General features: G+C 44.1%; 1 protein-coding gene and 1 long non-coding RNA gene across 4 annotated transcripts; both read right to left on the reverse strand.

Annotated features, from left to right (window-relative positions):
• Nucleotides 1-22,982: 22,982 nt before the first annotated feature.
• On the reverse strand, nucleotides 22,983-100,446 carry FBXW11 (F-box and WD repeat domain containing 11). 3 transcript variants are annotated; one of them, XM_059825136.1, is made up of 13 exons: nucleotides 100,391-100,446; nucleotides 60,711-60,773; nucleotides 59,375-59,600; nucleotides 49,373-49,559; nucleotides 48,461-48,551; nucleotides 35,867-36,004; nucleotides 35,150-35,268; nucleotides 33,873-34,122; nucleotides 32,585-32,703; nucleotides 31,858-31,968; nucleotides 30,744-30,822; nucleotides 29,005-29,193; nucleotides 22,983-25,470 (listed from the first exon to the last, which is right to left on the reverse strand). In XM_059825136.1, exons 1-12 carry the CDS (start codon nucleotides 100,433-100,435, stop codon nucleotides 29,032-29,034), a joined length of 1,590 nt encoding a protein of 529 aa, XP_059681119.1. In that variant the 5' UTR covers nucleotides 100,436-100,446; the 3' UTR covers nucleotides 22,983-25,470; nucleotides 29,005-29,031. The 3 variants fall into 3 exon arrangements, with proteins under 3 accessions (XP_059681119.1, XP_059681120.1, XP_059681118.1); XM_059825137.1 differs by lacking the exon at nucleotides 100,391-100,446 and adding an exon at nucleotides 91,569-91,579; XM_059825135.1 differs by lacking the exon at nucleotides 100,391-100,446 and adding an exon at nucleotides 83,178-83,223.
• A 7,361-nt stretch (nucleotides 100,447-107,807) lies between these two features.
• On the reverse strand, nucleotides 107,808-108,937 carry LOC132318372 (uncharacterized). The gene is made up of 2 exons (XR_009484322.1): nucleotides 108,691-108,937; nucleotides 107,808-108,587 (listed from the first exon to the last, which is right to left on the reverse strand). It is a non-coding gene; the product is annotated as an uncharacterized LOC132318372 (long non-coding RNA).
• Between the last annotated feature and the right edge of the window lie 4,732 nt (nucleotides 108,938-113,669).

Below are 113,669 nucleotides of genomic sequence, written 5' to 3' on the forward strand. Positions count from 1 at the left end.
CGCTCGCTGCTTAGCCCCACCTCTGTTGTGCTCCTTCGGCTGTGGTGAGGTCAGACCTGGGGGTCTCCTCCAGTGCTCCTCGGGCAAAGCCCCCCTGGGGCAAGGCAGCCCCGGCCCCAGGGCCACGGCCGATGTTGTCTCCAGGATCTGGACTGCTGCTGCCCACAAGGCAGCATTCCCCACATGCTGGAAAGAGGTGAGTCAGAGCAGCGGCTTGAGGGAGACTTCAAATACTCCAGCAGGTCTGGCAGAAATATTTATACACCTGCATTTTCAAATATGCTCTACTTTCTCACTTTATAAATACATGGGATCCAGTTGAACACTTGGCCTAGCAGAGCCAAGCATGCCCCTTTTTATTTGATGAACCAGCTGGTTTTCTGGCCTGTTCATATAAACATATTTGTGTGTGTTGATTTTGCAGTTCATTGGGAAAAAGAAACAGATGACAGGTCATATGTGCGTTTTTGTTATGTATATAACTACCACATAGAAAATTCCCTTCAGTCCATTTACTTGTTTCCTTCGCATGAAGAGAAGCAGCACATAAAACCCTCAGACAAGGCGTGGGAGGTGGACTGTTAATGCTTTTTTATCCAAACAGATGCAAAATCAGTTCATACAGGTGAGATGTTGCAGTGGGTCTGTTTACAGATGACCATGGGCTGTGATATCATGTGATACGAGTCCACACATGGGACAACTGGGGTAGCCTGGACAGCGAGCTCCTGCTCTCCTACTCATGCCTTTGGTTTTGGCTTCCACACCCGTGTTTCCATGTGTGAACTGGCAGTGGCATTCAAGATTCAGACTGGGATTTTCAAAGGATCTGAGATAGCCCCTGTGACCCTAAAATGTCACACCAGTTGGGCAGTTTGTAGGTTGCTTCAATGATCTCCTTCCACACAGGTAGATGAGTCAAAAACCTACCCCGCTTATCTCCAGCATTGCACGTAGGTGGACAACAGACGCAGGCTTGCGCTCCTCCCTGCACAGAGGCTTCTCAGGAGCTAATGCAATACGACAATCTCAACCAGCTCATAAAATTATAACGGGATGTCAAGGAATTTATTGCCAAGTCTGAAAAAGAAAAACATTTCAATATCCTATTATGGCCTCTCCCCAGCCCTATAACCTGCTGAGAACTAGGCTTTAAAATGCTGTACTAGCCAATCCCTCTGAACTTTGACTTCTATTTAGAGGCATTGTTTTTTATTCAGCTATAAATAAGCTGAATTATGGGCTTTTTTTAAGGGGGACGTGCATCTGGAACATTACATGGAAAACCTCAGGTTAATGCTCTGACAGTTTGTCTAGACAGTAAAAGGTAATTGCATGTAACGCCACAAAAGTTGTGCAATCCCCAGCATAAAGAACTTTGCTTCACACAAATCACTGGAATTAGACAAGGGATAGGATATACTCCCTGGAGGTGCCAGATTACATCTTGCCAGTTCTATTCTTTATACTTACCTTAAGAATACATTTATAATTCAATATTTTGCTCTATTTCTGGTTGTCTTTGGGGCCAAAAGGGAGAAACTAAAGCACTATAAAATGGTTCATCCTGGTAAACATTTACATTTTACCAACTGCTTGAAATCATTGCAGTGTATTTTCACAGCTATCTGCCCCTTCCATTTCATCAGCAATATCACCAAACTCCTTATTTTGTGCAGCAAATGAAATTTTAAAGGTCTTATTTTTGTGTGTGATATTTTTATATGATTTCACAACCAAGCCAAAAGGGAGAAGACAAGTTAACAAATAAAGCCCATTTCCCAAAGGAAAGGCTTGTGTTCTTTATAATATCAGATGTAATAACAGCAATGGATGAGCATAAGCCAGCATGATAAAGCAGTAGAGCAGGACTAGCCAAAAAGATACCAGTGAGCTGTGAGGTTTTATTTCATTTTGAAAAAAAAAAATTAATAGTCTCTGCTTCCTTTGGAATTTTACACAACTTTTGATTTCCTTGTAAAACTTTGAAAGCAGCTTTATTTGAAAGCTCCCAAGGGGGTGTGGTGCAGGGACAGGACACTTGTGTAACATACCTGTGCTCACATGCTCTTTAGGAGTGAACGGCTTCACCGGGGAGAGGGCAGATATGCCTGCTCTGCCTAAATGCCTATTCCTTTTCAAGTGCGGTAAGCAAATAGGGACCCCTTCAACTCTCTTTGTCAGCAAGACAACTCCAGTTGGACTGGCCCCAAAAATAAGTGAGGAGAACAACCTACTTAATCGACAGCTGAGCCAGGTGGCTGAATATATGGGAGAGAAATCATTTCCAAGTTGCGTGCCAAGCTCATGTTCTCTGCATTGGGGCCCCATTTTGTGTTGGGGAAGAGTTAGGACTCCGAATCGCAGTGTCATGGGATGCTTTGGGCAGAGAATCGGCTGCTGTTGGCTGGAGGTGCTGAGAGACAGTGCTGATCTTGCTGTAGCTCTGAAAATAGATCTGCACCTGCTATTAGCGTCAGCTTTGCCATCGAAATCCTGTCCAAGGGTGTAAATAACTTCGGAATAAGAGAGATTTTGAAAATAGACTCCACTCTTCCTCCCTATCAAGGAAACAACCCAGGCAAGTAGTCCAAATCTTTCTGACCACTCAAAAGTCAAGACAGACCATTACAAATGTTAGAAAGAAGGAAGCATAAACCAAACCCGCACACAATTAACAACTGTGCAATGAAAGTGTACAACAAACTAACCTAGATTAAAAATGTGGTCAAAGATCCAGGTATAAATCAACTCGAACGTACTTGAAGGACTACCCGGGCAATTAAATGAACTTGCCTGTGCCAGCTTCTCTGCTCCTTTTCTTACTCTCTCTTTGCCCTGCACGTGGGTTCCAGGCTTGCCAAAGCACTGACTGTCTCCTCCTGTCTTCTGGTTTGTACCTGCTGCCCAGGATCACGGTTGCAGTTCAACGTGGTTTTTATTCTGCGAATGAAAGTGTAAGAAGGTAATAGAAGATATCATAAGTAAAAATTTCAAAAACAACTGATCATTTTAAACGTTTTTATTCTGGGGTATGACTTGAAATGCTGCTTGAAATTCAATACCTGCGTTTCAAAGTAGTTCAACAATGCCTCTAAATTTATCTTCAACCACTGTGATTTCCAAAATCATATGACATTTTTCAAAATCTTTGCCTATGAGTTTAAAATGAGGAGGAAAAAAACCCCTGTCTACTCAAGGAGGCAGGGAATCTTTGTCCCCAGGGAAAGTTGGAGGGTATACATTTTGGAAGACAATCTTTCTGAAGGTGCTCACAAGCTATTTACAAGCAATAGGTTCTGGGATGCTGCTAAGAAGGAGCTAGGTAATGAACAGGTATACACATAAGTAATAAAAACTGATTATACAGAGGATATCACGGAATCACAGAATCACTACATTTGGAAAAGACCTGTAAGATCATCAAGCCCAACCATCACCCCAACCCCACCATGCCCACTAAACCATGTCCCACAATGCCTCATCCACACATTCTTTGAACACCTCCAGGGATGGTGACTCCACCACCTCCCTGGGCAGCCTCTGCCAGTGCTTCACCACTCTCTCCATAAACACATTTTTCCTCATATCCAGCCGAAACCTCCCCTGGCACAACTTGAGGCCGATTCCTCTCATCCTGTCACTTGTCACTTGGGAGGAGAAACCAACACCCACCTCACCACAACCCCCTTTCAGGCAGTTGTAGAGAGCGATGAGGTCTCCCCTCAGTCTCCTCTTCTCCAGACTGAACAACCCCAGCTCCCTCAGCCGCTCCTCATCAGACTTGTGCTCCAGACCCCTCACCAGCTCCATCGCCCTTCTCTGGACACGCTCCAGCACCTCAATGTCCTTCTTGTAGTAATCTAAAGAGAGCAATAGAAACTTCAGCTGTATATGTCTGCTAGTTTTACACAACTGTGAGCTTGAGGTCACTGCACCACACGCTTTAAATCAGTAGTTTTCATATTGTATGCACAACTAACATTTCCGTTCAAACTAGTTCCCACCCAGTGCCCAGATCTTCCCGTTTGACAAGCCACTTTGCTTCCTCCAAAGTCAGCCAAAGCAGAGCATGCGCCAGCCTGTATGTGACTGGGACAAGCAAAGGGTTTCAGCTGAGAGGAGTTCCCGTGCTGTCAGCCCATGCAACACCACATAGTCTTCCTAATTAACGTGATCATGCTCCCACTGGGCATTTTATTATTGGGAATTGGGCTGGATTTGTGCTGAACTCTCCTCGAAGACAGAGAATTAAAGCCACTGCTTTGGCACAGGTGACCTTGAACTATCTCAGAATAAGCTAAAATTTGCCTCAGGGTTGTGTCCCCATTTACCTTGAACTCTGATGGCCCTGTTGCTCACAGGAATGCTGATGCTCTTCTCACACCACACTGCAGCACTGGCTGAGGAAAAAGGACATGTATCCAGTCCGTGAAGTTCCTGCACAAAAAAATACTGATTTTCCTTGAAGAGGAGTATCATCTGGATGCCTGTTCTATCACTGCAGTAACTGAGAAGGAGCATGGCCCAGCATATTTGGATTGTGTCACATGGGACAAGTTAAAAGCTCAGCAACGGGCTCAGGAATTGCCAAAATGTCATAGAGGTAGTGGAAGAAGTGAAAGTCTCGCCAGCTCTCACATGAATGTGTGTTGGCTCTAGCATTCACGCTGGAAGTCTTTATGTGGCAACTTGAATTTCCTCATTTCACTCCTCTTGTTTCAGTTATCCGGTCATGGAGTGAAAAAGCAAAACAAAACAAAAGCACCCAATGTACATGATTAATCACTCACCCTGCATAACTCACAATAAATAGCCAAAGGCTAGTCACGGCAAATAATTCACCAGCACTCTGCAAGCTGAAATACAGTTGTATGGAATGTTCAGCCAGTTCTGACTAACAGACTCTTAGAAATGGGTATTTGCAGGAAACTCATCAACAGAAAAAAAATACAGTATTCATTACTGGCATCTTTGCCGGTTGTATTATTTGCCTAATATGGCAAAACATGGTAAGGATGAAGCAGAAGGTGCAAACAAACCACAATATGCTCACCAGAAAACCAGCTGGGTAAGAAGGTTCCATACCACCTGGAAGGACACTTGAGTTTATCGCTATGCAGGATTCGGACCTCTCAGCAACCACAAGTGGGGCACAATTTTCAAAAGCTTTGCTAAATTCAGCCCTTTGCATGGCTCAGATTTTCAAAAGCATGTGACACCAGACATACAGAGTCCTTTCGAAACCCCAGCCATCCAACTTGGTCCCTAAATGAGGGCTGAGCTCTGTTGAAACTAACCATTCAAAGCTAATAACCTGGCTTCAGGCTTGCTATTGTCTCACAGTGGTCATCAGACACAGGAGAAAAAAGAAACCTTGAGGGCGAAAGATCTTCTCCGAGATCATCAGAAGAAATGTGTTGCTCTGCAACCTTGTTTCTTAACTGGCCTCCCCTCCCAGTATACCCCAAGCGGCACATGGCCTGAAACACAGATGGATCAGCACCAGCACATATACAGCTGTAAATAGATCATATATAATGGTGTTTCATTTTGTATTCCCCGCTTGCCGACAGATATTAGGCCATGTGTCTGGTCGAGAGAGAGAGAGAGCTTAAGCCCTGGAATAATAGCTACAAAATTTTCCTTTGTGTATGGTTGTGGAACACGGGCCCCAAAGCAAGATCAAGGTCCTGTTGTGGCCGAGTGAAACGATTCATGTAAAGTCATGAATGAGCAGATGAGTATCTGAACGAAAGCAGAGCCCACATCTCTGGGCGAGGGGAGGCTGCCCACCAGCTCCTGCTCACACTGCCCAGAAACTCGACCCCAGCTCCAGCTCTTCCTCATGGCTGGGATATTTACCCCATTGCTTTGATTGCCATCTGAAATGGTGTCATGGCAGAGTTTGTACCAAGGAAATAATCTGACAAAGGCAGACTGAGTAAAAGGCTTTCACCGCACACAGAATCACAGAATCACTAAGGTTGGAAAAGACCTGCAGGATCATCAAGCCCAACCATCACCCCAACCCCACCATGCCCACTAAACCACGTCCCACAGGGCCATGTCCACACGTTCCTTGAACGCCTCCAGGGATGGTGACTCCACCACCTCCCTGGGCAGCCTCTTCCAATGCTTCACCACTCTCTCCGGAAAGACATTTTTCCTCATATCCAGCCTAAACATCCCCTGGCGCAACTTGAGGCCATTTCCTCTAGTCCTGTCACTCGTCACTTGGGAGAAGAGACCAACACCCACCTCACCACAACCCCCTTTCAGGCAGTTGTAGAGAGCGATGAGGTCTCCCCTCAGTCTCCTCTTCTCCAGACTGAACAACCCCAGCTCCCTCAGCCGCTCCTCATAAGACTTGTGTTCCAGACCCCTCACCAGCTCCGTCGCCCTTCTCTGGACACGCTCCAGCACCTCAATGTCCTTCTTGTAGGGAGGGGCCCAACACTGAACACAGGATTGGAGGTGCGGCCTCACCAGTGCCAAGTACAGGGGCACGATCCCCTCCCTGCTCCTGCTGGCCACACCATTTCTGATACAAGCCAGGATGCCGTTGGCCTTCTTGGCCACCTGGGCACACTGCCGGCTCCTATTCAGCCAGCTGTCAACCAGCACCCCCAGGTCCTTTTCCTCCAGGCAGCTTTCCAGCCACTCGTCCCCAAGCCTGTAGCGTTGCATGGGGTTGTTGTGACCCAAGTGCAGGACCCGGCACTTGGCCTTGTTGAACCTCATACAATTGGCCTCGGCCCATGGATCCAGCCTGTCCAGATCCCTCTGCAGAGCCTCCCTACCCTCCAGCAGACCAACACTCCCGCCCAACTTGGTGTCGTCTGCAAACTTACTGAGGGAGCACTCGATCCCCTCATCCAGATCATTGATAAAGATGTCAAACAAGACCGTCCCCAAAACTGAGCCCTGGGGGACTCCGCTTGTGACCGCCACCAACTGGATTTCACCCCATTCACCACAACTCTCTGGGCTCGGCCATCCAGCCAGTTTTTTACCCAGCGAAGAGTGCGGCTGTCTAAGCCACGAGCTGCCAGTTTCTCCAGGAGAATACTATGGGAGACAGTGTCGAAGGCTTTACTAAAGTCCAGGTAGACAGACCTGGAGAAAGCTACCAAAGCACACGGAGAACCCAAACCCACTGTTACTGACACAGGCACATTTCAGATTAAAAGCAACTGGAGAATAAACAAAAAAGAGACACAGAAAAGCAGAAGGAAGTTCTGCTCTAAGCCAGCTCTGCTGCTGCTCTGAGGCATTGTTCCCCAAGAAATTAGGCTGCTCTGAGGTTAATTAGCCAAATACAGTATCTATATTTGCTTTCCCTCTTGCATCTATGCAAAATAACTACACACGCCGAAAGAACCACAGGGGAAAAAAACAACCAACCAACCAACCTGGACAAGCAGGTCTTTGTTGTTCTTGTTTGATGGTATTGCTTGTCATTGCAACAAAATGTCACTAAGCAATTTAGGGCATTTTGTCCGCACCTTTGTATCTTGCGGTTATGTTAAACAGGGCCCCATCGTATCTAAAACGCAATGTTTCTAGTGCAAAATGCCTGAAGGCTTAACATCTTCCCCAAGGATTATGCAAAGTAAAAAGACCTCAGATATGTAAATATTTGGAAGGAGCAGTAGAGAAGAAACACAGTACAAGCAAGTAACCAATTTGTATATATGGACTCAAAACTGCAAATATCCGTGGTTTTGGACTGCATGCATCCTAGCAAATACACAGAGAGGAGCATTCAAGAGAGCATCTAGTCTATTTTCCTTGCCTAGTGCCAGGACCAAGAGTATTTCTTTTACAGGAATAAAACAGGACGCTCTCTCCATTCTAGAAGGTCCACGTTCTGCTCATCTTCCAAAGTCAACTTCAAAGCGCAAGGTGCTACGAGAAGGGCACGCGAGCGAGCACATGCTTGTGTGTGACAGCATTAGCATGCTAGTCACGGCGTGCAAATTAGCTCAAGCACCTGCTAAGCCCACGCCTGCTGCCGTCCCTCTCTGCAGCGAACCAGGCCCCGTCAGCGTGGCTTTGAAGGAAAAGTTAATTCATTCTTCAGCATCGCTATTTTGCCTTGCTGGTCATGCAGGGCTAATTTTGGTATTGCTTTCATTGCTGCTCTTGCCCTGAATATACGATTTTTCTCCCTCTGTTCCAATTTTCTTTCCAACCCCTGTCAAGACAACCAGTGCAGGCATTTATGGCCTTTCCGTTTGCTGAAATGTGATCTTTAGCAAAGCAGAGTTCAACCTCTCTTGCCTTTCAGGCCGATACAGCTTGCTCTTAAGACAGTGGGCACACAGTAGCTTTTTCACAGAGCAGCAAGGATAATGCTGAGTAAAAAGATAACATTTTTGCAAGGTGAACAACGCAAACTCATACCACACACCCCCCAAACCTCTGCCTTTGTCACATTTCCAGAGGGACTGCGAGGTGCGACCCGAAATCAGAGCTGGGAGGATGTGAGGACCAGTGCATCTCCAGCAAGCAAGAGATTCAAACTGCAGCCCAGTCTCTCTTACACATCCTTTTTTATATTTATTTTAACAAATACACAGATACTTCACTACTGGGATCCAGCCTGGCACTCCGCTTTACCGCATGCTTGCCTAAAAAAAAAAATCTCCCATGGGAACACAACCAATCTTTTCCCAAGTCCTGCTTATAATCAAACCCCCCGCCGTAGCATCACCATCTTCTAAGGTCCTTTCCCAGCAGCTGTCCCCATGAATTCGGAAAACTTACGCAATGGTGAAGCTAACCAACGCAGCTACTCGGCAGCTGCTTGCTGCTGTGCCCTGCTCTTTGAGCCGGTCCATATTTCCACCGAGCCTTTCCCATACTTAAGAAGATGCTCCACGGCTGTGGCTGTGGCAGACCGCTAAGGAGCACGCTGCCCGGTCCTCTCCATTGCTCTCTTCTCTCCCACAGCCAGGCAGTTTGTTCTTCCTCAGCATTACTAGAAAATTTAAAAGGTTGTGTTGTGTGTTGAGTATGGGATCAGGAAGAACATCTGTGTGGCAGCATCTTCTCCCTCGCTATGCCTGCCCATGCTCTCCCCTCCAATTTTCACTTGCTTTTGGGCCTTACGTTTGTGAATTTGTGAATTTTTGTTGGTTTTTGACACCAGCAGCACGAAGAGACAAATCCAGATGGAGACAACATGGGGGTACATGTAGAGCGCATCAGCTTTGCCGTAAATGTACGATTGAAACAGCCGGTAACTCCAGCCTAAGACGATCACGTCCAAAGGAAAGCCTCGCTGTAGACAGCGTTGGCACTGAGGTTAATGCAACGCACTGATCTGGCCACAGACTTTATCCAAGATGTAACCTGCTCTTTTGCTCCCTGCCGCAGCTCCTTAGCAATGAACAGGGACAGTACATCCTTTCTCCCATCCTTTTTTGGCGTTATCTGTTCAGAAAAATCTGGTCAATCAGGTACACACACTTTTTTTCTTTTTTTAAAACTACGTTTCTACAGCATATACAGACTCAGCATTTGTTCTATTTTCAAGATACCACATAACAATTTTTTCTAAGGTAAAAGATTTGGAATCCCCAGCTTTGCTGAGACAGATAGATGAGAAAAATCAAGCTAAACCCAGGCTGGAATGAACTCACCAGCTGAAGCTATGTAAGCCAACACATCAAGACAGCAGGAAGTCTTGGGAGGGTGGTAAAATTAAATTTTTCCCAAGCAAAACATTTTTATTAATTTGATAACCACCAGCATTTTATTTTGACATTAACTAAGATTCCAATATAGATAATGGGAAACGGCAGCTTTCTGTTAAAGGCTGAGGGATTTATTTTTCTTCTTTTTTTTTTTGCGACAAGATTCAAATAGCTTAGAAGCATTTGCTCCGTTTCTGATGGAGAGTTTCACCTATAAGCACCATACACTGGTATGTGTTTTTAAAAATATTTCCATATGCTAAAGGAATGCAAATGGTTGCCAAAGAAAGTGGCTGTTACAGCAGCAGGCTAGGGCTGTTTTTAAAGGAAAAACTGCTGCAGAAACGAGGTATCCACAGAGGTGCACTAAAGCAACACTAACTGCAGTGACCTTGAGATGACCTAGACCTCCTCATATTACAAAAATGAAAAGGGAGTTAGAAAATCTGAGGCCAATTAGGCGCTTTTTTTTTTTCCTGGAGACATGATGAAATTTCCTGAAACAAAAACTTTAGCAAATTCTATAAAATACTTCTAGCTTTGGTGGAAAAATAAATTATTGCCTTTTTATCTCCTCATTCCTGAGGCACAGAACTGGCCCACTTCTGTTTGTGCAGATGGATTGGAGGGAAAACACCCAAAGAAGGGCCAAGTGGTGAGATTCTTGGCACGAGCAATTAAGTGTGAAGTTATTCTCAGGGCTGCCTATTTGTTATTGCAGCAGGAATCATTAAGATTATATGGAAAGATATTGTCTGGGAAAAAGTGTGAAGTAAGGATTATATGTCCCGAAATGCGATTAGCGAGCAAAGCATCGTCTGTCCTCAACAGGGTCTCTCTGGACCGGCAGTACAGAGGTGGCTGCGCTCAGGTGGCTCCCGGGACGCTTGGCTTTTGGTCTGAACTTCACTTCTGAAGCACATCCATCGCCCAGGCACAGAGGCAGGAGCCATCACTGAAGCGAAGGTTGTCTCTTCGCTGCCCTCCAGTGCTTCATATTCGTTTGTATCCATCCCAACGGATGTTCGTGGCAGCATGCAGTTTCTAGTGGGTTCAAGGGGCTGTGGAGCATCACTCAGAATCACAACTGTTAGAAAAGACCTGTAAGATCATGAAGTCCAACCTTCAACCCAACCCCACCATGCCCACTAAACCATGTCCCACAATGCCTCGTCCACACGTTCCTTGAACACCTCCAGTGATGGTGACTCCACCACCTCCCTGGGCAGCCCGTTCCAGTGTTTGACCACTCCTGTCACGTACGGGCAGAGGCTGATCCCAGATCCAGTGTTTGACCACTCCTGTCACGTACGGGCAGAGGCTGATCCCAGAGGAGGGCTTGGTGTTCAGCAGCTTCCCATCATCACGGCCAAGCAGAGGTGGGTGCGATGGCTCAGCCTCCTGTTGAACACGTCCCACGTTGGCTCTCTCGGGGAGAGGCGTGACTTTGCCCGTCCTGCACAGGCTGCTGCCCACGGCGTCTGGACACCCCAGGCAGCAGCCACGTGCCCAGGGACAGCGTTTTCAACTCTTCACTGTCACATATGTCACCAGTGCCATCGTTCCAGGAGGCAGTCGCTTTCTCCACCCCTCCCTTGCTAAGCACAACAGCTCACTTCTTTCCGAGGAGAAAACAGACCCCAACAGCATGGCGTAAGCAGATCTCATACCTTGCTGTCAACGTAGCTACAGCTGAGGCCCAGCTTTGGAAATGTGGTCCCCAGTGATGGACAGGCTCCGTGAAGGCTGTGAGCCCCATGCTCATGAAGCCGGTCTCCACAGTCTGGATGGGCAAGGTCACCGCAGCACAGGGGCAGTCAGCGATGAACCTTAGGGCCCCGCTGTTGTACCTCCATCCCTGCCTCGGACACCCTGGGTCCACCGGATGGGTGTCACAGAATCACAGAATCATTAAGGTTGGAAAAGACCTGTAAGATCAAGTCCAACCATCAACCCAACACCACCATGCCCACTAATCTGTGTCCCACAGATTCAATTTAGTTCACAGGGCAAAGAGCTGCCGCCCCACCAGTCACCATGGCTGTCCATTGCCGCCTTCATCCAGGAGGTGCTGAGAAAGATCCACGTTGGTTTCTCTGAGAAATAGGTGAAACCAGGACAGACGAGGCATCCCTGCAAAGCAAACTTTCCCTGCCATCATCTCTTGCGGCAGACCACAGGGTTGCTCCTCACCCGCCGCTGTGCTGCTCTTCCCATCCCCATGCCCCCCTCTGCACCCCTCTTTTGTCTGCGGGCCAGGATCAAATGGAGAGGGGCTGCAAAGAGGGATGGGGTACCGCGCCAAGGAGCAGCAGGATGGGGATTAGGGAGTACGAAAGGTCCTCGGCAGATCGCAGCCAGACAGTGCACCAAAGCCTACCTGCCCATCTACACCTGCATCTCTCTCAAACCAAAGGACCGCATGCAAAACCAGTAAGTCATTTTCTCTCCCGCCCAAGGGGAAGCCAAGGTCTCGGGCAACACCACCCTGGCCACTTCCCCGCGCCTCCCTTCCTCACTCGGCACGATCCCGTTCAAGAGGGAAATGTTTGCTTTTCAATCCAAATGCTGGTGGTTTGGACTTTTCCTTTCACAGCCTGAGTCTCGTGGCATCTGCTGTAAACTGTGACAAGGGTTTGCGAGCTAGCCAGGAGCATGTGCCGAGATAAACGGATGCCTACAAGTGCTGGGGAGGAGCCGGCAGGATGTCTTTGCCTATCGCTTGCCAAACCAGCCCGGGGGATTTGGAGTCAACGATGCGTGTGTCGAGCACTCCAAGGGCCTTTTCTCAATCAATTCCCCCCACGCCACCTCCGAGGAGCCGCCGCAATGCAGACAAGCACGCTGCGGGGTGAAGAACGCAGACACATGCAAAACTCATCAGAGACGTCGTGTTTAGACAGGAAAGACCTGCAAGACCATCGGGTTCATCTGCTGGCGAGAGGCTTCGTTGTGCTGATACCAGAAATCCCACAGACAAGAAGAACCTGCATTCCTCTGACACGGCTGGATTACCCGACCACGAGGGCTGCTCCGGGTTTACAGCCGCGATCAGACAGTAGGAAAGACGATACGGGGAAAGAGGGTGGTCGGACTCCAAACCTTTCCAGATGCAGCCGTAACTAAACACTGTTCCCACAGCGCTGATGGTGCTCAGGCAAGGCAGTGGAGCAGCGTTAGGTCATTATCAAAGAGAAGACAAAAAGTGGTCGTTTCTAATGCCTAATTGGATACATCCAATTATGTTCTGCAGAGATGCATAAACCACGTCGAAAACTCTGTGGAATCTCTCTTTGGTTCAGTTGTAATTTTGACTTGTTAAATTACTGTTTAGAATAGTGAAAAAAAAAAAAAAAATTTGAATGCTAAAAAGAAAGGAAAATCTTCTAAGGATAAAAATTAACTCTTTCAGCCAGTGCTAACAGCTTTTAGTGAGCACATACCAAGTATTTACCGGTAGTGGAAACACCCAGGGAAACTGAGTGAGCTCAAACAGCTAGATCAAGAGATATCTAGACTCAAATAAAGTCCTTCATCCTGCCACAGTACCCGGACTCAGCCCTGACTAAGTCTTCAAAGAGGATGTTAGCTATAGATTTGGGTAATTACTGCTGATTTTTGTCCTCTTATGCCCTGAATTCTGGTTATATTGGAAAATAAAAAACATTTCTGTAGAAGGCATATAGCACTACCACGAAGACACTGCCTCCCGTAGCAGTATTTTTTCCTGGTATGCAAGTGATTAGCAACTGTCTTCCATCCTAATTCGGTACCACAGAGCATAGCACAAATGCTTTTAAAGCATCCAAGGAAAAGCTGGAGCTTGGAAAAGCCAATGAATGCTCCAGCCCACCACCCCGCTCCAGAGCAGTGGCACGGCGAGGCTGCAGGACCGCGGGGCCCGACGCTGCGCAGGGCGGCCGTAAAACCTGCCATTGACACAGAGCACGGCAGTCTGCTCGGCAGGCTGGGCCTGGATCACAAGAAAAACCCATCAAGCCACGACAGAGCAACGAAAATGCAATTTTAGCATCCCCAAGGGTGGGTTTTAAACCGCAGCGATGATCGCAGCCTGTTTCAACGGTGCTCTGAGCAACGCAGCTTGTGTCTGGCACACCTCTGCCGGTGGAGCAACAAGTTCACGGGAGGGCTGCGGTCCTGTAGATTGGGTCTGGCCTGGGATTTCTAGAAAAAGCACTGTTGGAGTAGGGTGGAGAAGAGGATCTTCCCTGAGTTTATTTTTTACATTATTCCTATGGTCTTCCTTTCGGAGAAGTTGGTCCTGAGGCTCCCCATGGCACTCAGGAAGGGTGGAGCAGTGTCCACGATGTCCCTCTGCTCCCGGGCATCCCCCGGCTCTCGGTGCAGCGCAGAGGAAGGCCCATGTCCTGCACAGACGTGCTCTACGCATCCACGCTGCCAGCGATGCCGTGTTGTTTAATTCAGGCTGGAAGCTTTTGGCTGTCAGAAATCCATAGCTCAGACCATTTCACGCCTTGAAAATAAGGACTAAGGCCTTGATCTTGATCCAATGGGATATTGTGGTTGGTGCTGTAAAAATACAGATGCCGAGGGCATGAATCTGGACTCGTTCTCTTGGAAAAGCACTGAGAACTCAGTCCTGTAACTTGCTTTCCACATTAAGCGGGTGGCTCCCGGGGGAAACTCAGCCTCTCTCAGGGCTGAAACGTGCAGCATAAGGAGTCACAGGAAGGCACTGGCTCCACCAGTCCCAGGATGTCCTTCCAGCTGAAAGATTCAAATTCTGAAATCTCTCTACAGCTTTTGCTTGGTTTTTGTTTGCTTGGGTTTTGGGGTTTTTTTTTGTTTTGTTTTTTTTTTTACAAAACACACAAGGATTTCACCAGCTGTATTAGAGAAACGTATTTCCCGTAAGTTAACTTCCTTAGCAACAGATTAATTTCAGTAAAGGTATTAAAAACCAATGAGAAAAAACCCCAGAAGATACCATTTTGAATCCTTTTGTGACCTTTTATCCCTATCACTCTTCACCTGCGGGGAACAAGCGAGTACTGCCCAGGAAGGGTCAGGTGGCAACTGGAGGAGCATCTTCCCATGGACGCAGGTAAGATGGAGCCCAGGCCAACGGATCAGCTTCTCCGACTGCGAGCCGGGTGACCAGCACGGCATGCATCAGCCCTTACCCGGAGGCAAATCCCTTTAAAGCTCCCAGTCCAAGCCCCAGGGGCTGCTTGCCTGGGGAGTAACCGCTCAGGGATTCACTCTGCTGAGAGCCGGAGAGGAGAACAAGCCTCGCGGCTGCTCACCGCAGCCCGCCCCGAAGAAATTGCATCACAAAACTAACAGCCGCGTGGGACTTCTTAAACAGACTGTTCTGTCATTAAAAAACAAAGCATGAGTGTTCACAGCAGCTTCTTTCCCACCTCTTGTGAATACCGGCTCACTCATTCGGAAGATAAACAAGTACACGTGCTCGTGAAACCCTAAGGGACTGAATTGCTCCTGAAGACTTAAGACTGAATTACTCTAGCCCTTTTCCTTTTCTTTTTTTCATCATCAACACACCCATCCTTCAAAACCATTCCCATTTGCAAGGTTTAATGAACTGGCAGAACAGACTGCTCACCCATTCCCAGATTAGAGCAGGCACGCCTTGCCACCGAGAGCTGGGGGAAGCCGGCAGCCAGCCCCGTTTGAGACCTGCAAACCTCCTGCTACCGTTTAAAAGAGCTGCTGCTCAGAGCATCCCAAAACCTGGAGTCTGAGGAGGCTCCGTCAGACCTAGGACTGACCACCACCTGGGAAAACCCAGGGCGCTTGGCTAAGCGCGGTGCATCCCGCAGCTCAATACCTGCTTTCCAGACATGCTCTAGAGAAGCTCACGTTTCTAATGAGAAGGTGAAAGAGGACACTTAACTGAACGTAAAGAAGGTAAATCTGATGGCAGTAAGAGAGATAACCCGGAAAACCACGCCATGGTCGAGCCCAATCCTCCTCTTTTGTGTTCGCAACTCTTTGTTCTAGCAAGACTTCAGGGTTATGCCCCGACGTTGTGAGGACACGTCTCGGTAATTCCTTGAGGGTCATCAGAGGCTGTGTTGTACGTGACACTGAGCAAACCGTGGCTGCGCAGCCAGAGCCGTGAGCTGCCAGCGGTGGGGAGAAAGGGAGCCCTCCCCTGCTCCGCACGCCCCAAAGCACTGCCGGTTTTGGATGCAGAAGCCTGGTGCCTCAGTTTACCTTCGGTCTCTTCTCTTCAAGGCAGAGATTTGGCTGTGGAAGAGGCACCTCTCCTTTCAGCGGAGGCTCTGCTGGAGGGATGCGCCAGCTCAGGGGCAGCCTTTGCTACAGAGGTGGCTCTGTGGGCACCCCATGATCTCCTCCGGCTGAAGGAGCAGGCACCACCTCTTTGCCCATTGCCCTCGTGGACAAGAGGCTCATCCGGCAAAGCCACAGCCCCCATCCCCGGCTCACCCGCTCCTCTGACATGGAAGCGCCAGCCCATCTCAGTGGAAGACTTACAGAAGAAAAAAAAAAAAAGCAAGCTTTTCTTCTGAGCATGATGTGTTCGGAAATTAAAAATAAAACCTTCAAAGGGCTCCTTCAAAGGAGAAAAAGAAAACAAAATTTTCAACTGTGGAAAAAAAAGAGTCAAGAGATACAAATGCATCTCACTTTATTTGTGCTGACCTGTGCCAAGGAAAAGATGAAATTGCGATTCTTGAAATCGTTCGGACAAGGAAAGCTGTTTCTACTTCAGCTCGAGACTGTCTCCAGATAAAAAAGGGGCCACCCAGCCAGGGGCTGCCTCACCGCCCTGCCTAGCAGAGGCTGGGGCAGCTCCTGGCACATGGCAGCCCAGCTGCCCCGTTTGCGCTGCCGGATGCGAGGGAAGCCGTTCCCGCACTGACACATCTCGCACGAGCGTGCCGGAGCCGAGCAACGGCCTCCTGCACGGCGGATCCATAAACACGTAGCAGGAACGTTTCGCAGCTTGGTCTCCACGTCCAGAGGGGAAACGTCTCCCCGGAGCAGGCGCTCGCCCCCATCCATCTTCTCCTCCTGTTGGCACATGCAGCCGCTGCTGTTCATGGAGCCTTTCCAGCAAGTACCAAGAATAAACCTCCAAAAATATACACCGCTCGTGCTTCTCCAGAAGGGAAAGTTGCTGTTTCCGATCCTCCCGGAGGCTTCTGGCTTGTGCAAGTGGCGGCTCCGCGTTGCAGCTGAGCAGCTCTTGGAAGGGGAGAGCAGCCGCTGTCTCCTGCGGGCAGGGCTGGCAGCACCCACCCCTCGGGCCCCGGCGAGGAAGTGGGTGCCCAGCGCAGGGACCCACAACCTCTGCGCTGTGGCCACTGGAGATGCACAGCCCTGCCGCCATCCCCGGCAAGCCGTGGCAGAGCTTGGCCCATAATTGTGCTGCTTCAAGGTGCAAGAGGGAGCTGGGGAGGAGGCAGGGCTTTGCTGGGACGAGGGCACAGCAGGAGCCCAGGCAGGGTGGATTTCGGGAGTAAAGGAGATCAGAAAGACAGAGGGAAACCCCAATCCACGGGGACAAAAGGGACATGCCTTGGAAAAAGGGCATAAAAGCTCCCACTGGCTGGGAGATGGGGCAAGGGGCCAAGGCAAGATGGTCCCTGACACGATTAGCAGCCCCACGCAGCCGGCAGGAAGCACCCACGCTTGGGAAGCAGCTCAAAGCATGGGGACACCAAAGCCTTCGCTGGACCAGAGCGCTGCGGAGCAGCCAGTCACAGGTCCCGCTCCCCTATAGCCTCCTGGACCCTCAGAGCACCTCACGAGTGCGCAAGCACTCAGCACCAGCCTTCCTGTTGCCATCCCCTGGCCTACTTAGGTCCTAGTTACTGGCCAACAGCCACACTCTGCCTTAGTCACGAAGGGGTTGCGGGTAAAACAACGTTTTGCCCCCAGCAGCTCTGGTTTGTGGGCCTGGGTGGGAAGGGACGCATGCTGCCACCTCCTTCCCCTTCAGCGCACTGCTGGCCCTGAGCTACCTTTGCTCTGAGCACCTCCACGATTGTTCCCACCTGATCCCCAGCACAGTTTCTAAAGCTTTCTTCATATAGCTTGTACAAGTAACAGATCTGAGGTTCCCTTCTAGGAGCTGGGCTGTGTCAAGCCATGGCTTTTGGAGGACACCCACCACATCCCCTCGCTGCTCCCCAAAACCCCTCTGTGCCTCTTGCCGGGGGTTCAGCACCACATCCCGTCCTCTGCAGAGGGGACAACAGCTCTGCTCGGCACATGCCCTCTTTGGTAGGTACCTGCTTTGCTGTTATTTTTAATCTATCATTTGGTCATTTTCTTATCTCTGTAATTAAGACCAGAGCATCCAATGACACATGGCCTCTGCAATGCGTGGTTGGGGTGGGTTTGGAGATTCATGGAATCACTAAGGTTGAAAAAGACCTACAAGATCATCAGGCCCAACCATCACCCCAACCCCACCATGCCCACTAAACCACGTCCCACAGGGCCATGTCCACACGTTCCTTGAATACCTCCACGGATGGTGACTCCACCACCTCCCTGGGCAGCCTCTTCCAGTGCTTCACCACCCTCTCTGTAAAGACATTTTTCCTCATATCCAGCCTGAACCTCCCCTGGTGCAACTTGAGGCCATTTCCTCTTGTCCTGTCGCTAGTCACTTGGGAGAAGAGACCAACACCCCCCTCCCCACAACCCCCTTTCAGGTAATTGTAGAGAGCGATGAGGTCTCCCCTCAGCCTCCTCTTCTCCAGACTGAACAACCCCAGCTCCCTCAGCCGCTCCTCATCAGACTTGTGCTCCAGACCCCTCACCAGCTCCGTCGCCCTTCTCTGGACACGCTCCAGCACCTCAATGTCCTTCTTGGAGTGAGGGGCCCAAAACTGAACACAGTATTCGAGGTGCGGCCTCACCAGCGCCGAGTACAACGCTTCGCCGTAAAGCTGCGGGAAGAAAGGCCAAGTCATTCCAGGTGCTTCCTTAATTCAGCCCATGAGATGACAGACCCTTCAAAATGGTTACTCGTAAGTGGGCGTTTCCAGCGTCACCTCGCTGTGACAATCAGTTCCTGCTCTGTTAAAGTGGCATTTGTACAGCTGGCACTCAGTGCTGCGTGTGCTACCCCGCACAGCGACGGCACTGAGGCAACATGGAGTAAACCATCACTGGAGGTGCTCAAGGAACGCGTGGACGAGGCATTGTGGGATACGGTTTAGTGGGCATGGTGGGGTTGGGATGATGGTTGGGCTTGATGATCTTACAGGTCTTTTCCAACCGTAGTGATTCTGGGATCTCCAGAAGGGAGAAAGGAGGCACCACGTGGGTGCTGGCTGAGCTCGCAGCGGGTCCAGTCACCCAGCCTGGCTGGGAGAGCACCAGAGCTCCGGGCGGTAAACGGGACAGGGGGTGCAGAGCTTGGCAAACAGCTCACCTGGGAGGAAATCATTAGCTAGGACAGTATTTTTAAGAAAGTATTTAGTTAGCAAAACTTTGTTATGAATTATGACAGTCCTTACACCATTCAGGACAAGGTTGTACCTCGTAGCTTACCTGTTGCAAGCGGGCAGCTTGAGGAGCCGTTCATACGTAGGCAGCCAGAAAGATCCATCCCAGAAACACGTGTTACTCACCCTCCAGCTTACATGAGGAACCTGAAAGGCGTCGGAACAGGCCTGTTCACACCAGATTAAAAGCTCCCGGTTCCAACCTAGCGAAGAGGTCTGGTGTCTGCCCAGCGTGAGCTGCCGGACGGGGCTGGGCCGCCTCCACAGCTGAGCCAGGCAAGAGCAAACCCCCGAAACCCCCGTTCGCTGTAACTGCTGCCCTCCTTGGCAGGGGCTGCCCCACGGCAGGGGATCCGGCACAATCAGCCTCCACAGAAACATCGCCGGACAGGAGGGCGAGGTGTTCCTCCGCATCCAAGTGCTCCCTGCACACGCTGGTCCCTGCCAGTTCTCCTGTCTTTACAAGGTTTCCCACTGGGGCCCCCGCCACCCTCCTTCCCACGGCCCCGGCCGTCCGGCTCTCAGTGCCCACTTGGGTCTTCATCTCACAGAATCACATGGGTTGGAAGGGACCTCTGGAGATCACCTCGTCCAACCCCCCCGCCAGAGCAGGGTCACCTAGAGCGGGTTGCACAGGAATGCGTCCAGGCGAGTTTTGAGTATCTCCAGAGAAGGAGACTCCACAACCTCTCTGGGCAGCCTGTTCCAGTGCTCTGCCACCCTCAAAGTCAAGACGTTCCTCCTCGTGTTTGGGTGGAACTTCCTATGGCCAAGTTTGTGCCCGTTACCTCTCGTCCTGTCACTGGGCACCACTGAAACAAGACTGGCCCCATCCTCCTGGCACCCACCGCTTCAGTATTTGGAAGCATCGATAGGATCCCCCTCAGTCTTCTCTTCTCCAGGCTAAGAAGACCCCAGTCCCTCAGCCTTTCCTCCTAAGAAAAATGTTCCAGCCCCCAATCATCTTCGTAGCCCTTTGCTGTGCCCTCTCCGGCAGTTCCCTGTCCTTCTTGAACCGGGGATTCTCAGAAAAGAGGGGAAAAAAAAGCTCTGGAAATGGTGAGCCGCAGAGGTAACTGAAGAGCAGACATCTGGGAAGAAAAAACATGCTGCAGCAGAGGAGGGGTTCAGCAAAGTCAAGCAAGAACTGGGCCCGGGAGCGCTCAGCTCTGCACCGCCGAGGAGAGAGCTCTGGGCCGGATGGTTTGTAGTATTCGCCCTAAACATCAGCCCAGCCCATGAGCACCCATCCCCCTGCTCTCCCTCCCACCGCCTCCTTCAATCGCACCCATTGATTCATTTGGCTAACGTGCATTTGTGCCTAATTAGGCTCATCAGCTCCGACCTCGACAGCCAGCCCAGGCTGAGCCGAGCCCGACGGAAGAGGAGCCCTTCCGCAGGCAGCGGGTCAGCCGTGAAGCTGTTACCTCGCGGTGCTGACACGGCAGAAAAAGCCCCGAGTGACTTCCCTGTGTGCCGGCGATGGATCCGAGCAGTGACAGAGGGGCAGCCGCCTCCTTAGGGGGACAGACGAGGCTGGAGAACCGCACTCCGGTGGGAAAACCGGAGCCAGGGGAGCCACCGACACCAAACCTTCTCACCAGAGTCACAGCTCGAGTAGAACAGCCCAGCCCACTGCAGCGTATCTTCAGATACGAATTTTAAAAGAATCTCCTACAAATAATGTGTAGTTCTCTGCTGAGCGCTTGTTCCCACTAATCCTCTTGACAAACGATGCCCACAGCTCTGCCGAAGCGAACAAACCCACTGCTGCCCTGGAGATAAACTAAACGCGCAGCACGATCAGGACAGTGACGTAGCTCCCGATAAAAACATCGCACCCCAACACAGGGCACCGGGGGACCCCTCACACCCCCTTCACCTCATTTCTAAGCGCATCTTTCCCATCACCTGGTTACCAAAAGCGATCAGCAGCACCCGGAGTCCCCCAGTCCCCCCCGTCCCGAGAGCATCAGGTACCAACACCCCAGGAACCCACGTGCCGCTGTACCGTGGGGCAGTCAACCCAACCCACCCTACGGTCAACGGCCGGGGCTACCTCGTACCTTGCAACCTGAGAACGCTCCCCGGCCTCTCCCTAACCAGGGCCAGATGGTCCCCAGATCCGCCCCTCCTTCTCGGGGCGTTCCGCAGCAGCACGGTTACGTCGCGCCCGGGGTAGCGTATCGCTCCCGACCTTCGGGGAGAGGGGAAGAGTCAAAAGGGGCCCCAAACCACACCAGGATGGGTGGGAGCAGGCGGCAGAGAGGTGCCTCCACAACTTCACTATGAAGTTCTCCGGTGGGAATTAACAGATGACTGTTAAATAGGCTACAACTGCAAGGGGAAAAAAAAAAAAAACCCAACAAAACAACCAAAACCAAAGGCCACCCAGGTAAGATGGAATTTTAAAGTTTGACCTCAAAGTTTATACTCCAGACTTTAGCAGATATATCAGAGCTTTTATGGCTTATTTGGATAACGATATTCAGCAGGACATTCACAATCCCTTTAAATAGTTCAGCAGGGCTTCGCTTTTTACAGCGCACTTCTAGCGGAAAACACATGAGATTTTACTTGCTTTTCTCTCACTGAAGCACAGCTACAGTCTAAGCAGCGGCAAAGCCGCTTTGAAAATTATTATCCAGCATCAGAGTGGGCCAAGAAGAATAAAAACTCATCTACATTAGAAATTTTGAAGACTGAATGTGCCAATACTTAGCCAGAACTTTGTTCACATTCTTTGCACAGAGTTTATAGCGCCTTTAAAAACATTTTCAGGTCAGTGCTTCCAACATACACCTTACCAAAAATAACACTTCCAAGAGAAGATCGCCATGAGCCCCACGGACGGCATACAAAGTTGTCTCAAGCACGATGATTTAACAAGACATTTTCACCCCCCGCCATCCTCTTACCCGGACCTTGACAAGCCGGCGAGATCCCGGCTGGTCCCCTTCTGCTAACGGCACAGGGCAGCAGCAGAGGATCCGCACGATCCATCGCTTCTGGTCTGATTGTTCAGAAATGACCTGGAGCAACTCATGAACCACGCAGCAGTGACTTCTCAAATTGTTTAAAAGCGAACTTGACTCGCAAAGTAAAACTACTGACAGAAGACTAGGGGATAAAGGGCAAAGATGAGAACTTGGAATCACTTGTTCTCACTGCACGTTAGCTAAAGAAAACCCAAGAAAAAGACAGAGCTAGCACTGGAAGACCCTTTATCTGCACAGGGCTCAGGACTTGAACACAGACTGCTTTAGCAGCCAAGGAAGTGGTAATATTTTAAAAATTCTGTCTGCATTCTTGATAAAGTAAGAAAAAAATTCCTCTTGGGATGTTTCCGCTGACATGTGACACGGAAGAGCTGCAGCAAAGCGGAGGAGCTGAGTGCCTCCGAGATGGGTGAGCTGGCTCGGCTCCGGTTTTCACCGCGTCCTCCCGAAGCACGCACTGCAACGAACGGAGGGGTAAAAAAACCATCTCAGAACCGCATGTGCCCGTGCCAAAGCACGCAGCCGAGCCACCGCAGCCGCCTTTTGGACTCGAAACGCTTTGGCCCGGTAGCCACGTGCCTGACGCTGGGCGCTGCTGAATGACGGGGGAAAGGCACCCGCTGGGTTAGCACCGCCGGCACCAGCACCCAACACAGCCCGAAGGAGAACGCTTACCAACTCGAGCTCCGTAGCCGCACGCTGAGCTGGCATTAACTAACGCATAATACCGACGTTGGGTTAGATGACGTTACTTATCCATTTATTTGACAAATTAAGTTCAAACTTTTTTTTTTTATTAAGCACATTCCACAGTACAAAGCTTTAGATCATGAACGATATCTGTACAATTTAACAGTTTCAAGAAGCTGTTCATACACCAACTTTCCAAACAGATAATTGGCAAACATAATTACAAGTTAGAATTAGACTATCCCAGTGCTTTGAAACATTAATATAGCAGTAATGTACAGTCGCTCAATTATGGTTAGCAAAACAAAAGTCCAGAGTGCAGCCAGGATCACTACCATTAATCCCAGGAGTCAAGTTCCTCGGGTGCCAATCACAAAAGTCCACTGCTATGTTACACAAAGCACAAAGAAGTTTAGACTGCATGTTCAAATACCATTATCTCCCAAGGAAAAACATGAATTTAAATCTTACACATGCATTTAAAAAAAGGACTCCGTTCTCCGGAAACAAATACCTTTTTCTTTAGGGCTGCGACAGATTTTTCTTTTTCAACAGTTTAATATTAAAGCTATTAGATGAGAAGGGTAAAGTAAGACGCTTTCACGAACTACCGTCAAGCTTACCAAAAAGTGATCTTAGGGACGCTTAGGAGCGTGTTTTAATCTTCTGCATTTCATCACATTCGGTCATCTCGATGAAATAAATATTAATGTAGTAACACGTAAATGGGAGTTTAACTTAAACACTGATCCCAACGCCTCTCTCAATGGGAAGGGTGAAGAGGAGAAAACCTTTAAGTCGCGCTTCTGTAACGGTTCGGTAATGCCTTGACGTACGCTTTCTCCGAATTCACTTGACACAGACACGATGCGTCTAACCACGGCCGTCCCGCCGGTAAGGCGGGAGCGATCCCTCGGCCATCCCCTAACCTTTCTGATTGTAAAAGGGAAAAATGCAAACCCAAGAAAGCGCTGCCAGAGGACAAAAACACAGGACGTACAAACGATCAAAGGAATGACAATACATTTCTGTGCCAGCACGCATCTTCCCCAGGAAAACAGGCGGATTTCACGCTGAGCTCCACTGAAGTGTGAAAGAAAAGCCACCGGCAGGCGTAGTCACACGCGGCTAATGCAGATAAAATATTCACATCTGCATTTATCCATGTCTTATTCTGACGTAAGAAAAAAATGCGGTAGCGTTTATATGACCACATAAATTAGAGGGGAGACTACGACAACGTAAGAAGAAATGACTGAGACTTCCTAATAAAAGCACGCTAACGAAGAGGAACCATGACCAGGACATCGCAGTAGGGTCAGAGCTGATAGCTACGGCAAAGAAAACGAGCGCGGTAACCAGAGCATTGACTTGAAGGGACCTCCGCTCCACCGTCAAGAAGTGTCACGAATCAAACATAAATAAATTTCACTTTGGCCCATGGCAGCTTCTCCGTTGCGCAGCCAAACTAATGCTAAAGAAGGACATCAGCAGGCGTTTGTGAGGACCTACTGGTGTTAAAAGAAAGACACCTGTAAATACTGCGGCACAAAAATATAAGATACAGAACATAAATTAAACATTTTTTTAATTTTTAAAAAGTTTAGAAATTACATTTTAAAATATGTAGTTCCCATTAAAAAAATCCTAATGAATACTGAAAACCTCCTTTTGCAGAGAAAATGTCTAGGTAACTCATATTAACCCCTACAGTGCCAGTAGTTAGAACATCCTGCTGCCAAGTGCTACCACGGTTTGTGTTAGTGTGTAGTGTCAGGAAATCCTGACTCCTAGCACCCGGAGGTTACGCTGTTATGTACATTATATCTACATGCTTATACAGTATTGGAAATGAGGCAAGCACACATGGAAAGGTTTTACTATACCAAACATTAGGAAGCGTAGGACGGCTGTAGTACAGAGCACAGTTAAAAGGAAAAGACAGCGCTATACAACTAGTTTAGATAACCTAGCCTGAATTACAGGTAATCTTTAATTTAAAAGAAATTATTGGTGCAGAAACAAGTAAACTGTAATCCAAAAAAAATATTACTGAGCAATTCAGAAATATTTCTAAGAGTCCAACGTACACTCCTATCAAACAAAACGGGCTCTGAATCTGTCATGAGAGGAAAGTCTAAAGGACAACGGTGACTTTGAAAGCAAAGCTCTGTACATTCTGGGTATGTGTTTGGCACCCAAATTTCATTGGAGAATGTTTCTTCTTTAAAGTCAGACAAAAGTGCAAAGCAATATAAATTAGGCCAAGTCCTTTCTTGACTTCTGATTTATTTCTGAAAAACAAGCCATCAGAGTTCAGTTTCTACGGACAATTTACACGTGAAGCTTTGGATTTCTTGTTGCAGGGAAGGATAGGCTTCTGAAATTCATCTACTCAAAGTCAGTGAATTTGTAGTAAATTCAAAGACGACCACTGAGAGCAGGAAAGATTAAGAAATTTAGATATAGAATTGTGCTGCTTTGCATCTACACAGCATCTAGAACCAATTCTGACTTCAGCTGTCAATCACCATCTTCAGGCATGTAGTAGCCAAAAATCCAGTAGTTCAAGACTGTGAAACCCTGAAAAAGACAAAAGACAAGCTGAACTGACGGAAGACACAAATCATAAAAGCAACGTCCGGAGGAGGTCGGGCCCACACCACCTTTTGCGCTCCAGGCTGAAACTAAAAGGGCAAAACACCCGCGAGGAGCGCAACACTTATGCGACACATTAAGGGGGTGCTCGCCGTTAAATACTTCCCTGTGTGCTAGAAATCCTCCCTTCGAGGAGAGACGCACCTCCACAGGACATTGCCTTCACTGTAGAACACGCTCTGAATTCAGCTGAAGAGCAAGATACTCGATGGCACTAGTCCTTGGGGGGGTCGCCTATAGCTTGGCAGTTTTCTGACACGTAGTAAGAACCAAAAACCCTCTTGGGGACTAAGGGGCGAACCACCAACTAGTCCCGCTAAACGCTATTAACTGAAACCGTGACCTACATACAACTGTGAGAAAATTTTCCTCTCTTGTCCACACTGCAGAGGAGCAAGCTTTGCACGGGATGCGAGTTCAGTTGCTTTACTACGGGAGATTTGAAGAAAACAGCCAAAAAACTCAAGTAGTCTTATATTTCGGTTACCTTTTCCAGCCACATGACTCCATTCTTAGCTTGGAGCCAGCGCAAGTTCTTAGCGTAATTAAATCTGAACTTTGATTTTACCTGCTACTTCCCAAAATCATTTTTATGGACTACGGAGAACCACCCTCTTCTGATATGAAACCCGCATGAAAGGTTAAAACATCTTTAGGCACTTCCCCTTGACTTCTCTTCTCCCAGCCCAAGTCCTAGTGCTTAATATAAGAATATTAGACTATCATATGGTACCAATTTTTATCACGTTACAATAAACAACAGGAATTCAACAGAAAGCAATAAAACTCTCACAGCCAACTGCCAGGACTGTCAAAAATGATCCGCTTTGAAGAGACATAACATTGCGAGCCTCGTAAAAAAGTGTACAGGGCTGCTTCAAAATTCAGAAAACTATAAGGTTTGAAAGCATATAAAACTGTTTCATTAAATGTCACAATGAAATATTAGCTGTTTGACCATAATTTTATGTAGATTTATGGGGTTTGGATTCTGATGTCAGACAAACCTGTCAAAAAGTGACATCACGGCATCTCTCCTAGATCGGAAATAATTACTACGGGATTGTCATTACCAACACCAGCAGCTCCCAGGATATGGAGGTCTGCGTGGTTGCAGTTGTGCGTCATGGGACAAGTCAGACATAAGCTGTGCAAAACTGTCAAGCGGGCAGAATTTGAAGGGAAGAACACGCTGCCAAAGGCATTTCACGTTTCACTGACAAATCTCAGTGACAGTGGGTGTCGTGGGCCACGTGTGGCAAGAGAGGCAAGTACACCACCAGCATATTCCTGGTCAAGCAAATTGATATAAGTTTTATTCAACTCCTCATTTCTTTTGTGCTTAAGACACACTATGCCATGAATCAAAACTAATAAAAGAAGCAGGCCAAATATACTCCTGTAATTAAAAAAAACCCACAAAAAAAAATCTGTCAATCTCAAATTATCTTACAAGTTAACAGAAGAAAGCACTGGTGTATGAACTGGAAGATAGATGGAGATTATTCCTAAAACTATTGTCGTCTTCTCATGCAGCCTATTCTATCTGCCTGAAAAGGTAAGGGGAAAAAAAAAAAGAATTCTTCAGAAAAGAGAAAAAAAGTTTTCCACAGACAGGGAAAACCATTCAACTTCAACAAGCCTTGGCGTTTCCACAGCAGAAGTTCACCTAAGTACGGACCCGGGTGGCACCGAAGCCAATGACAGCATCTCTGTCTTAAAAGGAGCAGGACAAAGTCCCGAGGGACATTACCATCAGTGACAGCACCAAGCTTTCCACAACCAGGATCCAAGTGTGCCATCCTGGATCAAACAAAATCATTTTGAAGTGGAAGTGAGAGGTAAGCAGTGCTGGAGGACCTGGCTCTTTGGGTAGTTTCACAGCTAAAGCTGTGTCTTTAGCCACTTCCCCACCCCGTAACAAACATTAAGTTTAGCGGTTCGGTCTTTTCCGATTTCTGGTGTCCTGCTGCAGGCAGGATAAGGAAATCCAGGAGTTTTACTAAACTACCCTTGCAGCAGTGCTCTCAAAATGGGGTTTTAAGGGAACGTTCCATTAACTGCTGATCCTGCACGCTAGATCGTCATCATAGCGGAAGACTTCTTCCTTAATCACGGGCCTAATGCTATTAAGTAATTACAGGTTCAGAAAGACAGGCAACTCAGTCTAGCAATGGCCAACTTTTTGCTTTGACCCTCTGTGAAATGTAACGAGCCACCAGATCTGAGCGTCACATCCAGAGAGGACGTTATCTTGGCTTTTTTTTTAAAATGAGTAGGAGTTCAGTTAGTAGGAAAGGCAGCCAACACTTCCCTGAGGAATGCTTACAGGTGAGAGAAAACCGATTTTTAAGAGCCAGCATCTCAAAGAAACAAAGTGTGTTTTCACAAGGGAAGGTACTTCCTAGCCAGAAGCAGAGATCCTACAGGAGGAGTGGAAAAACCTGAGGAACTCATTGCCACTGCAGGGATAAACATATACAGATAGATAATGAAAATCCATGCTTACACGAAGACAGGGAAAGCTTCTCCCACAACATTTAAGCAAACTACTAATTATCTACTTCCAATAAAATAAATCTTTCCTGCTGGGGCAAAGTTACTCCTAACTCTTCTTGCAGCGGTGACTCCACTTCCTTGGAAGCATCCCATCTCGGCACTGGCAGAGTCGGGGCACTGGAGAAGGGGGCGACTGCTCTGCTTCGGTACGGCAATTTCTGGGTTTCCAAATCCCAGCACTCACAGCTATTTAGAGCTTGAAGTGCAATTGTTGGCAACAACATAGATGACATAAGGAAAAGAATCCACTGCTTTAACAAACAGATCTACAGCGGAGCTTTTACCCACCGTGCTTTGAGAACTAAATGAAGCTGACTAGCAGAAAAATGGAAAGAAAATAGGCAAAGTTCACGCGCACCGTTTCTGGCAGCTCCGAGTTGTCATGCTGCCTAACACGATGTAATTTTTAGTTCTGAAAGCTTTCCCTACTATTTGGGGTTATCACATAACTGTTCATTTCTGATGAGGATTTGTCCAAAGATCATATGTAGGTCCAGTTTACTAGAGATGCGTTACAACGCTCGTCATAAAGATTCATGTCGTGAGCAGACGCATCAAGAACTCTAACAGACTCTGATTTCACAGGGTATCTGGAATACCTCTGCAATACACCAAGTCTCCTCCATTTCCAAGAATGCTGTGAATATGTAATAACTTTCCACAAAATACTTGAAGTGCCCGATTATAAACAGGAGGGATTATAGAAGGGGGTAGAATAACATGACCAGTTTTATAAGCTGAAGCATGACCATACAAACACTAAATAGGGAAAGAAGTGGTATAAATAGGTTTTATTTTCTTAAGGAAAACATCAGCTCGTTGTTTTGACTAAACCAACCTGCAGGCAGAGTGATAGTTTCAGATATTTATAATCCACCCAATAAAAAGAGGGACACTTACCTTCTGAGGGTAGTAAAGTGCAGACTGTTATCTGGAGATGTAAGTGTATGTTCTAGATGGAGAGCGGGTCTCATTCTGGGCACTGGGTGGCACATTTAAGAAATCCCAAATCAGAATTGTATCGTCATGGGAACTACTAATGATCTGAAATTCATCAAACTGGAGTCTAAAGACACGTCCTGAATGTTCCTGCGAGCAATACGAAATCGGTTAATAAGGCAAGAGGAGGATGATAACATTTGACTACATTTGTACTCGGCACGTGTATCTGGACACGGAACGGTGTATTCAAACTCTGGTGTGCTGGTTAAGAAACCCTTAGTTATAATTACACCCGAGTTTAAGAAAAGCTGATTTCGTATGTAAGGTTTTTTCACCAACATGTAGCTTCCAAATCCAGTGCTTGTAAACCCCGAGCCTCCCCCGGAGGGGCCAGCTGTAGAGACTGAGATTATTAAAGACAAAAGCAGATTATCAGTCAAGCAGCAGCAATTTAGAAGATTGGCTGGCACTGACAACCTGCCGGGGCTCCTTCTCTTACCCAAGATTTGCATTCAACGCTGCTGCTAACTCCATTTTTGCATAGCCCTAATACACCACATCACGGCTTCATCTAGGAGACGCTGCCGAAAGGATCGTTACGGCTCGCTTAGTAGTCAAGACGACTGCGTTCAAACGCTGCCGTAAGAAAGGGAGATGGAGGAGCACACGCTCCGTCAGCTCTTTCAAGAAATCTCAAAATGGCACTAAGAGGCCCAGAAAAGGTTCTCCTCTTTGTCCTGCTTATCCATTTTTAATCAATTTAAAAGGAGTACACTCCCTTTAGTAGAGAACTAACCGAAGGTGTCAGACTGATCTCCAAACTACAACCTGAGCTATGGTGTACCCAGAGAAGGGAAAGAATCTACTTTTTCAGTAAAACTAAATACACCGCATTCATACGGAATAAAAGAATAGTTAAATCTCATCTCTATGCAAAGACTACTGAATAGAAAGAAAAATCAGAAGCATTTCTGGCCACGTAAGCACTCCTTTAGGTGTTGGAAAGGCCAAGCACATGCTGAATAAGCCAGGTACCATCACATACAGACAACAACTTGGGGTTGCTACTAGCTCATCAAACTGACTCCTGAAGTAGAATTTTATGCACATTTCTGTGAAAAGAACAATGAACTCATTTCCCCAACTTATTTTTAATTAAGTTTACTGTCATAACCCAAAAGCCTCATTACAAACTAAAATATCATTTAAGCAACAGCCTTAAATCTGATAGTCCCCTGACGTGATTCGAGTTCCTGTGGTAATCTTTTCAGCCCAACCTCCCTCCCCTCGTCACATCTCTTCTTTCCAAACTGAAGGTTTAGGAGGAAGGCTTGGGCAAGGCTCACAAGATTCCTCCCCCCCTTTTTAATAAGAGGAAAATTAAAGCCAGCACTACAATGATATTAGGGAAAAACACACCAATAACTAGAATTATTTGATACGGTGTCATGGTGGTATTTTTTTTAAGAGTATCTGAGAATCTCAAACTAGAAAAACTTGATCTTTTTTTTAAGCTCAGATCCAAATCATTCAGGATATAACAATACATAAATTTTTCTTTATTCTTAGACTAAGCAGCAGCCTAGGCTTTATAAAACATGCTGAGTTTTTCACCTATCCCACTATAATGTAATAAAATGCCTCTCACTTACAAATCAAAGATTTCAGATAACCCCAAATGAATTAATTTTACATACCACTAACGTACGCAAGCATAATGTACTTGCTGGGGCACGAGGGTCAAGAGCAGCTTGCAAGTCCCAAACTTTAATCTTGCTATAAAGTAAAATAAGAAGGTCATTATGAAAGCATTGTTTGAAGTAGAAGCATAGAAGAAACATCTAAAGCAACGGAAAGTATGCCCGATTTTCCCTACGGCCAGTTTATTGGGATCACGCAAAATGTTAGAATCTATCTTCACTAAAATACTAACGCTAAATCTCGTAAAACACAGAGTTTTGTATTTCTTTTTAGCAGCAAATACAGTGATGTCTTTGCGATGGACCAAGTGGGTTGGTTATATGAAAGACAAATTAACTATGTATGCACAAGCCATTTTGGAACTGCAGAAGATCTCAAAAGCTCACAGCACTACTGACAAGATGTAAAGTTCCGATACGAATTAAGCTGGGACTGCCAAGCCCAGTGAGACACAAAACCCAAATAAAAGGCTAGAGACAACCACAGTTCAAGAATTGTTTTCAGTAACTCTGCTGTTCACTTCAAGTATAAATCAGGCAGAGAAAGAAATGGAGAATTTGGGTGTGGACGTAAACTGTCCTGAATCCACTACACGCTGAAAATACTGAGCAAGTCAGAAGTGCTAACAGCGGGGCTCCTGCCGTCAGCCTACCACAGACGGTCACCGAAGGTTCCGAGAGCCCCACAAGATATATTTACGCTCGCAATAAACATTTTCCATGCTGCTGTCTTATAAAAATAGGAAGCCTAAACTACTCTAAGCACACAGGACGTGGCAAGGAACAATTCCTGAGGGAAGAAACAAAGGAATGCACTTAAGAGTGGCTGTCACTTCAGCCAAACAAAAGCTTACTTTCTACGGGAAGTCAAACTTGAGTGATAACACAATTCAGGAGCGTGCTAAAGAGCACCAAAAAAGCAGTTTCTTGGCTACTTACAACTGCAACCTGCTGCCTTGAAATGCTCAAGCAGAAGCCACTCAGTTAAATATCGATCCATTAGTCAAATGGGAAGAGAACCCTTACACAAGGGAGCAAAGACTCAATGGCTTTCAGAAGATGCTTTGCTAGGCAAAGCAACATTTTTATTAAATTGCTTTCAAAAACATACCCATCATAGGCTCCACTAACAATCCTCTTATTGTCGAACCTGATGCATCGAACCAATTCTTCGTGGCCTTCTAATACTCTTAAACAGGCACCGCATTCAATGTCCCATAGCCTTAAGAGAACGGAGGAGAAAGCCTTTGAGTACTACAGGTTCAGCACTGTCCCTTAGCCTCACGTGCAGTGATTTAAGCATGCTACTGAATGGTTTTCTGTGGGAAACATCACATAATTTGCTTAAAAAGGCAGCTGGTAGAACCACGAGATGGTCCTGGCATGCAATTCAGAGATAAGTTTGTGTTGCAGCTGCAGTATGTCAAAATTAATCTAGTCATTCAAAATTACATACAAGTAAAGGTTGGATACTTCTTAAATTATCTTGGGAAACTTTAATATACTTTTTTCTACTCTGCATAAACCAGTGATTAGAGGTTAAGAAAGTAATTAAGAAAACCAGCGACCAACATCTTCCTCATGTCTCCAAGCAGAAGACAAGGTAACAAACTATAGAAAGAGATAAGAAGGTTTTTTTGCCTTTGACACAAACCTCAGTGTCCCACTTTTTCACAGGGATGGGCTATGTCTACTCTCACACTGAATTAAGTTTCAGTCACGCATCATCTGCTCCAATAGCAAGACATACCAAAGATGTTTTGCACGTTCAGCAGCGCAGGACAGCATCAAAAGTCAGTCCCATTGTTACATACCGACAGCAGCTCGTGGGCACCCACCTAATGGTATTGTCTGAAGATCCACTGACAACTAGTCGATCCCTGTACTGGAGGCATGCAATTCCACGCTTGTGCCCATTTAGAGTACGAACAAACTCGCACGTACTTGTACTCCAGACCTGTGAAACATGGGATAAACGCTCCTCTGAGAATTACGCCCAAGCAAGGTTTTTGAATTTCAATAGAAGCCATCGCGAATTCATAAACAGAAGAGGTCTGAGGCTGGCCTTCAGCTGGACCGTGGACTGAAAACTCGGATAGTATTTTTATGGGCGAAGAGTGGGTACCCGGCAGTAATGGAAGACTGGTGCCATGGGGACCTAGCAGTGACAAGAGCCACGAGCACAGGCGCTGCTGTTGCACATCGAGACAATGAGAAAAGTTGGGGGGGCTGTTTATAAAATATTTTCAGGTGGTAGAGACTGCCCCAAACTTGACTACACTTGAATCTTGGTAAGTTAGTAATAATTTTTAAAAGTGGAAGTTATCACATACGCAAAACCCCCACTTTTTTTTTTTTTTACCAAAGAAATTGCTAGCAGTCTACTAGTAAGAGAAGGCCAAAACCGTGGCTTGTAAAAGTTTGGTGGCTGCTTCTTTCCTAACATTAAATGATTCAATCAACTTTGCCCATTTTTAATGAACTGTAATTGAAGTTGTAACATAGAGTATCCAGTGGCTCATTTTCCAACACAGAGTGCAGCAGGATCTCTGGCAGATATTTGGACATTAAACTGCCAAGAGCTTTTTGGCACAGTCTAAGGTAGCTCTGGTTCTAGAGAGGGAAGGGTGGAAACGCCTTTGTTATATTAATACACTCTGGGTAACTCAAATCTTCTGGTATGTAATAGTCTTCAAATACGGCCTCTTAATTCTTCAAACATGGCAAAGTCTGGTTGAGCTGCTGGGAAGGCGTGGCAAGGAAAGGCAACTGCTGATAAATTTCACATCTGGAACAGGACTGCCAATTGAAATAAAAAATACCGCTTGGAAAAAGGCACAAGATGTGCCACATTTAACAAACAAACCAATCTCAAGACTTGAGCTCAAACGGCTAACGGGCTTTACTTTTTTGCAATTGTACGACAGAAGCCACAAAAATGTTACGAGTCTAGTTATGCGCATAAAGACATTAACAGTTAGCAAGAGGAAGCAGCTCACCGAGCGGTAAAGAAAAAGGCACAGAACTGCTTATGAACACCTTGGCTATTCAGAGTTCAGTAACGCCCTCAGCAGCTTTTCTGTCTCGGTAGGCATGCACACCTAGATCAGCGCTCCGCCAACTTACTTTAATGGTCCTGTCACCTGACGCTGACACAATATACTTGTCATCGAAGTCTACCACGTTAACGGCAGCACGATGGCCAACTAGGACACGGCGCAGGGTGATGTCAGTAGGTGATGCCATATCCCAAACAGCAATTGATCTGTCCTTCGAGCATGTCACCATTAAGCCGTTACTGAACCTCAGATGAAGCACTGCCTCGTTGTGATGAATCAACGTGTTCAGAACTTCACCTGTATTTACATCCCAAACTCTGCAAAAGAAAAGAAATTTATTCCAAACGAAGGATGATGGCTAGGCACGGTACACACTGTAAATATGCGCACGTCTGCTACTGCCTCTAATGGAGAGCTCTCCGGTTGCTTAACATCTCTTAGGGCTTGGGGAAGGCAGGAAGTTGGCAACTGGGGAAGTACCCTAGTTCACGTCTCAGACTCACAAGCAACAATTAACAGCAGCAAACAGCTAGGCCAGGAAATGCCTAAGCTGGGACCATTGCTAAGAGAAAAGGCTGCTTAACAGCGACCACAATTCTGTAACTCTTCCAGGAGGACTAAAATCTGCATCATGTATAAATTGATGGAACAGACCAAAACAAGTACTACGCAATATGATTTTTTCCATTTTACATTAGCACACGCCAGTGGCAACTGGGATGTAGCACACTCTAGGGCTACCTACTAGCTTACATGAAGTGAAAAATCACTACTTAATTTATACTACCTGAAGGGTGTTACAATCAGGTCTTCATTTTTTTTAAGTTTTACAGAGATTGACACTGGTATACCAATGCAAGACACCAGAAGGAGACAAGGCCCTTCCACTGAACTGTATCTGAGCATCTTTGTTGGACATCTACTGACCACTGAATTCGTACAAGAATTTAAACTCAGTAACATTAAAACTGCTGTCAGGTAAGTGCTCCATATGTATCAAGTACCCTTTCATTAGTAGTCATAATTAAGAGATGTCAGAAGGCAGTACAGGAAACCCTAAATGGGGAAATTACCGTATAGTTGGCCCATCAGCCATTCTACAACTTCAGGATATGTCTTGAATCATACACGTCACATTCCTTCCAAATTCTTAACACCAAAAAACTGAAACTGAGACTTGGAAAAACATTTATTGCATGTGTTGCTTTGCCAAGTGTGAATACCCTGAGTGTGATAACAGTATCACAGTCATATTAGGAAAGCTTTCTGATATTTCAAGATTATTGTCAATATTCCCAGCCCTGATACTCAAATAATTTTTGGGCAAAAACTTAACACTCTCACCTCACTGTAGAATCTGAAGATCCAGTTACAATGACTCTTTCATCATATTGCAGACAAAGAACTGAGCCTGTATGTCCTGTTAATACTTTCAAACATTCCAAGCTTGTTTTGTCCCAAATCTGTGAAAAATAAGAAGTACAAATGGCTTATCAAGAACATGGATCCAAGACTTGAAGATTGCCAGGACAGCGAAGGCAGGAAGAAAACCGGAGATAGCAGGAAGAATTCATGGGCAGTTAGCCTGTCCAAACAGCAGGCCAGTCCTCCCTCTTAGCTTTAGGAATTCTCCTTGACGCCAGTTTTTGACGGAACAGCGAAATAACCAATGATCACGAAAAGAGAGCAGCCTGTTTTGCAAAAGGAAACGCCATGGATGATTAGCGTGAAAGCAACCTACCAGCATGAAAGCAAACTACTAGCAATGACTAAGGACAGTGGCACACAGAGTCTTCATTCACGTTACGTGAACTCTGATTTCACAAGCCTTTCTTTGCGGTCAATAGTATTGATCTCTGGCTGGCAGCCCCCAAAGTTTCCAGAGCAAAGTGCACGTGAGAAAGTTGCCAGGCTACAGAAGACATCCCATCCTCATAAACCCTGCACAGGTAAATACTGTCCCATGAAGAGACAAGAGAAATCAAGGAGACACAAGCAGCTACCTTTCCAAGGCAGAATTCCCCACTTATCTCTAGGGAAAAGACTGAAAAAAGCGTTTACCTTAATGGAGTTATCTCGTAGGCCACTGATAATCTTTTCATCATCATACTGTAAACAGTAGACACCTTTGCTGTTTTCAGAGCGGCACTGAATCCTTTGCAAATTATGTCGCCCACATCGCCAGTTAGATTCTATAGTCTAACAAGAGGGGAAACAACCAAGAGTTAGGCACGAGGCTGCATGCTTGAGCATGACTACTCCAACACGTACCCAGCCATCTTTCCTCTTTTACGTACGTCACCCTTAAATTTGAAGTCTATAAAACTTAAATGTATCTTTTCTGCCCCCTCCCCAATAAAAACACATGAAACACAATGAATTAGGACTGTAATAATTTGTCATGACAAAAGCTGTGTTTAGCGGTGAAAATTATGGTCAACTAACCTTAAGAACTTCCAAAGGAGCCATTAGAGAGATAAATTTCATAGCAATTCAGTTCCTCCCCCCGGCCCCATATTTACACAACCATCTGATATAAACAGCAAAGATTAAAGCAGGAGCTCGTACGGTGCCATGTTCAGCCTCACCTGAGTAACTAACATTACAGAACTGCTGAGTCCAACAGGGACGTCATGGGAGTTCTCGGACCCTTCCTTCCCCCACCCAGTCGCTTCACCTATTAACTGTTGTTATGCATCTTAGAAAGGGATTTTGAGATATGAAAGCCTCCTCTAAGCACCTTAAAGCCTGATAAAAATAAAACTGAACAGGGACTGTAAGATTTCAAATAATCCAAACTTACTCCCCCCCCAACCTTTGAAATCCGTGGAAGTGTAATTCTCAATATTTTCATTCTGAGAGATATTTTTAAGGAAAGAGACCTGACACACCTTAAAAAGCCATAAACTATTCCATAGCAGAACCAGGATGATTTCCATGTTTTCATCAGCTTTATTACTTGTAAGACAACTAACGCTGGTTTCAAAGAAATGTGGGGTTTTGGATAGGAAGTTCGTAACAACAATCATAAGACAATCTGTGCACAGAACTCCAGGCAAACACCTGCAGTACCTAGACAGGCTAGGATCCTTTCTGTCTTCCAGTACAGGCACCAGAACAGTCCACTTATTTAGTTATTTCCCTGGGATCCCCCCCCACCCCCCAAATACTGCATGGAAACCTGGGGAGAAGCTGATCGACTGTCAGTTTGTTTAGAAAAGCGTATTTATAACCAAATCCTAGCTTTAAAAGCAATAGCAGGCACCTCTGCAGCTCCTCCAAGACTGGAAAACAACCGAAACGCTTATTAAAAACAAAAGTGCAGCATGACCGTGACGTCCCAATTCTAGGAAAACACGTCTGCCCAAGGGAAAACTAACCTACCACTTTGTTTTCCACGCATTTGCTCCTTCAATTGTCTCCCATTATGCAATTTGGAGAGAATTATACACAGTCATAATACAAACCTGATGTGCCACAAGAATTTGTCTAAATCATAAGTACTAAGAGATGCTTCTAGAGGAGCGTGCTGACAAGTTATTCATCCCCTCTCATTCTCTTCCAATTTGGTGGGGAAGCTAATGAAATTAAGATAGCAAGTCTTCTGTCAGTTTGGGATCAGTCAGCTAGCGCGCTGCTGATTGTCAGACCGGGAACTGAGCTTAAAATGTTCAAATCTGACACTGCACTGGTTCAGCCTTGGACTCCTGCCTTGAAGGTAGAAGACTGCTCCTTATACTACTTGCTTAGCATGGGATGGAGGTTTTGAGGAGGAAGGACAGGCAAGTCTCAAGCTTTCTCTGAAGATTTATCATCTTGGAGAGCGGAACTGCAACTCATTAACTCCTTTGCTGCTATAGAGGTGACCCTCGGAAACAGGAGAGGATTTTAGACATTGATAGCACAAACCAATATAATTACAGATCCGAAGGAAAGATATTTAAAAATACAATACTAGCACTGAAGACACAAGAGATAAAGCATCACAGATTAGAGTTACCCAATTTAAGTAGTTTTAGAAACCATATACGTTCAGACACTCAACTCTTAAGACGTCAAAGGGAGAGTTTCCCTAAAGCAATCGTTCTCGGAAAAGTCTGAAATAAGCAGCTGCGCATAACACGCACCCGAGTGCTCCAACACCCTTCGAGCACTTTCACACTTCAGCTTCCTGCGACAGTGACTACCGATAGCTACAGAATACATTAACGCCACCACAAATCAGAAATTTTGCTTGTAACAGTTTCCTACAAAAACCAGCAGTCAGTAAATGTATGCTCACCAGACGGTCGGGACGCTAGCTGGCTTAATGCTTCGAAGTTCACTGTAGGAAGCTACTTAATAAGCTGCCCATAAGAAAATGCTGGCTTGAAATAAAAGAATCTGAAGTATTATTTATATCTATGTGAAGGCACGATAAAGCAATAAGTCATACGCAGGTGGACATTTTAAATCTGTGAATAGATGTCATTTCATTTAGACATTATACGGTGTGGCTACTGTGGGAAAATACTTCATGTTTTTCGAGAACTTGTAAAATCCCCTTACACTGCGTAAATTTTCAATACGCTGGGAAAGTAGCCACAATACACAGAGAATATACAGCAGCATTTCAATTGGCAATAGAGTGAAAACAGATGTGTACGTATAGAGAAATAACATTATTTTAGATGACTAAATACAGCTGAGTGGGTGGGCAACCTGGAGGACCCTCTGAAAAGGAACATGTTTAATACAATACTGGCAACCACATTAAAGCGTCTTGCCATAGGAAATTTCTGGTTGTTACTGAGTAGTGCAGTTAGTAAAAGTCTTCATCTGCAACCTCCTTCCAGGAGATATCTTAATAAACTGTGTATACGCTGAGTAGGTAGGCATGCGTGTACAAGGGGCGAGGAAGAAATTGCTGTGTTTTATGGACTGTTACAAGCATCAGGGAGTCGATGCTGAAAAGACCCATGGTTTACTTGCATATTTATGGTACCAAACCTAATGCTAACACATGCAACACCCACTACTGTATTTTCTACAGATCCCCCTCAAAGTCTCCAAGATAACTGCCTCTAAACTTGGTTTTCACAATTAAAAGCAAGATGTTGCAGAACACTATCTCCTTAGTTCACGCACATAGGAAAAAAGTTTCTCACACTTTTCTAAAAGCTCACTAGAGCAACAGCAGCAAGTAGCTGACAAACGCTGTACAACCAACAAAATCTGAACATACAAGGGATAAAGACCAAGCACGAAGCCAAAGCATCTGCCACAGCAGGAGAGCCATTTGGCAGCTGAAGAAATGCGTAAATGGATAAAAAAGGCATTTAGAGAGAAAAGTACGCATAGAAAATAGCCTGAGATGCAGAGGTATAGCCAAGCCTGGACCATGCCAGAATGTATTCACTGGTAGAAAGATGCACTGTGAAAAAAGATGCAATTCAACTGGATTAACAGTTGGAACACTAATTATATATTGGAAGTGTTAAGGATAATCTACTAGGAACAGGTTTTTTTCCCCGTTTGATAATGTACACTGTGTTCAGCTCCTTGGCTAAAAACTGCGTTTTTATCCTTGTGAATGTTATTGCAGAGTAAGTGGGTTTATCTTAATCCCATAAACCAAGGAGTTTTCTGTTCCCTCTAACTACACAATTCTCCTGCAGGACAAATGAGGCGGAAAAAAGAAAAAGGAACACACACATTTGTTACCTACGTAGGGATTTCTCCTGAAGCATTAGGCATTTACACCAGGGGCAGTTAAAATCCAAACCCTTGTTCTTCATATGCTTTCTTCGAAGAGAAGAAAGAAAATCCTTCCTGACTCTAGCAGAGGAAAGGCAAAAGCAAATGAACTTATGTCATCAGAGTGGACAGGGCTTAATATTGCATTCATTATGAAGTTAAGAGGGTTCGATAAGCAAAGACAAAATGACAGCTTGGTCATGGCACCAGGCTCCCTGCATCTTTGAGGTCTTTCCTCTCTGATTCTCTGAAGATGCTACAACCATTAGGGGGAACAAAAAAGCATCAAGCTCTTGAAGAAGGATACTGATTCCCTAGATCCTGGCTTGAGTCTGGAATTCACCGTCGGGTCTCCAAGCTGCTGTTAGACAGAGAGGGCCAAAGAGCTTTTGTAGTCTCTATATCAACCTTAAGAAGAAAGGCTACGTGATGCTTATTACCTAGAAGGCTTGAACTGGTCCTCAGGAGGAATCTGCAGAGAACTAGCTGTCCTGTCATTACCGCAACAACATAAACCACAAGATTTCTGACCACACAGGGATGACTGCCTCACAGCAACAGATGACAAAACTTGCCAGCAGCAAAGCCTCCTTCCAAAGCAGCCCGCAGAGGGATAAAAACCCTGCAATTAAAGAGCACCACCATCTTTCTTGTGAGTGTCGTCACTTCTGTAAACCACTCTTCAGGAGCTAAGTGCCAGTGGTAGGCATGTAGCAGCAAAGACAACTAAAAACTCAAAGACCGCAGGAACTGGATCAGCACTGGGGCGGGTATTGTACATGGACAGCAATGAAATCCCTGTGCCAAAGCAGTATGGCAGAAAAAGTACTTGCACTGTATCCAACATCCCCTTCATAAAACACCTCTTATTCAGACCAGCTGCATAATGGAAGTGATGAACAAGAAAATTATGTGGTCAGTAAGAGCTTACATCTCAACGGAGCAGCTGAAGAGTTTTGGCTGAAGACACAGTATATCTAATTATACGGTCACTAAGACTCAAGCATATTGTCACCTGAGCCAGTAAACACGTCTTTGAAAGCAAGCAGCAGGGTATACAGATGTCCATACAAAGATCTTGAACATAAATTAGCACTGCTGTTAGAAGAGAGAACACCAAGTGCCGCAAACCATCCACCACCGCATCTTGCCATTTATTATCCTACTTTTACTGTTAAGCATATTGCCTTTCCCTATTAATTCTCTTACCCTATTCCACAAAAAAGCTAAACTAACATGATTCATGCTACATTACAGAAGTACAGCAGCAGAAGTGACCAGATTTGGATTTTACTCTCACACTGCTTTGAAATGTAGAAGGCAGCAGCTATACGACTGCGAGCAGCATGACCCCCTATAAGAACTGTTTAGTGTTTAAGTTAAAATTCATATACTACGGATCTGAAAATGCAGGCACTACTGCTCAAAAGAATTTGTGCTTTCCACTGCAAAGAATTCTTCGTATTTTAGATTATCCACAGTTAAAGTGACATGAAAGTCCAGAAGAATACAAAAAGTTACATGGAAGAAATTGTTGCTGTGTTACATGGGAAGAGGTAGTAAACAGTAACACAGAAAACAAATGCAAGGAAGTAAACCTAAGCAAAGATTAATTCAAAAAAGCGATCCACAGATGTTGGTATTTACCTCATTTCATGCAAAAAGAAGTCAAGTAAGAATAAAAACCACCTTCATGAAGAATAACGGAAGCAAGTCTAACAAATAGAGAAATAGGGATTTGCTATAGCCCACTAACATATAACATATGTTAATTTTTATACATACGTATGTATATATTTAAAGTTCAGCGTGCATTTGTTTAATACAAGCAGAAAGGCCCGCTTTTAAAAAAAAAAAAGGGGTGGGGGGAACTTCCAGTAACTGAAGAGTAGGCTTCTGACTTGATTTATAAAAATCACAGGATACTCAGGCTATGTTTTGAAGAACAGTCTGAAATCAAAGCGAGGCCAAAAAGCCAAGAGTGTACTACTGAGAGCCACTCCATGTCTGAACACTGCATGGGCTTTCCGATCAGTTTGGGGTAAAATATCACTTTTAGCATGAAGTCCAAGACCAGAAGAAGCGCCATAAACAGTGAAGCCCAAAAAATCTAAACAATTCTAAAGAAAAAGGAACGGGAAGCTTTTCCTAGCAAGTGTCACAATTAAGTGATGATTTCTTGGCAGAATTCGAGACCTAAAAATTAAGTTCCTCATGTTCACAGCTGCTTAGATAAGATCCAAATGCGGACAATATAAATTGATGAAGCGTTGTCTCTTTCTGCATGCGATTGATCCAATATGTATGAAGCTGCTCAGAGGTCCACACCAAGTAAAACTATTCCCGAGTCTCGCTGCAGCTTTGCTGAACCCTTTTTAAAGCCACATTTAAAAAGAACAGATCGACCTTACAATGCTGAGCGAGATAAATCTGGACAGTGGAATATGCTCATGTCTGACAGAGGAAGAGGAGACTTGCAGAAATTGTATTAAAGGCCGCTGACGTACAAGGAGTATAGGAAATCACTTTGGGAGAAAGCTGACAGTGACCATTCCCTCAAGCATGAAGACAAGACAGCACGCTCTCCAAGTGTCAAAATGGTGTTACACTCCGGAGAGAGCTTAGGCAAATCAGATGAAAAAGGCAACACAAACTGAAGTTTCAGACCTAAAGAAGAGTAATTCAGCACTAGGACTATCTCGCTGCCCGGGACGGTGGTAGTGCCTGACTTGCTAAGGGGCACAGAACACGCCGCAGAGGCAGGGGATGAGAGACTTTGATGACTCCCACATAAATGAAATGGCCTCAAGTTGTGCCAGGGGAGGTTTAGACTCGATATGAGGAAAAATGTCTTTACGGAGAGAGTGGTGAAGCACTGGAAGAGGCTGCCCAGGGAGGTGGTGGAGTCACCATCCCTGGAGGTGTTCAAGGAATGTGTGGACGTGGCATTGTGGGACATGGTTTAGTGGGCATGGTGGGGTTTTTTTGGTTGATGGTTGGACTTGATGATCTTACAGGTCTTTTCCAACCTTAGGGATTCTGTGACTCTGTAAATGAAGTGCAGCTGCATCACGTCCCCGCGCTCTGCCCCATGTGTCTGTTACTGGATGCTGCCAAGAGACAAATGCTGTGCTAGCCAATCTTTGATCTGACCGGTAGAGTCATTCTGTTTCCCCAGGGAGGGAGTAAAGAATCCTCTCAACTCCTGCTCAGGAGAACACGGCTGAACAAAGCAGTCTCTCTTCCCTGAAAGGTCGGTCTTCTCTATCAAGCACCTCTCCAAACACAGCCACAAAGCACGAGATCCCAAAAGAGATTCAAGGGCAGCATCTGATGAAGAAAACCTTTTTCATCTCTGCAGCTGCAATGATCACGGTAACACCCACGGATGGGTCTTGCTGGTTTTCTCTCCCATTTCCACCAACTTTCATCAACTAGGTCTAACACACTTAAGAGACAGTAAAATTTCAAGCTTTCAGGTTACAGACGCAACGTCAAAATATACTAACTTTAAACGGACTCCTGCTTACGCCAAAGCAACAGAGGAGAAGTACTTCTGTAACTTCTAGATCTGGAGAGGAAATCTTAAAAATACAAGCCAACGGCAATGAAAACAGAGAGAGGTCCTCTGAGGCACTTCAGTGGCACATGCATCTGGACTATACACAACACCTGACAAAGAACAATGCTGCTGAAAAACAAAATTATTGCACCTTTTAGGTTCCATTGGAGACAATGACTAAGTTTATGCACACCACCATAAACACACAAAGTTCTATTTAAACAGGTAGTTGTCAGCCCCTACCAGAGGACAGGGGCATTCAAAGTACTTAAACAGGAACAATAAATCCCTCTTTCAAATGTACAGAAGAAAACCAGCAGTCTTAGTTTGCCCATTTGTGGGGAAAAAAAAGTAGGTGTGTCGTGGGCAAAGTGAAGAAAAAAAGCCAAGTCAGGGATCCGTCCCATGGTAGGGGCATCTGAAAGGAGTCGTCTGTCCTGCTCAGACGTGAGAGCCGAGACCTGTGCCGCGCACCACAAAAGCTTTGTCCCTGCCGCTCAAAAGCTTCCCCTTTCCTTGGCCAGATTCATTTTGAAGAAATGCCTTTTGGAAAGTGCCCGTGGAGTAGAGATTTCAAAGGCTGGCTGAAAAAAATTTCTAGGCATATAACGCTGACCAGATTCTCCACAGACACAGATAAAATTTCTCCAGCATCATAATTAGAACAGTACTAAACAAACCCATTTCCCTCAGAAATTATACACGGCAACTTTCATAAACAAAGATGTCCCAAGGCTGGCAGTGACTTAGGGTGAGAACTGACTTCTTCCCCTTTACAAATTTTCCCAAAGCTTTAGAATTTCAGTTCCAGTCCCAAAATCTGCACTTTTTCAAAATTCAGAAGAACACGTGGTGTTTAGCTGATGGCCTGGCGCCACATTTTCCTGAAGTCTTCAGCAAAATCACATTTTAGGTCCACCTAATTAAGATGAGAATTAAGTCTCCATGGAAACAAGATGAGGGCACTTGCCATTTGCCTAAAGATAAGGGGAACATTCATGAAACGAGTCTTCTCAACTCCTCACAAGAAATAGATACTTTTCCTAATCCTGAGGGGAAAACAGAATAGTTGGCCAAGCTTCACAAATAATATGGAAAAAGTCCAGGGACTTGGGGTTCTGGAATCAGCAGTATTGAACTTCCCGTCCTGGCAACGTGCCGATTAACACAGTCCCATTAAAACAGCTGACCATCCCCACAACGCTTCGGGGCTGCACCTGGGCACAGGGTACCCGGCACCAACCAGATCATCTCCATTAACAAGGTCTTGCAAACCCAGGTTCAGTTTTCTAGGATAAGCCCCAAATCAGGGTTTTTCCCTTTAAAAAAAAGCTCCTAAAGAAGCTTGGCAATTCAACATCTGACTTGGAGACACTTAAAATTGCTGGACCACCTCTTGTGAAATGAAACCTAATTAAATATTTGGCTTCACAGTGGAGGTGGAGAGTAACTACCTCTTTCCAAGAATTTGGTTTCAGATCTCTGAATGTCCTCTTCTTTTCAAATCCAATGATTTCAGAAGTGACATTACCTTCCTAAAATGTGTTTGGCATGAAATAAATAGATATTGGCACTAATAAATTTTCAGAGAGGTAAGCGAACCTCACTTTGCCAAATCATTGCCTGTACTACCTTGCAGCTAATAACACTTTGTGGTTGCATGGACTTTTGACCCAAAATGCAAATAGAGCCCAAGGGAAAGAATTCAAATTTGCTATTTATCATTCCTCATTTCTCCTTCCAATTGTTAATTCAGGTTTTGGATTACTTTTCAAATTCTGTCAGTCAATCCAAAGGAGAGAGCGTATTCTCCTTTGAGCTTATCTCTACCCACAACCCAATTTAGTACCAGCTGCAGTAAATTAATGACTCTCATCATTAGGAACAGTCCAGGAGAATTTGGTTAATCTTGGTGCTCCACAGGTAAAATACTGAATGACAAGATTTTTGTGTCACATCAAATATCTTTTACTGTATTAAAAAAAAAAAATCAAGTCCTTTGGACACAAGATAAATGTCTTATAAAAATACTTATATAATTATATAACTGCTAATACGGTAGCCTTTGGCTCATCGCTAGCTCCCTAAACTCTGACCCTCGGACAGAAACAGGAAGATCTTATTCAAGGTCCAGGCAAATATTTGAAGAAAAAACATTTTGGTATTCAGAAATACAAGTGTCTTCATCACAGCTACGATGAAAGTCTTATTGAAGAGCTTCTGCACGTTGCTTTGAAAAATGAAGGAATGGGAAAAGTATGAAACTGAGGGAGAGCACGACTTTCGGCTTAAAAACAGAATAAGGGGAGGAAAAAGTTAAGAAGTGCTCCTAATCGTACAGCTAACTTTCGTTGTTATTGTTACTCACCATCTACATTTTAAACACTGTTAAAAGCTTCTTTTGACAGTCCTTTAGGGAAGCAATTTGTGAAAAGTGCTTTAAAGGGTGATTTATTAGAAAAATTATAATAGACTTCTGGAAACAGAAGAATTATTGGGCCCTTGACTATTAGCAGAAACACTAACCCCACTCCAGGTTGGAAATCTGGAAAACAGCAATATTTCAGAAGGCTTGAAGGAAGTATTTAAACAGGGAAAAATTTTACGTGGCACAATATCCCCATCCTTCTGCCTTCCCCCTCCAGTTCAGCAATTTCGAAGAACCAGGAGTGGGAAACGCGCTGCTTGGATAAACTGAGCAGTGATGATTCTGGAAGTAGCCACTAGTTTTCAAAGAGAGACTTCACCGCTCTAGAAGATCGGACAAAGATGCATTTGCTTCCTGAATTTGGGCAAACAGAGGCTTATGCTTACTTTTGTTTAAGTGAAGTTCAGAGGCAAGAGCCCACAGCTGACAGGTCCCGGCTCCTTTCAGCCCTACTGCTCTTACCAAAGTATCCATGGACCGCGGACAGCGTTGAGGTTAGTTGCCAATACTTAAAATTCTACCCCAAGTGGTTGACAATCAATAAAGACCAAAGGTTTTTCATAGGTTTATAGACACGAGCATGGAACGGAAAGTACAGAACTACCGGAGATTTTCCCTGAACAGCCCTAAGTCCGTTTCTCTATTCTTGCCTCCCTCCGTCTGAGTCCGAGGCACACAGGAGTTTCCTGCATGCCCCGCTAATATTTAACGTAGCTAAGGATATAAGCATTAGATAGAAACCACGGAAATCATATGTAAAAGTAGCTGGATTGCCAGGCAGTTTGGCATGGGCAGAAACTATGGCAACAGCTTACAGTTTACTCTTTGTACACCGCAGAAAAGACAACTCTTTTCCCACGCTCATTACTCACGTTACTATTTTTAAGTACTAGTGGCATGGCCTGGTTTTACATACAGCGCGCTCTACCCTTCCAGCTCCATCTCAAAGCTTGACACGAGATAACCCCTTACTCTGCATATTCTACATTTATCGCATCATCCACCTGAGCATTATATAATGAAAAATAAAAAAATTTATGAGTTGAAACTCTGAAAGTTAGGGTTCAAAAGAGTATCGTAAATCTGTGTTTCTTGACTTCCAATAACTGAGGCATTTTCTACCCATATGGAATACGTGAGCCCTTAATTTTCAGGCCGTGCAGTGCAAATTTTTCTCCTAATTTCAGGGTTTAATTTATTTACTGTTATCTGAATGAAATGTAGTTTTTCAAGAAACACACTCATTACCATGATACATTTTTAGTGGCATATTCGTTCCCCACTCCCAGCTATTTAGAGACTAAAAATTTTTACATTTACTATATTAGCAACAAGCGAAGCCTGAGGATTTTGGGGTTTTCCTGCCTGTTTCATACTAGCAAAACCTGTCCAGTTCGGGAGCTGCGTTTCTGTGCATTGTACTAGCACGTCTACAACAACTAAAGAATGAAAGCGTTAAGTGGCAAATTGTGCCAGTTCAGAGGCTGAATGGCCTCAGAACATCTCTAAGGAACACTCCCATCTCTAATTAGAAGAATTCCTATACAAATGTTCCACTTACACCTGAACAAATGACTTTCAGAAAAATAACTTTAACAACCTGAGTTATAATAATGCTGAACTCCCTCAGTGTTCTACATCAACCTCAAAGGTCATCTTTTCACAGCGCTTTTCGCCCATTTTTGTTACTGAATGTAACCAAATTCTGTGCCAGAATTTTGCAGAGAGCAAGAAAATATCACATTCAGAGTTCTCCTTAATCCCATGGGTTTCTTATGATTGCAATATCACTCTGTCATTCCTTACAGAGAGTAGACATCTCCCTTCAAAGAATAAAATGCGTATCATTCAGCTCACAACTAAATATCAAGTTTGAGCTTATTTTGCCTAGGCTACATTTCATGCTTAGTTCTTTATCTTTAAACGTTTATAAACTGTGTAGCAAGGGTTATAAAAAAATATTTGAAGATTGGATTATGTTTTCCAGCAGATACACTTTACAGATAGGTTAAGAGTTCTGAATAGTTTTGTTTACTGAGTGCCAAGCAACACAAACTCACATTTGCCATAGCAGAACGATTCCATTAGTTCACATCTGTCTTAGACATCAAAACACGTGTTTCCCCACTAATGAATTTCAGACCAATAACTTCACATCCATCACGTGGTTAAAATAAATCCATTACAGGCTGTGGTATAACTTAGAGTCTTGTGGTGGGTACACAACAAACTGAGCAAGACAGATTTTCTGCTGGTAGGCAGAATACCAAGATGACCCTGATTTAACAGGAACGTTTTAAAACAACTGAGCAAGCCCAATTTTGTAACTCTTAAACAAGATCAGCAAAATTTTATATGAAAGAATAGTCATTTCTACAGTCTTTTTACCACCAATACCCCTACAGTGTTTATCACTGTAGGACTGATTGTTCTCATCAAACCACCGGAGGGGAAAACGAATCCCACAGCCTGAAGAAAGCTGTATTTGCAACAGCGACTGCTTTAAAAGTAGTAAGTTACTAAATGAGCAACGTTTTAAGTGATTGGTGCTTAAGGCTTTAACCCTCAGATCACTTTCTAAGAGAGCGTAACCAATACATTAGAACATTCAGCAATACATGGAATTGTCTTGGAGTAGTAAGTTTCCTAAAAGAGCTATTTGCTTAAAATCCACAGTCCCAGAAGAGTTCCAGAAATCTTTAAACGCAAAAAAGATGGCGTTAACACTTAAAGTAACACGTTAACGCACATACTGCGGCAGTAAGTCACTGAGAGTATTTTTTACATCGTCTGAAGAGCCAGAGCTCACAAAGTAGTAGCGACACAGATACATATGATATGCTTCATTGCTCCAACATGCACCATCTTTGAAACACTAACAACATGCAACATTATTTCTCCTGCAGGTATTATAAATCAGAAAACGTACCTCTATATCCTGTATTATCTTTGGGTATAAGGACCTGTAAAATGAATTTGGGGGGCCATCTGTTGGTCTGTTTTTAAACAGGTACTGATCCCTAGAAAGAACCAGAAACATATTTTTCAATTTACCACAAAGAATCCAAACTTTAAAGGAATTCAAAATCTGCACAGAACAAAACCTTATGACATATTCTCACAGAATACTTGTAAGAATTTTTAGTATTGCCGTTATAACCCTTGTGACTTTACAATTTGACAGCTGTATTTAAAATGGCCAAGACTGAAAAAGATAACAGGCGTTTTCTGTATGGTTTTCCAAATTAAGGTTCACTGCTTCATAAGGCTTTTAGCCAGCAGGGTCTCATCCTCTTGCTCTTTACAATATGCCTTGCATTTTCTGAGGCACACCACTAGAGAGCACAGAAAAACAGATTTCTAAAGCAGAACACCTCATCTTTTCAGATACTCCTAAAGGATAGAAAAACTCCATTGCCACAAACATAACTGGTTTGTCTTTGAGAGAGGCTTCTGCAGCCCAATCAGCTATTTGACATTTTAATTGGAAATGCTTCACTCGAGAAGAAGCCCTGCAAAATACGTTCTTGCTAGTTTTTGCGAGCTGATTCTAATTGTTAGTTCTCCCTGCAAAACAGAAATTACAAATTTGCAGACAGACTTACTGCAAGAAAGCAAGTGTTGGCAGATGCTGGTGCACAAAAGGACAGGGGACAAAGCCAAAGCAGAAACGGGAGCTGACAGCTTTCGCCGTAGCTGCTCCCACTAGTCCATAGCAGAGATAAGGATTTCAGGGATACCAAGTCACTATAAACTTACTTTTCGTCAGAGCTCGTGATTAGGGAAGTTTGTGAAGGAGAACACTGTAAAAGGTGAATTTCATTATTGTCAAGGTACTTACCAACCCCTTCTTTCTGACAGTCCCTTCCATAGCGGATCTGTGCGTACCATTCTTTCAATCAATTTTTTCCATAGCATTCCCTCAGAGATGACTCTCTGCCATTCCTTACATACCAGCTCTGCTGCACAGAGTGATCTGGCATCAAGATAGGAAAGGATGTTTTCTGCTATGTGATCTAAGCCTTGCTCTACAAAGAAATAAAGGCAATCAAAATGTCAATCACTTCACAGTAAACTACTAAACAAGTTTAGCAACACATTCAGAGAAAGCCAAACACAGCTTTAAGGCACTGGAGCAACATGGTAATTAAATTATCATACGTCGAAGCAGCAGTTACAAATTAATCCAAACAGGTACACCAAAACATCTCTATCGCTTCACTCCTTTCCTAGTACAGTCTGCCTACTGGATGGTCCCACTTCCACGGAGCGAGAACAAGCGCAACCCAAAATTTGGCATAGTATGCAAGCAGCAGAAAGCATTTTGCTTCTTCTGGGCACAGAATCCCGGACTCTTTAAGCACGTAATGTGCTGCGCTACATGATCCAAAAAGATGATCATCTTCAAGCAGATGCTTTAACTAAGCAGCAGTAATAAAAAATTAAAATACTGATTCTTTTACTATTCCCTTACATACAACAACAGATAATTCAACTCAGCAGAAGACAGGACTCCACAGGAACAAATATGGGCATATCCAGTAGAAGCATGAGCAAAGATTCTGCAAAAACTTTCTTGCACCAAATGCAAGGACATCTTTTCTATTTAAACTCCTTCTATAATCTGGAGGTGCCAAGTCCATTCCCGGATTTTGTTCGGGACTCTGGCGATAGAGCATACGCCAGAGACTCCATGCCCTGCAGCCTGGTGTAGGAAGGGGAAATCAATGAGAATTGACTTTGACAGTAATTCATTAATTGCAAACGGCGCTTTAACATCCAAGGCAATTATCCCGATTCATGGTTTACCGACACTCGACGCCATACTTAGAAATTATTACGGAATTCCTTTTACCAGAAGCTGGGGGTTTTGAGGCTTCTCTTCAGCTAGAGAAAAATTCAAGAGGGACAAGTTTTTTTGAAACAACTTCAAGTTGAGTATCTCAGACTGTAACATTTGACACAGCGTTTATTTTGGGCCCAATGGATGCAATTTTTTCTAGTATGAGAACCAGCTAAGAAACCTCAGGATCAGGAGGAATCAAGTAACTCTCAAATAATGAGAGGTGACAGCTCAGCTTCTGCACTGTAAATTCCAGTGCAAAGTAAATTTAGTTTAGTTTCACAAAGATTTCCCAACCTATTTACAACAGCCATATGAACAGATATTACCTTAGCATCTTTCCTGCGTCTGCCGCTCTCCCACCCCCAGGGCACACCACCTTCTACTTTTACGGCAACGGAGCGATGTGTGAGTTTGCATACTGCTCATTTGAGGTCGCTAGCTTTACTGGGTCAAAGAATGAGTTCAAGCAACGTCCCGCAAGAAAACTCCAAAGTAAAACAACATTACCCCAAATGAAAGCCCTTTGGCAGTACTTACAACATCCCAGAAACAACATCTACCTGGGCAACTCTCATGCTCTAATTGCACCTGCAGCATAAGGCATGTCGGTCAACAAGCAATAGTTATTAGTGGTCTGGGGAAACACTGACTTTCATCATGAAGATCCTAGCTACCAGGAGCAGCTTATTAACCCCTGTGATCCTTTTATACCATGGCAGAGTTAGATTTACGTATTCGATGCACTCAACTCGCCAGCACAAGTTCAAATATACCAGAACTGGGGTCTTGCCCATTGATCCAGGTCTGTGTAAGGCAATGTGCTGCGACGTATCATTTCATAAATAGCAGTTAATACTTATCCAAAAGCACTAGGGACTTAAGCTGAAGCTGATAGAAAGAATAAGCACATCAATAAAGATGATTAATACAGTCAGCTGCCACCACAGATCTATCAAGACATAAAACAAGTGGAACGCTGCCTGCATTTGCTTATGGTCTTTGCCCAGATCTTCTCTCCTGCTGAGGGTGTTAGATTTAAAAACATCATTGTAGTTGAGTAAAGGTACATACATAGAAAGCACTTAGATAATATATTTGCACTAAATTTAAAAGAGCAATCAAACTTTTCTTGTTCATATTCCAACTACAGTGTCATTGGTCCCACCAAAAAAAAAAAAAAAAATCATCGCTGGTAAGTCTGTTACTTATTTCAAAGGACCTGCAATTTTGCTTTCCCAAAAACTCCACTAAATCAGAGATCTAGAATAACTTCACTTTCGTGAGTAACATATGCCAGTTGGCCTAGCATGAAAAAAACCTTTCAAACTAGATGACTACCTTTTTTAATTTTCCACTTTATCTCATGACAGCCTACTTTAGGCTTCAAATAGTCCTGAAAAAAAAAAAATCAAAGAAACTACTGTTAATTTTTTAAAGAATTAAGAAATTGTGTTCATATAGTCCTCCACTGCACGCTAAATTTGACATGGCCTTCATAAAAATGAACAGCAACAGAAAGGAGAAACCAATACATGTAGTTGAAGAGCATTTGGTCATTTCTTCTACGTGATTTAGAGATCTATAAAAAAAGCTTTGAAGAATGGTGAAAGCTCCTACAACGTAAATTGCGCTTATACAAATTTTTCAATACCAGTCATAATAACAGATTCAAATAACTGAAACGTAACGAGGTCCAAAATAACTGGTGGATCTCAAATCTAACCACTTCCAAACCAGCAAATTCTCTCCTAACGCCACCATGTCTCAGAGCAGCTTTGAGCTGCACCATCTCCTCCTTCAGTAGGTTGAAGAAATACCAGCGCGTTTAAAGACGTTGTAAAAGTGGTCTTGCAGTCTGCCGCTTCCCAGTCTTCCTAGTAAATAACAACTTTGAGATTCTAGATACTGTTTACTTAGGATATATCTATCTCACTGCGACGTTACGTGATGTGAAACAGTTCTCAAGGTTTTTTGGGAAAATATAATCATTGCAAGGTCATTTTCAAGAGTTAGTTTAAAATCATGAATCCTTGGATATCAAGCCGACAAGCTAATTCATTGTGCAAAGTGGAGGACACAGCTAGTTAAAAATAGAGAAAACAAATGGGTCTGCTGAGTAAGCATTTCTCTGATTGCAAAGGTTACAGGTGTGATCAACAGGGCACACGTCGTGTTTTAGCAGAAAACGTTATTTTAGACTTCAGTACAAAATAAGTCACGTTCAGCAACATAAGATCAACTTATACAGAGCAAGTGACTGTCTAATAGTACATTTGTAATGCTGCAATCATACGACACAAGTCCTCTACGTATTTTCCCATCACACAGCACATTACATTTTGAAGAGGAAGAATTTTCTACAGAAAGCATTGCGGCTCCCAAAGCAAACAGTGCAGAGGATATGCCAATTAACCACCGTAATCGCAGATGCTGTATTAGTAGAGCGGTACCCTGAGGTTGCTGTCTAAAAGGTGTTTCAGGCTCCCATTTCACTGCACCATTTTTCTTTCAATAGCCATTATACAACATTTGTGCTTAGATCACCCTCCTCTCCCTCTCCAGAGTACTAAGTTAGTGCGGTCACTATCCTCCCAGCACGTGGACTGTAGTTCAGGGCTAAAGGTGTGTTAATATTCACCTCACACAGATATGTAGTCAAATCAATGGGTAATAAAAGAGCTGGGAATGCAAAGAAATGACAGAAATGATAATTCAGTTCAACCAGTATCAGGCTACTATGTTTCAAGCTTACTAATTAAATATAAAAATGAATGATTGCCAAGTTTGGAAGAAGTTAGAAGAAACTAGGAGTAAACACAGAAGTAGGTTACAGGTAAACCAGCAGACCCAGAAATTATTAAAAAGAGATGCAGACACTCTGACGGCAACAGTATTTCCACAAAATGTGGCAGAAGGACAAGAACACCGACTTTTGGCTTCCAGCGCTCCCAGAGATACAAGGATGCTGCCCTGTCCTTTCCGCGTGAAAGGCAGTTTTAATCAGCGGTGGCATGGCAGAAGAGCAGAGGCACACACCAAACTAACTTTTTCAGATGACCTTAATTCCTCTTTGTTAAAAGAAAAACATGCTCCAGCTATGCTTGGGTTCCAAAAAAGCCAGTAGCACAAGATACGCTGCTACCAGGCAAATCTTTCAATGCCTGCACTTTTTAAAGCGTAAAATTCTTTACTCGTGTACCTGAAAGATCGCAGGTGAATGAGCAAATGAACGATGCAGAGTTTCTCAAATAAACTGGCTGTACGGCCAAAGGAACATCTGTCCTTAGCAGGCGCGTTTTGGTCGAAACACCGCTGTTTATCTCTAGCAGTTGTGAAGACGGGATGGCAGGATCCGTGCTGAACAGATAGCTATCTACTGGAAGCTCTTCTCATTCCGAAGTCAAGAAGTGTAATTTTGCCTAAATGGCATAACTTCGTAAAACAACCATCACACATGTATACTAATGTTCTTAGAAGGGGGAAACTTAGTCCAACTTGACTAAAAGCATTTAAGCAAACCGTAACTCTGCACTTATTTCAACCATAAACTTAAAGAAAGGTTATGGGACAAAGTAGCCATGCTGGCACTTAAAAATCTTGCTCACAACTTGCTCGCAGCTTTGAGCAATTTTTGAAATGTAAAGACCATGAACACATCAGATGTAATTCCCGAGGGAGAAAGTGACAGACAAATAGAAGACATTCATACACAAAACAATTCTTTAAAAGTTTATCTGTTACTGCCATCTCCTGGCAACAAACTAAATACTTATCCTCCCCCAGAAAAAAGAGATGAGAACTCCGAGAAGCTGTAAAGTTACACATAGCCAACCTAATAAAAAGGCTACACTGCAAAGCATCCTTTGAACTCAACAAATGCATGGTTGTGTGGGTTTTTTGTTGGTGGTGGTTTGGTATTTTACCCCTACTCTAACATACCTGTATCATCTTTCAGAAGACACTGAACAGGTCAGCTTGAGAGTGGAACTTAAAACACCTTTCAGAGTTACGACTACTGCATCACTTGATTTTTCAGAGCAGGCAAGTGTTTTTGAATCAAGTGCAAACACTTTATGAGTCCGATATGCAGCACACAGCATATTGCATTATTAGAGATCCATATGCTGTATTTTAAATCCTTTGTGCGAGTAAGAACCTACATGTCATTTAAGTAGTTTCAGAAGAATTTGATTTAGATTACTATTTTGAGACTATTAAAAAGTATTTGGATCACAGTCAGGATGGTAGACAGCACACACCAGGGCTTGCTTTCTATCCTAACACCCTTTAGCACGAGGCAAACATAGGATTGTTGGAGTCCGTGGTTTTATGATTTCCTATTTAGAAATGAATGGGATGTCTGAGTGATACAACATGTGCGTTCGTCAACTTAACGTGTTCGATTGCTCGATTGCTTTTCGTTTTCTTTTCCTTGTGAAATAGTATTTTTCAAAAAGATAGTTCTCCAGATTAAATGCAGTTGCCCAGAACTGATTAACAAAAACGATACATGACAAAGCAGGAACATTTTGCAATTGTTCAGTCATTTGGCACAACTGCATTTGAAAGAGCAATAACAATCCTCTGAAAAAGTTGCGAAAATCTGGATCCAAAGCCACCTCTCACGCTTCAAGTCTGGAAATGCAACCTGAATGACCGGGGTACCACCACCAATTCATCCAAAAGCTAAACCTTTCTTGGAAAGATCCGAACACAGCCGTTTCTGGCTGTCAACAAGATGATTTGAAGCCGAGGTGAAGAGCTGGCAAACGGCTGCTGAAGCACCAGGAGTCATTAATGCCATTTCCTCAGACAAAGGGAGGTATAAAACTCACCGTGCCACCGGAGAGCTGGCCCCAGCATCCCGAAGGAAATCCTCCCCTCCGCTTCGGGGAACGGCGCGACAGAGACTATGCTCCAGAGTGCAAATGGGACTAGGTATTACAATGTGTTTGGTGCATTTCTGTGGCATGTGCAGAACTCAGAAGTATCAGTCAGACCCAGGTCCTTCTCAAAATCCAATTAAAAAAAAAAATCATTTCACTGTAATGTACATAGCAAGCATTTAGAGACAGGGCTGGAACACGGTTCCTAAGGAGATTAAATCTCCAAATACACTCAAAGCACAAAGAAAAAAATCTTCCTTCCTAAGGTGACTTTTGTTTTCTGCAGGTTAGGAATGTCCTCGAGAAGACATAGACTTGACTGCCTATCTGCAGAAGGATGTTTTATACAACTATCAGATCAAGTGTTTGGAGAGACAAAACCCAAGTGACAAGTGCTCCGCTTGTTTTTATTCATTTCACTAACCCAAGGCTTTTTCGGACTCTTGCTTGTGGTGTAATCCTAGTACCAAATGCTCATTAATGTTTAATTGAACTTAGCACATACAACCTGTTCATTACGAAGCCGATATTTCACTGAGTTTTAAGGATCAGCTGCATGTTACTAGGCAGAAGCCCTTTATTAAGTTGCATAATTTCCACAATTCTGTGAAACACTGGTCACAGTTAAAAATAGATTTTGAAAAGTCAGAAACTCAAGTGTTTTCTGCTGTTAAAATACGGCAATCTCGTCTTCTATGAATACACAGAGCCTTGAAAGTTGCATACGAGCACAAATACACAAACGCTTCGCCACCAAGTCTGTTCTTAAAATTTTTTACTGCTTGCAAAAGCGCACAGATTTAAATTGCTCACATTAAAAAAAGACTTCAAGTAACATATTTACTCCAATTAAGATAGCAGGAACAGGTCCAAAGCACAGCTAGATAGGCCCACCACAATTATTTCAGACAACACGTAGGACTAAATTTAAGACATTAAAGCCTGAAATAGCTGCATATAGCTGTTTTTACACTAAAAGACAGGAGCATTTAGTTTTATAAACAGTTTCTGATACAGAAACTGGTATTAAAGGTATTAAAACCTACCAATTTTATTTAGTAAAAAGCATCTAGCATTTATTGGTACACTTTTCAAAGAAAAACATGACTCCCAACTCTTACGCCTCTACAAGAGCTTTTGCAGTTTTCTAGAAAATGGTGAAAGATTACAGCTGTTGTTGATGATAGGTACCAGGTGAAGGCTCGGCTGAATTTCAATAATAAATTAAAACACTTAAAATCCACAGGGATTTCAAAGCTCAATGTGTAACTATCAACCTTTATATGAAAATGAAACCCAAATGTGGGATGTCAACTGTATAAAACTGACTAATATCAGGTACGAAGCAGTCACTTAGATCATGCAACTGCACAGGCTTTTATCATTTTAGAAACAAATTTCAGAAGAAGCCTGGCAGGGTTTTACTTGCTTGACACAGCGTATGGTTCTCTTACAGTTTTAACGCACAAAACAGATACGGAGAGACTTTCTTTCCTAATCAAGGGTGAGAGGCCAGTGCTCAAGGGTCAAAGTTGTAATTCATTTAAGGAAAGGGCACAATTTGGATAAGACCATGCAAGGAATATTAAGATTAACACCTTAAAGGTAATTAAGAGAATCAAAAGCACAGAGGTGACATAAGTTATTCTTGCAATCATGCTGTGCATTATAGACCGCTGTCTTTTGAGAGTTGTTTTTGACATGTTAGAGTAAATACCGTTGGCAGATGTGGAAAAACAGCGAGTACAGGCTTCCGAGCCTCTCGATCAATGGGGCTTGCAATAGCTGATACAACCATAAGCCACACAGCTATAGCTGACACAGCCGTCACACGCCACGATGCTGATCTGTAGTAAAGGAAAGAGCCCAACCACAGCCCAACTTGTAAGAACAGGCACTGCAGACTAAACATTCTGCCACCGCTTACAGAAAAGCGCACCAGAATTATCACTTTTTTCCACTGAAGCGAAGGGAAGCCAGATACCACAAACTTTTTCCATTTTTCCTGCTTTCTCACAGGTGTAAAAATCAATAGGAACAGTAGCTAGCAAAAACTATTTCCATTTAAAACACAGTAATTTTACTTCTTTAAGACAACTGAAACTACCTTTTAAAAGGCAGTACTTTACTGTTATCTTTTAATGTGATGTTAGTCCAATGAGGGATTGATTTCAATCAACTCAGATTAAGTTCTCGGGTAAATTTATACAGATGTTCTTCAAACACCACATTACCTTTAAGAAAGGCTGAGTATGGGGACAGTTCCCAGTATTTACATCTTCAAAAGCAACAAAAGTTGTAAACATAAACATATATATTTATATATACAAATGTGGTGTAAATAAGCGTCAGCTTATGCAGCTCCCAAAAATTTCTTAGGAGTAAGTATATAACATGAAAGAACTGTGTATCTCCGTGGTTACAGCCCTGAGGTGTAAAACAAAAGCAAACAAAATAAAAGTATAATTGAAGCTCATACTTGCACATGATGACCGTGACTGTCTATTTCACTTTATTTTTTAGTTAATCCCAGATACTCCCTAGACAAATCAAAATTCAGCATTTTGAAAACAAGCTGGAAGAAACACCCACACTACCTAAAGGAGACAGCTCTCCAGTCAAAACGAGGAGCACATTTTTATATGTGTGGCCAGACAAGCTAAGTCTTCTATAAAATAACTTCCGAGAAACAGAGGTGTGGGGGAAACGGCCACTCCCTCCCTTTCACAGCCCTCTTGCACATTTTTAAGCCTGTACTTTAAGAAAATAGAGCACATAGGAGATTCCCTATCACTTCCTGTGTCCTACCCCACGTTCTTCATTCCCCTCCAACTACTAAGAACTTCATTTCACCCGTGCTTGACAGATGAGCCAAAATCTCCCCATCACCTCCACCAAAAGCTGAATTCCTCCAGGTTCTGTGAAAATACAGCAGCACTACGGAGAACAGAAACCTGTAACTTCCCAGCAGCATTCTGTCCCAGATACCGGGCAAGTCCGTACGCGCCAGACCACCTAGGCACACCGATGGCTCCAAAAGCTTCAGAGCTTGTAATACGACCAACCTTTAAAAGAACTTCACTTCAGTGGTCCCTGTGCTCAGAAAATTACCAGTTTCCAATTCGCTTTACGATTTGTATCACCTCCACATCTGCCCTCAGCGCTCACTATCGTGTCTTGGAATTCCTGGGATAGCATCCACAGGCTACTCACTCACCGCAGGTGTGAACCTGTGCTATTACACTGCCAGGGGCAAACAGAACATTCTGACCACTTAATTCATGCTTATTTCCAACTCTGGAAACGATGTCCACATGTTTACCTTTCAAAGAATCAAATGAATCATTCTCCCCAGCAGCAAAAATCCAGAGATCCAATTCCTTCCAGAAATGGATGGAAAAATATATACAACTTAACAGGAGATTGAAAGCTAAAGATTCTATATACCTAGTTATTCCTGCTCCATATTTTTTTGAAGAAATGCATATAGCAAGTGTAAGAACAGATTTCATATTCGAACTATTGATACAGGTTTACACTGATCGGTGGCAGAAGAGGTTCTGAGCAACCGAAGGAAGGAATCATGGCTGGACTATACAATAAAAATCCACAAGTGCTTTTGCTCTTGAGTCAGCAACAAGACCAGACAAACTAGATTCACTCATCTAAGCAGGCAGCTTTTTATTTAAGATTCGGGAAACTTAGGACAGAACTCAAATGTAATAAAGAATTCACAAATGAAAACACCTCTGTAGAATTTTCTACACCTGTAGGGTTTATATGAAAAAGGAATCTAGAGCAGAGCTTGCAGAGATACAACTTTTACGACCACTCAGTTCCAATTTAAACACAAACTATTCTTCAGGATATGCTACTCACAACTACTTTTACATGGAACAACACTGGCATCCAGTGGCCAATTCAATTAATCACAGAAGTGAATGACTTCAGCTACCCTCCTGCACTACACTTTGGACTAGGAAGCATCACTTTATTTATATGAGACAATCTAAGTCTGGAGGATGTTCCAAAACATTTGCATACATCCGAAGTATTAACAAAAAAAAGTATTTATAAAAATGCACCTCTTGTAAAATAAATATTAATTTACCTGGTAACGCAGTGATGAAGTCCCGTTGTAACATGGGCTTCAAGTAAGAGTTAATATGTCCATGCTGATAGTGACACATTCGTGAAATAAGGTGTTCCACAAATTCAACTTGATCTGATTCAGACCACTGGTCAAAATATTTAATACACAAGTCTTTTTCCTTTTCGTAGTTTCCTTCTGATGGTCTTTTTCTTGAGACAATCACAGATGAAGTTCCATTACTTATCTGTTTTTAGAAAAGGAATATCAGTATTTAAATAGAAACAATAGGAACAGCTTTATAAGAACGCTCTCGAGGAAGAAAATGTGAGAAGATGCAAAGAAATAATCCACAGAATTAAATTTTAAAACACATTCCTAAAGTTATGAGTTAACATCATACGAATTTTATCTTTGATAGATAAAGATGAATGAAAGGACCTTGCTCATAATTCTAAGTTACTTCTTACACTGAAAGACTTCAATTCCCTCACACCTCTTATCATTTAAACAGCAAGGAGCTTAATTCTTCTTAGAGCAAACTTCTCCAGAATAAACCAGTGGTTTCTGCTGCATATTGCAGTTTGCCTGTACTGCATATTGCAGTTTGCCTCCACAAATGATTTAGACAGGTTCCAGCAGTTAAAATAATACACACTTAGAGACATACCAAAGTTGGGTATTAGTACTCTAATTAACACAAAAATTCAAGACCCTCACGTCAGTGTTGAACTGCTGGTCCATAAAAGAAAACTGAGAACGACATGATGTCAAGGGTTTGTTTTGTTTTTGAAAAACAGCTCATGTCAACATTGGGGACATCCACATAAAAACATCATTAAAATCCTGGGAGCTTTAGCTACAAATAAGGATGCTACAAGAAGAACACCCCAGGACTTACTGCTAATTAGTAAATCGAACCAAAGATTGATGCCAGGCTCTTCTGAGCCCTTCAGGAGACCGAGAGGGCTGCTGGGGAACAAGTGACAGCTCTCTGAAATATTCCCAAACTTCTTCAAAGCAAATTGGTTGCACCTCCTTGCCATGTGAAGGTGCTGAATTTTTCCTTTTAAATAACAGTCACGTGCTCAGAAAGGTTGAACTGTATTCCTAAGTATCCTTTGACGCAGAATCGTCCTTTCAAGGTCAGCACAAACTACAAAATCTGAGATGATCTAGTAATTTCTCAAGTGTTATTCACTGGCGTCATCCTTCACTTGAAGCCTGAGCTAATTTTAGGGTGATACAGTCAACTACATACAAGGATGATTATGCAGACACAGGATTTAGAAGTTTCTCAAAAGCAGGAACATATAAAAACATGCCAACTCTCCTTCTACGCAAACATTAGTCCTACCTGCCATAGGGTATTTTTCTTTGGAGACTCATCTTCATTCTGATCCTCCATTACTGACGTGTTCTAGGAAAAAAAAAAAAAGAATTATGACTTCAATTTTTTATTCGATGGCAATTCCTTGCTCTACAAGCACTATGAAAAAGCAAATCAATTGAACAGATGAAATTCATTTTCCCAGTGAACAGAATTATCAAAGATTTCTGGCCACAAAACCTGGGTATTATAAATAAATTCCCCTTTTAACTGACATGTTTATCAATTCCATTTACAGTAAAGATAACTCCCCAACCCCTCTTCAATTTCCTTTGACAGGTTTTCATGCAGCCTTTCAACGCTTTTCTCACTGGGAAATAAATTCACTTTCATCCTACTCAAGCCAAAGTAATTAAACCTGTCAAAGTAATCAACTAGCACTTTCTGCCAAAGTTAAATTGCACACGTCTAGTTGAAAAAAAAAAATAGAAAAAAAAAAATCACTGTACGCTACTTACATGCAACAGAATATGGATTTTTTTTTTTCCAGCTCTAGCTTACCACAAGGAGGAGGGACCGTTCTCTGCAGAACGTCTCTAATTCACTGCTACAGTCTGTGTCCTATAACCCCTGGCAGTCACCATCTTTCTTCACCCTGACTTAATTACAGTGCTCTCCCCACATCATAACTGCTCCTCCCTACTGTTTTCTTCCCTTTTGTTCCAGAACGAGATGTAACAATTCCTATAAACACTCAGCTGCACATGTTTCTTTTAGAGCTTACCTCGGGTTTTCAAGATCTTTCACTCATTTCTTCCCTTTTTGTTTTTTAATTATCTGCCCCCTTTTGCTGTCCATACCACAATTACCATCTCTTTCTACCTACTCACTGGTACCCCACACCAAAGCAATTACTGCTCATTTACTTCCCACCAGCCCCGTCCTCTCCATTATTCATGCCCAGGAGACACTGGCTAACTGGCAGAGGTCTATCATGAAAAACTGAACATTTTAAAACATTGTCTGTATTTATTTCAGCCTTCTTCCCCTCTCTCAGCTGTCTCAGCAGCAAGAGGAACAACGTGTTCAAGTAAAACACATGATGGAATAAATCACACAATTCCTTTACTCTTGCCATCACGGATTACGACTTAACCCCTTAACAACTACATCCAAGCACCATTCAAAACACAATTCCACCTCAAAAGCATTCACCGCTTCATCTCCTTCACCTTCTTGCATAAGGGATGTACCGTACCAAAACCAGAAGACTTGAAAAATTCACAGTATTGCCCCTACAGGCAAGCCTTCCTCCACCGCCTGACTACAGTGCTTTGTCTCAAGTTTACCCTTTTCTGCGTTGCAGTTAGCTATGAAAAAAAACCACGCAACACCCAGACAAAAGATTATATTATGGAAACCATGTCCACTGGGTGATGGGAAAACTCAAGTCTCTCTGATTACGACGCATGGAACAATGACAAATACAAGTCCAGGAGATGGCTAGTGAGGAATCCAAAATGGACAAAGGCAGTAAAGGTTTTGTGTACTCCGCAGGTACACGTATTTTAGTGTTTCTGGACATACATAGAACAGTAACACTGGAAAAGTAAACCACCCTTTCCTCATTGTCAAAATGACAGTCTCTTGAAGGCCATTCCAATTCTTCATAACTACACACTGTTCACAACCAGCGCGATCACCGATGTGCAAACGATGAGCGAACGACGCTTTCCCACCGCACGGTGCCACAAGAGGGAGCACAAATCAGCCGTACGCCTACTGGTACCCAACTGGCCCACACCAGCAAACATTACTCCAGGGAATTATTCAGGGGTTTTTTAAGTGTTATTTTAAATTTGAATGTGTAGAAATACTCATTACAGTGATTATACATTGTTAACAGTGTTCTCAATTACTATGTGCTTAAAAGAGTAAGGAACATCTCATCCCCTTCTGTAGCTGAAGGAAAAATATGTGCATTGATCCTGTGAGCTAAGAGCAAGAACAGGAACTCTCATTGAGAGCATCAAACATGGATGGCTTGGGTCAGCATATTGAGCAGAAATGCCACATTATATCGATTTAGTCCCAACCTAACCTCCCTTTGGTAGGTCATGGCGAGACTCCGCCATTGCCTTCTTCTGCTCCTTTATTGGGAAACGTCTCAGAGACCATTGCTAACTCCCTGGGACATAGGCTAAGAACCGTCTCCTAAATGTTACGTCTTTTCATTCTAGGAACACGTAATAAAACTACAGCAAAAGCAGCACTGTAACACAAAGTGTGCAAGAACACATACTTCACCAAAATGATCAGATTTCCACACTAGGCTACTGATTGCAGAGCAAGTTTTTTTGTCTTTGGTGTGCACCTACTGAATTCTACTGCGCCTCTGCTGCTGCCTAGGTAAAGAAAACTGGGCAGCAGACTTTAAGGAGATTCTACATCCTTGGCATGTCCACTGATACAAGGCAGAAGTAGGATGACTGCACTTCTCCTGCCCCTCTCCACTGTTCCCTCTTCCTTCAGAGCATCAGAGCACAGTCTTGGCTAAGAGAACAGTGTCTTAGATCCACAAATAGGCGACCTGGCACATGCAGTACTACTGCTGAGAGATATCTCCATGACCTCTCAACATCTGGGCCATAAATATGAGAGCAGACTACACGGATTGATTTTTAGGCTGGAAATTTAACATTGTATTTATGTAGTGAAGTGGGAAGCAGGTAGCTGCGTTAATGGTATCTGCTATGGCGTTTATTGCTTTTTCTCTCTTTTCCCTTCCCGAACTCACTCCACACTTTCCTATTATAGTTTAGGCCTTGAGGGTTCTTTCTACTCCCAAGTATATAGCTTGTTTTCTCTGTTAAATCTTCTCTTCCTAATAAATTGTCTCTACTTCTGTCTTAAATGCTTAATTTTTGGGGTTATTCCGCAGATCACACACATCCTAACTCAATGGATTTTACACATTGTACACAGACTCTAATGTGTCTCTAAAGCACTTAAGCCTACTAACTGAAGACTAAAAGATGACCGGTGGATCCTGTCCTGTTGTCTGGAAGAAGCAATTAGACAACTCTAATCTGTCCTGTACATCCACAGCACTTGGCAAAAGAAGAATTTCAAAATTCCTAACAGCTGGTGTCACTAGTCCTTGCTCGGGAAGGCCTCCAGCTCTTGTGCAAGAAGGAAGATAGGCATCTACAAGTTCAACTCCTCCCTTCATCATGCTGCTCCCTTCCCTCAACCTCTACCTTGGCGTTTACCCCACCCACCTTCCACATAAAGCTACCGTGCTGGCCGCCTCCGCAGTTTTCCCAAGCAACTTTAGAGTGGATTTAACACTGACTCCACTCCATTTTTCCCTGCAGCTCTGCTGCTAAACAGCATCAAGACCCGGTGCCAACGATGACCTCTCATTCAGTTACTCTGCCGAGGCCACGAGCCCCTGCAATACGACTGACCTGCACTTGCAGACTCTGAAAGAACAGGCTTGATTTTTTTATCCCCACAACCACAAAAGCCTAGCAGCTTCTTGCAGTGGAAGCGTAGCTTCTAAATACTGTCAATTAATCCTGTTTATAAGTTCACTTTTTCCAAGAAATTCTTGTTAAGTTGCTCACAGCTCTTGCAAAAGTAGAATGATATTTCCAACCAGCTGTCATTCCTTAATTAGTCAGCCTGGAATAAATGCTCTCCATCCCCTACTGGGAATGGCAGCAACGGCAAAGTGATAACAATGGGTCTAACATAGATGTTTTCCGTCGCCTTATGGTTGCTATAACCCAACCGAATAAAGTTACACTGAGAAAAGCCTCCGTCTTTATTTCCACTAACGGTAAAACCAGCAACGGCAGTAAAATTTACAAATTGCTCTACAAGCCGTAGAATTTTAAAAGCTTGTTTCCTGAAGATTTGCATCGCGTATTCCTCGCCTAGTTCTGCAGTAACTTCAAGCTTTCTTTAGTCTTTCTGCTCCATAACACCTTGAGCCTTTGGGCTTTCTGTGAGCTGCAGATGAACATGGCAAACAGGTTCAAAAGTTACTTGGGGAGAAAGAGGTACTGACAAGCATAATTACATAAAGCTCATTTACTTTGGAGATCATGAAAAGCTTCCAAAATAAAAACAACCATGAATGATCCCCAAAGGCAAAAAGTCTTGTAGGTATTACAAAACTTCATAAATTACAGTTTCAATGAAGATCCTCAGATACCCAGTAGCAACTAAAACTGGCGTCTCAAGCATAATTATTCCACATACGTATGGCTTTATGACATGAGGTGCAAAAGCACCGAAGTTTTTCGTAGATGAACGGCACTCAGCCTGCAAGGCTCATCTCGCTCATGAGATACACAAAAAAAAACCCAGCACCTTTTCCAGCAGAAATCTATCAAACCTAACCAGATTTCTACCATATTTCTGTTAGCTATAGGCAGGTAACGCTTGGGTTTGCACCATGCTTCAGGACTTGGGAGTGCCTTTAGTCACTTAATTGACTCTGAAGAAAAACAGCATGGTGCGGCTTTGTTCTTTAACCCAGTTTTAGTTCCAGTATCAAGAGAGCAATTACAGAAGTGATAGCAGTAATCCTGGGAACTGGGACAAGACACACAAGCAGCAGCAGTAGTACCTCGCAAGGCAGACAACATTGCTACGTTTCTTCGATGAGAAACTTTTCCCTACCAAAGAATGGATTCACAGGATACAAAGGATGGATGGACGAAGTTAGACAACAGCCGTGTTACCTTGAACAAAGAATAGCAGTCTTCGATTATTATATTTTCAGCCTTAATGAAAGGGAAAGTGATAGTAAACAAGAACTTCTATTTCCCACTACCTTTGAGACTACACTAGTAATTCTAATCTGAGTTAAAGATCAAGCCAAGTCTTTAAAAATCTGATTTTTGAGAAAACCTCCGCTCACTGGAAAAAAAGATACCAGGAAATGTCCATTAAAATTACAAAATAAGCAAAACTAATCAAAACAGTTCAGCTAAACAGGCTCTGATCTCCTTTAGTCAATCACATCTACATCTGCCTTTCGAGAAGCTGAAGAAACGATTAAAAAATAACTAATACATACTTGGATACCTTGAAGTGAAACACAGCAGATTAAGCTCGAGCTCTGTATACTCAACTTGCCTTCTGAAACCAGCTCTGCCAGCACAAGGATTGAAGGTATTAATTACACGTTCACCCAGAGGAGGAGAGGAATCCACCATCCTAGGTGACAACTGGACCACATCGGTAAGGAAGAAAGCTGGGGAACCATCTCTACCATCTAAAAGCGATGAGCATGTGTCCCTCATGGCTTCCTGCTTCTAATATAGCCAGAAAACCCCGAATGGTTTAAAGCATTTCAAAATGAATGCAAGCCTCTCCTTAGGATGTAATAGTCACCACTTTCTAATCCAGGAACCTCTTAAACAGTGTTTATTAACAACATCTTGATACTTGATCAGGGGTAGGAGGGTATTTTCTTCTTTTAACTACTGAGAAACTCTTAATAAAAATATACTGTAGCACAAACACTAAACGAAGTTGGAGAAGCGCTAACTTAAAACTGCGTAAGACGTGAATCAACTCTTCTCACAGCAAGGACCAAATCCCTTACTTACACAATCTGTATATAGCAGTCTGCAAAGAAATGCAGAAAATACTACAGTGCTTCCAAATGTCAGGTCAGAAATAGGTGGCCGCTGACAAAGTGCACTTATCCCAACCACTGCAAAGATTTATCACTTCAAAAAATTTCTTCAGAAGCATAAGCCATAGGCTATATACAGAGCAACAACATGAAAGATTCCCGTATCGAAGGAGTAAGCATAAAAAGGTATAGACAGTTATTCAAATCTGGGCAATAAAGACGTTTGGCTTCACAAAGACAACAGCACCAGCAACAACATAGCTCCAGCTACGGGTTTAACCTCACTCACGTTGCCTATAGAAAAAGGTTCCTTGCAATATTTCTCCATTAATTATGTAAGAAAATGAAATACACCTTTTTTTTTTAATTTAGTGAGATAATCATACCTTTACGCGGGGGGGGGGGGGGGGGGGGGGGGGGGGGAATCCCTTGAGAAAAGTAGAAAATAGAGCCCACGGCCAAATGATTTTTCCAAATACAGAGTTTCTGAAAACATTTGATGGTAGATAAACTCAATCTACTGTCCACAGTCAATATAAAGCACTTTGAAAACAAAACTCTAAGCTTAATCAAGTTAAACTTGATTTAGTTTTAGGTCGTCCTCCAAGGAGCAGGGAGTTAGACTCGATGATCCTTATGGACCCCTTCCAACTTGAGATATTCTGTGATTCTAACTTGAAAGTTAACTCTGCTGACCATGGACATGTTTATATTTGACATCTGTACTAGTAACTGCTTGCTTCAGCTTAAACTATTTATGTAAGCACTAGGGATCTGCACAAATTAAGCTCAATACGCTTCATTTCTTACCTAACTAGCTATTCTCCCAGTTGCCAGGTTTTATTTTAGTGTAGTTATTGCTGGAAGTTCAAACAAAAATATATTGAAATACTAAAAGAGTCTACCAAGATCCAACAGCTGAAGGCAAAATTAGAAAAAAAAAAAAAACCCTCATACTGAAAACAAGGCGTCATTTTTATTTGGCCTCCGACTAACCACCAAGAAGTTTACAGAAAGATTGGGTAAATTCAGTACCGGCAGACAGTTATCCAGTTTGTGTGTAAAGTTTCCAAAAAAAAAAAAAAACAGTGTAGTTTGACAACAAGTTGTAGGTGTCATGTTTTTAAAAGACACCTAATGCTTTTACACACCCAGTTTGACACCTCTCAAGGGCCTACTTTTAAGGAAGTTTTGTCCAGATCAGTAAATCCCCAAAAACCAACATTGCCTGCTCCTGTCTCTCTGTTCAGAGAGACATCTCAAGTCATTCTTCACCTAAATGTTCCAGAACAGTTATTTTTGCAGGTTCAAAAGAATACGAGCAGGTACTAAACAGATTATCTTGTTTACTAACTAATGCTTTGATGACTGGCAATTAGTACCACTATTGTAACTTTGTTTCCGAAGTATCAGTCTTCACCTTAACCTCTTTATACAATCAATTTGCTGATCTTCCGTAAATACGCAGCTGCGTATCTTTTAATATTCCGTATGTCTGACTTAGCGGGAAGTTAATTTTGGAAGTCAGATCGGCGTGGGCTGCGTCCACAGAGACCTAAACTACGTAACTTGTTTTTAAAATGAAATTATACAGGAAAATGATCAGCAGTTCAGAATGACTATTCTGATCCAATTCCACAAAACACTAAGGAAGGGCTCCGGCTCCACCACAGCGCTTTTGGTGATGGCACATCCCTTTAACAGGCAGTTGTATGCACAAACTGCAGTCTGAAACTACTCCGCAGAGCAGTTCGTTTGGTAATTCATACCCCAACCTGCAAAGCACAACTGCCGATGAAGTAAGAACCGTAAGAGCAAAATCACCCTGCTGGCTTTTAGAACTTCAGAAGTAGTATAATACAGATTCTCATAAAGATTAATATAAAAAATAATATTCACTGATTAAACTAGCAGTCAATTTAGGTTGTAATGAGAAACAAAAAAAAAAGTGCTACTTTTGTCCAAGGTACCAGCCATTTTCCAGCATGCCTGTATTTCCACTCAGCCAACTGACTAGGAAAAAAAAATACAGCATCACAGAATCATTCAGGTTGGAAAAGACCTGTAAGATCATCAAGCCCAACCATCACCCCAACCCCACCATGCCCACTAAAACATGTCCCGCAGGGCCACGTCCACACGTTCCTTGAACACCTCCAGGGATGGTGACTCCACCACCTCCCTGGGCAGCCTCTTCCAGTGCTTCACCGCTCTCTCCGTAAAGACATTTTTCCTCATATCGAGTCTAAACCTCCCCTGGCGCAACTTGAGGCCATTTCCTCTCGTCCTGTCGCTTGTCACTTGGGAGAAGAGACCAACACAATTACTGCAACCCCAAGAGCCATCCGGTGTTTTCAGCAGCAGGTAAAGTTTCTAAAATTAGATGGGGAGGATGCTTTGATCCATCAGCCAATTCAAGTTCTCCGTGGTTGGGGCTTTTTTTTTCTTTTTTAAATATCTAATAGCTTATTACTTCTTAGGGGCGGACTTCCCTCAACAGGTACTGCGGGATCGGGTCTCCTTGCGTAACTGTTTCAAACACACCCTAACTCTCATTTCATTTTCGGAGTGTCTGGAGTAAAAAGTCAGTAATCAAAACCCACCTGTATCCATCCTATATTAATACGTTGTATTTACAAGGACAACGAGTACTGAATTGTGTAATTGTAGCAATTTGATGACTCATCCCTGCACCATTCCGAGCACCCAAGCACGAAGGCTTGCAAACCTTGCACATCATGCAAACAGTATCGCTGAATACAAGTACGTTGAGCCCCACATATATATATTTTAATCACTTTCTGCCTGCCTGCCCCTCAAAACAGAAAGTACTAGTTTTAAGCAGAATCAGCTTACAAAAAAAATGGGAAATGCCGTTTTAGATTCAGCTAGGCAAGGTTTGGGGGCTACGTTGAGCCTTGCTGTAACGTTTTTCACAATGCCTACTTGCTCAGCTCAAGCTGGTAGTTGAATAAATTTGGAAGAAATAATAATAATAATAATAATATCATCATCATCATCATCATCATCATCTTAGGTTGTGAAAGAGCATCCAGTGGGAAGGGGCAGCCACCAAGTCTTACCGTCTGCACCTGAGGCTTACTGATCATATTTTATTTCAGATGAAAACTGGCTTTATTTTCTAAGCAGCTGGACTCCGCAGCTCTTTCCCAGCCTAATAAGAGGTTTAATTATACCTTCAGCTTACAAGTGTTGCTTGTTTTTCAGCTGTCTCGGTTCATGCCTTTAACTATACGGTCACTCAGCCTTTCTTGGCAGATACTGGATGCGTGCAGTACATAAGCAACCCACATTCTTGCCCACAGCAGAAAAATCTCAATATTTAAATAGTATATTACAGCAGTCATTAGGCTTATCATTGATATCGCTGCAAATGGTTGCGATCACTTTCCTAAAAACATTTCTGAACTAACTTTCGCAGCTCTAGACTAGGAATATCCCAAAAGAGAAATCTTCCCCGCCTGGAAATAATAATTTGAACAGTAAAATGTTTACATCGGTAACATCAGAAATATGGCTACGACAAACTGGCTGTAGAAAGGCACACAGACACTAGGAGCAAGGTAATGGTTTTCTTTTCATTTTTTTTTTTTAATTAAGAGAAGTTACCTCAAGTTCTCAGCTACAATTACTATTATTGGTTTTACACTAACAATATTGCTAATGGTTCATCTAATTATTTTTCCAAATAAACCTATTTAGGTAGAACCTATTTGCACTTCTAATCTTAACGCATCACAAAGTAAAACCAGTTCTTCCTCTGTACATTTAAGACTCAAGGGAAACTTCAAATCGTGTTACCTCTACAGTGAACTCATCGAAAGTACTGAAGTAAATGCAAAAAGTTTTCAGAGCTTCCCCTGCACCACGGACACTCGTCCGGCACTACATACTTGGTCAGACCATTTGCATCTACAACTATACCAAGAGCTACCCTAAATAACTGGATTTTGTTAGGCAGTTCAGAGGATTAGATATGTCAAGCTTTTTTTCTTTAAATAATGGAAACATGAAGCAGTATTTACTATTCGAGAAACTGCCTCAATACTAGTAAAGAGCCCCTTTAGCTTTTATTTCCCATATAAAGAAAACATCACAAATGAAAACTCGAGGGAAAAATACTGGGTGTCACGATGATAACTTTTCTTCCTTCCAGAGCAGATGCAAAGAAACCTCTTCACGTTCGGTCATCTATCCATTTATAGGACTTGTAAAAGGAAAACAAACTATTTAGAAAGTTGCGTTTCACTGCTGACTGCTCAAATTAGTACACCCATCAGAACCACTTTCACCGAGGAATTCAAGCACACAAACCACAGCTGACTTCAAGGACTCCATAAGCAGCCAAGACATTTTAGACCTAACTGATGCATCCCTACAACACCCTATTTCTACATTAATACTCACGTTTCAAAGCCCTGAACCAGCTTGCGCACATCTCCTACAAGCCAAGTACTTCAAACGGAGTATCGTTTCCAAAAGGGTTGGCACTGTGTGGACCCCCCGAGTCAGGTGCAAGGCAAAATTCAAATTACGCTTCACGCTGTACAACGCTGTGTACAAAAGCTCTAAGTTGTCCATTTTTCTCCGCATTGTGTTCCTGGGTAAACAAGGCAGAAAACACACTGCTCTCCCCTATACAATTAAAAAGCCCGTTAACAGTATTTCAGATTAAAGGTAGGATAAGTAACATCTCAGAAGCAAATTTCAGGCTAAGCTAGTAATTAGATGGCTTCAGGTTCATTAAAAATAAATTAGCCTATGTTAAGATTAACTACATTTGCAACTTGGCTGCCTGGTGCAAAGTTAAAATACTTCAAGGGTTATTCCTAGATTCCCAGGGGGAATTTAGGTTCAGATCTCTGCTGCTGGTTCCATGTGAAACCAGCTCTGCCCAAATTTAGTTACCTCAACGTGCCGGCCAGAAGACCCTCAACGCAAAGGTGTCTGAAAAACTGGATGAAGGACGGGACATTAACGGGCATCAGAAATACGGACACTGCAGGCAGTTAAAGATCCGGAGCATTAAGCCATTTTTTCAAAACCTGATCCTTTTTTTTTTTTTCTCATATCCACTCCCACTTAACACATGCACTGATGCTTATTACCTTTTTCTTCCTCTAAGACCTAGAAAAGATCCACAGCCCTTTAACCCTCAACCAAAGCAATAAAATGGAATAGAAGGAAGAGAAGCAGCGGACGTGCACTTCCAGCTTGAGAAAAGTGGCTGAGCAACAAGCACGAATACCACGTATCGAAGCACACAACTGAAGAGTAATTTAAAAATAAGCAGCTACAAGCCCACAGCCACAAATTCACTGGCATTAAATGCTAATACACTAGGACTGGAGAAGCAAAAGAAGCTGTAAGCGTCGATTAAACATTGAATACTTTTCTCCACGTATGCCTATGTATTTTCTCTAATTTTTCTAAGAGCAGATTGTGGCACTTCCTTCCTCTACATCCCTCCTTGCTTTCCCTGGCCACCAGAACTACATCAGAATTTATTCTCATTCTTTGGTTTTTGCTCTTCCCCAAGGATCAGCAAAAACTTTAACCAGATTTTGAAGAGGTTTCTATACATTTTTTTTTTCTGTAAAAGTTATTAAAAGGTTACTCAGAAACACTGAGGAGTCTGAAATAATAAAATCGCAGTAACCCTCCATTATTTGTCTTTTGCAAAATAGAAGGTATTCGCACCCAAAAGAAATACAGAAAAAGTAGCCACCACAATAAAACTGAAGCCTACAACCAGTCAGCTACTCCAAGAAAGAATTGCATGCTGGTTTAAATCCAGTTTTCTCCTCCAAAGATGTATGGCAAAGTATTCCAGATTTGGCAACTCATTAAACTGTATCAAACCTTCATAACTATTCAGGAAATCCTGATCACTCATTAATTGCCTGAAACACAATCTTTTGCTTATACACAATTTCAGTGTGTTTTTGTAATCTGCTGATATCCAAGCAACCGAAAGCCTGGAGAGAACCTTATCTCAAAAAAGGCTGTGGACTAACTCCAGCTAAAGAAAGACGCCTTCGGTAATAGGAGATGTAAAAAAATACCCAACTCATTTTTTCAAATATCCGCTCAGCCTCGCCTGGGGTTAGCCAGACACTCTGCACTCGAGTGCTGATTTCATCTAGATATTAAAAGGAATGTGTAAGTGCATAATTTAGATTTCACACGATTTATATAACGGATGTCTAAATGCTCCTGACCTGTAAGGCCAGCGCCACTTCTCCCTACAACTTCAAGTTACAGTTGATTAATACAAAAAACCCGCATTATTGTAAGACTACAGAAAAGGATTTGAGAACGGGAGGAACAGTTGCCCAATGTCTCAGGTTCCTCTTTTTGGAAGATTATTTTTAATCCGTATCACATCAGTGACTGACTTTACGTTACGGCACACCATCTTTGCGCTGGCGTAAATGAAAGGCGGCAAGCTGTTGCACGGGGCAGCAGATCGAAAAGGCAGGGGACAACCGAAACCAACGTATTGTGCAACGAAGCCTTGAAACCAAAGCTGTGACCACTGCAGCGTGCCAGCGATCACCTCCGCACTTTCTGAAGACAGCTGGGTTTGATGTCACTTCAATAGGAAAACTGCTATATGGTTCTTTTACTTCTGAACAAAAGGACAGCATTAAACAAAGTGCCAGCTATGGTTTCCGTGGCCTGATCTGGAATCTGAAATGGCTTTTGCCTCCAACAAACGGCTTTGAAGGCTAACTTTGAAGCTAGCAGGGCTCAAAAAGAATTCAGTAGATACTGAAGGGTACTACAGAAGTCTCTAGAGTAGAGTGATGACAATCGCTTAGCACCAGGCATCCCGCTTTTTTACTATTCAGCTACTGAATTCAAAGGCATTTGGCCTAATTCTTATCATTTTTCCCAAAACACACACTTACACATAAGCTTGAGACTTTCAGATTACATTTGCTTCAGCAACCTGAGCTTACATCTACAGAACTGTATGTGAATTCCTGTAACGCTACGGTAAATATTTTTCCGCTATTCTACGCCTTGAATAAATTCTCTAGTTCAAGTATCTTCAAAAGCAGACAAAAGTACTCCGATTTTCAAAGTAAGTTCAAGTATGCATTCAAGCCCTGCAATCATATATCTACAACTTTAAAGGTATCTTCACTTGATCCTTAAGTCATTTTTCAAGAAGGGCGTTTAAACATTAGCTACTGAGTATCTCATACAGAGAGAACTTTAAAAGTCCCCTGTCATACATTAATAAATTGTTTTTAAAATTCTTTTTCTTTTTTTTTTTACTATTATCTGTCAAATTTAAACTTCTCCTTGAATGCAGGGCCCTAATCCATTTGGTACAATGACATTTAACAGTTACAACAAGCAAATTCCTTGACTGGAATTTTTCAATTCCGAGTCTCTATGCAGGAAAAACAGCTGAAGTGTCCACAGACCTGTCAAAAGATGTTTGCATTGATACACTTTAGAGTAAATATTTAGCAGTTTCTTTATTCAAAAATAACATAAAAAGTGGAATAGATGCATAAGAACAGGTTTAGAAGCGTAGTTCAGATCATCCCTAAAGTCTGGCCTAATAATTGTATCAAAAATTGTGTGTGAACTTGAGGAATGAGAAAAACATGTAAAATTAAGAAGCAAAGAGTTCAGCTGAGAGCCTCTAAAAACACCCGTGCAATGCCACTGAACAGAATTCAATACTTACAAAGTAAGTGAAAAGGTTGGGATGAAGATGACCTGTTATTTCTCTAGGGCAACAACGTCAACTCAAAACTCCTGACGTATCTTGCCCGAAGCACTGGGAGACCATCCTGTGCCACAAAGTAATGCCCTTCCATAGCGGGGCTTTACAAATGTGACTATTTTGCCATAGAAATATTACGCAAAGTAGTAAAAGCTCTTGGTTATAGTTCCTTCTTTCTCTGCTGTACCACTTCTTCCATGCTTGACAGATGGGTATTGGTGGAATATGCTCAGTCCTGCTGTTGGGTTTGCAGACAGCTGTCCTATCCTTGACTCCGATGCCTCCTTTGATTTATCTGGATTCTATCACCATTTCAAAGGATCACAAAAACCGAACCACCTATGTGAGGACTCTCATATGCCACAGCCTCCAAGACCTACAGAGCAACTCAGCGGATGAAAACGAAGGAAGCCCAGGGAAACCGAGGAATGGCCTGTCTGCTAAGCACCCCGGGAACTTTTCGCGCCGAGAGAATAAATGTCCTTAGGATGATGACTCCTAGCGTGGAATTATTAATATCGGCAAAATCATTGCTAACACGGGTATCAAGACTGCTGCTTAATTCGTCACAAGCAAGGGATCTGATCCTCCTGCCCGTGACGTTTCTGGTAAGAAGCCTGCCAGTGCTGTGTGAATACACTGCACAGACGTAATTTCAACCTTAGCGGGAAGTATTTCATTATATTTTTCGGTTTCCTTGAAAATCCTTCCATGAAAGATAGACCAAACACCTGCAAGGAAGAAGACTATATGACATATACCTGGAACAGACTGTCTTGCATTTCCTTTTCCTCCTAAGAAAGATTTCACTCCCTCCCAGCATAAGCATGGCACTACTAGAAGGCAGGCAGAGAGCAAGGCACATTACCTAGCAAATTTCTTTGCACCGTAACAGGATGAGGCGGAAAAAAAAATCCTCTTTTCCAAAAGAGGTTGAGAAAGCATCAGCACAAAAGCGTGGCTAATAAAATCTCTCCACTCAAAGATGTAGTCTTCTGCAGATGCATTGTAAGAGGTATCAGGAATAACAGCTCCCGCCCGCTTCTTGGGAAGTATCTTAAAGGTAGTGTGATTGTGTTAGCTTTTGTGAGGAACATAAATTTATATTTGAAATGATGCTCATCTGTTGCAGCTATAAGCAATGGCTCTGGATTTACTGAAGCAAGGTCTAGTATCTTGTGTGGATGCATGAATCCATCGCAAAAAACTGTACTCGCCTCCTTAGGGACATATCCTTCCCAGTCTGAGAGACGACAGGCTGTGATCTCTAAATGGCACAAGAGAGAAACCCTAGCAAAAGGCAGGCTAGCAAGTGATCCAAAGGCGTAAGGCCCGGATCTCTACTCACACGCTACTTTTTCTACGTTCGGAAGTCCCTTCTGCAGCAGACAGCAGCTTAGTGAAATATCTCAAGAGGGAGTCGTATCACCACGTCCTCCTAATCTCTATCATAAAGATTAAGTCAATTACTAACTTTTGAATACTGGCAACTTCTGAAGAAAAGACAAAGGTGAGAGAACTGCCCATCAACCAGCAGCGACAAGTGGAATAACTTGAAAAGCTGTTTAGAAAGAGAACCAGGCTCCTGAAAGGAGTCTCTCTTCTGTTCAAGCAAGCTTGCAGCTTGGGGATGACAGTTGCCATCCTTAGCGCTCTCTAAAAACTGCTGAAAACAACAAAGCCTCAAAAAAAAAAAAGCACTGTTACGTATTAAGTTCTTTATACCAGCAAAACCAGCTATCCCACAGCAGAAAGGTTGTGGTTGGCAGCACTCAAGCAGCCCCACCCTGGGGAAGCCACTGCAGATGACCCCAACCTGCAAAGCGGTTTCGCAGGCTGCCTTTCGCCTCCCAGCCCGCAGTCGCCATTTGCTGCACGCTTACCGCTGCCCAGAAGGAACAGAACCGGACCCGTTCGGCAGAAGCCCCAGTCAGCGACAAGTGACTGACGTACGTCGTGTCTGGGAAAAATCAGGAACCAAAACTTACGGATATTTAGTCCATTTGCCAGTCTTCTGACATCACGGAACACACTTCTGCTCCTCAGCTAAGGAAACTAAAGAGGAAGAGCTCTGGTTTGTAGCTCAATACCAGCTCGCTGGCTGAAGTTTAAAGTAATCTAGTAAGTAACTACTCTCTTCTACTTAAAAATAAACAATATGAATTGACCCAATACAGAGGAGGTCTCTCTTCTTGCCCTTAAGAAAGAACAGGCTTAGTTAATAATTAAAGTCATAGAACTGAAAGCACTCAGATACACAAAGGATGATAGAAAAAAAAGTGCTTATCATAACACTTTCTTTCAGATAATAAATCACGCTTAGAAAAAAAAAAACAATCCCTGCATTTTACATTTACTTATCCCATTGGTGTCTAAGCCTAGCAACAAAAGCCATGGCCACACCATCAGGAAGCACCACAACAAGCCGCTGCCACCGTAAGAGACTGCAGCCAGAGCTGTACTTGGCTCTCGTGAGACCGCATCAGAGTACTGGCCCCAGTTTTGGGCACTCCACTACAAGAAATACACTGGGATACTGGAGTGTGGTCTGGCAGAGACCACCAGGATGGCTGAGAACTGGAGCACAAGAGAAAAAAAAAATAAAAGGGTAAAACGCGACATTACCCTTTGCAAAATACTCGCAATATATGCAACTAACACCAAATTGCGCTGTCACGTCAGTCCTCAGAGCCTGCAACACACACACATACCAAGAACTAAAAAAAGGATTTTATGAGAAACTGCTGAAAACAAAATCCAAACTGCTATTAATTTTGAGAGGAGACTTCAGCTTCAGCCAGAAGAAACAACAATACTGGGAAGCGCTGCTGCTGATTAACAGAGGGAAAACTGGACGTTTTTACATCAGATCTACAAACTGGGTAATTCAGCCCATCTCACTGCACAAAATGGTAATTCAGCCCATCTCGCCGCACAAAATGGCAACAGGCCTGCTGCATGGATATCTTTTATTGCTTCTACAATACCACACTTAGTTCTAAAGCTTTCCGTCTCAGAAAGAAGTCTGTTTAAAATAGAGGGACAAGCACAAATATCTCAGATATTGGAGAGAACATTCTGTTCCTTTAAAAGGAATCAAATACACATTTCTTTTTAATGGACCTGTTGGACTGTTTCCAAAAAAGAAATGGTAACAGTCCCACTGTTTTGAGGCAAAATACCAGAAAACATGTCAAAGAAGTATTTGTAAATTACTTCAAACCTAACAGAAGAAGCAAAGCAGTTGTCTGGCTATGACAACTCATTTTAACAGCTGCATAGAAGAGTAACATTTTCAAAAGGATGCAGACTACACAGCGACAGGCTATTCATCATTTTCCGATTTGTGATTTCATGCACCGTAGGAAAAGGTTTTAGCAGAATGCATCTACTGCACTCGCTGTCATTTTAAGAACGCTGCTTCACGTCTGCGTCTGAATTTGTACTGCGAAAATGACGGTACCGCTATAAAAAAAGATGCTGAAGTTTTCATGTCAATAAATCAGAATTTAGTTTTCAAATACAATTTTTTCCAACTATAGTTTCCGTCGTTGTACTTCCTTCTGGTATCCGAATAGAAACGTCAACCAACAGAAGCTCAAAATTAGTAAAGAATAACAAACAGAAGCTTAAGCAAGTTAATGCTAAATGGTCCCTTATCAATAAATAGAAAGATAAACTTCCTTCTTTGTGCCCCAGCTCAGCTGTGATAGCACTGAGATTCCTTGTCGCCAAGAAATAATTTCCTTTGCAGGGAATGCTATTGTAAGGAATAAATATTAAAACCCTAATGCTCCAGAACTCCACTTGCCACTGGCAGATAGTAAGTTCTTCTGAACAGTAATAAATTATGAATTGGCCAATCCAAAAGGCTTTTAAAGACCATGTTTTTGTGAAGACAGCTTCCAGTTACAGAAAGGAAATCAATACACTCCTGTCTTAATCTATAAGCAGGAACAACACTGGCAAGAACTAAGTCAATGTCACCTTCCTACTGCTTGCCCATCACCAGGACACGTGGTGTACGAATGAAAACGCTGACGACGGAAAACCTGTAGAGCTGGACATCCCATTGCGCAGAAGTCAAGGATAAAGGAGAGGTAAAGCGAAGAGCGCTATCGCAAGCCTACTGACCGCCGGGCGAACAGGCTGGGAGGAGTCAGGGTAGCTTCAAGTCTGAGAAAGCCACTACGTGAGTTATAAGATCTGGTCTCTGGAGGAACAAGTCAACTTCTCGCTCTGGAAGCGAGGAGCTCGTGGTTCCTGTCGTGAATCAGTGATCTGTTAAAGCTTCCAAGCTACATAAACCATGTGAACGGAAAAGGAAGAGCAGGACACTACATACAATTAAGCTGAAAATTTTAAGGACAATAAATGGAAAGGTGTAGGAAAACCCAACATGTTGGGGGTGTAAATAAGCAAGGCAAAACCTGAGCACAGTTTTAGAAGAGATACGCTGTGATCTCTTTAAAAAAGTCAAGGAAAAGTGTAAAAAAATACAAGGAAGAAACAGTTGGTTGAGCAGTATTTGGTTACTAGGTTAATTTCATTACATCTATCTAGCAATTTATTCCCCAAGCATTATTTCATCACATTGTACATTATGCAATAATTCAAAGCGCCATTTGAGTACTTATCTTCTGTTGCTTAATGATTAGGCTTCAATTCATGCTGGAGATGTTTAATTACAGAACTAGGAACACTGGACGTTTCTCTTTGCGTGACAGCGCTGTTGGAGCTATTTTCCAAATCAGCGTGACAAAATATTTTCAAGATCACTGCAACGCTTCATGAGGATGAAGCTATGGAAGGTGACGTATCCATACGGTTGCATTACACAACTGGTAATAGAACCAGTTTCTCTAAACACCTAAATAAGAGACCGGTATGCTTTTAATCTTGCAGTCAAATCCATATCAAAGAGAGGATGAAAACAGTAGCTATTTGAATCCAAGTGTGCTCCTTGATACAAAAACATTATTAAAGATAATTAAGTAGTTAAAAATAAGGCCTCGGAATCTATAGTAGTTTCAAGTATTATGAACTGGCATTTAATATATGCTTTTCAATGCAACAATAACAAGTGATAGTAAGTGCCAAGGACTTTATTCCCAAACAATATTAATTATGCTGAATATCAGACTAGATGAGAGCAAACTTCAAGTACCACAAACAGGAATAAATATTTTTTAATAAGTTCTCTCTCTCCTCTCTCCATTCACTAACAGCTCACAGAATGCAAGAAGTATTTCTCCAGTAAGCTACAGGAACTATGAAGGTATTCTACCGCGTGAGAAAAAGCACAGAATACAAAACCAGATTAATTGTGGAGAATTGGAACACTACCTGCAATCCACTGGCATCAGAGGATATTTGCTTAAATGTTACAGCTTGATTTTAGAAGCGCCTAGCTAAGTTTTATGATTCCTAACATCATTATGGAAAGGCAAGAGTAAATCTAATCTCTGCTTTCTTCTTTTAGACTGGTGGTAGATTACTCTTGAAGCCTAAATGTTTGAAAAAGTACTAAGACTGAATAAGAGCTTCCTGAAGTAATTCTACAAGGCTCCAGATTTAAGACTAGGTTTTTGCCCCCCCCCTTCTGGTCCATTCGTTGGTTACTCTACACATACAACACACACAGATAACAGATAAAACTCCCAGATAACTTCTGTGAATCGCTGAAGGGCTTCTATATTTCCCTTCTTAGACTTCCTATTAATCATCATTACGCTAATTGAACGTGTGCTACAGAATGAAGACCTCCTCGTATATATGCCCTACCTGTTTTTACGTGTGGGCTTATAGCTCAGGAAACAATGACGGGCAAGTCATGGTACCAAAAATAAAAGATGGGGAAAAGCAGCTGGTGCCACTTTCACTTCCAAGTTCCCTTTTGGGCATCATTGAGTCACACGCCTGAAAGGAGAACCTTTTCTTTTTTTTTTTTTTTTAATTAAATGTCTCCCACAGATGCTTCTAAAAGATTCAAAACCTCTTACTCCTGTTGCAGTTCTACAAAAAGCAGACTTGAAAAAAATAAAAAAGCCTTTATTTTGGAACAAAATTTAAATCAACAAAGCGCTCTCTACACCTTACCACAGGTATCTGCTTAGGACAGTCGTCCCTCTTACTCTCTGAAGAACTCGCCCGAGGGGTGCAGCCAGCAGAAAAGCACAAGCCCTGCCACACGCGGAGGGGCCAAACGCCCTGGTGAAATCCCTCCTCAGTAACTCCTGAAATGCAACAGGCTGGATACACAAAATCGTTTCTTTCCACACGCTGAGCTCCCAACAGCTTCAAAGCAATCCCACCAGCTTGGAACAATGTGGTTGTCCTTGCAGTGATGTACTTTATTACTAAAATCTGTTAACCCTGTTAGCTATTACTATGATATAGTTCAAAATGTTCTGGGATTGTTAAATTCCTAGAGACACATGGAACAAAAAGCCTACAAATTAAGTGGTACTTCAAATGTGGTTTTCATGAAAGCTGACAGATCTGTAACAATTCCTGAAAACAATACAGGCTTGAGAAATTTTTCAAACTGACACATCCTGACATAACAGCTGCATTAGCTATGGGTTTTAATTATATACGACACCACATCTGTGTGATAACAGGTTTCCAAATATCTCGTGTATAAAGCAGTACGCTTGTGAACACACGGTATTCTATTTTATCTTGTAATCAATACTACCAACAGAAGTTTTTCATACAATGTATTCTGCATCAATTAATCTACCCCCAGCCTGGTCTGAGCTTTCACCTGTTCAATTTACAATTAACTACTACGTACCTACTGATAGATACTGTGGCAGAAAGCAAAAAGTGTTCCTAATAAATAGGTTTACTATTATTTCAATTGAATATAGAGATTTTATTGGGTTGTAATATTGTTTTAATAAAAAGTTTGGTTGGGGGGGGACGGGGGAGGGAACCAATTCATTTGCCATGATGTGCTAAGCTGATGAGAAATTTCCAAAGAGCTGATTTCTAAGAAATTGGGGGGCAGCCATAAAGTTCTCGGATTCATCGTTAAGGGACTCCCTACAATTCCCAAACCAGGTATTTGCAGCGATGCACGCCTTGCCTGCAGCAGGGCTCCTGAGCTTAAGGACCCCCCTGGCCTGACGTGTCTTTTTGAAATTCATTGCATGTGGGTCCCGCAGCTGCTAGCCCCCCCTTAAGGCTTGTAGCCCACGAAACCAAGATCTACACCCACCATTTAAACAACAGTTATTAAAAGCAAAACTACTCCTACCCTGAAACAGTTCTCAAGCTGTTAGATACAGTTAGGCATAAGTCACAAATTCAAAGGTCAGGTATAAAAAAAAATGAAGCATGAAAGTGAAGGATTGCAACCCTGGGACTGCACCGCAGAACAGCCTCACGACAGCAAAGCAGCGGTTGTTTCAAGCTCACCGCTCCCATCTCTCACCGGGGTTCATCAAGAAGCCTTGAAACCATTACTGGTCCATCCCACCAGACCCCATCCAAGCTACTCCCAACATCACTGTCCTCCTTAGCAACAACTATGATCACTTGCTGAAAAATTCTGAGATACTCTTTGGCCACTGACAAGTTAGGTCCCAGGAGGAAAAAAAAAATTCAGAATTCTCACTGGAAAAGGTTTTATTTTACTTTTACAATGAGGGGGTGAATACTAGGGATCAGGGAAACAGAGCAGGATATTAGAACTAGCTTGTAAATATTCCCAAGACGGACACCAAACCTCTGTGACTTGCACTGTCGTGACCATAAGCATCTGCTATAACCATTATTTGGCCACGATACAGCGCCAATTTCTATAAAATTGTATTATCCATCTATACATTTATCTTGGTCATGGGATTTTTTTCCCCCCCCTTTGAATAGTATTTCAAAATTGGAAACATAAATAATTCAAACAGAAAAACATGCTTGTGTTTTAACAGAAATTTTGAAGAAATTTTTCATTCTGAAACTCAAATTTGCTGGAACTCAAGCGGCCACATTTTGCAGGCAAGAGGAGAGGTTTTGAAATAAATGGTTACTCTCTAAGGCAAGGCACTCATGATATCCAGCGTCTGAACTCAAATGGACTGACTGCAAACAAAACTCAATTTGTTTAAGTTTTCATTCACAAAAGCAATTTCTTTTAAGTATTCCTTTTGTACACATGAAAGGCTGAACCACTGAATAATGCTATTATGTTATAAGAGATACTAATATTAAATAGCAGCTATGTTCCGCTGAAAATGTTACATTCAGAAACACTTTAGGAAGTGCCACACAGTTACTACACATGTTCTGCATTCTCTTTCCAAGGTAAATATCCTGGGAGTTCAAAATTGTTAACTGGTATCAAAATCTCCCTTTTTATCGTTTTCAATCCCTCCCAAACCAGTGAAGAAACAGCAGCAATTCCCCCATCTATAAATTACGCAGGCTCAGCTTCAACAGCTTACTAGAAGAAAAACAACAGAGAACTTGAGGTTTAGTGGTCTTCTATGCAAAGTAAACCCCCCGTCCCTCGTTCTTCACTTTTTACAAGTTAAGAAGGTAAGGTAACGAGTAACCCAAAGAGCTCCAGGACTCCGTACTAACTGGTCTGCATTCAAACATGCGCAACGACTGTAATGTAAGGCTATAACCAGGATCACGCTTAGTCAGAAAATAAAAAGCTTATCCTTTCTAAATTAAAATCACACAGATATTACAGACTAGTCAGTTCATTGCAATGTAAGAGAAATGGCAAAGCTCATTATTTTTTTTTTTTTAAATTAAACGAGAAAGCAAAACGTAGCAGGCAACATGCACAACTATGCTACTTATATCACAACTTCAGTAAACAGGCAATAAAACACAAAAGCTCACCACCCCCCGCAAGAGCCTACTGTACAGAAAGCCCTCTTAAGATTCACTCCTACAATGCAGTTAAGTAGAAGATTTCAGAAAAGGATGCACAAAAAAAAAAAAAAAAAAAACATTTAGCAGACTTAACAATTTGATTAAACAGAGTCCTCAGAGTTTAACAAATGTTCAACAGCATACGCATAACATTTACAACAAGAAAGAAGAAAGGCACCTGGAGACATCTGACACTGGGCATGCTCTGCAGGCATCTCAGTGCGCACATGCTCTCTACCAGGTTGGAGCAGCCTAGCCACAAAGACCTTGGCACAGAACACTGCAGGGTGACAAAAAGGAAGGAAGAGAAGAAGCGGTTAGATGCCACAACGAATCACTCAAGGCAGGCAACTCATTAGTATGTTAACGTGGGTATTTATCTATGTTATTTCTATATTAATCACAAGGTTAGCGGCCAAGGGTAAAATAACAACTGAAGATCCTTTTCAGAAAATAAGCCATCCCTCTGTCCTGTCAAGGATAACGAGCTGATTTTCCTCATTTGCAACCACTGGGCTTTAGTGCCCAGCTGAACATTTTAACTTACTACCAGTAGTATCAGAGTTGTCACAGTTTGGGTCCATCAGTTCAGCGATGCGTCCACATACTGCTACCGACAAAAGAAGGTCTGCTGCAACGGGGGAAGATGCCTTACTCAGCAAAGTGGCCTGGCCGTAATTGCTGGCGAGGTTTTTACCTTTGCAGTCACCCTCGGGGAACAGAAGCGCAGGAGCTTTTCATTAGGGTGGCAAGTCTTTAGAATACAACCTGGAGGAGCTTCGGTAATTAAGGTTTGGCACCCCGCGCTGTCTCAACTTTCTCAAACAATTTGTGCTTATTTATTCTGACAGCAAAGCCGACATTAACTTCTGAGGTCACAGTCTACGTACTGGGACACCGACACAACAACAACAAAAAATAAGTGGTTTTTTTAGAGAGGAACACCACCTAGCTAAGGTCAAATTGCAAGACCAAGTTCTGCTTAGTCGAGATGCACGGTATCCTCATTAAATGGATTATTAGGGAAAAAAGTGTGTATTATCAGTTGAGGGTATCCTAAAGCCAAATTACACCCTAACTACATTTATTACTCATACCACCACCCAAGCCAGAAGGAACCAAGCTCAACTGCCAGATTCCACGCTGCTGACACTAGAAGTTAGGAAAAGTTTGGAAATCCTTTTTATTTCTTTTCTGAAGCTGAAAAAATTTGATGCAGACAGACTCCCCAAACCTTTTATAGCTCCATGATATTATTTCACAGTTCCTTTTAAGGCCAGAATAGTACATACACTACATAACCATCAGATAAAGTCAGGGAAAAGGATTCAATCCCTCACTATCAAGCAGGGCACAAACCCAGCTCTAAAATTGGGCACAGACTTAGCTTTCAGTATTTTTCACCCAGGCTTCCCATTTAGTTATACCAAACATGAGATCTTTAAAAGAAAAATCCCACAGAGATCAAAGTTGAAAGTGGAGTAACTGGAGGTGAAGACTCAGGGCAAGCGGTTATTGTGCCAGTAACGAGGAGAAGGAGGGAGCCCAGAGCAACTAAGGAGGTCAAAAACTTTTTTTTATTATTGCCTATCTTATGAATAAAACAAAAGAAAGCCTAATATTTTCAGCCCCAAACCACACTGGAATTCTCTCGCCTCTTATCCAGCGGGAAGGTTGCGAATCCATATGGATGTTGTGGACTACGCACTCGTCGTGTGATGAGTGCAGGTATATACCTTACGTACAGAGGTAAAAATAAATATATTTGTGCTATATGGTATTATTCATCCTTCAGTATCAAAACAAATCACAGTTTTCTATTATTACAAGTTTCCTATTTAAAGTCTAGAGAAATGTGATTTTTCATTTAGCTATCAAGTCATTAATCCATTTTATCTATGATTACTTTGCAATAATTTACTTTGACATGTCCTCACACAAACACTTGAAATTTAGTTCCCAGAATTATTCCAAGACAGTCAACCAGTGACATTAGGGAAACTACCTTAATTTCAATGTGACACCAAGAAAAAAAAAAATTTCTGTATTTTTAAAGAAAGATAGGATGTACTGTTCAAACCCACTGATTGTGATATTGAAGATGCAGGAGCTTATAGAGACAGTTTACAGCTCTGCTTCAAAACAAGCGTATATAACTCAAGAAACTTCCTTTCTAATCTGTTTCATTATTTAATCCTATTTGGCACAATACCTGAATGGTGTTTCCGCAACACTGAACCATGGAAATTCAGGGCATCGCTGCAGGTATTTCTTGAAGCCCAAATAAATTTTTGCGTTTTTAAACATACAGGCCCGGTAAAAATTTTAATTCTGCTCACATCACTTAGTAAGTCATTGATCGAGAAACACAACAAGCTTCTCTCCTAAGATTTTCAGCGAAGATGTACAAAACTGTGCGTATAATGAATCTACACCTACCGGAGTCCACAAATTATAAGCTAAAAATCACTGGTTTAGGTTATTAGACTGTGTTTTCTTTTAGGAACTCCTCTAGCTCAATAAGCTGAATTTTAAGAACTTAAGAGAAATATGGGCAACTTGAGAACAATTTTTTAATTTAGTTCAAAGCACATTAAACACAGAGGCCATTTCCATGCCAAGTTTAAGCCACACAAAAACCTTTCCACTGTATTACGAAACCCTGAGTAAAAGGATTTCTAAAAATCACTGGACACATAGCTGTAGCAATGTTATTGCACAATACTACAAATTAAATATTGCATTCTACTTCACACTAAAACAGGAATGTGCAAATATTTGTGTGCTTCACTGACACATTATTTCTTGACCCTGCTTGCATAGGAACTGTCATAAATAAAAGCAGAATAGCATACTAAGGGTTTAATTTTTGCATAACAAGAGCCTGAACTTACGCCTTCACTTTCCACTTGCCTTTTGTCAGGATGCCAGGGAGATACAGCGCTATTTAATAAAGTTTGGGAAAGGGAAAATGGCACTGGCCAACGGGCTTAATATTAAATGCACCTATAAACCAGTGTCAATCCCACCGGCAGACAACAGAACCATACAGGTTAGGATAAAGCCGATCAAAACCTCAAATTTTAAGGACCAAAGTAATATGCAATGCGGAGTTTTAATCGACTCACGTTCATCTGAAAGCACTACTTGCAGGGGAGGAGCAAGCAGATGAAAGAGGGGCTTTACAGCTTTGTGGCAAAGAGGGAAGGATGCTGAAAGAATAAAGACAAATAGAAACCCTCATTCTGATCTTTTAGATGCCTTATGCTTGGGAAGAGAATACATTAATTTTATCATTATTATATGATTGATTGTAATTCTATATACAAAGAACTGCTTTGGTGGTCCAGCCTCAGGAATTACATTTCAAGATTTAGGTTTCAATCTTAAATCTCAAATTTAAGGAATCTACGCAAATGCTTGCCTTTGCATTCGAAACTATAAAGTATCAGTAAAAAAAGAATATGCTTCACTGTCTTTAAAGGTCAGATGCTAAGAACTTCTTATATTAATAGTAAAGCTAAATACTAAAATAGTAAACTTTTAGGATAGAGGCACCAAAAAAAAAACCCCACCTATCAGCCCCTGAACAATCCAAAGTTTTTATTCACCTTGTACTTCTCATAGGTGTACAGCGCTGCTATTTTGTTAAAGCACTGCAAAATGGCCAGAAACCTTACATTTCATCTGAAATTCAGAGTTACGTCCAAACAGAAATCCTCACACTTTCTTACCCCTTAAAAAAATAAAATCACGCATTTATCCTATAAAGCCCACTAAATTGCTCAAGAAATTAATACAGACTACAGCCTGTGTTCCTGATGGAACTAATACACCTTTGATACCCAGTGATGGAAATACTGCAATGTCGTAATTAAGAATGACAGCATTTACATAACCAAGCCTTATTGCTGGAAGTTTTATGAAGTATTTATAAAACTCGGAATTTTTCACCGCATTTATTTTACTTCTACAAGGCAATTTAAGGAATCGAAATTTATTGGTGTGTTTACAATTTGGGAAATTCTGTTCTTAAAGCAAAAATATCCTTGCTTTTGAAAATCAGTTTCTAGATAGGGTCCAAAAAAGATTGGCGAGGGGAGGTATTTTGGAATTTCAAAGAAAACCATAGTAAAACAAATAAAGGAGCTGATTTACCCCGTTTTATTAGGGAGCATTACCCATTATATGAATTCACTCCTCCTGCAACAACTTTTTTCTTATGCAGTTTATTACAAAACCAAATTGAACCTAAGAACCTAACAAATCATTCCAGTTTCCGAATCCTGAAGTCTGAAATGCTTTTTCCAACTTTCTTGTGACAACAAACCAGCTCCTCAGTAAGCTTAGTTCATGTTCTGGAGGTCCACAAGGCTACGAATAGAGATTCAGACTGGCAAAGTCAGGTACAACCGAAAAACTTCAACCTTCGTTCTGAATACTCTTCAGGTTTTTAGCTGGAAGAAACTTGAATGTTATTCAACGTTGGAAATTTACTGCTTAGTTTGATTTACTTTGATTTAAGCCTAGACCAACAGAACTGATAGTTCTTTATTTCCATTAGCACTTAATATTGCTAAAATCATGGGCTAACCGCTGTTACGTAAAACACGCTCTATGGCTGGGAATGACAGGCACATCCCACAGTAGCTCAGATTTAATGCTAAAAAAGGGGTATTCTGAAAAGCAAACTTAGACTTAAGGACAGTATGACCGTTTATGAAAGCTATATCATCCTAAGTCAAATTTAATATCAAGCTCAGATCTTAGTTTCTCAAAAATCAGCATTAACCACAATAAGACAGAAAAAATATAAGGCAGTAACGCTGTTCAAAGGCCTTCAGTATTATTTTACACTCAGCAGGGAACAGTTGCCAACTACTCAGCAAACACCAGCCCCTTTTGCTAGCTGGGATATCATCCAGATCTTACCTGGTGTTTTTACCTTAAGTGATTCATTCAAAATAGTGACAAGCAGAACAGTGTTGAACCAACCAGCTATCGGAACAAGTAGTCTGAATATTTGCAAGAGGTGGAAAAGTAAAAAAATGTCAAAATATACTCTTAAGTGTGAATACTTAATCAGAAATAAAGTGCGGGGGGCATGCACGTAACACAAATACGCGTGTTCCACAAGTGACAGCCTGGCTTGGCACGATAACACATTCACTACGCTGCACATTTTGGCACAACATTGAATATCTTTGCCGAGGTACTCGAAAACAAAGAAACAATTTACGTCAGACCAATAGGAGTACTTTGTACTCTTTCTATTCTCATTTCGAAACCAAGTTGTCCCTTGAGAGATGCAGTGTATTCACATGCTCCATACGAGTTTGTTGGAATCGGTGCCATCACACCACTACCTTTTCCATGTCCAAAATGCAACCTCACGTCCAGTCTTGAGCATCTGACTTGGAAGGCCGTTTGAGTACCGTTCGTACAATATATTTCCAAATTCCATGGAGTTTTACATATGCATTCGAGTGTTCTGCTTCAGTTTAAGAACGGCTACATTCTCAGGTCAAGAAATTTGTCTTAGATGTAATTTACTCTTGCGTTTCTGTCCTTCGACGAACTACAAATGCAGAAGTGAATTTCTCAAAAATAAGTATCCACTGAGTTGCAAACTCATTTTAACTTGTGAAATGTTTTTGATTATTCCTTCATTGTTATCAGATCATTCTAAAAAAAACAATAGGTAACCAATAGCTGAGTCACACTTCCATGAGAAAAATCTATTTAGGTAAATGATTGCCATTCAAAATAAAAATCTCTCCATGTTACAACCTTCCAATAGCCATTCAAGATCCGCACGTAAGCTTCTTGCATTTGGGGAAAAATACTAAGTGAGGAATCAGGAAATTTAAAGCAAGGCAAAGGGAAAATAATTTATCAGATAAATTCTCCTCATTACCACACCGCTCTTCAAGATAGGACAATGAATTCACAGAAGGGCGATCGATAACGCAGTCCCACTCTGCTCCTGAAGATCAAAGTATGCGTTTGCTACAACAAAACGAATGCTACAAAAGGAATATGGGTTCAGTGGAGAAAAGATTAAATGCTTTCTTTGAATATAACAACAATCTTATTACTCCATTATAATTTATTCATCAGGATAAGACACATGAGATGCAGTATCTTGTTTTCAGGAAGATACAAAAGGCTAGGAAGAAAATCCTAATACATTTACATAAGTCACCCTGAACGTTAACTGAAATCATCTACATTTTTCCAAAATACGCGCTATTTAGGTGAACCCTTGCTTCCTTCATGTACATACATGAATTCCCCCAGTTTCAAAACTCCCCCAATTCCCCCAGTTTCAAAACTCCAGAAGCGTGATATTCCTTTCTGAATTAACGTATCCTATGTTACATAAAAAAAGGCCATTTCAAAAGAAAAATGGCTTTCCTATGCTCTTACGCAGCAGGAACAGAGGTGTTACAGACATCTACAGACAGCAGCACACCTGCTCATAGTAAATCATAACGGGGAGGGGGGAAAAAAGAGAAACACTGAAACCGGAGCTAGCACTGCCAATTGAAATAGTAGAAAAATGTGGCTGAAACTTGTCTAAGATGTTAAAAGTTGTCTTAGACTCTTTTTTGTATTAAGTTTTTAAGGATGAGGCCTAACACAATCTAAAAATAATATTAACCCCACCTAAAAATCTAGTACAGACAAGGCAGCGTGCACTTTAACTTGACAAGTTTAGGCGCATATGAAGTCTGGGCTCAGGTACATAATAAAATGCTAGCTTCACATTCAGGGTTTGTACATCAAATGCTCCAGAGGAATATTTACACAGCCTTTGATAGGTGAATTACATTTTACTTTTTGAAATGTAAGACTCAAAACCTGGGCAAGAACTAAGCCTCCAACCTGCATATACTTGCACTCAAGTTCAACTTGGCTTTACTACTGCCTTTGGTAGGACTGTTTCATGTTTCTAAAAGTTAAGTGATATTAAATATCATAACATCAGAGATCTTAATCAGCAGGAGTACACATTTATGCTTCCTCTTTCCCCCCCCCAATGTATTTTAAATTATTTCCTCTTTTCAGTTTTCATCATTAAAGATGCCAAGTTCACTTCTGCCTCCCCATTCTCGCATTTTAGAAAAAGGCACACCCTGAACAGCAAATATTCCACGGGAAGATGTTATTTTGCAGTGTTAACTCCAAGGTGAGTCCGGCTGGTGTGTGGGACAAATTCAAGTTGATATTAGACGAGACTGCAAGAAATGTGTCAGGCTAAGGTTGATGTGTATTTCCCTTAGATTTTTCCCTCACATTTTTTTTTTTAAAGAATTTTACTAAAAAAGCATGCCCAAGACTTCTCCACCCTAACCAAATAAAATTCAAGTACTCAAAAAAAAAAAATCAAACCAGGAAACAACAGTACCCTGTGCACAAATAATTCATTATATATGTATTCATCGAGTAAATTCAAGATAATTTTTACACAAAATACCACGCCAGCAAAACAAACGCAGAGCTAAAACAATACATGAGATCAACAGCACCTACAAGAGTTTCTTCTGCAGTAGATTAAATATTGAGGCCTTAACATTCGCTTTAATAGCTGTCTACAAAAGAGAACACTCAAGCGGCTTAGTGTTATTGCTATTAATATCAAAAGGAATTGAGGCATACTGCTTCGTTCTAACTTTAGAAATAAGTTGCCAAGTTCAGTAAAGCACTAACTTACAATAAAGCTGGGCATTAGGAGAGGTGCAGGTCACCTGTTCACACCAGATATTTAACTCACGTAACTTTATTTTCCTATCAGCCAGGGACCCGGCTTTCCTTCCTGACGCACACAAATACCTTCCAAACCTGTCTTTAAGATAACACGTTGTAGCCTTTTAGAGTCATCTCAAAATCTCAGAGGAACGTGACTCAAAATACGACCGTACTCCCCTGCTCTGAAATAAACCCGCTGTAACTTTAAAGCTCCTCTTGAAAACCGTGCCTTACAACTGGCTCAGGTCTGCTTTGGAAATGAGGAACAGAACTTTACGTTGAAATCTCACGAAGGAGTAAAAAGGCTGATTGCAAGTGCTGCCCACAACAGAATTTCGAATGGCATTTCAGCAGGATAAAGCTACTGGAATTTGTACTACAAACAACTAGACAAGTTCTCCAAATTTCTGACGGACTCATCAGAGAACAGGGCTAGAAATCAGAGCAGATAGCAATTACTTTCCTGAACTGGACTGAGAAGTTCAACAAAGTTACTGGTAAGGCTGCTTTCTCCTTTCAGAAGCAGGATTTGTAAACCTTTTGCTTAGGGCCCCTGTACCTGTAGATACTGCTTTCCAGCTCTGCAGAAGGCAAGTCTACCTTACGTTCCCAGGTCTGTTTTTCACAGTAGAGCTGCAATTTCCTAATAAACTGCATGTGTATTTACTGAATATGCCCTTTCTCACACTAAGCTCAGCAGCTAACTTGGTGTGTTCTAACACTTTAGGGACATTAAGCAGTTAAAGCAAGATACTGAATTTGCGGACAAACTCATCTAAGCAGAAGCAGCAAGATAGAGTACAGGGTGACTTCTTACCTGAAACTTTGTTTCTGGGCTTCAGATCCACCAATCCAGAATGAAAGGGGATTCGAATGGGTTTTCCTTCTCAGACTTGTCTGTTAAAAGAGAGCAGCCAATCATCTTCAGCTTGGTGTACCTACTTCTTTCTTGAACGAAATCCCAATTACGTACTCCTAATGCTGTTAGAGAGACAAGGCAGCCTAGGCACCTTACCAGTCCGGTAACGACTACGTTAGTGGGGACATCGGATTGGTGGATCTAAGACAAAGAAACGAATTTAGGGACAAGAAATTGCTCTTTCACCTGCCCTGAATCACCCAATGCACAACAAGTGTTTTGGAGCTACGGCTCGCTTTGCAAAGATGAAAGAAGATGAGAAGAAACTACAACGCAAATAACGAAGCAAATGCTAAAGCTTCAACCGCCAGCTTACGCCTCACGAGCCTGCTCCATCAACTGCCGGAACGGTAATACGCAGGGTTTCAAAACAGTCCTATACAGTTCTCCTGATTTGCCATATCCGTGCTCTAAAGCATTTTGTTGCAATGATTAGTTCCCTGTTCCCAGACTCAAAATGATCTGACTTGCCTTACGCATCTGCAGCACAAAGATGAAGTCTGCGAGACACTTATGATCTGAATGACAGTGCTGAATTCAGTGAATTTTCAGTATCGCTGTGTCTCTGGAAAACAATCTAGAACTAGAAGACAGCAAGCCAAGGCATGCTACTCCTGAGACAAGAAAAAAGTCACCTCTAACTGAGCAAGATGATAAAAGGCCTTCATCCAGTACTTTCAGCAGTACACTTAGAGTCTAAGTGACTATTTAAAGCAGCTTTAACAATAACACCTAAGAAAAGATGGAGTCTGCAGAAAGCCCATACCACGTGTGTAATAGAAAGCGTATCCTAGATAGACCAGACTGTGCGCCTTCAGTCAGATCTTCAAAAAGTTTGAGATATGGCCTACAAAATTTCCCCTAACAGCAGCCGGAAGCAACAGCAACGTTCTCTAGAACATAATGCTGCAGCATCCAGAGAAGAATGTTCCAGCGCTGTCTCTCGCTCTTTCCTCTGCTCTCCAACACCTCCGGAGAGCTGAACCAAGTGTTCTTCAGCCTCTACAACTGTGCCCCACGTCTCAAAGCACCAGCAGCTTGAAGAAGGGTGGGAGAAGCCGCCACTGTTCACAGCTGTGCCAAGAAACTGTCTCGATGAGGACAGTCATGTCCCTGACTGCCCAGAGCCACCCGAAGAAGGGAGTATCTTCACCGTGGGGTGATTTTCTGCTTTTCTAACACTGGTAAAGCAATAGGCGATTACAGGGTGACATTTCAAGGACAAAGCAGCACTGTAAGCCTGATACCATGTCCAATCTAGGATTTTTAAGGCTGCCAAGTAAAGTGATAAGATGTCAAGGCGCATGACTCAGAACATTAAAGAGTACAATACAGCTCAGTAAGAAGCTAGCTATCCAAATTACATAAATGTACTGATTTGCTAAGTCATAAAGCCAGCAGGGTGTCGGAAGGAGAGGCACTTCACCATGAAGGCATTCCTTAAAAGCATTTGCAAGCGTTACAGCACAGGTCTGATTTGTGTCTCGAGAAGTACTGGTGTGATGGAGACAGCCTGAATATCAGGTTTCCCTGGCTAGTCCTTCGCTGCCCAAATAGAATTGCCTAAAAGATTCTCTATCAAATACAAGCTGTAATTGTAATTTAAGTTTTGCAAACAGATTCTGAGTATAGATTTTCAAAGAGCTGTATGTATTTTGGTCTGAAACCTTTAAATTGGCTTGGCTGAAAAGGATCGAAGATTTGAACACAGCACCATCGTGCAAGCCACCCTGAAATACAAACATATGCCTTACAAAAAGGCAAACAATGCTACTTCTCACAACTTCTTTTGCACCAAAACTCCATGTTCAAGAACTCCTCAACAGTATGAAACTCAGAACGCAGCCCTGCAACTCATAACACTGAATATATAGCTGTGTTTCTCTAAGTCAATGAACAAACCAAAATTTTGTAGCGTTGCCACAGCTAAAAGTTGACCCAAAAAGCTTTTTTTACCGGTTTACCCAGCAAGCCCATCAGTCCCTATTCCTAGCAAGCAGGTACCTACCTACACCTTACAGATTTCTGTCTGCATTCGTACAAAAAATGGGCCCGGGAAGCTGAACTACTCTTTGATCCCCAATAAAAACGTTAATTTCCCAGGGTAGAAGTACTGAGGAGACCTGGATTAACAAAGCAACAAAGAAACAACATGCTTTCAAACGCTCCCATCGTTAATTTAGCCTGCATGAGAAGCAAATTAAGTTTCCAAAAAGAGTCGCCGCTTTTTTGTTATTAAAATACAAATGGCCTTGCGTTATTTTTGCATTATCCGGTCTCAATCGTGCACTACTTTTATTGGGAAATGCGTGGAAGTAGTACAGGAAAACAGAGTAGGCTGTCAGATGTCGCACCACTGAGCTCATAAATACACCAATAAACTGGGGAAGGAAGGGATTTTCCAGAAAAAGTGGATTTTCTGTGAATGATGAAGTACTGTCAATACTATGAAAATGAAACCGAGAAATCAGATTATATAACAACATAAACAGTGGCATTAGTATAAAGACGACATCGCCAGAGAAAAAAGCTGGAACATAAGTATTGTTATTAATCAGCACTCGTTTAAATAACGCAGTAAATATTCTCGTTTCCCTTCAATTTATTTTCTCCCTTGCAACAAAAAAGTTACTTGTCACAGAGCAGCACTCTTACAACCATGGTCTCTTATTCTCTCCCACACATCATTCTTCTCGCACTGGCACGTTTGCTGCAACATCCATTTCATTTTCAACCCATCAGCAATCTCACTTTGCACGCTGCTGCACAAGCACTCAAAGCAGCACAGGAAGATTAAATCTGAAAATTCCAAAGCAACAGTGACCTCTAAACTCCACAGCAATAAAACGTAATGCATCAAAAGACATACATCAAGTTGATTGTACAAGTAGCGAAGGTGTTTTAAAAAACACACATGAAACGAAAAGGTACATCCATCCTCCAAGGAAGGTTCCCAAGTCTCTCCAAGGGTACAGCTTGTAACAAGGCAGTTTGTTTTGCTGAGATGCTGCTGCAACGCTTATGGGTGACCCAAATTTGCAGGGGCGTTCAACAACTCTGCCTAAAGGATACAGACAGCACAGTCTGAAATGCAGAAATGGCATACACGTGCTTCCCAACTTTTTAAAGGAGCAACCCAATAGCACTTCAGAGGGGCAGCTGGCATGCATACCAGCGTGCCTGCGGAGATGGGGATCTCATTCCACAGTGACACCTGGACACTGGATTTACGAGCACCATTCAGGACCTCCCGGTCCCAAGCCAGAGCTCGCAGGCAACTCATCACCCTGAAAACTCCCCAGCGGTGCTCACGCACACAAGAAGCAATACACGTGTTTCAGGCAGCAAGGGAACTTTCTCTGCTGCATCTTACTTGGCTCGGCGGTGTTGCAAAGGTCGAAAAATTTAGGAATGTTAGAAAATTTAACTGCACTGTCAGGCAAAAAAAGTCTCCGAATCTCAAACAAGATTTAAAAGGCCTTTGGTGACACACCAGTGTTTAGTCTCCCCAAGAAAACCGCAACTTTTATTAAGAACTAAAAGCAATTCAGTTTCAGAGTTTTCCCTACAAATGGAGCATCTGCAGTTTTCCTTCACCTGTATAAAGTGATGGCTCCTGCCATAACGATCACAAACTCCAAGTAACTTTTTTCTTCATAACCTCTCTTCCGCATCTTTGTATTCCCCTTCTTCCCTTCGCCACCCCACCTCCCCACTCAGTCTATTGTTTCATCTAACCCTTCCCAAAAAATCCAGCTTTCCACGCTTCTTTGTCCACTTCCCTCATTTCATCATCACTCTGCTGGCTCGGAATTCAGTTGCCTTGCTCTAATTCATCTTTCTTAAGCTCTTTCTTCCCATTTTCTGCACTGCTGCCAAAGTCACAGCAATCTATTCTCTTCATATTTGAAACCTTTCTCTTACAGGCACTCTCTGAAATGTGACTGTCACTCTGATAGCCTGTGCAGCAGCACAGATCTTGCATCCCCTGCCCCAAAGGCTCACCTGTGCCTTCCTAACAGCCACCTGACCACCGCCTCTTTAGATACCGGCTCTAGCCATTCCCTTTTTTCCCCCCCCATGTATGAAACTGTCCAGCATGCCACTGACTGCCTGCTTTAACGCCTGACATGCAGCTCTCAGCTCTGCTAATTTAGCTACTGACGATTAAAAAAAGATAACTGCAAAGCAAATATTGTTATCCTACTGAAGAAAGCACAACTAGTTTACACACAGGTTTACAAGTGTCTTACTAACTCTCCATCTACTCCCAGCCTTTGATTAAGAGCCAGTCACATTTGAGCTAGAACAGTACCTTCCTTTGTTTCAGATGCAAAGATGATCATTGCCTGGCCCATCTCTGTCGCTACAAAAGTAAACTCTTTGAAGGATTCCTCTAAGAACGCGTGGAACAAATTTACAAAAATGTAACTGCCTCTTTCGCTTGCAATGATTGAGACAGGGAAGAAAAAAAGCCAGAACCTTACAGTCCTACTGAGATACATACAGCAGCTGTATTTTAGTTTCCAAACAGAATGCTGAGATTTATTTTGCACTGTAAAGCTTTAAATAGTTTGGGGGCACAGCCATCTCCAGTTGCAGTAACCCAAGGTACTTCAGGTACCCCTGGCGTGATTTACCGAAGAAGTTGCTGCTGGTAAGGCATGCCCATGTACTTTATTCTCAGATTGTTACCTTTTGAATTTGAAGACCTTCAGCTCACATCAAAGTTCTGCCAGGAGAAACTGAAAGACTTTTGGCAAGGTGTTCAATTATAGTTCTTCATTTATTATTTACAGAGGCACTTAAACACTGGACACTTTTATGAGAGACAGAGAGAGACGTCCTAGACAGTAAAGGTAGTATACTAGGAAGAATATTTTCCATATATATAACTTTAAGATACACATGATAATTCAATGTAAACAAGTGCTTGTCGGTTTTATTCCTAGGCACAGTCTTTCCATAACCCCTGCATGCTACTACCACGGAGCAGTGTTTATTGAATTTAAACTGCCAACTCTGCAGCAGGGGGATCTGTGTTTGGAGAACAGCATGCGCATCAAGGACACAGTGGAAAGGCAGATGATAACAAGCTCAGTAAGTGTGAGAATTTACACACAGTTGGCTTCCTGCTTCAGTAACCACGTCCCATCGGTGTCTGGTGGGTACAAGAGCCTGGGAGCAACAGATTTTTTTTTTTATACTATACACATCTTACGCTGCACACAGTTCAGCCCATAAACGCATAACTTTTTAACCTGCATAAAAAAAAAAATGTATTTGCCATACTTATGTATTCTGTTACAACCACTTTAATACAAACTAAGAAGCTAATTACCCCCTACTTTGAGAGTCTGCTGGTAAAACGAAAGTATGGTTCAGTGAAGCTTCCTGAGAAATGAAAAACACAAGGCTTTTAGCAGGTATTGAAGACAAACGCATATAACAACTGGTTTGATGCAACTGACCAATACAGATTTTATACACAACTCAGAATCTGTAGGTGAAAAAACCTATTTCACAAAGCATTGTCGATGGTACTTCACCTTAAGAAAGAAAAACATTTGATTCTTTAAAAGAGCAAGAAGGTTACAGTTATCTAATTTCACAGAGAAAATCAAAACCAGGGGAAGAAAGAGCCCTTTCAATCATTTTGGCTAGCCCTCCATCTGTTCCGGATTACTTCCTTACTACTCATTTTCTAATAGTTTGCCCACTCACGCAAAGCATTTAACTGAGACAGCATAAGTATGAAGGTATCTAAACTAAAAACAACCCCATCAGATACGCTGTTAGCCTAAACCTAGACCCCCCACAGCCAACACAAGTTAAACTTTGAGGCCTCCTACCTCTTAAAATTACTTCTATGGACAAGGGGTATCTTCCCTGTAGAGTTAGATACCATCTACAAATGAAATGTCGTAACTAAATCAATTGCTCATCACCGTTAAAACGGCTAGATGACATGATTTACAAAACTAGAACAAGACACGTAAAGCCTTAAGCTCTCCTAAAAGATACAGTGAGTTCAGAACACTCGCTAAAACTTCATACGGCAAATGAAAGTTGTCGTTCTGAAACCTTAAAATATTTCTCTTAGATTCCAGCTTTAAAAATAGAACAGTATTATTTCCATGACTGATTTTTCTTTAAATAAATGCAAATGATCTATCCAGTGAAGGCACAGTTGAGGGCTAGAACATCATGTTCTGAAACTTCCATGCAATTAACATGTTGACACATTATCTCTTGTTTATCAGCCACTCAGAATTACATTGTATTTGCTCCTCAGAACTTTCACATCCTACTTTTGCTCCTGTATTTACTATAGGCTCATCCTTGGCATTGGAGGGAAGGGATCGAGTACCCAAAGCGCACCAAAAAACACCTCCTGTATCAGAGAGAGGCATAAAACATCCTGCTTTTAGTAAACAGTAACATTCTTAAAAAGAAAAGCATCCCACTACGTCTGACACACGAAGATGATCCCTGGTTTAGGGATGTTTGCCACCAGCATTAACAACGATACGAGAGTTTGCATATAATACTGAAATCACTGAGGGAAACTCAGTCAATACAGCTTCTACTTCTGCTTTGTGTATTTAAACAAATCTTCCGGAGAATCTTATCTTCTACAACACACAAGGAGGCAAAACGTCCAAGCCATGACTTCATTTCGGAATGACTTTCAGTGATTTTAGTGACACGTTTACACTCAAACACAAGTGTTTCTATGCAAGCCTTCGCTAAGGTTGAAATGAAATCCAACTACCAATGACATTTTACAGACTACCATTTTCTACCGGAAACTACAGAATTCATTGCTCATCTCATTAAATTTTTATATTTATTAATTTCTTGTGAAAGAGAGAAAAATTTCTGTCTTAAACCTCCTGCTACATAATAAAAATCTTAATAACCCCATCGATATTTGCATCGATTAGCACATTTCCCAGGTCCAACTGTATAACAGAGAGTACAACAGTTATCAGCAAAAGTTCCGTTTGCTTCTGCCTGCTAACAATTTGGCCCCCAAGAGAAGAGACTTCTAAAATGGGAGAGCATTTACAAAAAGACAAGCAAGAAAGCTGAGCGAGGCAAACGTACCTTCCAGCCTCAAACGCTATTTTAGCACCTCACGTAACCCCAGGCTGAGGGGTATTAGTAACCCTCTGTTCCGGATAGGAAAAAAGTCACTAGAACTCGCTTTACCCCTCGGATATTTAATAGACATCTTTTCTGTAGGCGACTCGTCCTGAAACAGATACCCACACAGCCGCCCCCGGCTTTTATCCTCGACGCTGCAGTCCACTAACGCAGAAACGAGTTCTGATGTCACGCACGGTTAAATGCAAGATCACCGAATCGATAGGGATCAGGAAAGGAGGCTCGCTAAGAACAGCTTTTAAGCTACTGGCCTCAGCGATCAGAAACAAATACAGAAAAAAAAAATCACGAAGGTTTTTTGGGTTTGCCTTTTTTTTTTTTCCTTCAATTTCTGCTTCTTGAGAGCAGATGGCACACGAAAAAAGTTCTTATTTTCCAGACCAGGTAGTTTAGCAAGAACTCTACCGGCTAAAAAACCCATTTAATGTCTCTGCTGAACCCAGCTCACCTTCAGAGGGCCTTAAAAGCAATTTTTTGCATTTTACCACCCAATTCTGCAGTATTGCGTGAAATTTTGTATGTGAAAGCAAATTATGCTTATGACAAATAAACTAGAAGATATTTAGTGATTATTATTCTCTCTCAGCACCTAACTTCATTTTATTCATCCCTAAAGGCGGTAAAATTAGGGTCCCCTAATTTTTGGCTATAGAGATCTAAGATTTGCTTATATTAAATAAAAAAACCCAACCTTTCTCTTTCTATTGCTTCCATCTGGCCGCCTCTCCACTAACCCGAATTTAGCGGCGTAAGCGTTAATTAGGGACTATAACAAATACACCAATTAGGTCTAGTTAGATAATACCGGGTTTGCTGGACCGGAGCTCCAGCACCGGTACGGCTCCGGGGAGACGGGAGCTGCCCCCAGCACCGACCCGAGGGACACCGGTTCTCGAGGAGCCCCAAATCCTCACCGCTGGAAGTTTAAATCCGCCCCCCCCCGCCCGCCCCCGGGGCCGCCCAGCACCCGCCAGCCCCTCGCAAGTGCCACCGGGGTGGGCCCCGGGGGGTCCGGCGGGGCCGGGGGGAGGCCCCGGCGGCAAAGAAGAGGCTGCAGCTGAGGGGGGGGGGGGGGGGGGGGGAGGCGGCGGGAGCCCGAGCCCCGCACCGCCGGTGTGCTTCGGGATATTTCGGTTTCGGTTTTTGCAACGTGCCCGCACCACCCGCGCACCGGGCGCGATTTTCCGCGCCTCCCCGCCCGGCTCAGCCTTCTGCCGGGGGCTTATTATTTTTATTTATTTATTTTTAACGAAACTAAAGCGCTCGTCGCGCCCCGGCCTGCGTCGCCAGGACCGACGGCCGCGGTGGAGGAGAGGAGGGGAGCGGATCCCCCCCGCGGGGCTGCGGGGGGAGCGGAGCGGGGCGCGGGCCGGGGGAGCCGCCGGCCGGGAGGGCCTGGGCCGGGGCCGAGGGCGGCCGCGCCGGAGCCACCTTCGCGGCGGGGCGGCGGCGCCGGACCCCCGCAGGCCCGGGCGCGGCGGTGGGGCCTGCCGGGGGGGGGGGGCCGGGGGGGGCGGGGGGGGGCTGCGCGGGAGGCGGGGGCCACTCACCATCAGCTCGATGGTCTTGTCCTCGATCACCGAGTCGGGCTCCATAACGGCGGGCAGCTCCGCCGCGGCGCCCCGCCCGCCCCCGCCGCCTCCCCGCGCCCGCCAGGCCCCGCCGCCGCCGCCGCCGCCGCTCACTCCCCCGCCCCCCCCCCCCCCCCCCCCGTCGCGCGCACGCACGCGCCGACGCACGCGCGCTGCGTGCTCCGAACGTCACGGCGCCCGGAAGAGGAGAGGCACTACCTGCCCCCCGCGGCCCCTGTCGTAACCGACCACAATTCCCGGCGGCCCCCGCGGCCTCGCGCCGCCATTGGCTGCTGACTCCTCCCGACGTACCCCGCGGCCCGCGCGGGGGATGTTGGGAGTTGCGGGTGTCCGTCTCCTCCGTCCCAGGCAGCGGGAGGCCTTACCGGGGCCGCTATGCCTTGGGGCAGGGCTGCCGCCTCCCCCAGGGCCCTGTGGCGGCGTGGAGCCGCGGAGGAGCCGCGGGGTGACTTAGGGGCCTCACAGAGCCCGGGGCGCGCCGCCCTACAGCCGGCGGTACCGGCCTGAATAGCAGCTGCCGCGGGGCCTAACCGTTCCCGGTGTCCCTTGGGTGCCCGTCACTCCCGGGGAGCGGCAACGGCACTAGAGCCGCCCCGTTTCCTTCAGAGCAAAGCGGTGCTTCGGTCCAAAGACAGGGTGACAGGGGGAGTGGGGGCTTAAGTGGAGACGGCAGGGGAACGGAGGGGGCCGAGAACAACAGCGTCTCCTCTCGCCATGCTCCAGAGGGTCCTTTCCGCCAGCTGCAGAACTGAACAAAAAGAGCGTAACAGCCATTCTACTCCATTTCTTATGGTGCCTGTTTGTGGAAGAGAAAATAGCGTGGGCTTCGGTGTAGGATACTGGGGAATCCAAAGCACTGGAAAACGCCTTTGAGACCCTGCCGAGCGCTCGCCCCATGCTTTCCTGCCACACCACCTGATCTTGCTCCACTGTCCTGCCTTTCGCTGTCCTGTCTCGCTTGACAAATTAACACATTCAAATAGATTACTTTATCCTGTTTGCAATAAATTCATTTTATCTCAGTTTTAATATCCTAGTATTGAACCAGGAGTTGGCTTAATTTGGTTTTCCCGCTTTCGTACCTAGACCAACGAGGGCACAGAGGGAAGGCAGAACCTTCTGGCAGCCAGTCCCCAGGAAAATCCCTGCATCAGCTATGAAGCACACACAAGGAAGTACATCTAAAATCCTTTTGACTTGCCCAGGGAGGAAATTGGCCCCTGTCTGTGTGCCACACCTGAGGACTAAGTTCTCTTGATTAAAACTAAGAAACACTGGGGGAGGAAGGAAGACAAGCTCAAAACCATTGAAAAAGTCAGGTGCTACACTGTCAAGCTTTTGTCAATGTCACAGTAACCTTTATATTAGTGTTTATGAAGAGTAACATTTCCATAAGGAATGATACTTTGGTTGGTTTTGTAGCTAATTGCCGCAAACTCTTACAGCACCTCTGACAGAGAGTTTCTTCTTGCCGGCAGAGCTGGGTATTACCCGCTTAGTCCAAAATGACAACCAGACACCTGAGAGAAGTTGAAGCCCGTGCTGGTACCTTGGGAAATAAGAAACCTCCCTGTCTGAGCTGCTGCACAGCTTAACAGCGGAGGAGGCACCGCCGCCTGGGACCTGGAGTCTTCACAGTGCTCTAAATCAGTCTGTGGGGACCTGAGGTTGGAGAATGGGACTTCATTTGTTTAACAAAATAAAGCACCGACAGTATTTTATGTTCACTTTTTTCCTCATGAAACAGTGAATACACAGAACCTTGTTAAAACGATGGTTTTTAGAATTACCAAACTATTAAGTGGTGTCAGTTTTTTTCCTAGTGTTTTTTTCCTTAAGTAGCATTAAGAAATGAAAATAGAACCCATGAAAAAATACCAGCTTCTGCAAACTGTACTTAATTAGGAAAGCATTACGATACGCAGAATCACATGCCGATTCTGCACGCTGTACTGTTTATTTAATAAACAGTTTTATTGAGTAAGTCCCATTCTGTCCAGTCATGTGCCTCAGGACTTAACATTGCTGGCATCGCTCGGTCGGGCAGTCGTGTCTGCTTTTAAGCGGAGTACCTATTTCTGCTTGCTTTGCTACTCCAGCTGCTCAGCCCCGTACCGTATGAAGCTCCAACCCATGATGGATATACTGAAAAGGGATTATTTACCGAATGCTGACTGACAGCAGGCACAGCACTTGCAAAATGAACAGATGGTCCTTGTCAGAGGAAACTTTCAGTCTAGGTTAGATGAAGACAGAAAAGGCCGAATATGAAAGCTTAAAAAGGAGATGCGTCGTACTTGTGAGGAAACACGGAAACACTTGGATAAGGTGGTGGCATTTCCATCCAGCTAATCACAACCCTTTGCAACGAGCAGCTTTTTCACCCTTTAGGGTTTGTATCCTGCTGGCAGACTGCGGCTTGCCGCCATCCTCCGCTACCAGCGCCGCGGAGAGGCACCGAGCATCCGCAGGCTTCGGCTGCTGGGAGCCAGCTGGAGTGAGCGTCAGGTGGGATTACAGGATCGGCGACGCTGAAAGCTCAGGTGTTTTGGGCGACTAAGGGCACGCGGGCTGCGAGCTGATGACACAGCAGGGACCGAATGCATTTGTAGGCATTGGAAATTGGAAGCAAAAATGTCATAAGCAGCAATCTGGTGTAACAGCACAGCACTAGGTGACTCTGCTTACGATGAAAATGCACTCAGCACCATGCTAAGCATTTTTTTTCTGCTATCGGTTTAAATCTCTGCCAAATGGTAAAGAAATGGAGTATGAACAAATGAAAATGGTGCAAAGTCCTTTCTTACTGACAACACACCTGCTTTACAGGACATCTATGTCAGCAGAAATGTATTTTCTTCATTCAAAAAAGCTTAAAAGAATACTTTTCATGAGGTCTAAACTCTTTTCGTAGCATTTAAAGATGTAAACCAAGAGCAGCAGTTCTCCCTCCCCATCAAACAACTGCTGCTGCTGCTCGGAGTCTGGGGGTGAAACTTCGATGTGCCCCAAAAGCTGCCCCATTTACATTCTTCTGGACAAGGCGAATACCAGAGATGCTGTTGCCCCAAAGTCCCTCTAACCGGGACTACAAAGCCCAGACTCGCACACCACACCGGTGCTAACGTCAGCACGGGCTGTGCAAGCACCCATTGACCCTTACCCAGACACGCTCCGTTTCCACACAAAAAATCACCGGAGGGCTTTTCCCATCAAACCTGGGCCCTCGGGCTGACAGCTGAGCTGAATTCTTTCCACCTTCACATCACGACCTAGAACGAAGGACTCGCAGGTCAAATTATACCCCGTCTTTCATGTTGTGTTAACGCCACCGACCTCGGCAAGCTCACAAAGATGTCACCGAGAACAAGGTGGGACAAAATCCAGCTTGCTTTTGCTCTCCCTCTAATCAGACGTTCGCTCTGGAGATCAAACAAGGCAGGAGGTATTTGTGACACCAAAGTAAAAAATCAGCATGTCTCAGTCTAAATATACACAGGGAAGAGATTTGCTGACCAGCACAATACTATTTTACGTGGTGCTTTCCAAAGTACAGCTGTACAGTCAGGCGAGTTTTCTGACTATGGAAAGGATTGCCCGGGACATAGGAAAAGAGAAAAAAAAGGTAAAAGAGAAAAAAAGGCAAAAATTCCTCCATTTATGTGAAGGAAGAGTAAATCCGTGTTCTCATCCTGGCACTCTGAATGGTTAATGCATGGCAACGATGGACACTGCAGAAGCAGGCGTGGGTCTTTGAAACTGTGGCACGAGTTGTCAGATGGAACTTGAGTTCCAGTAATCTGCTTCTAATTGTGCAGAAAAAACAATTTCTGTGATATGAAAGAAAAAGAAGAATGTTCAAAATAATTAAGGAAAGCATTATTTTTAAAAAAAGAAATCCAATATTTGGCTTTAGTGCAGAACACCAAGAAAAGCAAGAGCAGGGGATGTCGATCCTTGTACCTGTAAATTAAAGTAGAATTGTTTCTGAGCAACTCGTGACTTAAGAGCTCGTCAGGACTGAGCAACGTGTCCAAGGCAAGGTCTAATAAGATGGATGAAAAATCAGGTTTTTGCTAAATTTATTCTGACATACCAAAACATTGGATTGTGATGAAGCCAAGCCCTGTATTCCCATGACTACATGAACCGCACGACTGCAATAATGTGAAGAGCACGTCTCTGGGCGTGTGCTCCGAGTTCAGGTTAACACAACGCTGTATCAATAACTCCTCCATGTGCGTGCGGAACACCATTTGCTGACAGATCTGCGTCACACATCTGCAAATCAGCAGAGCAGGGACAAAGCTGGTCATTAAGTGCTAATGATGACCTTGTTCAGGTGGAAGCACACCAGGGCGGCGGGGCAGTTTCAGCCTAAGAGGACTCGCTCTGCTGGTTTTCCTGCGAGGATGAGGATGAGGGGGAAGCGGAAGAGGGAAAATCCCGGCGCCAATGAACCAGAGATACCTCCACGTTGTGCAACAGGGCAAGAATTCATTGAGGTTGATGTCGTTCTTACCCTATCGAAGGGGCAAGAATTCATTGAGGTTGATGTCGTCCTTACCCTATCGAAGCAGAAGTAATTGTGCATTTAAAAAACCCTGGAAAGATTATATTGTGGGGCCCAAGACCGGCAATGCCCCAAAAGCTGTGGGCATCCAAGTCACGGTGTCCGAGGAGGCGAGAGGCTGCCCCGATGAGCCGGGGATGCACCGGGATGCAGCCCCAACCCCAACCACCACCCCTGGGCTAGGACCTCTACCGAAACTGCATGTTCCTTGCGTGACGTACCCATTTCCTCTTCCAGCAGGTATTTTTCCAGTGGGCCCCGTGCTTACCTGTGATCATCTGCACTCAGAGACACGTGGAGGGGGCGAACTGCCGGCAGGACTGGGTGGGCTGCATGGGGGGAGCCTGGCAGGTAGCTGTGCCACCGGTCCCGTGGAAGGATTTGCTCATTAATCCACTCCAACCTCTTCCCCCACATGGGCAGGTCTGTCTGCGGCTCACGCTGCCATGGATCAGCACCCCAAAGCGCCTGGGGGAGGATATTAGGACTGACACGGTATAGAAATATTTCCCAATTAAAATACGATTTGGTTTTTTTTGCCCCCGAAACATTTCTATGTAATAAAGTGATTTATTTCTAAGCCTGTTTCAATTTTCTGCAATTTTTTTAGGCCTTGAATAGCCCAGTCAGATGGCAATCATCCTGTCAGCTTGTCCCTTATTTCAGGGATCCCCCTTGATGTTAAACACCCACGGGACAAGGATAAAAGCGACTGGCTGCAGGTGCCTCCCAGACAGGCTCCTCTGTACCCATGGGCAAGGACGCTGCCCCTGGTCCCACCACGGATCCAGCAAGGCTGCAGACAGGTGAAAAAGAAAAAAAAAAAAAAAGGAAAAATAAGAGACCGGCAGTGGTAAAACAACACAATCTCTGGGATTTGCTATGGAGCCGGCGGGAGCTAGCTGCTCAAATCCTCCGGCAGCTCCGTGGGTATCCATTTCCCTAACTACGGATGCCTTCCCGAAATCCCCAGCCTAACATAGTCTACTCACCAAAACCCTCATCTTAGGATCTTACGATTGTTTATTTGGCTATTTGGATAGGGATCAGAGGTTACTCAATGGCCAGTAACGAGTTATAACGCAAGAAAAGCAAGGGCAGATACATTTCAAATGCTCCTGCTGGAAGAATAATTATTGAACTTACAGCTGGTAGAATTAAGATATAAATAAACATCCTTCTCAGGGCAGGGATGACTGCACTTGAAGTATGAAAACGTTTATTCTTCCTTCAAAGAGATATTTTGTAGGTAAAATGGGGTGACACCAGGTTTGATGATTTTTTTTAAAGATCTGGAAAAACTAAGCAGATTCAGAAGGATTCTTATCCCTGCCCAATAACTCAGAGAAAAGCAGCCGGTCCTTATCCAGCTCTGCTCCGGCACCTAAAATACTGAGGTTAGGAGCAAAGGGAGCTCAAAATACCACTATTTGTAAATAAGGAAAAAAAAAAATCAGTGCAAAGCCTCCACATCCTCGGGTGAAGGAGGAGGTGCTGCCTTCCGTAGGACCACGTGGGGTGCAGAGCAGCAAAACCCTTGTGGCTGTCCCGGGGTGGGGCCCAGGGCTGCTTTTCGCACTGCCCCGCTCACGAGGACGCGGGCACGGGCAGTGGGGCACATTGCAGTGGGGCACCCAACACCCACAGGGAGCACAGAGCTTGTTCGGGACCCAAGCACGGGATCCAGCCCCCCAGTTTTTCTTTCCTGTGGCTTTGTTCGTTCAATAATGGTTTGGAAATAAGCAACGGAGAAAGGAGGAGGAAAAGCAGGTTTATGCTGCTTCAGTTGACACGTCCTAAGCAATAAAGCAGGACGTGATTTTGTGGTCTAAAGATTAGAGAGCCGGAAGATCCCATTCCAAAGCGTGCTTTAACGTCTGACCCTCTGCACCCCACAGGATCACCGCTTTCCTTCACACTCCTCCACAGACCCTCTCATCTTCTGCTGCTCATCCAGGTCAGATGAGTTGCACCGCTCCTCGGGTCTCCCAAAAAACCCCGAAACCATTTCTCAGGTGTAAGAAAAGAGCACATAGTTCCTCTTTTCATACACAGGCAGGTGAAGCCAGTAATATAACAACCCCCCGCTCCGGTATGGCAGGACCTGGTCTTGAATATGGAGTAAAAATTCTTGTCATATGAAAACTACAAAAAAAAAAAAAAGGTCAGCTCATAAAATTCAGAAGGATATTTGCAAACTGGGTATAGTTTAGAGAGTGTCAGTTTTGGATTATTAAGAAAACAACCCTAAATTTTAATAAACTGTATTTGAAACCGGCTGGTTCACCAGAGCTGCCCAGCCCCGGGACTGTCACATACTGTAGCACCCCTTTAATTGCGGTTTTTGACACCGTTTCACTTTGTTCAAGCGACTGCTTGCACTTCTGGGGTGGGAACCACGCTGTCTTGCCCGGCACCTCCGGGGCCAGAGTCACCCGCAGCACCTTGCGTGAGCCTGGCACGGGGAAACGAGCGGCTCGGCATCCCCCAGCCCCACCGCACGCATCCTTCCCTGCCAGAAACCCCGCTGGCCTCGGGAGGGGACACCCCCCGGCACACAGACACCCCTGGGCGATCCTCGGCCCCCACTCCGGCCTCTCCCAGACCGGCTTCTCTCCTGACTTATCCGCAGCATTCACAGACCCCCTGGGGTGACTGAAATGCTGTTTCGAAGCTCTGATGCCCCAATATAAAAAAACCCAAAACCCCACGCGCCCTGCTCATTATTTATTTCCTGCCTCGGACGTCTGCAATGCATTTGTGTCTGTACTCACTGGCAAATAACTCTCTGTGGACACGCTGTCAGGTTATTCCAGCAATGTCTTTATTTTCTCTTGACTCCTTCAGCGTGTTTTGGACACTTAAGAAATTAAAATATATTTTAATGTGTTAGATTGTGACAACGCCAAAAACCAGTACCAAAATCCCCGCTTTAACCTCAGAGCCAGCCTTGCTCCGCAGCCTTCCCAGGGCTCTCACCGGCATTTTTCAGGTGAGACAAAAAGGTTTCTCCATCCCTCCCCTGGCACAGCACCATCTGAAACCAGAACCAAACCTTTCCTGCAGCTCAGCTTGGCGGTGCCGGTGCCGAGGAGGGTTGCAATGCAGCCCTGTCGCACGGTAAATACGGTGGTGCCATCGCTCTCAGCCGACCACGAAGCTTAAGGACTTCTCTTGGCCTCAGCTTGTTTCGACTCAGCTTGAACTCAACCATATTCCCCACCGGTGCAATGAATTCTCCTCGCTGGAACGGCGGAGCTGCCGGACCATCAGGCGAGCAGCGGCTCGCTGCGCTCCCGGCTTCGGTTTAGGTTTGTGCAATTACGCGCTTGTCGCCCTCCAGAATCAGATCATATATGGTGACGGTGCCATACAATTCAGTCCTCACTGTTTAATTAAATGTACAGACCAATTGGCAAGACAGACAAGTTGCCAACGGACTGCTTGGAAGCAGACAACTCGCCGAGATGAAGACTTTGACTGTAAGAGCGGGACAGTAGCTCCTGGGTGTGGAAGCGGGCAGAGCTGGCACTCCATCCTGTGCGGGAGGAGGTGACATTTGGGAAGCCGGCGTCCTGCCAACTGTAAGACAACCTCATGAAGCCAATAATCGATTGGGAGATGACAATAAAGCTACAAACAGATTTGCTTTGCAACGCAGCACCCTTCGGGCGCACCCACCTACCTAAGCAAGACAGCGAGGGAGTATGAGCACCTCCGTTACCCCGTTAATAAGAACGTGAGAACAAAAGCAATTCACACGCACGGTCTTTATCCCAGCAACGGGGCAGCCAGGGATTAAAGCACCCGTTGGTTCTGCAAGTGAAAGGGAAAGCCCCAGCCCTTTTGTTGGTCTTAATCGGAATTTATTTCCAGGTTATTTCTTGCCACGTATGACAACTGTGCGGATTTTGGGAAGGACCAGTGCCCCGGGGTTCCCCCCGGACCCCGCCGTCCCAGCTGGCACCCAGCAGAGCGGGTGTCTGCCCCAGGCAGTGCCGCCGGGGCTGCAGGATCCTGCTCGGGAGGCCCCCGAGCTGCAGCAACGCAGAGCCCCGAAGCCCCCCACACCCCCTCTCTGGCCAGAAACCAAAGGAAATGCAGCTTTTCACAGACAGAGGCTTAGGAATAGCAGTTCTTTCTGAGTTTCAGGTGTACTTTTACATATTTACGGCAGCTCTTTGATTTCCCTGGTAGCTTGTACCATGGGGCAGGAGATGGTGGGTGATGCGGCACAGGGGCACCTCTCAAAGCACAGCGCATCGGTGGCACGTGCCGGGGTCTGTGCCAACGGGGTGAGATCTCCACCTCAGCAAGGAAAGGGGCAGGAGAATAATTTTCATTTAATTTAAATTATCCTCAGCTACGCTCACAGCAGAGGAGCTTGTCCCGGTACCATCTCTACTCACCTCCCACGTATATCAGTCTCTCTTTCAAACCCAGCCCTTGCCTTCCCAAAAATAAGCTCCGATATACTCGAGATAAATAAGATGTCACACAAGAACTAACGAGCCGTCAGAGCAGTCCCACGGGATCTGCCCTTCCTACACGGAGCATCCCCTGATACGCTGGAGCAGCTCCGAGCCACTGCCGAGGGGCAGCTCCCAATGCTCCTCGCACCACAGCCACAGTTCCCCGTTCCCCCTCGGCACCCTCCTTACACCCCCGGGACGCTCCTCCCGGAGCTGCTCTAGCAAACGAGCGTGACCCAGGCGTTAAAACGAAAGCAGGCTGAAGTGCAGCGAGGCTCGTCTCGAGATGGAAACGCAACGGTGGGTCTACAGGAGCACAGTCCCCTCTCCTCCCCGGCTTTGCAAAGCACGTCTTTGCCATCCCTAAATGCGCTTGGGAAAACTGCACGGACCTTGGTCGCTCCTGGGATGCACAGAGGACACGGGAGGGAGGGGTTTAAGATTCACTCAGCTGTGGATGCAACCAAAATCCATCCTGGCATAATAAAATAAGCAGGTTAAGTGGAGACTGGAGGTGAGTGTGGCGAAAGGCGGAGTGGTGAGGAAGAGACAGGGCACGTCGATGTGTGATGAAACAGGGGGAATGACGGCAGGAACCCCAGCACAGAGATACACGATGTCTCCCGGCAGCGCACGGCCCCGACGGCCCACTGCCACCCGTGACGTGGGTTTAAAGCACCCTCCCTTCCCTCCCCACCCTTCAGAAATATGTTCTTGGCTCCCAAGCGGCACTTGAGCGAAGGCGGCCGACTTCAGCTTACGGCAACCGCTTGCTACACCTCTGACGCCCGTCTTTCACACGGCGAGTCCCCGTGCGTTATCTCGGATGCAAAACACGAACATCGTCCTTTCGGCTGGTTACTTGCCGCGTTCCGCAGGCACTGCGTCAGCGGGAGCTTCCTTAGGCGGTCCTTGCGGGCAGTGTAGAAAGGGAATTTTCTTTGTACTGAAAACTGGCTCCAGGAACACGGGATGGTCCCTCTGCCCGTCCCCATCGCCTGCCCCCGTGCTGGCCTCCTGCGGACAACTCCAACATACCTCTGTGTAAGCTAAGCACTAAGCAAACCTTACAAACCACTATTTAAATAGATACGAACCCCCTTTCTTTAAACAGAGACGATCTCTAACTAAACTTTTCCATTCTTGCTCGCTGACCCAAGTGGCTTCAATCCATTGGTGTCCACCGCAGGCACAGGGATGCTGACGTCCTGCAGAGCAAGGGGGTGACGATGGCAATGTAGAGAGCCGCAGAGCGTGGCAGCTGGTTTGCAGGGGCTCCAAATTTAGGGAGCAGCATTTAAAAGCTCACAGTAGGTGCTGCTATGCAGAAGTGTGCCCGGCTCAGGGGGACTGGAGGGTGCTCAGGGTGCTGGAGGGTGCTGGTGTAGATGGGTTTGGGTATGTCCTGGGCCAAACAGTCCGGGGAAAGGCACCAAAGCCTCCAACAGCGCTGGGGAGCATCGCTCCCCACCTCCCTGGAAGCAGCAGTTGGTTTGTGACCTGTAGGATGACATTCATGTAGTAAAATTCTTTTTTTCTTAACATAACCATGGATGTTTCCAGGAGTCTGAACAGCTCCGGTTTCTCGGAGCACCGCTCAGGTCTCAGCCTGGAAGAGCAACCTGGGAGCCGCGGGAGCCATGTGCTGTGCCAAAAGGCAGATACCCCCAAAATACCCAGTGGTGAGGACTGCGGTGTCCCTTCCCCGCGCCCGGACGGAGGCACCACATCAGCCTGAAGAAAGCAAGAGGATGCAGGAGGGAGGCACCTCCGTCTCAGCCAGGGAGCAGCAGCGAGAGCGCAGCTGGGGACCCCACGACCGGTGTCCCCTACCACGGGGGGATGTCTGCAACCAGTCAAGGCCACCCGGTGTTTCTGAAGTACGGCATCCAGCTACAGCGGCGCTCAGATGAGACCGGCCACCCCTCCCTCTTCTCTTCTACCACTTGTTTCCTCTATGTTTTCCATTTTCCTCGCTAAGAACATATTTTTTTCGCACGCTTTTAGCTTTCCGGCGAGTTGCTGGCCTCCATCCCCTCCCATCCTCAAATAATACAGACTTCTCTGCTATTTTGGGTAAATTGAGACAAGACTGCAGAACCACCCCGATGGGGGTAACCCTGAGGTCTGTACTCTGCAAACCAGTACTCTGTACTTCCCGCAAACCAGTCCACCGAGTCAATGATGTCCTGCGCTATCCCGAAACCATCCCAAAACCACCCGTGGCCAAGAAGCATGTGAGATGTGGGCTGTGCCCTGTGCAGCCTCGGCCAGATCCTGCGCCCGGCCCCTCGCAGCGAGAAACGCTCGAGCAGGCGTGCGGCCAGCGGAGAGACTCGCGGCGCAACCTGATCCCGGCGGAAGGACCGAAGGAGCTGGTTTGTTTAGTCTAGAGAAGCAAAGATGGAGAGGAGACGTGATGGAGCTTTTACGTGGCTGCACGCGGGGAGAAGTGCTGAAGCGAGAGGCGCGGGCAGGAGGCTAGACACGCGGCAAGTGCGATTTCTTTTACCAAATCAGACGGATAAACACCCTTCAGTGAGTTTAACTGGAGAGCGGTTCAGCGTGGCTGTCCGAGGTGCCCAGAGTGTTCCCAGGGGTTTCAAGGAGCAGCATGAGCAGCAACACGGGAGCGTTCAGGAGCTTTTCTACTAAATTACAGCAACCTGGGCTGAAAGCAGCTCCCGAGAAATCAGCTAGAGAGAAGCAGAGGGATTTTGTGAGCCCGGGTAAAGCTCCTCTGCCTGCAGCCTGCTTCCCAGGGGCTGCAAAGCGCCAAGCCCGGGGACAGGGCAAGTCTCCCAGCTCCTTCCCAGCATGGCGTAGGGCCCCATACTCCGATGCTCAGAGCAGCCCCCCTGACTCCAAACCCAAGCAAATCCCAAAAAGGGGCAGATAACCCCAGAGGAGCAGCCAGGAGAGGGGTCAGCACCTGTGGGAGCAACGCGGCATGATGGAAACCACCGTCAAGATGGAAACCATCAACCGTGTTCAGGGCTTGAGGTTTCGTGGGCCGGGACATCTCCCCTCGGTCCTGTGCCTCGGGGTGGGTTTGGGAACGGGGACAGAGCGAGGGCACAGGGTGAGCGCTTCGGGGCGGGTTGAGGGGCACGGGGGAACCTCAGCACCGACAATGACAGGTACGGTGGTGTGAACCACAGCGTCCCGAGTGTAACGGGATCACTGCCGGTGATCAGCAATCCTGCAGCAAGCCATCGCCATCCCTGATTTCTCCGGCGTCCCAGAGCAGGCTGTGATTTTCCGGGAGCTGCACAGCCCGGGAACACCCGGGGTCACGGCACGTGTCCTTCCAGGAGCTATTGCCCTCAGTACCCTCTTACCTCCACGGGGCGATGTGCAGAGCGGCTCTCGGGTAACTGGAGGTTACTGGGAGCCTCAACCAAGCCCAGTTGAACATTTCCCCATTCCAAGTGAGTCCTGAAATCACAGCACAGGGAAAGAAAGCAGCAAAGCAGCCTCCTGGGACTCTCCAAGCACACGGCAGGGAACACCAAGGCAAGGAAACTCAGCCGTGAGGATCCCGTTGCCAGAGAAGGAGGTTTTTGTGCCAATGTAGAAACTTCGTGGCCCAACAGGTGAAGCAGCTGCTCAGAAAACTCCTGCCCTGGCATTAAAAAGAAGAAACTGGGGGTTAGAAACTGTTTTTGTCTTACAGCTACAGAGGTGGTTGGGGTCGAAGGGAATAGTCCAACACACGACAGCTTGATACTCAGCCCCCTGGACTTACACAGAGCATCTTTCAGGAGCTCCTGCCTCCAGGTCCCGGCTTTCAAAGAGTTGCCACGTCCAGGGTGGCCACCGCCGCGGCTCTGCGAGAGTGGGAAATGGGGGGGACCGGCCCCAAAAGGGGCGCGGGAAGAAGAGCAAGGAGCTGGGAGCCACTCCGGCACAGCAATGGCCATGGACCACCTGCATAACGCGGGCCGGGCCGGTGGCTGTGGCTGTGCAGCGATGTCCTACCGCCCTCGTATCCCTTCCGCTTCCGAGCAAGGCAGTGACCAGCCGGGCAGAGCTGGGGCTCTTCCCGCCACCCGCACGTCACCTTTTCACCAGCTCAGCCTCCGCAGCGGCTTAAGGTCACCTCCTCGTCCCGCTCGTTAGCGAGAAATCAGGATTTGCCCTTTGATTTATTTAAGCACTGACAAAGATTCAAAAGTGTTGGAAGTGCAAT

This window comes from Gavia stellata, chromosome 16 (genome assembly GCF_030936135.1).
Source record: "Gavia stellata isolate bGavSte3 chromosome 16, bGavSte3.hap2, whole genome shotgun sequence".
Taxonomy (NCBI): Eukaryota; Metazoa; Chordata; class Aves; order Gaviiformes; family Gaviidae; genus Gavia; species Gavia stellata.

What these genes read in the sequence shown, in the direction of transcription:
- FBXW11 (XM_059825136.1), bottom strand. Translation starts at nt 100,435, where the DNA reads ATGGAGCCCGACTCGGTGATCGAGGACAAGACCATCGAGCTGATG. An exon ending in CTGTCAGAAAGAAGGGGTTG is followed by an intron (nt 48,552 to 49,372) that starts GTAAGTACCTTG and finishes GGTTCTTTCTAG; the next exon opens with GGATCAGTACCTGTTTAAAA. An exon ending in TACGAGATAACTCCATTAAG is followed by an intron (nt 35,269 to 35,866) that starts GTAAACGCTTTT and finishes TATTTTTCACAG; the next exon opens with ATTTGGGACAAAACAAGCTT.